Source organism: Muscardinus avellanarius (assembly GCF_963383645.1).
Source record: "Muscardinus avellanarius genome assembly, chromosome: 19".
Taxonomy (NCBI): Eukaryota; Metazoa; Chordata; class Mammalia; order Rodentia; family Gliridae; genus Muscardinus; species Muscardinus avellanarius.
In genome coordinates, this window is record NC_137805.1 from 42,646,869 (window position 1) to 42,788,875 (window position 142,007).

At 52.7% G+C, this 142,007-nt stretch overlaps 2 protein-coding genes across 6 annotated transcripts in view; both read right to left on the minus strand.

The window, feature by feature from the left end:
* The window catches only part of MYL9 (myosin light chain 9), a gene marked incomplete at its 5' end in the record, with an annotated part of 4,960 nt that extends 2,720 nt beyond the window's left edge, over positions 1-2,240 (minus strand). The window contains one exon of the mRNA XM_080716051.1: positions 2,057-2,240. Within this exon, the coding sequence (XP_080572177.1) occupies positions 2,057-2,240 (184 nt within the window). The remainder of the gene's footprint in view (positions 1-2,056) is intronic.
* An 11,067-nt stretch (positions 2,241-13,307) lies between these two features.
* On the minus strand, positions 13,308-99,847 carry DLGAP4 (DLG associated protein 4; the record flags this gene model as incomplete). 5 transcript variants are annotated; one of them, XM_080716271.1, is made up of 11 exons in its annotated part: positions 13,308-13,526; positions 14,163-14,318; positions 14,981-15,072; positions 27,756-28,168; positions 28,689-28,777; positions 32,208-32,569; positions 86,140-86,380; positions 89,609-89,659; positions 92,559-92,673; positions 95,339-95,583; positions 98,852-99,847. In XM_080716271.1, 11 exons carry the CDS (start codon positions 99,845-99,847, stop codon positions 13,308-13,310), a joined length of 2,979 nt encoding a protein of 992 aa, XP_080572397.1. The 5 variants fall into 5 exon arrangements, with proteins under 5 accessions (XP_080572397.1, XP_080572398.1, XP_080572399.1 ...); XM_080716272.1 differs by lacking the exon at positions 28,689-28,777 and adding an exon at positions 29,016-29,095; XM_080716273.1 differs by lacking the exon at positions 89,609-89,659.
* Positions 99,848-142,007: the final 42,160 nt, after the last annotated feature.

The window sequence follows — 142,007 nt, forward strand, 5'->3', positions numbered from 1 at the left end:
TACCACTAGGCTACACTCTTAGTCCCCCCTTTTTTGCGGTACTAGGGATGGAGTCCAGGGACATTCTACCTCTGAGCTATGCTCCCAGCCCTATTTCTTATTTATTTATTTATTTATTTATTTAGTGATTCTGAGGATGGAACCCAGGGGCATTTGACCTCCGAGCTACACCCCCTGCCCTATTTTGTGTGTGTGTGTGAGTATGGGGATGGAACCCAGGGGCATTTGACCTCCAAGCTATACCCCTGTCCTATTTTTTATATACCTGTCCTATTTTTTATTCTTTATTTTGAAACCAGGTCTCACTGAGTTGCAGAGGGCCTCACTAAGTAGCTGAGGCTGTCTGCAAACCGCGATCCTCCGGTCTCAGGCTCCCAAATGCTGGGATTGCAATTTTGTTTTGAAACAAGGTCTACGTTACTGAGGGCCTCGCTAAAATTCTGAGGCTGGCCTAAAACCCACGATCCTCCTGTCTCAGCCTCCCAAGTACTGGAATTACAAATTTGCACCATCATGTTCAGCTCCCTTTTTATTTTATTTTATTTTATTTTGTTTTGTTTTTGGTGGTACTAGGAATGGAACCCAGGGCTCTTCTACCAATGGGCTATACTCCTAGACCTATTTTCATATTTTTATTTGGAAACAGGGTCTCACTAAGTTGCTGAGAGCCTAAGTAGCTGAGGCTGGCTTTGAACCCGCGCGATCCTCCTGTCTCAGCCTTCCAAGAACTGGGATTACAAGTGTGTGCCACCATGCCTGGCGTTTTACTTTTTATTTTAAGACAGGGCTGACCAGACTGATCTTGAACTTATGAATCTGAACTCTTTCTTTTTTTTTTTTTTTGGTGGTGCTATAAATGGAACCCAGGGACTTCTGTCTCTGAGTTATACCTCCAAACCTGTTTTATTCTTTTTTTAAATTTTGAAAGAGGGTCTCACTAAGATGCGAATGGCCTCACTAAACTGCTGAGGCTGTCAGCTACTCAGTGAGGCCCTCTGCAACTCAGTGAGACCCTGTTTCAAAACAAAGAATAAACCGGGCGTGGTGGCGAACGCTTGTAATCCCTGCACTTGGGAGGCTGAGAGAGGAGGATCGAGCAGGTTTGAAGCCAGCCTCAGCTGGTTTAAGAGACCCTGTTTCCAAATAAAATATAAAATAGGTCTGGGAGTATAGCCCGGAGGTAGAAGGCCCCTGGGTTCCATCCCCAGTACCACTAAATAAATAAATAAATAAATAAATAAATAAATAAATAGAATAACAATAGAACCAGGTATGGTGGTGCCAGCTTGTAATCCCAGTATTTGGGAGACTGAGACTGGAGGATTGTGGTTTGCGGACAGCCTCAGCTATTTAGTGAGGCCCTCCTCAACTTAGTGAGAACCTGTTTCAAAATAAAGAATAAAAAATAGGCAGGGGGTGTAGCTCGGAGGTCGAATGCACCTGGGTTCCATCCCCAGAACCACAAAAAAGAAAAAAAATAGGGCTGGGAGTATATCTCAGAGGTAGAATGCCCTGGGTTCAATCCCCAGTACTGGAAAAAAAAATTGCTGAGGCTGGCTTTGAACCTGCAATCCTTCTGTCTCAGCCTCCTATATACTAGGATTACAAATATGGGCCATCATGCCTGGCTGACCCCACTGTGTAAAGGAGATGCAGTTGGTTGCAAACATCTGCTCAAGCCAGGCCTGGTGGTACACATGCTTGTAATGCCAGTACTTGGGAGACCGAGACAGAAGGATCACAGGGTTGACACCAGCCTCAGCAACTCAGCAGGACCCTGTTTCCAAATAAAAAATAAATAAATAAAATAGGACTGGGTTGTAACTCAGAGATAGAATGCCCCTGGCTTCAATCCCCAGTAAAACCAACAGACATCAACCAAGACCGTCCCATTCTAGAGTCCGTCTGCCCAGGTTCAAGTCCTGGGCTGGACTCCAGGCAGATCCCAGACTACTCTGTGCCTCAGTTTACCTTTCTGTTAAACGGGTGAAGTAAGGGCAGCTCCCCCATCTCACACTTCCCACTGTGCCGAGGCCACGCAGACCCTGCCGCTCACCCAGCGAGGCCAGCATGTCGTGCAGGTCCTCCTTGTCGATGAAGCCATCGCGGTTCTGGTCGATCATGTTGAAGGCCTCCTTAAACTCCTGGATCTGGGACTGGTCGAACATTGCGAAGACATTGGACGTGGCCCGCTGCGGCCTCTTCTTGGTGGTCTTGGCCTTGGCCCGCTTGCTGGACATCTTGGCTTCCGGGGCGGGGCTTCCCTGTGGGGAGGAGACGGGCATGCCTCTAAGCCAGGGAATCTCCCCGCCTCCCCAGCTGGCTTCAGCTCTGCGCCTGGCATTGAAGGCCTCCCACGGCTCTCGGGCTCCGGCTTCCTGCCACCCCTTCTCAGAGCAGATAAGCAGAGCTGCTTGACCGTGCACAGCTTCCTCCACCTCTCCAAGCTTAGTGCCCTCCTGTGGGAATGGGATGTCGAGGACTGCCCAGCAGCAGGGATTCATTCACTAAGTACCTCAAAAGCACCTGGAAGGGCGCCGGCTCCCGAGTAAGCTATTTTTGCTGTGAGTGTTTGGGTAAAAACACTTAGGTTTGGGCTTGGCGCCAGTGATTAACATGCTTTATCTCCTTTAATCCCTAACAGCAATTACACTGACCAGCTCTCTCTCTCTCCAAGCGATGAGAGTTGTCTATGAGAGGTGTCTACATGTGGAGGTGGCGGGGCTGTGCCGGGGGCCAATCCAGGGCCGGCCCCGCCTGGGCAGTGGTCAGCAGCCCTGAGTGGCTGGAAGTCCTCATCCTCTCTGGCCTCTGCACCCCTCCAAGCTGCCCAATAGGCTCTGGGCAGCCAGAGCCCTCCTCAGGGAGCGCCACAGCCCTGGGGGGTGACAGGCCAGCCTGGCCTTGCTCCTCCCACCCCTGAGCTTTAGGGCTAGAACCCCAGTCCCTGTCGCCACCGTGTAGACCAGGCTGCTTGGCCTCCAGCCAGCCCCTCTCATCCCGCCCAAACCCAGGCTTTCACGGGCCACTCTGAAGCCCCCAAAGGTTGCCGTGGCCACCATGGCAAGTCTAGGGCTGTCAGCCCAGCATCGGGATCCTGCGTGAGTCTCCTGGCCTGCCCGAGCCTGTATCCTTCTCCGCGTCCTGGCCCTCCTGGGCCTTCCTGCCCAGGGCTCTTCTTACTGCAGCTGGTTTTCCAGGCCTCTTCTAGGAGCGGCTTGCACCCCCAACACACTGGTTTGACATCAGACATCCCTCTCCCTCTTTGGGTCTGCCCTGAATGACAGCCGCAGCCCACAATGGGCCGGCAGATGCCAGAAGATCGACTTGCGTGGGCAGTCACAGCCAGCCTGCTGCCACTGTGCAGATGGGGACACTGAGGCCAGGCAGAGGACTGTCCCTGAATACTTGTCCTAGCTTGTGAGGGTCATGTGCCTAAGGACCTAGTCCCTTTTCTTTCTTTTGGTACCGGGGATTGAACCCAGGAGTGCATTACCACTGAGCTACATCCCCAGCCCTTTTTATTTTTCATTTTGAGAAAAAAAAAAAAAAAGAAGTTTCTCGCTAAGTTTCCCAGACCTGCCTCAAATGTACAATTCTCTTTTCTCAGGCTTCCAAGTACTGGGATTACAGGCATGTGCCACCCTGCCTGGATAAGCCTCTTGGGACTGCTGGTGTGTGCCACCGCATCTGCTGGACCGTGGCCCAGCTTAAACCCTGAGCTGGGGTCTGGCCAGCCCCGCATGCTCCCGGGCCAAGGCTGCCTGGTCTTAGACTGGCTGCTCCCAGCCCACTGGGCCACGCACCCCGCAGCGGCCCCTGTGCTCCTCGTGGGTTCTAGGTGGACAGACGAGCCTTTCCCAGACACCACTTGGGTAGGAGTGCTGCTGTCCTCAGAAGCTGCCCCACCCCCATGCTTCCTCTGGGATTGGACTCACGGCACCCATGGAAGGCTGCCCGCGGAAAAGTCCACCGTACCAAGCGAGGCAATAGGGTCATCACCATCACCACCGCCTCCTGTCTGCAGAGCCTCGTGTTCCGAGCCAGGCTAAGCCCTCTGCCTCTACGGCCACCCTATCCCACCCTCTGCTGCTCAGGAGGGTGGCACAAGGCTGTCCTGCCCAGCCCAGCGGTCTTGGGAAGCAGGTGCGTGCAGTTAGGAAAACAGGCCCAAGAGGACGTTGGGGGCCAGCTGGAAGCCAGGCGCCCTGGCTGGGTTTGGTTGGTGGGCAGCACACTTGTCCCTCCATGTCCTTGAGGCCTGACCGAAGCTGAGTGCACCCGCAGGGGCCAGGGGCCTGTGTGCCACAGGCAGCTCCTGGGCTTGGCCGGGAGATGACCCAGAGACTGGCCGGGCCCTTAGCTCTGGAGCTAGAGGCTCTCCTTCCCCAGTATCAGACACAGAGCAGAGAACTGGTACTTGGCCTGTGACTAGATGTCATTTTTCTCCTGATGTCTGAAATCCTCCAGAACAGCAAAGGCCCGGGCAGCGCGAGGGACCGGGCCTGTGCCCCTTCCCCTGGCGGTGATGTCAGACGCCCTGCTCACAAGCCCGCCTCACCAGAGCCCATTCTCCACTTCCCTGAGAGCAGGGGCCTGGGGTCTGCTGGGGCTGGCCCCCAGGAATGTCTGGAGGGCCTGGCAAACCCCTCCACAGGCACAGCTGGGCAGATGGCCCAGAGGGGAACCGGGGCCCACAGCAGGAGCACCGTGTGTGCGTGCATGTGTGCGTGTGTGTTGGGGGATCCCTGGTCGCCAGATGCTTTGGGGTCACGCAGCCTGGTAGGGCTCCATTTTGACACACAGGGTCTCAGTTCCTGTCCTGGCACTCCCTCCCAGGCACCCCCAACTCTGGGCCTGGCATATCTCGCTCCTTAGCAGAGGGAGAGCCCGGACAGTCTTGTTCTTTCGCCAAAGGAACACTGTTTCCCAGAGCCCGGGAAGGTCTTGCTGCTGCCCAGCCAGCCCCAGGTCAGGATCGCAGCTGCCCACACCCGCCGGCCGTGCCCAGCTGACCCCTGACTCCCGCCTCCCTGGTCGACCACCCCCCGCAGACACCTGCCCGGCCCCCACCTGGTGCGAGTCGCTGCGTGCTGGAGCGGCGGCGCTGTGGCTCTGGGCTCGGCTGGGGCGGCGGGTGGCGGGCGGGGCGGGGCGGGCGGCGGCCCCGGCCATACAAGGCAGAAGAATGTGCGAGGCTGCGGGGGCGGGGGCCGCAGCCCACCCGCCTTATTTGGCCTTCAGTGGCGGTGAGCGGTGCTCTGGGGAGCCCGCTCCTGGGCGCCCCCGCCCCAGGGGTGACCAGGGGCTTCTCGGCTGCCGGGAGGCCGGGTGCTGGGGCGAGGACGCAGAGTGGGGGTGTCTAGACCGGAGGGGAGGCAGCCTCCAGGGACACCCCCGCCCTGTCTTCATGCCCACCCCCATCTTTTCCCCAGGCCCCACTGCGCGGGAGCGTTGGTCCCAGCAGACCAAGTTTGGGCTTTTTTCAGGCTGAAGGGAGGGCCCGCCGCAGAGGACCATCGGACCAGCCATCCTCACGCGGGGCCAGCCCCAGCCCCTAGGACCTTTCCAGCATTTAGTTATCCTGCAAAGTTTTTTGGAGGGGATGCTAGGGCTTGACCCCAGGGGCATTCTACCTCCGCGCTACACCTCCAGCTTTATTTTATTTTTGTTTTGAAACGGTCTCGTTAGGTTAATGAGTCTTACTGTTTGCGGGGCCGTCTTCCAACCTGTGATCCTCCTGGCCCAGCCTCCCAAATACAGGGATTACATGCATGTACCACTATGCCCGGCTAATCTGCAAATTAAAGGGACACCTGCCACCACCAGGCCCCAGTGCTGGGGAGCAGTGGGGCCCGTACTGTGCCCGGGGGAGTCTAGGGGGACGATGCTCTGGGCACCGAGGACCTGGGTCAGGGTGGACAAGCGACGGGCGAGGAGCCTGGCCGCATGGGTCTGGGAAGGCCTCGGCCCTCCCGCGGCGCCCTGCGCTGGAGCATAATGAGCGTTCTGACCCGGAATGAGGACTGCGTTTGCTCCAGGTCACCCTGGACCGGCCATAGAAGTAGCCAACGGGGGAGAGGGGCAGGCGCAGTTGGGGGCCGGGGAAGAGGGGCTCTGAGTGACTGGGTAGCCGCGTAGGAGCGAGAAGGGGCAGAGCAGCGGGGAAAAATCTAGCCAGCCTTCTAAGATGCCGGGTGGGGCGGATGTGGGAGGAGCAGGTTTTGGAAGAGATCAGATTTTTTTTTTTTTTTTTTTTTGCGGTACTTGAGATTGAACCCAGGGGCATTTTACCTCCGAGCTACACTCCCAGCCCTATTTTTTATTCTTTATTTTGAAGCGGGGGCTTACTAAGTTGTGTGTGTGTGTGTGTGTGTGTGTGTGTGTGTGTACTCACCAAGTAGCTGAAGCTGGCCGCGAACACATAAGCCTCCTGTCTCAGCCTCCCTAGGATTACAAGTGTGCGCCACCACGGATGGCTTCCTGTCTTTTTTTTTTTTTTTTTCTATCTTCTTTCTCTATTTTTCTTGTGGTACTGAGGATGGAACCTTAGGGACATTGTAGCTCTGAACTACACCCCCAGCCCTATATTTTTCCCCTTTATTTTGAAACAGGTCTCATTGAGTTGCAAAGGGCCCCACTAAGTAGCAGGGGCTGGCAAAGAGCCGGGCCACGAACCGGGATCCTCCTGACTCAGCCTCCCAAATGCTGGGATTACAAGCGTGCGCCACCACGCAGGGCTCTTATACCTGTTACTTTTAACACCCACTGATGGTCCGATTATTACAATGATGGCTGCCAAATAGAAACTTTTCTAACTCTTAAGTTATACCTATTTTTATTAGTTGGTAGATATGCTAATTTTGAAGTTAACTGTTAGACAGCCAAGTGGAGATGTTGACTGAGAAGTGGAGTGGAGGGAAAGGCACAGGCTGTAGATTAAGATATAATTGTCAGTGTAGCCCAAAGGCAGCTGCGCGTCCCCAAAGGTCCACTGAGCCACAACCCCATTCCTACTTATTTATTTATTACTTTTTATTTTTTGTGGTATTGGGGGTGGAACCCAGGGAGCATTCTACCTCCGAGCTACACCCCCAGCCTTATTTTATTTCTTATTTTGTTTTGTTCGGTACTGGGGATGGAACCCAGGGCATTCTGCCTCCGAGCTACACCCCCAGACCTATTTTTTTTTTAATTTTAATTTTTTTTGTTTTTGTTTTTGGTGGTACTGGGGTTCCTGGAAGCCCTTCTACCTCCAGGCTACACTCCCAGACCCATTTTATATTTTTATTTGGAAACAGGGTCTCTTAAGCCAGCGCGGCTGGCTTCAAACCAGTGCGATCCTCCTGTCTCTGCCTCCCAAGAGCGGGGATTACAAGCGTGCACCACCATGCCTGGCTAATTTTTATTTTGAAACAGGGTCTCACTGATTTGTAAATGGCCTCACTGAGTAGCTGAGGCTGGCTGTGAGCCCGGATCCTCCTGTTCCAGCCTCCCAAATGCTGGGATTACAGGTGTGCACCATCATACCAGTTATGAAATACGTCTTGACATCCACCCTTTGCCTTTAAATTGCTTACAGCACGCACTTGGGAGGCAGAGACAGGAGGATCGCGCAGGTTCGAAGCCAGCCGCTTGCGCTGGTTTAGGAGACCCTGTTTCCAAATAAAAATATAAAAATAGGTCTGGGAGTGTAGCCCGGAAATAGAAGGGCTTCCAGGAACCCCAATACCACCAAAAAAAAAAAAAAAAATTGCTTACAGCCCAGGGAGGGGTCCAGCCTTGCAAACAAAGGGATAAATTGTGGAACACACAGGTGGAGCCCATCCTCAATAAAACCCCCAAAACTTGGGAAATGAAACCTAGACTCAACAAATGGATGGAATCAAACTAAACGAGTCGGGGAGAGCCTACAGAATGGGGGAAAATTTTTGCCAGCTATTCTTCTGGTAGAGGACTGACTATCTAGAATACATAAGGAACTCAAAACTTCCAACTGCTAATTGGATCATCTCTGAGGTGGAGTCATGAGCACGAAGATGTACTTGAGTATGCAAAATGAATGACAGTCTATTCTAATAAATGTTGAATTCAAACAAACAAAGGTGGAGCCCATAGAGGAATGAACGGTCTGGCTCGTCCCTTAAGGATCGGAAGCGAGGACCTGGAAACCGGGAAGGGGGCGTATATTACTGGGGCTTGAACCCAGGGGCATTCTACCTCTGAGCTACACTCCCTTTTTCTTTTTTCCCTTGAAACAGGGAAGCCAGGCGTGGTGGCACACACTTGTAATCCCAGCCTTTGGGAGGCTGAGACAAGAGGATCGTGGTTCATAGACAGCTTCAGCTACTTAGTGAGGCCCTTTGCAACTCAGCGAGACCCTGTTTCAAAAAAATAAGCCGGGCGTGGTGGCACACGCTTGTAATCCCCGCGCTTGGGAGGCGGAGACAGGAGGATCGCGCAGGTTCGAAGCCAGCCGCGCGCGCTGGCTTAGGAGACCCTGTTTCCAAATAAAAAAAAGTATAAAAAATAGGTCTGGGAGTGTAGCCCGGAGGTAGAAGGGCTTCCAGGAACCCCAGTACCACCACACACACAAAAAAAAAGAATAAAAAATAGGGCTGGGGGTATAGCTCAGAGGTAGAATGAATGCCTCTGGGTTCCATCTCCAGTACAAAAAAAAAAAAAAAAAAAAAAAAAAGAATAAAAAATAGGGCTAGGGGTATAGCTCAGAGGTAGAATGAATGCCTCTGGGTTCCATCTCCAGTACAAAATAAATAAATAAATAAATAAATAAAGAATAAAAAATAGGGCTGGGGGTATAGCTCAGAGGTAGAATGAATGCCTCTGGGTTCCATCTCTAATACAAAAAAAAAAAAAAAAAAGAGGGTCTCACTAGGTTGCTGAGAGTCTTGTGACATTACTAAGGCTGTCCTGTCCTGTGATCCTCCTGTCTCAGCCTCCAAATGCTCGGATTATAGGCACGCCCCACCATGCCTGGCAACCCCACTCCGTTTTGTTTTTTATTTTGAGACAGGGTCTCATTAAATTGCTGAGACTGGCCTTCACCTCGAACTTGCCATCCTCCTGTCTCAGCCTTCCAGCTACTGGTTTTACAGGTTTGTACCACCATGCCAGGCTAGGAAATAGCTCCAGAGGCTCTGGTTCATGCTAGACAAAGACATGGCGGAAGCCTGGATTGCTTCAAATACTATGACAACAGCAACAGCAATAAAGAAACATGACTCTCAGGCCACAAGTGTGAGGCAGGGGTTGGCACCAACCTGGCCAGGCCCAGGAGCCCAAGGTTTCCCTGACCCGAGAGCAGTGCTGGCCATGGTGCCCTGTGTAGGGCCCAGGGTGGCCGTACAGCGGGGCAGCGCTCGCTGGAGGTGTGGCTGGAAGCGTGGGGGCTGCCTGAGAGGCCGAGGGGAGGCTGCAAAGGGTTCTGAGTCGAGGGTGATATGACCCCACTGGCATTTTGTAAAGATCCCCCTGGCTGCCACGGGAAGGGGCCAGAGCAGTGGAGCTGGCTTGGGTTTTGCAGCTCCCCTGCAGCTGGGGGAAACCATCTCAGGTGGTCTGTTCCCAGCAGTATTGGCCCACCAGGCTGTGTGTGGGCCTCGGCCCCCAGCCTCTGGGTAGCAATGGCACCGTCCTACTGTCCTGTCCTGTGCTGCTTCTGCCAGCAGCTGGGTCTTTGCCCTCTGCCCTCTAGGCCATGGGATACGGACTTTCTAAGACTCCGGGGCCTGCAATCTCGGGAAAGCTCAGGGCTCTAGAAAGGAAGCCTGGGCCTTCCTGCTGTCAGGCCCACAGCCCTGTGGGGTTCTCAGGGCTCATGGGAGGCTACGCTCTCCTGCAGCCTCCAGGGAGGGCTTCCTGTCTGCTTCTGCGATCCAGGGGCTTGGCTTGGAAACACAGAAGCCAGACTTGCCAAGCGTCTCTGGGAAGCCGCTGTCAGCCCTTCCCTGAAGTGACAGATGCCTTCCTGATGGGTAGGGTACGAGGATATGGGACATCGTCTACATCATAATCTTGTCAAAACTGTTTTTTCTGAATCTAGTCAAAACAGATAAAACCAAATTATGCAACATTCTTTTTTTTTAGGGGGGTTTGTGTAGTACTGGGGATTGAACGCAGGGGGATTCTACCTCCGAGCTACACCCCCAGCCCTATTTTATTTTTATTTTGAAACAGTGTCTCACCAGGTTAATGAGTCTCATTACTTGCTCAGACTCTTCTCAGGTCTGTAATCTTCCCATCTCAGCCTCCCAAATACTGGGATTACAAGCCTGTGCCAGCAGAGACCCTAGAAACATGGCAACTGAAGAGTGATCCTTCACAGACCTCGGATAGGCTAGGGAAAAGCTGGAAGACACTACCTGGGGCACCTGGAGTGTTTGACACTTTGGTTAATATTGGTACCCGGGCTCCGAGTATTCTTCTGGGTAAGGGCAGGTTCCTTTATTTCTTTGCTAAGTCTGAGGTGGGTCTGGGTATGAGGCTCAGTGGTCGAGCACTTGCCAAGCATGCACGAGGCCCTGGTTTCAATCCTTAGTACTGGAAGAACAACAAAATTTGAGGTGGACAATGGTGTTAAGATCAGAAAATGGCCGGGCGTGGTGGCGCACGCTTGTAATCCCCACGCTTGGGAGGCGGAGACAGGAGGATCGCGCAGGTTCGAAGCCAGCCGCGCTGGCGTAAGAGACCCTGTTTCAAAAATATAAAATAGGTCTGGGAGCGTAGCTCGGAGGTGGAAGGGCTTCCAGGAACCCCAGTACCACCAAAAAAAAAAAAAAAAAAAAAAAAAAAAAAAAAAATCAGAAAATGACCTTGTCCTTAGATGGATGGTATTTTGGTGGGTCCCTCTGTCACTGCGCCACAAGGGCCAGGAGCAGAGGTCCAGATTCCCCGTGTCGCTTCTACATGTTCCTGGCTTCTGACACCCTAGGGCACAGGTCCTCCCCACGGCCTGACCCAACCCTCAGGCCCATGGGCGGCCTGGGCTGCTAGCTGGCCCCGACCGGCCCTCCCTGCCTTCACTCCCCTCCGCAGGGCTGGCTCAGGGGTGGCTGCTGGGAAGCCGCCTCGCACACCCTTTGCTTATCCTCTAGTCACGCCCAGCAGGGGCAGGTGCGGGAAGGCACCAGCCCCAGTTTAAAGCCGACGCCCACGGCCACTGATCTTGGCCACCACTAGCAGGCGTACTGGGATTCAGGGACGAGGGCAAGCTGCTGCTGGCACGGGGGTGGGTGGGCCTGGCTGGTGACCAGCTGTGCATGCTGGCCAGAGCTCAGAGCTCCTGGGAACAGGAGATCCGTGTCTTGGACCTGGGATCGCCAGCACACTAGGCTTTGCCTCAGTCAGCCCCGCTGCTCGTCCTCCTGCTGGCCGAGACTAGAGTGCCGCACACGCTGGCGCCGTGGTCCTGCAGCCTCTCTGCTGTGGCTCTGTGCCACCCGTTGGAGACCTGAACTCGGCTCTGCCATGCTCACTCGCTGTCTCCTGGCCAAGCTGGACTCCAGGGGCACCGGCCACGAGCAGCCCAGCTGGAAGTGCATGTGGCCGCTGATGGAGAGCGGCGGAGGGCACTGGGTACCCGTCCAGGGAGCGCGCAGGCTGAGTCGGCTGTGGGCCGTTGCATCCCAGTCTTATGGCAGCGGCTGCCGCAGACTTGCTCCTCCCAGGGCTGGCAGCAAACGGCACACATGCTTCCCAGGTGGGCCGGCCAGCTTCACAGAGCTGGCCCGTGCCAAGAGTAGAATCAGAGCTGGCACTCAAGCTGGCCAGTCTCTAAAGAGCAGCTTTTGGGGGTATTCTGGCTCAGTTTTCCAGGAGTGCCCACTGCCCCCACCGCCCCCGGCCCGGCCCCAGCAGTAACACCACGAGCCAGCACGTACACGTTACCTCATTTATTCTCACAACATGCCTGTGAGGTAGGGAAGGGCAGGGACTGTCCCCATTTTACAGAGGAGGAAGTTGAGGCACACAGAGGTCAAGTGACTTGCCCAAGGTCACAGACGAGGCCAAGCTGGAAAGGGGCCCAGAGCCGACCCTCGTCCACCCAGGGGGCCCCACAGCACGCGCCAGACGAGGATGTCACCACTCCTTAGTCGTGCGTGCCCAGCACGGGCAGCCCTGGCTGCGCGCTCACCCCGCAGGCCGGGCCTCTGTGGCTCAGGGCTCCTGACACCCGGGAGTGGGGACGGGAGATGGGGAGGAGGCGGCTGGGGTAAAAAAAAACAGAACGGAACAGAAAACTCAAGAGGCTGGACTGGCAGGGTTGGGAGAAAAAAAAAGGGGGTGGGGCTGCTTACACACAAGGTATATATTTTTACACACACTTGTACACACACCTAGATATAGTACATGTAAAAATATATGCTATTCACACACCCGCCTCCTGCCAGGTGCCCCGAGAGCCGGCGGTGGCGGCGCTGGTGGCATGGTGAGCAGATGGGCGTTTGTTAAATATACACTCTAAGGTCTATGTGCATATGTACACATACATACAGACACCGCCACCCGCCCCTGGGCACTGGACACAGGTGCGGCCGGGACACGGCGCCCTGGAAGCCACTCAGTCCTGCGTGATGCTCTGCTGAGGGAAGGGGCTGGAGAGGGGTCTGGAGTGCGCCTGTGGCTTGGCCTCCTGTCCCCCAAAGACCAGCACCTTCCTCGTCTGCTGGGAGGCGGGGCCTGCGTGCGTGAGCCTGTGTGTGAGCACGGGGCGGGGGCAGGTGGGAGGGATGCAAGTCCGTCTCTGTTCTCTGGGCCTCGACCACCAAGGGCTGAGAACCAGAAGCCGCTGGCCCCATGATGGTGACCCCTGTGTGAGCTCTGAGGGAAAAGAAAAATCTAAGAATGAAAAACCCAAGGTCAGCGCGGGGTAGCGGGAAGGAGAGGAGGGACATGGCAGGTGCCCAAGGCTGCCCTTGGACGGTCGTCGTCTTGTAAACAAGCTAGTTTAAGTCCTCAATAGACAGGAGTAAAAAGACCGCAGTCTGAGGCCGGGCCGGGGATTGGCGAAGTCCACCTGTTGAGTCCACCGCGGCCAGCAGGAGGGAAGTTTTCTGGTTTCTGTTGACTTTGTGTGTGTGAAGTCTTCGTAACCTAAAGCTGGGAGGGACCCGGAAAAGCCAAATCGTGAGCCCTTGTATGCGTCATTTTGAAAGTTGGCTCAGGGTCTCTAGAGAGAATAACCATACTAAAGGTTGAGAAAATTTTGTTCCATTCGCATTAAGGTATTTTTCGTGTGTGTTTTTTTAATGATTTAAAATCGTTTCCTTCTTCCTTCCCTCACGGCCTCAGAGCCGGGTCTGGGCCTCGGGGACATAGATCTCGATGCTGTCTGCGCTCTCGGTGGCCGAGTTCTGCCGCACGGAGGCCGCGCGCTTGGCTGCCAGGAGTCTCTTGCGGGCCTCCTGACGCTGCTTGTCCCCCGCCTCGGAGGCCTTGTCGCGGCTCACGGCTGGCTTGGATTTGGCTGGCTTCTTTGGGACCGGAGGGGGTGGTTTCTTCTCGTCCTTTAGTGAGACAGTGAGGAGGGAGCAAAAATAAAATAAAGGTGCCATGTTTTGTGTGGCACTACCCCATGAATGCCGGCAGCCAGAGCCCCCAACCCGCACTGCATGAGCAACACACCCGGGGTCGGGAGGCACAGAAGCAATGAGAGTGGGAGCGGCCGGGAGGAGCAAAGCAAGCGGAGGAGTGTAGGATGTGCCGGCCGGGGCACACAGATCACCCGTTCCCACCCCGCACTGGGCTGCGGGAGCCCGAGCCCCCAGCCAGAGTGGGACTATGTGTGGGACCCCTGGCTCCACTGCACTTCACAGGCGCTCTGGGGGCTAAAACCCACAAGGACCAAGTCAAACGCCACAGTGGCCCGGGAGGAGGCTGGCACCCAGGAGGGGGCCGGCCGGTCTCTCAGGATCCCCTTTTCTGGGCATGCGGGGCGGGGCACATGCTTCAGGGGCGGCCGCAGACACAGAGCGAGCAGCAGGCTGGACGAGGGCCAAGCATGGACGGCGCAGCGATGGAGGTGAGCCCCGCTCGAGACGACACACGGAGAGGGAGCCAAGCAGCACTGACCGATGTGGGCAGCGTTACTGCCGACCAGGAATTTGTCCCTGGACTTCCCCTCCGCACTGCTCCATGCTCACCTTCCTCTTCTCGGGGGTCTCCACCAGCCGCCAGCTGTTGGCCTTGAGGTGGTAGAGCTCATCGAACTTCATGCTGATGTCCTCGATGGACAGCTGCAGCAGATCCCAGAACCCCGCCAGGTCCTGGGCTGTCGGGCGTGGGTTGGCATCGGGGTTCTGCGGGGGGGATGGCAATCAGCGGCCGGCAAGACAGCTGCTGCCCCGCCCGCAAGGACCCGTCCTGCCGATACAGCCTGGTCCTGCTCCCTGGGTCCCAGGGCGAGGGATGGAGCCGCCCCGGTGAGCGGCAGGGACTCCAGGGAGGAGCAGGCAGTCTCATGGCGAGACTGGGCCGTAGGCACACGTGGACGGTGGCCATCGCTGCCACCCAGGGCCAAAGGAGGAAGGCAGTGGCTTCGCGGTGCTGCAGGAGGGCGGCACTTATCTCACAGGGAAGCAGCAGTCTGGGCCAGGGTCCCGCAGCGAGGCAGGGTGCAGGCCAGTGGGGATCCTGCTTTCCACCTATTATTCTGTCTCATGACAACATGACGCCCACAGGGGAAGGGGGAGGAGGGAAGCCCCAGCCCAGCGCTGCCATTTCTTCAGTCCTTGCCTGGGGGACACTCTCACATGGCTACTTCTACACTGCACTCAATGCTTTATATCAGGGGCTGTTCCTGGTTCTGTCCTCTCCTAGGGACTGCTGTACGCTGCCATTCTCTTTGCTGTGCCACGAGGAGGCCGCAGAGGCCGAGGGGCCGGCCTGCAGCCCTTCCAGCTGGGTGGGGCCGGACAGCCAACGGCTGGAGGCCTGCAGGAGGAATGAGGGCCACACTCACCAGGTTCTGCTCACAGAGGCCACGGAACTGCTGGAATTTCTGGGACATCAGTAGCTGGGCGCTGCCCACCGCACTGAGAACTTTTCCTAAGACTGAGGGAGAAAGGGGAGAAAGACCGACTTAGTGAGCACATGGCTACCAGGCTGGAAGTGGGACAGGGGCCACACATGTAAATCAGTATTTGGTGACGGTAGTACATGTTCATTTTATTTACACTTTAATCGATCCTCATTGGGGAAAATGCAAACAGTACAGATAAAGTGAATGCCATTTCCTAAAGACATTTTATGGCAATAAATTAGAAAACTGAGCTTAAATGGAAACAGTTTAGCTGGGTGTGGTGGCACATGCCTGTAAGCTCAGTACTTGGGAGGCTGAGACAGGAGGATAGCAGGTTTGAGGCTAGCCTCAGCAACTTAGCAGAATCCTGTTTCCAAATAAAAAATAAAATGGGCTGGAGGTGTAGATCAGAAGTAGAATGCGAATCTGGGCATGGTGGTGCACGTTTATAATCCCAGCATTTGGGAGGCTGAGACAGGAGGATCATGGTTCGCAGACAGCCTCAGCTACTTAGTGAGGCCCTTTGCAACTCAGTGAGACCCTGTTTCAAATAAAAAATAAAAAACAGGGATGGGGTATATAGCTTGGAGATAGAATGTATCTGGGTTCCATCTCCAGAACCGCAAAAAAAAAAAAAAAAAAAAAAAAAAAAAAAAAAAAAAAGAAGAAGAAGTAGAATTCCTCTGAATCCCCAGCAAGAAGAACAACAAGAAAGAAAACAGTTGCCAGAAAAAACCACCTGGGCAGCTGAGAAAGGAGGATCACAGGTTTCAGGACAGCCTCAGCAGGTGAGACTCACATCTAGTAAGACCTTGTTTCCAAATAAGAAATAAAATTGCCTGGGCATGCTCAAAGGTAGAATGCCTCTGGCTCAATCCCCAGTACCACAAAAAAATAAAAGGGCTGAAAGGGCTGGGGGTGCAGCTTGGAGACAGAATGCCTCTGGGTTCCCTCCCCAGTAACCCTGCAAAAAGCAAAACAAAAATCCCGAAGCAGGTTAAAATCTTCTGGGGAAAGGAACTTGCGCCCTGTCCCCGCTGTCAGGCCGCGGTCTGAAGGAGCCGGCAGAGGCAGCCTGGTCGTGCCGGCCTCGGTCTTGGGCTCTGGTGAGAAGGGCCAGCCTGATCAGGCGAGGGGCCACAAAACCTTCAAGAACACAGAATACCTGGCTCACACTTTCAGACTGACATGGAGCACGGTACAGCGTACTTCAGGGATCAGGGGAGCGGACGGACATGGCAGGAACAGAGGCTTTCATTAGTAACCCAAATATGAAAGTGCTCAATAAAATATAAGCAAACAGAACCCAACCAAAGAGTTCAAACGCTGTACCCATGAAGCGTGTTCAGGAGTACAGGCTGGGTTTTTTTGGTACTGGGGATTGAACCCAGGGTCATTCTACCTCCAAACTACACGTCCAGCCTGATTTTTTATTCTTTATTATTATTATTTTTTTTTGTGGTGCTGGGGATGGAACCCAAGGGGCATTGTACCCCGAGCTATACCCCAGCCCTTTTTTAGTCTTTTTATTTGTGAAGCAGGGTCTCACTGAGTTGTAAAGAGCCTCACCAAGTAGCTGAGGCTGCCCGCGATTACAAGTGTGTGCCATCACGGCTGTCTGCTCTTTATTTCCAAACAGGGTCTCACTAGGTTGTGGAGGGCCTCACAAGATGCTGAGCTGGCTACGAACCTGCCATCCTCCTGTCTCCGCCTCCCAAGCGCGGGGATGACAAGCGTGCGCCACCGCGCCCGGCCTCAGCCCTTTTTTACATATTATTTTGAAGAAGGTCTCACCAGTCCCCGTGTCTCACTAAATTGCTGAGGCTGGCTGTGAACCCGCGATTCTCCTTTCAAACTCCCAAACTACTGGGGTTACAGGAATGTGCCACCACACCCAGCAGGAATACATTTTTATTTTTTACATTTGCAGTACTGGGGATGGAACCAAGGGGCATTCGACCTCTGAGCTACATTCCCTGCCCTATTTTGTAGTCCTTATTTTGAAACAGGGTCTCACTAAGTTGCGGAGGTTTTCACTAAGTAGCTGAGGCTGGCTGCAAACCGAGATCCTCCCATCTCAGCCTTTTAACTGCTGGGGTTACAAGCATGTGCCACCACTCGGGGCAAGAATGAATTTTGATACATACAACATGGATAAACCTCAGAAACATTATGCTAAGTGGAAGAAGCTAATGCCAAAGATCATACAGGCCAGCTGCAGGAGTGAACACTAACCCCTGGACCTGGGAGGCTAGCAGAAGGACCTTATGTTTACAGCTGGCCTCAGCAATTTTGTGAGACCCTCAGCAAGACCTTGTTTCAAAATAAAATGGAGCCGGGCGCGGTGGCGCGCGCTTGTCATCCCCGCGCTTGGGAGGCTGAGACAGGAGGATCACACAGGTTCGAAGTCAGCCGCACTGGCTTAAGAGACCCTGTTCCAAATAAAAAGTATAAAAAAAATAGGTCTGGGAGTGTAGCCTGGAGGTAGAAGGGCTTCCAGGAACCCCAGTACCACCAAAATAAATAAATAAATAAATAAATAAATAAATAAATAAATAAATAAATAATAAATAAATAAAATAAAATGGAAGCTGGGCGTGGTGGCGCACGCTTGTAATCCCTGCCCTTGGGAGGCTGAGACAGGAGGATCGCACGGGTTTGAAGCCAGCCTCAGCTACTTAGTGAGGCTCTCAGCAACTTAGTGAGACCCTGTTTCCAAATAAAATATAAAATAGGTCTGGGAGGATAGCCCGGAGGTAGAAAGCCTCCGGGTTCCACCCCCAGCACTACAAAAAAAAAAAAAAAAAAAAAAAGGAAGAGCTAAGGGTTTAGCTCAGCAGCAGAATACTCCTGAATTCAATCTCTAGTACTAAAATAAAACGAAAAAAATAAAGAAACAAAACCACCAAGAGATCACACATTGTATGATGCCATTTATAGAAACTTTGAAGAAATGCAATTCTACAGAAGATAAAGGCTATCAGTAATCCCAGCTCAGGAGGCTGAGACAAGAGTGGTTTGAGGCCAGCCTCAGCTACTTAGTAAGGCCCTTTGCAACTCAGTGAGACACTGTTTCGAAATAAAGAATAATAATAATTAAAAAAAAAAAGGGCTTGGGGCTGTAGTTCGGAGGTAGAATGCCCCTGGGTTCCATCCCCAGTACTGCGGAAAAAAAAAAAAATTAGGTACTAGTGATTTTTGTACAACTCTGAATATACTAAAACTCAATGAATTGTATCCTTTCAAGGGGTGACATGTGAGTGTGTGTCTGTCATTAGAGATTGAACCCAGAGGCATTCTACTTTTGAACTATACTCCCGGCCCTATTTTATTTTATTTTTATTTTTTATGGTACTGGGGATGGAACCCAGGGACATTTTACCTCCTAGCTATATCACTAGGTCTATTTTTTATTTTGAAACAGGGACTCACTGAGATGCAAAAGGCCAAACTAAGTGACTGAGGCTGTCCGCAAACCGCAATCCCCCTGTCTCAGCCTCCCAAATGCTGGGATTACAAGCGTGCACCACCAGGCCCGGCATTAGGGGTGACTTTTCTAATGTATAAATTATGTGTCAGGGCTGGGAGAGTAGCTCAGTGGTAGTATGTGCACCACCCATCAAATCATATACCAATAGTGGTGTTATAAACTGGGCATGTGAAGCCAGGCATGGTGGTGCACGCTTGCAGCTCAGTGAGACCCGGTTTCAAAATAAAGAATTAAAACTAGGGCTGGAGGTGTAGCCTGGAGTAGAATGCCCCTGGGTTTAATCCCTAGCACCAAAAATAAATAAATAAATAAATAAATAAATAAATAAATAAATAAAATAAAGCAGCTAACTGGAATAACCCAGATCCAGGAAGAGTGAATGCTGATTGCAAGGTGTGACTGACAGACCATGAAGGATGGATGGCCACAGCTGTGCACACCTATGATCCCATACTTGGGAGGCGGAGAAAGGAGGACCACAGGTTTGTGGCCAGCCTCGGAATTTTTTTTTTTTGCGGTTCTGGGGATGGAACCCAGGGCATTCTACCCCTGAGCTACACCCCCAGCCCTGTCTTTTCTTATTTTAAAACAGGGTCTCACTGAGTTGTAAAGGGCCTCACTAAGTAGCTGAGGCTGTCTGTGAATCGTGATCCTCTTTTAATCGTGATTACAAGCTTGCGCCACCATGCCCGGCTCAGCCTCAGAAATTTAGTAAGACTTTGTTTCAAAATAAAAAATAACCGGGCATGGTGGCAATGCTTGTAATCCCAGTGCTTGGAAGGCCAGCCTCAGCTACTTAGTGAGACCCTCCACAATTTAATGAGATTCTGTTTCAAGATAAAGAATAAAAAATAGGGTTGCTAGTACAGCTTGGAGGTAGAATGTCCAAGTTCAATTCCCTGTACCAAAAAAAATTTTAAGAAAGGATGATAAAGCTATGTGTGGTAGCACACACCTATAATTCCAGCTTGCGGGAAGCTGAGGTAGGAGGACCTTAGTTTGAGGTCAGCTGTGGCAATTTAGAGAGACACCATCTAAAAATAAAATTTAGCCAGGCATGGTAGTGCATGCTAGTAATCCCAATAATCGGGAGAATGAGAGCGGAGAATTGTATGCATTTATTTATTTATTTATTTATTTATTTATTTATTTATTTATTTAGTGGTACTGAAGTTGGAACCCAGGGGCATTCTACCTCAAAGAGGCACCCTCAGCCTGCCTTCTTTCTTTCTTTCTTTCTTTCTTTCTTTCTTTCTTTCTTTCTTTCTTTCTTTCGCGGTATTGCTAGCCCTATTTTTTATTTTTATTTATTTTTATTTTTTTATTTTTTGGTGGTTCTGGGGATGGAACCCAGGGGCCCTCTACCTCTGGGCTACACTCTCAGACTTATTTTTATATTTTATTTGGAGACAGGGTCTCTTAAGCCAGCTGAGGCTGGCTTCGAACCTGCACGAGATCCTTCTGTCTCAGCCTCCCAAGCGCAGGGGATTACAAGCGTGCGCTACCATGCCTGGCGCTAGCCCTATTCCTTCCTTCCTTCCTTCCTTCCTTCCTTCCTTCCTTCCTTCCTTCCCTCCCTCCCTCCCTCCCTCTTTCTCTCTCTCACTTTCTTATTTTTGCGGGTCTAGGGATGAAACCCAGGGGCATTCGACTTCCAAGCTACACCCCCTGCCCTATTTTTTATTCTTTATTTTGAAACAGGGTCTCACTAAGTTGCGGAGGGCCTCACTAAGTAGCTGAGGCTGTGCACGAACCGCAATCCTCCTGTCTCAGCCTCCCAAATGCTGGGATGACAAGCGTGCACCACCACGCCTGGCTGAATTGTATGTTTAGATCCAGTCTGAGCAATGTAGGGAAACTGTTTAAGACAAAGCAAGATGAGTGTGGTGGCACACACTTACAATCTGAGTACTTGGGAGGCTGAGGCAGGAGGATTGAGGCAGGAGGATTGCATGCTTGTGGCCAGCCTCAGCTACTCAGGGAGACCCTCCATAACTTACTGAGACCCTGATTCAAAATAAAAATATAAAAAAAAGGGGTGGAGGTATAGTTCAGAGGTAGACTGCCCCTGGGTTCAATTCCCAGTACCACAGAAACAAAACAAGATAAATGAATAAATTAAGTAAAATAGAATTTAAGAGAAGTGCCGAGTGTATACATCAGTGGTAAAGCACTTGCTGAGCATGCACGTGGCCTTGGGTTCAAGTCCTACTTCAGTGAAAAAAACAACAAGCAAAGCCGGGCGCGGGGCGCAGGCCGGCAACCCCAGCACCGGGAGGCCGAGACCCGGGATCGCGGTCCGCGGCCAGCTGCAGCTACTGAGTGAGGCCCTCCGCCACTCAATGAGACCCTGTTGCAAAAGAAAGCATAAAAAATAGGGCAGGGGGCATAGCTCAGAGGTCGAATGCCCCTGGGTTTCGTCCCAGACCCACAAAAATAAGCAAACAATAAAACAAACACACAGCGAAATGCTGGAATTAGAAGGACGGAGAGAAAAAGACTGTAAGCAAAGAAAGACTTCTGCAGCAATATTCAAGACACACAGAATGAAGTGCTCAGGCAAACACGATACACATTTTTGACAAATACCACCACGAGAAACATTGTACTTCTAAACTTGATGCATCTAATATAGCTTCATGATAAAACAACATTTAACAGAATAAGTAGTAGACAAACTGTTTTACAGAAAGTGGTGTAATACAGATATAATCCCAAACTACAGAGCAATTATACTGAAAACAAAACCCAAGCTACTCTTGGACGAGTGTGGTCTCTGCCTAGGCCGCTCTCCGCAGCCCTGGAGGGCCCTCTGCTCCAGATTTGCTGCCCCCAGGGCCGCGGCTCTGTCTGGTTCCTCGCTCTGCACTGATGGCTCGGAGCCCACCTGCCACGCCTCCCTTTGGGTGCTGGCAGCCTGTCACGAGGAGGAGCCGAGCGTCCTGCACTGCGCACCAATGTGATTCTTACTCGTCTTCCTAAGGACAACCCCGACAGTTGCTCCTTTTCTCTCTTGCATAATGAATTGCCCTTCTCCTCTCTATATACCTCTACCTCTCTGCTCCCTTTCTCAGGAAAATTCATCAACAGAGTTGTTTATACTTGGCCTTCAATTTCTCTCCTCCAGTTTTCTCTTACTCCTCCAGACAGGGTGCCTGCCCCTGTCCCTACCCTGCACCTACCACTCCAACAAGATGGCTCGTCAAGGTCTCATGTTAGCAGTACTGGCAACACTGTCATCAACAGAAGCAAGAGAAAATTTCATCTCACATTACAGTCGTCACAGATAATCACTACTTTTTGGTGTGGTACTGGGGATGGAACCCAGGGGCATTCTACCTTCAAGCTACACCCCCAGCCCTAATTTTTATTCTTTATCTTGAAACAGGGTCTCACTAAGTTGCAGAAACCTCACTAAGTAGCTGAGGCTGGCTGCAAACCTACGATCCTCCTGTCTCAGCCTCCCGAATTCTGGGATTACAAACTTGTGCCACCATACCTGGCTCTGTTATTTTTTAATTTTTATTTTATTATTATTATTATATTTTTTGTAATAGGGGCTTTTTTTTTTAAATCTCCGGGCTATACTCCCAAACCTATTTTTTTAAAAAATATTTTATTTGGAAACAGTGTCTAAGTTGCTGAGAGCCTCACTAAGTAGCTGAGGTTGGCTTCAAACCTGCGTGATCCTCCTGTCTCAGCCTCCCAAGCACGGGGATTACAAGCATGCACCACCACGCCCAGTTCTTTATTTTATTTATTTTTTTTTGGTGGTACTGGGGATGGAATCCAGGGGCCTTCTACCTCCGGGCTACATACCCAGATCTATTTTATAATTTATTTGGAAATAGGGTCTCTTAAGCCAGCAAGGCTGGCTTCGAACCTGTGCGATCCTACTGTCTTGGCTTCTCAAGCGCAGGGATTACAAGCATGCGTCACCACGCCCAGCTGGCTCTTTATTTATTTTCTTGGGGATGGAACCCAGGGGCCTCTACCTCCAGGCTATACCCCCGACCTATTTTATATTTTATTTTGGAAACAGGGTCTCACTAAGTTGCTGAGAGCCTCACTAAGTAGCTGAGGCTGACTTCGAACCTGCGTGATTCTCCTGTCTCAGCCTCCCAAGCACAGGGATTACAAGCGTGCACCACCATGCCTGGCTCTTGGCTCTGTTATTTTTTATTTTGAACATGGTCTCAGTAAGTTGCTGAGGGCCACTGGTGATACCTAGCCTTATAAATGACCCTTAAAAGAAAAAGGAGCTGGGCATGGTGGCGCATGCTTGTAATCCCAGCATTCGGGAGACTGAGACAGGAGGATCACGGTTTGTGGACAGCCTCAGCTACTTAGTAAGGCCCTCTGTAACTCAGTGAGACCCTGTTTCAGAATTAAAAAAAAAATAGGGCTGGGGGTGTAGCTCGGAGGTAAATGCCCCTGGGTTCCATCCCCAGTACCACAAAATAAATAAATAAATAAATAAATAAATAAATAAGCACAGGAAAAGATGCTGAACTTACAAATCGAAGTGATACTGAGTTACCACTTGACATCCATTATGATGTCTATATTTTTTTTTTCAGAGGCAGAAATAAAGTGTTAAGGAGGATGTGGAGAAACCAAAAACCTTGTGCACTGCTGGTGCTAATGTAAAATTGTGCAGTATGCTACCACAGTTTGGTGATTCCTCAAAATGCTAGATAAAGCTGGGTGTGTGGAACACACCTGTAATCCCAATACTTGGAAGGTTGTAACAGGAGGATCGCAGGTTCAAGACCAGCCTCAGCAACCTAGGGAGACGCTGCTTCAAAATAAAAAGGTCTGGGGTTGTAGCCCAGAGGTAGAATGTTCCTGGGTTCAATCCCTAGTATAAGAAACAAAATAAAACATCAAACAGTTCAATTGTACTACACTGTGCATGTAAGTAATGCCAATGAATTATATACCTAAAGACACTTAAGGTCTAGGACATAATTCAGTGGTAGAAAGCTTGTCTCTAGCACCTCCCCCAAAGATGGTTAAAAAGGTAAATTTTATGTTACAGATTTTGCCACAATAAAAAAATGAGGAAAAAGGCCAACCACAGAGGTGCAGGCCTGTAACTCCTGTGACTCAGGAGGCTGAGGCAGGAGCATAGCAAGTTGAAGGCCAGGCAGCTCAACTAGCTAGACCCTGACTCAAACTAAAAAATAAAAAGGGCTGGATATAGCCCAGTGGGAGAGCACCCCTGGGTTCAATCCCCAGTGAACACACACACACTTTTATTTTTTGTTTGGTACTGGGCATGGAACCCAGGAGTATTCTACCTCTGAGCTATATCCTTAGCCCTATTTTATTATTTTATTTGGAAACAGGGTTTCATTAATTTGTAGAGAGGTTCACTCAGTAGCTGAGGCTGGCTGTGAACCTGGGATCCTCCTGTCTCAGCCTCCCAAGTGCTGGGATTACAAGTGTGCGCCACCGCGCCCGGCCCTTTTTATTTTTGAAACAAGATTTCAATAGATTGCTGAGAACCTTGCTATATTCCGAGGTTGTCCTCGAACCTCCGATCTTCCTGTCTTGGGCTCCCAGTACTGGGATTATAGGCGTGCACCACCACACCTGGCTACATGTAATTTTTTTTTTTTTTTTTCAGTACTAGGGATAGAACCTAGGGGCAGTCTTCCTCCAAGCTACACCCCAGCTCTATTTCCCTATTTTCTTCCTTCCTTCGTAGGGAACGCAGGGGCATTGTACCTCTGAGCTACACCCCTAGCCCTATTTAGTCTTTATTTTTTGAAACAGGGTCTCACTAAGTTGCAAAGGGCCTCACTGTCCGTGAACCGTGATCCTCCGGTCTCCGAGTCCCGAATGCTTGGATTATAAGCATGCACCATCACACCCAGCTATTTTTTGGGAAACGGTCTTGCTGAGTACAAAGGCCTCAGTAAGTAGCTGAGGCTGGCTGCAGGCTTGCCAACTTCCTGTCTCAGCCTCCCAATTACTGGGATTACAAGTGTGTGCCACTATGCCTGGCTTATTTTCAACTTCATACCTAGTTAAACTGTGTGGGGTCTGAATAAAGACATGCAAAGTTCCTCTCCAACTAAAGATGTACTCCAATAAAATGATGGCTGAAAACCAACAAAGCAGACAATATGGTCTAAAAAGCAGGATGCCAGCTGGACGTGGTGGCGCACGCTTGTAATCCCAGCATTTGGGAAGCTGAGACAGGACCCGGGTTTGCAGACAGCCTCGGCTACTTAGCAAGGCCCTTTGCAACTCAAGTGAGACCTTGTTTCAAAATAAAGAATAAAAAATAGGACTGGGGGTATAGCTAGGAGGTAGAATGCCCCTGGGTTCCATCCCCAGTACTGTTAAAATAAAAAATAAAAAATAAATAAAATAAAAAGTAGACTGCCCATCATGAAAAGGGCCAAGGGCAGTCCCTGGTGATAAGAGGGACAGTCTCAGGGCAGCAGCGGAACCCAGGCCTAAACGGAGGACAACGGGACTAGGAAAATATGAAATCATGAGAATATCTGGTGTGTTAGAGTATTTGGGAAATACTGTTGATAAGGCTGGCAGATCTGGTAGAGCATGTGAAAAAATTACAAATAAGAATTCAGAAAATGGAGTTGGGCATAATGGTGCATGCTTATAATCCCAGCATTCGGGAGGCGGAGAAGGGAGGATCGCGGCTCACTGATAGCCTCAGCTACTTAGTGAGGCCCTCTGCAACTTAGTGTGACCCTGATTCAAAATAAAGAATAAAAAAATAGGGCAGGGGGTGTAGCTTGGAGGTTGAATGCTCCTGGATTCCATTCCCAGACCGGCAAAAAAAAAAAAAATAAATAAAAATAAATAAAAATAAAAATAAATCAGAAAACGGACCAGGCATGTGGCACATGCCAGACTAAGCAACGTGGCACGATCCTGTCTCAAAAACAAAAAATAACCAGGCGTGGTGGTTGTAATCCCCACGCATGGGAAGCGGAGACAGGAGGATCGCACTGGTTCACAGCCAGCCTTGCTGGCTTAAGAGACCCTGTTTCCAAATAAAAATATAAAATAGGTCTGGGAGTGTAGCCTGGAGGTAGAAGGGTTTCCAGGAACCCCAGTACCACCAAAACAAAAACAAAACCAAACCAAAAACACACAAAAAATAAGAAGGATGGGAATGTACTTCGGTGTAGCTCACCCCCTCACTCCTGGGTTTCATCCCCAGTACTACAGTACTACAAAAAAAAAAAAAAAAAAAAGTATGAAAGAAAATACCAGAACATACAGCTGATTAGTGCTGACAGTGGAGAAGGCTGCTGGATGGCTTCTGTCAGGCACCCTGGGTGCTCTTTGATCCTTGCCTCTGGTTTGATTTTTTACAAAATACATTATTGTAAAAAGTCATTAGGCGCATACTTGACAATAGCTCCCACACACAGTGGGTGGATCAAAGTTGGGAACTGGCCCAGATGACAGTGAAAACGCGACTCCACGCGCACTCTGACTCACCAAAGGGCCTCCTCAACCCAGTCAGGGCTACTGGGACTAAGACGTGGCTCCATCTTGTTGGACACTGTAAAGAGCTGCCCTTCCTGAACATTCTGTGGAGGAGCCACCAACTGGGGGCAGAGCTGCGCTGAACCAGATCAGGGCACGGGGCACCTGGAGCTTCCAGGGGCTGCTGCCCCCCCCCCCCCCGATGCTGGGCATTGAATCCAGGAACATTCTACCTCTGACCTATATCCCCACCCCTTTTATTTTTATAATTTTTATTTTATTTTATGGGAATTGAACCCAGAGGCACTCTACCTTCAAGCTACATCCCTAGCACTTTTTTATTCTTTATTTTAAAATATGGTCTCAATAAGTTGTGGAGGGCCTAAGTAGCTGAGTCTGGCCACAAACCTGCAATAATCCTGCTCAGCCTCCCAAGTACTGGGATTACAAGTACCCATCACCAGGCCTAACTGTCTATAGCCTTTTTTTTTTTTTTGGTACTTGGGGTGGAACCCAGGAACATTTTATCTCTAAACTAGACCCCCCAGCCATATTTTTTATTCTTTATTTTGAAACAGGGTCTCACTGAGTTGCAAAGGGCCTCATTAATTAGCAGAGGCTGTCCACAGTCTTCCAAATGCTGGGATTACAAGCATGTACCACCACACTGGGTTTCTCTACAGCTTTTTAAAAACTAATGTCTCATGCCGGGGGTGGTGGCGCACGCTTGTAATCCCCACGCTTGGGAGGCAGAGACAGGAGGATCGTGCAGGTTCAAAGCCAGCCGCGCGCGCTGGCTTAGGAGACCCTGTTTCCAAATAAAAAATGTAAAAATAGGTCTGGGAGTGTAGCCCAGAGGTAGAAGGGCTTCCAGGAACCCCAGTACCACCAAATAAATAAATAAATAAATAAATAAATAAATAAATAAAATGAAAAAGAAAAAAAAAAAAACCCACAAAACTAATGTTTTGTTTGTTTTGCAGTACTGGGGATGAAACCTAGGGGCATTCTACCTCTGAGTTATACCCCCAGCCTTATTTTTTATTCTTTATTTTGAAACGGTGTCACCAAGTTGCAGAGGGCCTTATTAAATAGCTGAGGCTGTCCATGAATTGCGATCCTCCTGTCTCAGTCTCCCAAATACTGGGATTACATAGCATGCGCCACCACACCCAGCTTCTTGTTTTGTTTTTAAATAGTCATGGTATAGATAAAAACCTAAACGGAAAAGTAAACACTTCTGTCTTGCCCATATGTAGGTTCCTTGTTTCCTACTGAGGCCCAGTTAGATGTCTAGTCCTTGGTACAAGGTAAACACTCAGTGAGGAGCTGTTGAAGGCGCATTTACGGTACCTGCTCTCCCTGTGTCCAACACTCCACCAGGCCCTTTACACTAATGATCGCAGTCAACCCTCCCACGCCTGTGCAGTCCGACGGGAGGGTTAGGGAACAGAGGCTCAGAGGACCCTGCCCAGGTTACATCACTAGTCAGGGAAGAGCTGAGTCCAAACCAAATGTGGCTGAGCCCACAGCCTGCACAACTATCAGCTGTGCTCAGAGTCCTACCCAGAAAGAGGACTGACTCATAGGTATGGATGGAAGGCAGGAAGAAAAGACTGGGGCAAAGAGGTGAGCACACAGAACTGGCCCAAGAACAGAGCCTGAGAGCCCTGCCTGCTCCGAGGCCTGGAGGTGGCCCCAAAGCTGGAGAACAACCGCGCACCACCCAGGCCCCTACCCAGTCCCCACCTTCTTCAGAGAGGTTGTTCTCTTTGGTCTCCTTGTCCATCTGGCAGCACCAGCCTTCCAGCCGCTCTGTTTCTGCCTGAAGCAGCTTCAGGAACCAGTAGCCATCTCGGCGGCAGGTCCCTGGCTGCACTGGCTCTGCTGGGGAGCTGGAGGAGGTCTCGAGCCAGGGGTCAGGCGGGGGCAGCGAGGACGCCTCGAGGGCAGGGTCGCTGTTGTCTCCATAGGAGAGGTTGCGCTTGATCTGGGCAATCTTGGGGGCCTGCCGGGGGCCGGCATCGATGCTGATGGAGTTGGGGTGTGGAGTACAGTCTGGGAGGCTCCTCTCAGATGACTTACAGCTTGAGTCATTGGCATCCTGGGTATCTGAGTCGGTGTCCCGTCGGGAGGACATACTGTGAGAAGGGGCGCTGCTTCTGTGGGTGGGGATGGGTAGGGTGGGGACAAGAAGGAGAAAGTCACCGAGAGGGCTAGAGACCAGAGGTCACTTGACCCGGACACACGGGAGACAGAGAAACGGATGCATCGTCTGCTCACCATGCGCCTGAAGCGGGTCCCACAGCCCCAGTCTCATTCTCGGCTCAGCCCTGGCCCCGCCCACCCATGCCCACACGCACACACACACAAGGACAAGGTCATAAGGTTGCCTGTTTACTGCAGTGGGGCCAGGAAGACCGCCAACATTAGTGTAGCTGGGGCCACGTCCCAGCCCAGCCTTGCCCCCCGCGGGCCGGCTGGTCTCACAGAGCAAGTGCTCATGTGCGCACCCCCCCACCCCCTGCCCAGCCTCCCACGCCCGGGCCACCGCCCGCACCCCAAACCCAGCTTGGTTATTAGAAATCCAGCAAGGAGAAGTGGGTTAGGGAGAGCAGGAGAGGTGAGAGCAGAGGGAGGGAGAGGAGAGGGAGAAGCAGCCGCCACCTCTGTCCGACTTACCGCCAGTCGTCCTCTACCTGAACCCCGATGGACTGGAATTTGGTAGCGGGACTGGGCTCCTCTTTTGGCACTGGCTGAATGCAGTCAACCTTATTGAAGGACAACGACAGCAACGGCACGGAGACAAAGACAAAAATAAAAAACAAACACCACACTTGCTGCTGAAATTCACATTAGTGGGACGACGCAAACAGACGGGAGGACAGACGGACACGAGGCATGCGGACACTGCACGTGGGCCCGAGGCCGGACCAGGTTAAGCCGGGCACTGCTCATTCGCGAGGAGGCAGGAGGTGGGGTAGGGTGGAGATGACTGGCTTTCCCTACTCTGAGGAGGGTGCCATCACATCGATCGCTTTGGGTCCGTTGTCTTCCAAGAGGTGGGAACCGTTCCTTCTAGTCCTCTCCTTTACACGCATCAGAGAGAAGAAGAAAAAAAGGACGACGAAAGAGAAAAAGAACACACACACACACACACAAAGCCACAGCCGTTATCTGGTGTAGTCGAAGCTGGGGCTGTCTTGAGGCAAAGATCACTCCCCCAACCCTGTGGCTGAAGCCCGGAGGGGCAGGTAGGCGACTTCTGGACTAAGGGCGGACCGTGGACGGCAGTGCTGGGTTTGCAAGAGCCAGTGACCCCACGGTACGCCATCCCTGGACCTCGGTTACAGCTGGCTGAGCCTGCCTGCAGCACTCGGTGGCCCTGGAGGGAATGGCCAGGGCCAAGTCCAAAACTAACATGTGCTCTGTAAAAGGGAAGAAACATGGCAACTGTGATGCCCTGAGCCCACCCATCTTTTCTGGAACAATAGTACCTGGCCACGAAGCAGCCAGGCCAGCGCTTCCAACACCACTCAAGAATGAGGGAGAAGCCGGTAGTGGTGGCCCATGCTTGTAATCTCAGACCTTGGGAGGCTGAGGAAGGAGGAGAGCAGGTTCAAGGCCAGCCTCAGCAACTTAGTGAGGCCCTTTGCAACTTAGTGGGACCCTGTTTCAAAATAAAAAATAAAATATGGCTGGGGGTGTAGCTCAGAGGCAGACTGCCCCTGGGTGAATCCCCAGTACCATAAAATACTGCCACCACCACCACTACTGATGGCGGTAGAGAGCCGGGCATGGTGGCACATGCCTGTAATCCCAGTACTTGGGTGTATAAGACAGGAGAATCATAGATTCGCAGCCAGCCTAGGTAACTTAGTGAAACCCTCAGCAATTTAGCAAGAGCCTGTCTCAAAAAGTAAAAAGGGCTGAGCGTAGTGTCATTTGCATATAATCTTAGTACTTGGGAGACTGAGACAGGAGGAACACAAGCTTGAAAACAGCCTCAGCAACAAAGCAAGACTCCCAGAAACCTAGAGTGAGACTGTGTTTCAAAAAAAAAAAAAAAAAAAAAAAACAAGCCAGGTGTGGTGGCACACACTTGTAATCCCAGCATTTGGGAGGCTGAGACCAGCATTGGGAGGCCAGCCTCAGCAACTTAGTGAGGCCCTTTGCAACTCAGTGAGACTCTGTTTTAAAATAAAGAATAAAAAACAGGGCTAGGGGTGTAGCTTGAAGGTAGAATGCCCCTGGGTTCCATCCCCAGTACCATAATAAAAATTATATATATATATATATATATATATATATATATATATATATATATATAAAAAGTGCTGAGACTGCTGCTTGAAGGTAGAATGCCTTTGGGTTCAATCCTCAGAACAAAACAACAACAACAACAACAAAACCCCCCCAAAACCAAAAACCAAAAAACCACCATGGGGCAGGACGAGGGCCTGGGGCCTCAGAGACTAGGCTGTCTGGTCTCTTGGTGTCATGGTCAGAAGCAGGTGTGGGGTGCAGCCTCAGCAGGAGTGGCTCAGGGAGCTCGGCACCTCCAGGAGCTGCAGTGAGGACGTGGAGACCGGGGAAAGGGATGCCCAGGATGGGCCCAAGTAGAGTCCTTGTCCTAGTGCCGTGTTCTGTGTGACAGGGGTCAAGGCTTGTACTAATGCTCCTGGGCCTTCTGGAAAGTAAGAGAATCTAGTCTGGCCACCAGGAGGGTGAGCTGCCCCAAGTCTTGGGTGGCAGGACTAGAGGTTGCTCCCTGCTCCCAAGAATCCCACCTGGAGGGGCTGTACAGGGTAGGGGCTGGACCCTTATGAAGAAGCCCAGCTGGGTGGGCCCCAAAGGAGCCCAGGAAACAATTGAGTCTCCTGGTCAACCTCCTCCCTGAGTCTATGTGGGGAAACCAAAGCCTGGGGCTACCTCTTGGGGAAAGCAAATCCAGGAGGTGGAAGAACTGGTTCCAAGTCTTCTCTACTCCACTCAGGGGCCAGAGCTGCCCCATGCTGCTGCTTCTAGTGCCTTGCCATCAGCGTGGCCACAAAGGCTTGCTCCGAGTGGCCGGGGATGGAGAGCCTGGCAGCCCCAAGCCACAAGGCACACCGCCTGCGCCTCCCTGACCGGCCTGAGTGCCTGCCTGCTGCGGCAGCCCCTCTCTCACGCGGAGGGCCAAGTGCGCTGCTTTCTCCTTCAGCCTAAAGGTCTGGCTGGGGAGAAAGGGCGTGCGTGTGCACACGTGTGTGTGTGTGCATTCCAGGGATATTCTCTCTCTGAACTATGGGTCCTTTTAAGGTGTAGAGGGCTGTGCTAAGTTGCTCAGGCTGCCTGGGAACCTATGATTCTCCTGTCTCAGCCTCCCAAGTACTGTGATTACTGGCGTGTGCCATCATGCCTGGCTAGAAAGACTCCTCTCACTTTGTATTCAGAGTTCAGCTGACAATGCAGACCATCAATGTGGGTACAGGCAGGAGGTACCACGAGGCGCACCGCCCTGCTGGGTGTGGTGGGCATGAGTGTGCAGGGGTTTGGCTTCCAGCAGAGCATGCGGGCTTGGGTCACATGGCCCAGTGCAGCCATCTCTGAGAGCCTTTCCTGTGGAGGGAGGCAATGGGGCCAGCACCACACTTATTCATTTGACATATGAGCCTGGGGCCTCAAGCCACCTACCTGTCCCCAAGGCCTGAGAGGGCTCTGGGCAAAGTTCCCCACGAGCAACCCAATGGCTCAAGGGCCCTGGGTCCTGGCCCTGGCCCATCGGCGTCTAGGTTCCACGTGGCTCCCGCTGCCAAGCGGGGCTGTGGCTTCTACGCCGAGCTGACCTTGGATTAGAGAACTGTTAGGCCAGTCCCACCTCCCATGGGTCGGCTGGCAGGGCAGAGGGTGGAGTGGACAGACAGACAGTGGACAGCAAACAGTAGACAGGGAATGGCTGGCTGAGTGTAACTACATTCACTAGGACAAACCCATTGGAGGAGCAGGAACACAGCCAGGCTGCAGACTGCAGCATGGGTGGGTAGATGTGAGGAAGGTGTGCTTGGGGTGGAATTTGGTTCAGCTACTTAGAGCAGATCCCCCCAACGGACACATCAAACCACCTTTCCCCAGGAGACCTAGCGGCCCTCCACCAGATGTAATTACACACAGGCAGATGCACAGAATGGGCTGAGAACACAGTGCAAAAGGGGCCCCTACTTGTATTCCTATTGATGAGAGTTTCCTTTTGGGGATGGCCTCGGAGTGAGACTCAGAGCTGGTCAGTGTCCCTTGTTCGCTCTTCAGAGATGCATGTTTTGGGGGTGGCTCTGGGGCTTCGGGAGCTGGGGTAATTCCGCCCCGTGTCACGCTGGGTGGCCGGGTACTGCTGTCCAGGCTGTCAGAAGAGTTGCTCAGGCCCGACTGGCTTGTCACCTCGCTCTTGTGGTCCTGGCTGTCCAGGTAGGTGTCCTGGGCGGACTCGGTACTGCTCTGGACCGTAACCGAGATGAACGGCTTCGATGTGGTGCGTGGAGGGACTGGTGGCGGGGTCTTCTTATACGCCACTAGGCATGATGAACCTGCAGGTGGGTGAGAAGAGGGCAGAGGAGCAGTGAAGCCTCCAGCCCTCTCAAGCCCCCTCCAGGGCGGAGGCCCTGCCTGACCTGCTTTGCTTAGTCACTCCCTCAGTGAGGATTCAGGGAGCAAGAGAATGAGAGTCAGAGCATGACCACGACAGACACTCGCAGGCCCTACTCACCACCATGCAAGGCCGATGCAACGTTCACTAAAGACACCCTCCGCCTCACAGCCACACACAAAGGTATTATCCAGCTGGGGAATGGCCTAGATGTCCAGGCGCACGGTGCCACGAGGCAAGACAGAGCCTGACCCAGGCCAGGACGTGGTGCCACACAGAAGAGCTCAGGACAGCTAGGGATGGCTGACTTTGCTTTCCTCAAGGTCACTAAGAGGCCTACTACTCTCTTTTTTCTCTACCCTACCCTACTCCCTCTGCAGGAATGCCCCTTCCATCTGGCGAAACCAACCTATCCTTCAGGATGTGGCTAACCCCTCTCCACCCTGCCATTCTCATCCTACTCCTCCTTAGGTGAAAACCCTACATACCAGCCTGCTACCCCCGAGACTCCGTCAGGTCAGGGTGACTCCCTGTTCTCTAAGCCACAGGATGCCAGGACCTGCCATTCCCAGCTCAGCTTGGAGCTGACGCTCAGCAGCACAGCCCAGGGTGCCACAGGCAGGCTGACTGCTTCCCAGAGGATGAATTTTCTGAAACAGAAGGTACTCTTCCAGCTGTGCTGCATCTGGGAGGGCTGGGTCTAACCCCTGGTCTTTCTCGGCATCTTGATTTCAAGGAGCCTCTGCCCTGTGGGGATCAAAGCAAGCAGGTCTTTCTGCTGGTCCTGGAGGCCAGAAGAGCCCGGCCTTCAAGGGCTACCGGTCATGGAATCAGCAACAACCCAAGGCCCAGGGCCACAGAGGATACACAGCACAGCAGAACCTGCCCCTGCTCCCAGGAGGTATCGCTACGCAAACCTATCAGAAAGGCTGCAGGGAAGTTACAACATCAAATGTTACAGAGGGTGTGGAGAGACCTACAGGATGAACCACCCTGGAAAGCAGACTGGCATGTTCTTATAAAACCAAACTTATAATTACAACCTGCAACGTCATTCTTGGGCATTTATTTAACAAAATTATAAGCATGAATGTTCGAAGCAGCTTTATTTGTAACTGCTGAAAACTAGAAATAATCTAGATGTCCCTTTTTTACTTTTTAGAATTTTGCGGCAGGGTCATGCTAAGTTGTGCCTGCTGGCCTGGAGCTTGCCATCCTCCGGCCTCTGCCTCCAGTCAGGGTAATACAGGTATGCGCCACTGTCCCGGACTGAAGGGATCCTTTTGTATTATTTCTCACACTGCATATACGATCTACAATTACCTAAAAATAGACAACTTAATTTAATTTTTTATTTTTGGTGGTACTGGGGATGGAACCCTGCCAGGGGAATTCTACCTCCGGACTATACCCCCAAACCTATTTTCAAAAAAATTTTATTTGGAAACAGTCTCATTAAATTGTTGAGGGCCTCACTAAGCTGAGGCTCTGTGTAACTCAGTGAGGCCCTGTTTTAAAATAAAGAATAAAAAACAAGGCAGGAATTGTAGCTCGGAGGTAGAATGCTCCTGGGTTCCATACCCAGACCTGCAAAAAAAGGGGAAAAAAGGCAAAAGAAAAAAAAAAAAGCAAAGAAAGAAAAGAAAAACCTGTCTATTCATCCAAGAGACATCTCGAAGCCAATACCTACTGATTTCCAGAAGAGCTGGGAGCTCTCACAGCAGAGTAACAACTACAAAACAAGCGACTAAAGTAACAGAATCACAGGGAGCCCAGGGGGCTGGGGGTGAGGTCTGTGCCCAAGGCCGCCTGGCGGGGACAGTGCTCTGGGATCGGAGCCAGGAGCACTCACTTCCCACTCTTCAAAATCTGCCAGCCATGCTTAGGCCTTGAGGAAACTCAGGATCCCCCAGACAGACACACCTGCCGTCTCTGGTTACCAACCTGAGAAGGTCAGAGCACTGATGGGGCAGCCCCTTCTCTGGGCTTAGAAGAAGGGTGGCAGGTGAGACAGGGCTTAGGTCACCAGGAGAAAGCCCCTCCAACATACCCCTTGCATGAGAGGGAACAAGCCCACTCAGGGAAGGAGGGCGGCTGTGCTTGGCTGATTGTAATGCAACAGGCTGGCAGCCCAAAGCTGGCCCATCTACTGTGCTTGGCCACTTTGGAGCGTTGTAACTCAAGGCTCAGAAAGGCTAGATAACGTGCTGGAGTTGGCAGCAGCCAGTGCAAGCACATCTGCTCAACGGCACAGCCAGCAGACAGGGGCCGCAGGTGTTGAAGACTTAATCACTACACTCCAGAGCCGGGCCCTGGGGCCAGTCACAGGATCACGCCTGAGCCAAGACCTCACTGCTGAGTAGGAAGGGTGTGAACTGAAGGCAGAGACCTGCTCCCAGGCCCTGGGTCTGCCAAAGGCAAGCTCCTGCTTCCACCTGGCCCTTTCAGTACCCTCGTCTGTTCAGTGGGCAGGGGTGGTTCTAGCTGCTAACAGCACACCATATTTTCCATTCACTTCCTCACTCAGAGACAGGTGCAGACTCTCCTCACTGAGTGGGGCAAGATCCTTGCTCTGGATCCCTTCTCCCCACTTGCCTGAAGTTTGCTCATTTGAGTATCCCTTTCATGGTAAGGGTCGAGGCTGGGGGCAGCATGAACCAGCCAAGCCTGGGTTCACACCAGCCCTGGCATTAGCGGAGTGTGGCCCTGTCTCCTCACAGAAAGGGAGTGATGGATGGGCTGGTGGCTGGTCCACTGATGATGGTGTGGAGGGAGTGGGGCCAGACTGTGACCATGTTCCAGCAACTAGCACTCTGACCACCTCAGGGGCAGTTCACCTCCAGAGCAGCTGTGGAAGCCAACTACCATCAGCGCCCAACAGTCAAGCCTGACTCGCTGGGTTTTCAGGAATGACTTATCTGGTCTAAAAGTCCCGGGGAAGCCGGGCGTGGTGGCGCACGCTTGTAATCCCAGCATTCGGGAGGCTGAGACCTGGAGGATCGCGGTTCGCGGACAGCCTCAGCTACTTAGTGAGGCCCTCTGCAACTCAGTGAGACCCGGTTTCAAAATAATAAAGAATAAAACATAGGGCAGGGGGTGTAGCCCGGAGGTCAAATGCCCCTGGGTTCCATCCCCAGACCCGCAAAAAAAAAAAAAAAAGTCCCAGGGAAGCAGGTGTGTGTGTGTGTGTGTGTGTGTGTGTGTGTGTGTGTTTTTCTGCCCTAGGTTGGAAGAGTGAAGCCAGTCCCAATTTGTCTGCTCTTTAAGGGAGGTGACAGTTATGTGGGGGAGCCAAAGCCTGGCTGAAGTCCCCATCTATGGGGGGCTGACAATGGCTATGAGGAGTTAGTGTGTTTGGTGGTCGCCATGATATGGCAGGGAAGAGGCTCCCCTTCTCCCAGGAGGCAGAGGGGCTTCCCACAGTCAGCAATCTGGAGGACAGAACTCCAGCTTCTCCCTGACAGCCGATGAGTCCTGCTGAAGCATGCAGAGGCCTGAGCTGCAGCTGAGACAGCCAGTCACTAGAGGGGAAGTGAACAGGCAAGAGGCCAGCTCAGAGGCATGAGGGCCAGATGTGATAAGAGGAAAAGTAAGCTTAGCTGGATTCCCTGTCTCCTGGCTCCAGGTCACAGCCAGATAAGTAGCGCTGGGGCTCCCCAGGGGGCACGATCTCTCTGCAGGGTGTCCTGCCCCCTGGGGCAGAGGGTGGGGCCTTGCCTCAAACAGGAATACTCAGGGTCAATGCAGGAAATGCAGGTCAACACTTTACCCTTGGCCCTGACAAGACCTCACTCTAGCCACCCCTTTTTCCTCTCCAGTTTCAAGTGTTATTTCCTCCGAGAGCCCTCCCAGCTGCTTTCCGCTATCACCCAGGAGCCCCCTCAGAGCATCCTTCCCATCTGCCATCAGTTCCTTTAATAGTTTCTGCAGGGTACAGGGGAACTCTCTTGGCACAAGTCTAAGGTAACAAAAGGTAAAAACACAAGGGCAGAACACTGTCAATGAATACTTGTTGAATAAGAAAATGCACCTCAGAATGACTATTAAAAAAACCCCTCAGTGCCAAAAATTAATTTTTTTTTTTTTTGCCATACTGGGGATGGAACCCAGGGACATTCTACCTCTGAGCTATATTCCCAGACTTATTTTTTATTCTTTATTTTATTTATTTTTGGTGGTACTGGGAGTGGAACCCAGAGGCTTTCTACCTCCGGGCTATACTCCCAGACCTTTTATTTTATTTTATTTAGAAACAGGGTCTCACTAAGTTGCTGAAAGCCTCACTAAGTAGCTGAGGCTGGCTTTGAACCCGTGCGATCCTCCTGTCTCAGCCTCCCAAGCGCTGGGATTACAAGCGTTCGCCACAACGCCCAGCTTTATTCTTTATTTTGAAACAGGGTCTCACTGAGTTGCATAAGGCCTAAGTAGTAGCTGAAGCTGTCCTTGAACCACGATCCTCCTGTCTCAGCCTCCCAAATGCTGGGATTACAAGCGTGCGCCACCATGCCCAACTTCAAATTTTTATTATAACAAAGGTTCCCAGGTATCTAGGTTCTCTCAATTCAGAGCCCTCCTCCTTGGGTTGTAGCTCAGTGTAGAGCACTTGTCTAGCATGCATGAGGCCCTGGGTGTAATCCTTAGTGCCCGAGTGAAACCAACCAATACTTTTAGAGGGAGGTGAATGGTCCAGAGACCCAAAACGTTGGGCTGGTCAGCCTTGCATCCTCTAGGATGTGACTGTTGTCCTCCCTGCCCTGGAGAGACGTTCTATTTGCCACAACTGACAACACAGCATATGGGTAACGACTCTTTCTCCATTCAGTGTGGAAAACTTCTAGATTTGCCTGGGAAGTCTGTGTGTGAGTATCCCTGCAGTGTGGCTGCTCCTGCTGGTCCTTGCACTTATTTTCAAAGATCCAGAGCACTTGCACTGGAGCACAGCACACTGAACCACCTGCCCCCAGTCTTGGTCCTTATGCCAAGCCTCAGAAAGGAGCCAGATGGGGACAGAGGCTCCATGCAGCCTGTCCCTGGCCTAGACGTCCAGCCCAGCCTCCCTGTCCCAGTGCACAAATTCTCACTTCTTTTAAGCAGAAGATCCCTTTGGTCTCATCATTTCTACTTTCTGCTCCAAGATTTTACCCACCAAACTATTTATCATGTCAGAACAAATTTGCTTCCACATTTTAATTTTTATTTTTTAGTGTCAAGTGTCTAAGATGGCCAAACAGAGCTTCAGATGCTCAGGATTAGCATGATTACATCCCCTACGGGATCTGGAGGGTACAGTAGGAAGCTCATGTTCTAAGTGTCTTGGAGGCCAGGCTAGATTTGGCCTGGCCCTCATGCCTGCCGGCTCCCAGGGACCCACTGGTAGGCAGGCTAGACAAGGGTCTTGGACTTGTGTATGGGAGTACTAGGGATGAAACCCTGGGCATTCCACCTCTGAGCTATACTCCTAGCCCTGTATTTTATTCATTTTGAAACAGGGTCTCACTAAGTTGTGGAGGGCCTCACTAAATAGCTGAGCCTGGTCATGAACCTGTGACCCTCCTGTCTTAGTCTCCCACGTAGTGGTATTACAGGCGTGCGCCACTGCACCCAGCAGCTCTGCTCTTCTTGAAGAGTCTAAGACCAAGCTAGGAGCCGGGCGTGGTGGCGCACGCTTGGGAGGCTGAGACAGGAGGATCTCGCAGGTTCGAAGCCAGCCTCAGCTACTTAGTGAGGCTCTCAGCAACTTAGTGAGACTGTTTCCAAATAGTATATAAAAAAAGGTCTGGGAGTATAGCCTGGAGGTAGAAGGCCCCTGGGTTCTACCCCCAGTACCCCCCCCACACAACCCCCCCCCCCAAAAAAAAAAACCAAGCTGGGTGTGGTGGTGCACACTTGCAATCCCAGTACTTGGGAGATTGAGACTGGAGGATCAAAGGTTCATGGCCAGTCTCAGCTATTTAGTGAGGCCCTCAGCAACTCAGTGATACCCTGTTTCAGAATAAAGAATAAAAAATAGGGCTGGGGGTGTAGCTTGGAGGTAGAAGGTCCCTGGACTCCATCCCCAGCACGTATGTATGTCCATAATAAAATAAAAAAGAAGAGCAGAGCCACAGTGGCAACTACAGTGGCGAGCTGACAAGCCTGCCAAGCTGGGAAAGGGCCTGTCAGAGGAAGGGCCAAGGACCTGGAAGATCCATTCCCTTTTCCACCCAAACGGAAGCCCATGAACCATACGGTCACATCAGGCGGCTCATTTGTATGCTGTGGTGAAAAGCACTCAAATTCCTTCCTCCTCTCCTCCCCTCCCCCAAGAGCAGGGGAAGCTGGGAAAGAATTCCAAACAGGTCAAGATCAGGGACATACTGTCCTCTTGTTAATTAATTTTTTGTGTTGGGGATTGAACAGAAACATTCTACCTCCAAGCTATACCCCCAGCCCTATTTTTTAGTATTTTGAAACAGGGTCTCCCTCCCTACGTTGCTGAGGCTGGCCTTGAACTTAGACCTTCCTGGACTGCCCTGGAGACCCGCTTCCCTGCTGACGGACACCCTGGTGCAATCTGAGTGCCACTTCCTCAATGTGCCCCAAGAGTCAGCAAAATCGTATGGGAGCACTTCTCATGCCAACACCCTTCCAAGTCCATCTGGGGGTCTTCCACTGCTCCCCAAAGCCAGGCTCTTCCCAACTTCCTCTCCGATTTTTCCTTTCTTCCCTGGACTACAGCCAAACTTCCCCAGACCACGCACATGGCTGTTCCCTGGCTTCCACATCCAATCCTGCCTTTCCTGGCCACTTGAGGACTCTGACCACGTCACTGCTTTGTTTGGAAACTTTGGATGAAGCCACAATTCACTCAGTAAGTAGATTAGGATAAACCAATCAGCGGGGGCATGAGGGCTTCCAGAACCAGCACCTACCTTAGGCCCAAGTCCCTACAAGCCACTAGGTTTACAAAGGCATGACGCTGGTGAAGACAGAAAGCTCAGAGAGCTGGCCCTGCTGCCTTCAGAGCTTTGACAAAGGCCAAGATGTAGTCCTGCGGATAATTTAACAGCTGAGCTTATTGTCCAGGGCCAGGCCTGGGCAAGCACTTCATGTTTAGCTAACTCTCATTATTTATGGATTCTGTATGTGCGAATTTATGTACTCACTTAAATTTACCTGTATCTGAAAACCCGCACTTGAGGGCTTTTGTGGCCATTTGCAGATGAGTGCACCTGATGTATACATTTGCAGCTAAGGTGGGACAAGGTGACACTCTGCCTTATTTCAGCTAAGATAACCCATGTCCTTTTCATGGTCTATTTAGTATTATGCTTTCCCCAGTTTTGTAATTTTGTTGGTGATCTCTTTATTTTTTTATTTTTTGCAGGTCTGGGGATGGAACCCAGGGGCATTTGACCTATGAGCTACACCCCTTGCTCTATTTTTTATTCTTTATTTTGAAACAGGGTCTCACTGAGTTGCGGAGGGCCTCACTAAGTAGCTGAGGCTGTCCGCGAACCGCGATCCTCCGGTCTCAGCCTCCTGAATGCGGATGACAAGCGCCCGGCTGGTGATCTCTTTAAAATGGCCCTAAGTGTATTGCTGCAGTGCTCTCCAGTGTTCCACGTGCAAGAAGGCTGCAGTGTATCTTATGGAAAAGAATATGTGTATTAGATATGCTTCATTCAGGTAGAAGTCACAGTGTTGTTGGCCATAAGTTCAATACTAACAAATCAGCATCACATTAGAAAGTTTAACTTTAAGCAAAAACACATATAAAACAAGGGTATGCACTGACTGGTAGGAGAATGTGAGCAGAGGTTGGAGAGACCCTGTATTTCCCACGGAAGCAAAGGTTTGGTATTCACTACGACTGTGTGAACATAACTACCGTGAAAGAGCATCGACTTCAGCTGTACTGTAGCTTGCCGAGTCTTCAAAATCAGGCGGGTTCTGTCACTGTCCATTTTACAGAGAGGTGAAGTGATTAGCCCTTGCTCACCAAGCGGCCAGGCAGGGCTGTGCTGGGCTCAAGCCCAGGCTGCCTGAAGGCTGAACACTCTCTTGTGCCCCCTTCTCCAGGGCACCAAGGGGAAGCAGCGGCCTTGGCCATCATCAAGGTGGGGTATGACATCCAATTGGCTCTGCCGAGGAGCCAAGGAGACAATGAACATGAGGTATTCTGTAATTGTGGCTGGCCCCGCCACAGATTCTGGAGGAAGAAGAGTGATCGCCTTCTAGGAGAGTCTGGGGTCTTTCAGAAAACATGAAGGTTGACAGGTTTGGGATGGATGGCCAGAGATGCACTCTCTGGGCAGAGATGCAGAGCACGTGGTAAAGGACGACAGCCCACAGCCCGGAGGTCAGATCCTGAGCAGGGCACAGTCTGGCCAAATGGGACTTAGGTAGTCTAGCGGGGGGAGGGGCAGGGGAGCAAGGCAAAGAAACCCGAGGGCTGCCTCCTCGGCCGGTCCTTGGCTTCCTGGGACTGTCCCTACACTGGGAACAGAGGGGATTCTTCTTTCTGTCCACACTGTCCTTCACCAAGTCCCTCCAGCAGGAAGGGCGCAATCGCCTACTATCAACAGACCCCTGCCCTTGACAATGCGGGGAAGCCCAAGGCCATCTCAAGCTGAGAGCGTCCAGAATGAGCCTGCAGCTTCCTCCCCCGTCAGCCTGATTCAGCTCGCTCTCCTAGATGGATTCTCATGCAGCTGCACTCCACAGACATGGAAATGCCCCCCTCTCCTCCACTGGAAAGGCCTTATCCCCCTACCACAAAAGCACTCATTTTCTTCTTCTTTTTTTTTTTTGGTGGTACTGGGGATGGAACTCAGGGGGCATTCTTACCTCTGAGCAACACCCCAGCCCTAATTTTTTATTCTCTCTCTTTTTGCTTTTGGTGGTTACTGGGGCTCCTGGAAACCTTTCTACTTCCGGGCTATACTCCCAGACCTATTTTATATATATATTTTAACTTGGAAACAGGGTCTCTTAAACCAGCGAGGCTGGCTTTGAACCTGCGTGGTCTTCCTGTCTCTGCCTACCAAGCGCAGGAATTACAAGCGTGTGCCACCACGCCCGGCTTAATTTTTTTATTCTTTATTATTTTATTTTATTTTTTGGTACTGGGGTTCCTGGAAGCCCTTCTACTTCCGGGCTACACTCCTAGTCCTATTTTATTTTTGGAAACAGGGTCTCTTAAGCCAGTGCTGCTGGCTTCAAACCCGCACGATCCTCCTGTCTCCACCTCCCAAGCGTGGGGATTACAAGCGTGTGCCACCACGCCTGGCATTTTATTCTTTATTTTTGAAACAGGGTCTCGCTGAGTTGCAAAGGGCCTCACTAAGTAGCTGAGGCTGGCCGCGAACCACGATGCAATCCTCCCATCTCCACCTCCGGAATGCTGAGATTACAAGTATTTGCCACCACGCCCATCCTCCTATTTTTACTTATTTATTTATTTAGGTACTGGGGGTGGAACTCGGGTTTTTCTACCTCAGAGCTGTACTCCCAGACCTATTTTATACTTTATTTGAAAACAGGGTCTCACTAAGTTGCTGAGAGCCTCACTAAGTAGCTGAGCCTGGCTTTACAAACCCGGCTTAATTTTTAATTCTTTATTTTGATACAAGGTCTCACTAAGTTGCAGAAGCCCTCACTAAGTAGCTGAGGCTGTCCTCGAACTGCAATCCTCCTGTCTCAGTCTCTGAATGCTGGAATTGCAAGCGTGCACCACCACATCCAGCTAAAAGCGCTAATTTTATAGAAACCCACTTCTCTTCCCAGTCCCCACTCTCCTCTTCCCAGGTGCTCTCACCCACAATCACTCTCTCAATCCTAAAGTTCTTGTAAATGCAAACCTGCCAGGTGTGGTGGTGCATGCCTGTAATCCCAGCACTTGGGAGGTGGAGACAGGAGGACAGAGGTTGGAGGACAGCCAAGTAACACAGCTGAGACACTCAGCAACCTAGTAAGACCCTGTTTCAAAACAAAAAATAAAAAGGGCTCAGGAGGTAGCATGTCCTTGGGTTCAATCGCTAGTACTACACACAAAAAAATGCAAACTGGATTACTTCTCCCCGCCTTCCTTTTTTTTTGGGGGGGGTGTAGTACTGGGAATTGAACCCAGAGGCGTTCTACCTCTGAGCTACACCCACCCCAGACCGATTTTATTTATTTGGAAACAGGGCTCACTACGTTGAGAGCCTCACTAAATTGCTGAGGCTGCCCTAAAAAATGCGATCCTCCTATCTCAGCCTCCCAAGGACTCCGATTACCAATGTGCACCACCATGACTGGCTTACTACATCCCCTTTCTTAAGCTCAACCCCACTCCATGCAGAATAAAATCCATGGTGCTCTCCTTGCCCACAACAGAACTGGCCTGTGCCCGCGCTTTCCAGCCTCAGCTCCACTCTGCCCAGCCACAGCGGCCGCTGCCATCCTCAAGTGCTTCAAGCACATCCTACCCCGGCCCTGACACTCCTGCTCCCAGCTTCTCATCCTGCCTCCAGGTCCCCACTTAAAGGCAGCGTCCTCCCCGAGGCCCCCGCCCGCCCGCTCAGGCGCTTACTCCTCCTGTGAGTCTGTGCTTCACCCGAGCACTGCTACTGGGGAGTGAACCAGGGGCGTTCTACCTCAGAACACCTCCATTCCTAGCTTACTGATTTTGAAACAGGGTCTCGCTAGGCTGCAGAGGAACTTGCTGAGTTACTGAGGCTGCTTGTGAACCTGCGATCCTCCTGTCTCAGTTTCCCGGGTGTATGCCACCATGCCCAGCTCTCTTATTTAATTTTGATGTTTTCCCAGTACAGGGCCCACCCAGTTCATGCCTCAATAAACTGGATGAATGAATGAATGAGCAGCTCCCTGTCTGACAACTGGGCCAACTGAGGCTTAGGGAAGGAGAATGACTTACTCCTGGCTCTGGGCAGAATGGGTAACGGCCCGGCCTCAGAACTCCCTTCAGGTCAGCCCAGCACACACACAACACCCTACAAGACACAGTCCGGCAGGAGGCAGAGCTCTGACCAGCTCTGTCTGAAGTTGGCAGTGAGGCTGGGAATGAGAGCTCAACACATCCGCAGCACTGGGTGTCAGAAGTTGTTTGAAAAATTACCTTCCCCCCCACCCCCAGTACTGAAGATTGAACCCAGGGGTAGTCTACCTTCAAGCTACACTCTCGGCCCTATTTTTTTTAAAAAACAGGGTCTCACTAAGTTGCAAGAGCCTCACTAAGTAGCTGAGGCTGACAGTGAACCTGCTATCCTCTCATCTCAGCCTCCCAAGCACTGGGATTACAAGTGTGCACCACTATGCCTGGCTCAGAAAAATTACTTTTGAAAGGCAGCAGAGATAAAGTAAGGGCTTCCAGGAATATTTTGCAGTATTCTGAGGTATTCTCAGAGGTATTCTGAGCCGGGTGTGGGCACTCTTATAATCCCAGCATTCGGGAGGCTGAGACTGGAGGATTGCAGTTTGCGGACAGTCTTAGCTACTTAGTGAGGCCCTCCACAATTTAGTGAGACCCTGTTTCAAAATAAAGAATAAAAAAGAGGGCTGGGGGTGTAGCTCATAGGTCAAATGCCCCTGGGTTACATCCCCAGACCCCCCCCCCCCAAAAAAAAGAGGTATTCTGTGCACAGATTGAAAAGAATCACCTCTGAGCCAGCCTGGACCAGGCGCTCGGGCTCAGGCGGGGATCATCGCTGATGGGAGCAGGGCTTTACTTTAGGAGTGGCAGTGTAGAGAGCTCTGCTGAGAAGCTAGACGGCTGGACCCCGAAGTCAACACTGGCCGTGAACGGCCACGTCCCTTGGGCAGACTCCATGTCCTTTCTGGGCCTTAGTTCCCCAGCTATAAGCTAACTCAGGTGGCCTTGGATGGGAGATTGTGAGTTCAAATGTCCACAGGGCATCTAACCCTCTGTCCTATAGCTGCCACATAGAGACCTGGGCACAACACTATCACCACTGCCACATGTACCAGAAAAACTAGAAACCCACATTTTACAAACTATATAAAACCTCTGTATGTTTACAGGTCAGGTTTTTTCCTTTTTGGTGATACTGGGGATTGAACCCAGAGTGAGTCTACCTCTGAGCTACACCTTAGCCCTATTTTTTTTCCCCCTACTGAAACAGGGTCTAAGTTGTGGAGGGCCTCATGAGGTTGCTGAGGCTGGCTGTGAACTCACGATCCTCCAGTCTCAGCCTGCCAAGAACTGGGATTACAGGAATGTACAACCACACCCGGCTCACAGTTTGGTTTTAAGAGACACTGAGCAGGTATGTGTCTGCCAGCCAACATGGCCTGTGGCATATAAGTCTGTGACCACCTGAGCAGCTGTCCTCAGGCTCCTGGCTTCTGTGGAGCTCTGGGCCTGCTCCCCAGGAAGCCTGGCCATAAGAGCCATCCTCTGAGGGGACGGCAGGAGCCCGGAGAACCTTACGATGGAGGCAGCCAGGGCACTTCTCATAGTGCCTCAGTTTCCACTGGCAAAGAGAGAAACCTCCTTCTGGTCGGCAGGCAGGTCTGGTTTCTGGCTCCTGACACAGGGTATAGGTGCAGGAAAGCCCTCCAGAGTGCAGATGGCCACCCCCTTCACAGGCCTGGCAGAGCTGCCTGAGAGATCTGCCTGGCTCCCAGGGCAGTGCCTCCCATTCCCCCAGGCGCTCCTGAGCTGGGGTCCAGGGTGTGAAGGGCCTGGTTCCTGACCGCCCCCCAAGCCAGAGGGATGGGGAGGGGTGGAGACACACTCTCCATGGAGACCTACAGTTCTGGACTGCTGGTGCCCAGAGCTTCGGGCTGTGAGGCTGCGGAAGTTCTAGGGCCTCTCCCACTGCCTGAGGGCTTGACATGAACTGGCTTCGCTTGAAGTGTTTTAACTGTGTCAACCCTCTGATTCTTCAGCATTCCACTTCACTGAGGAAGAATACCAAGGCTCACAAGAGTGAAGCAGCAGGCCGCAGGGCCCGCAGGCAACCGCGCCAGGCTCTCTGAGAGGGCCAGCACACCTTCAGCCGCTCAGCCACCCTGCCCGGGCTGGAGGTGCGTGCCACCTGCCAGGACCTGGCTGAGGTCCTGGCCGCGTCTGCTCCCCCATCAGGGCACAAATGGGCCCCTACACCTAGGGTCCGTCAGCAAAGTTTGACCATTTCCTTTTTGGGCTGTTTGGTGGCAGCTCGTGGCTATAATGGCTGTGAGGCCAGCAGTCTGGTGTCCTTAGCATGGAATCCCAGGACATGGCTGAAAAGGTGCTAACCTGTCCTTCCTCAGACTCGACTCTAGGCACATGGCCACAGGTGCTCTTGGGCCTCTTGCCAGGAACACCAGGGTCTCTGACGTGGGCTCCCTGGCTACCTAGGACTTTTCCAGGTTGGCTGACGCATCATGGCCTGCAAGGAGAGGCGGGGCTGCTTGTTCTAGGCCATACAGCTAGTTCATGGGATTCTAAGACTAGAAAGAGAATGTGGAGCCCCCGAATTCCAGGGATGGAGGGGCCCTGGGAACAAGTATAGTAATTCCAAGTGATTTCCAAACCAGGTTTTAGGAATCTCCAAGGGGAGCCTGGGGAAGGCTCTGTGGACTCTCCCCAACTCCCTCAAATTGGTTCCATTTCCCTTTTTTCCCTGTCATATAAAATCCCCATGTGGCATTTTGAAGCCCACTGGAGTATCTCCTATTCTCAGAGTACCCATGAGGAAACCAAGAATCACAAAGGCACACACTGAGACCCTGGCCTTGGGCTCTGAGTGTTGGGGTGTTCCCTATTCCTTTCAGGCTGAGGAAGAGAAGAAAGAAGTCTTCAGGTTCCCCAGACTTCCTTCAGGTTTCCCTCCTCCAGTCCCTGACCAGGGACCTCTAAATAGCAAGCTGTTTTCCAAAAACCATTCCCACCACTACCTCAATCATATCCAGTAGGCAACTCACAGGCAACACTGTGTCCTCACCCATCCTGGGCTGGAACCTACCACAAACATCACCGCGGTGGTCTTCAGACTGACCTGCAGTATCCGCTCAACCTGCAGCCAGCTTACCATCACCACCACTGGCTGTGCCAGAGTGGACGCAGAGCCGGCTGCAGGTTCTGAACCACGACCTTCCACATATCAAAGCTACGGCCACTTGTAGGGGCTGCCGATGAGAAGACAGTCAGAGTGACAGAGCCCATGGTCCCAGCCCGATGCGAGATCTGGCTTCACAAAGGCTGGCTCTCGCGGGTCAGCCTCACAGCTAGCTTTCTAAACCCTAAGTCCCTGGAGCCCCGCCTGGGAAGTTCTACTTGGAAAGAGCCTCAAAACACTACCCCCTCTGGAGGGCTGACGTCAAACCCTGGTAACAGGGTCACAGAAACCGGGCTTTTCAAAAGCAGTCACAGGCCCCACGGTCAGAGTGCAAGGCCCGGCACGGACAGACCCTGCGCACCTGGATTGCTGGCCGCTTTCAGCATTCTGAATGACCAAGTGTGTCCCAGAATAGAAAGACGGGAGCTAGCGGGCTCATTCACTGGGCCTGGAGTGACAGGTGGCATATCGGATGGCATAAGCAGGAGCCAAGAACCCTGGGAGGCCGAGAGACAGAATGAAAAGGACAACGCAGGCTGAACGGGGAAAAGCATGGGTTCAGTTCAGGTCAGTACAGGCCATGCTGCTGGTCTCTGTGCCAACGAGGCTCCAGGACAGAGACACGGGAGGGGAGGAGGGCCCCTCCTCAGAGCTTATATTAAGGAGCTGGGGTGGGGGGTGACCCCGGTAAGGAGGGCACCAAGAGTTGTGTGCATGTATTTTTCTGACATTTTGTATCCCAATATGATGTAAAATTACAATACACTAATTTAAAAAAAGGATGCTAGGTTTGGGAGTCCAAGCAGACAATTACACAAGAAAAGCAGCATGTGGAAAATAAAAGTGCCCTAGTGATTCCAGCTGACAGCAGACACATGTGATGCCGCAGTGACAGAAGGCACAGGGCCAGGGAGGGGCTGTTCCCACTTGACCGGTAATACTGTGGCACCACGGGCAGTTCCAGGGCAAGGGATGTGGCGGGACCGGAGCCCGATGAGGAGAGGGCCCCTTGCACAGGGGAGTCTCAAGCCCATCCCATTCCAGGAAGCATTCACTTGCAGAGGGGACACTATGCATCCAGCCCAGGGCTGGCTTTAGAGACCAGATGTGTAGTTCTGGTCTTTAAGAAACTTAGGTGGTGTGGTAGCACAGTCCTGCAATCCCAGTCATTGGGAGCGGAGACAGGGATATTGCAGGTTGGCAGCCAGTCTCAGCAACTCTGTGAGGCCCTGTTTCAAAAAAATAAAATAGGGCTGAGGTAGCTTAGCAGTAGAATGCTTCTGGGTTCAATCCCCAGTAACACACACACACACACACACACACACACACACACACACACGCAAGCAAGGAAAAAAGCAAGAACCCATAGTCAGTGCAGAGATGACAGGAACACGACTCATCCTGACTGGGCGCCATGGCAGCCACGTGGAGCCACTTGAGACCACCTGAACTTCGATTCAACAAGACTGACCAGCGACAGCAGACTTGTCCCACATGGGGCATGTGGCACCAGTGCTCTGTAAACCTGGCCTAGTATAAGGGAGGATGGTGCAGAAAGCCACGGCTACTGCTCTCAAATGCCTAGAAACTGTCGTGCATGGCCCCAAAGGGGGTAGTGGAGTTGGGTGGTAAGGGGAAGCAGATCAGGCCTCACTGTAAAAACTTTTCTTCTTCTTCTTTTTTTTTTTTTTTTGTAGTACTGGGGATGGAACCCAGGGGAATTCTACCTCTGAGCTCCACCCCCAGCCCTATTTTTTTTATTCTTTATTTTGAAACAGGGCCTCACTAAGTAGCTGAGGCTGTTGGAGAACTTGGATCCTCTTGTCTCAGCCTCCCAAATGCTGGGATTACAAGCGTGCGCCACCACGCCCAGCAAAAAGGAGCTTTCTAAGTGGAGCTGGCCAAAGACAGAAAAGGGCCCGCAGGTGACCAGCCAGGCTAGACACGTGGGGATGTGGGGGGACTCAAGCCCATGGGTGTGGCCCCAACGTTCCTTCCAGGCCTGAGATTCTCTTTCTTTGCCTCTTATTTCATGCCCCAGTTCTGGACATGACATCAGATGTTATCTTTGTGTGTGTGAGACATTCACAGCCAAACTTTTTTTTTTTGGTAAGTGGGGCATGGTGACACATGCTTATAATCCCGTACTTGAGAGGCTGAGACAGGAGGATTGCAGGTTCAAAGCCAGTCTCAGCAACCTAGTGAGACCTTGTTTTCCAATGAGAAGTAAAATTGGGCTGGGGTTGTAGCTTGAAGGTAGAATGCCTTCAATCTTTGGTACTTCAATCTCCAGTACCAAAAACAAACCAAAACAAAACTTTTTTTTTTTTTTTTTTTACAGTACTGGGATGGAACCTAGGGGCATTCTACCTCTGAGCTACACCTACACCCGCAGCCCTATTTTTTATTCTTTATTTTGAAACAAGGTCACTTGTTGCCGAGGGCCTCACAAAGTAGCTGAGGCTGGCCTTGAACCGTGATCCTCCTGTCTCAGCCTCCTAAATGCTGGGATTACAAGCGTGTGTCACCATGCCCAGCTAAAATCAATTTTTGTTGTTTCCAGAGAATATCTATCAGCAAGTAGAAGAGGAAGGGTAATATTCAAACAGCACAGCCACAAGAGAAGTGAGACAAGGATGAATACTAGAGCCTCAGGTGGCAGAGTCAGGGTTCCAACAACTCTGCCTGTGGAGTTTAACATAAAAGCCCCTGAGACAACCTGTCCAGGAATGAGAGAAGATGGCGCTTGCTCACCCCCTCCCCAGCTTCCACCCCAAAACCTGCTATGAGAACTACCTGTACCTTAGGAGTTCCTGCTTCCAGCACCACTCACTGTGTGACTTGGGCTCCCTGGGTCTCAATTCCTCCCATCTATAACACGAAAGTACTACGAGCTGCCTTGTCCACTGCCCGAGGGCTGCTGCGAGTATCCCCAGGGCCTGGTGGGTGAGGAACTGGCTTGAGGGGCCCCATAGCTGCCATCCAATCCCAGGCCCTCCCAGGTCTCTGTGGGCCAGAGACAAGATTCTTGGCCTGGGGCAGAGGTGAGGGGCCAGATTCTTTCCAAGGAGCTGTGCTGAGAAAGATGCTGTGCCCTGCTAGCACCCCACAGCCTCCACCCTCCACAGCCAACTCGTGCCAGCATGTCTTCATGCTTTTCTGTGGGGCCACTGGCTCTGTCATGCCAGCACACTATGTTTTCAATTTCTAGGCCTTGGCATGGGCTACCCCTGCTGGAAATCGCCTTCTTCTCGTTAATTCTGTTTCCTCCTTTTGGTCTGTTCCAGCATGACTCCTCCAAAGAGCCTTCATGTAGTCTCTCCAGACCCCTGCCCACGCTCCTCATTAGGCCAGCACCCACATGCAGGGGCCACAGGCCCTGCCCACCACCCCCTGTTCACATCCCTCTACTTTCCTGCATCTGGCTTTAACCTTGAGCCTCCTAAAGGCACAGACCATGGGATTCACATCACGGACCCACCCCTGGCTGGGAAGAGGTACCAGATGAATGCCTGCTGATGCTTACAAGGTAGGACCCCATCTCTAACTTGGCCCTGGAGGCCTCTGAAGAGAGAGTTAGTAGCGCCTGTGACAGGTGACTTAGCAGATGGGTGTGTGAGCAGGTTTTGACTACATGCTCCCCTCCTCAGCTCAATTTTTCCTCCTGATCACCTCTGAAAGCACAACAGCAACATTAAGGAATACCCTGCCCACAGTGGCAGTGCTACCCACACCCTAAGAAGGGGCTGAGTGATAGTGATGGCTAATCAGTTTCCAGATGTTTGTCATCTGCTCAGGAGCCGGTGGCTATTGCAAAAGCTTGGTTATGGTCTGAGGTCCTTATACTGCATCTGTATTTGAGCGATATTTTCACCATCTCCCCTTGTGCTACTAAGGAAAAGGGAGGCTCAAAGAAATTGAGGGATTTGCTTCACATCACACAGCGAGTCATGTTCTACTGCTGAGTGGTGCAAACCCTGCAGCTTTCAACCTCCACAACACAACCTCTGTGGCATCCAGTCTCAAAAATAGTAAAACACCAGCTCAAGTCAGCAAGACAGACACACACATTTCCACAGAGCTCAGGAGTCCCATAAAAGGCTACGTTTGCCCTGCCCCTCCAGCAGGTAGAAAGTGACTGCCATGCGCTGTCACTGAGACCCGAGCCCGCCTCTGAAGGGGCACCTGAAGAAGTGACTTTACCTTGGCAATTTCTGGCCCTCCAAGAGGAGCTCTGCCCTGATGTTCTGATGACACTTTTTCCAGGCTTCAAGCTGTCCTGACAAACTCTTTTCTACTCTCACAAAGACACCTGTGACATCACTTGTCCCTTAAGCAGGCCCTTCCCCTCCTAGGACTGCCACCCATTTTTTTTTTTTTTTTTTTTTTTTGGTGGTACTCGGGTTCCTGGAAGCCCTTCTACTTCCGGGCTACACTCCCAGACCTATTTTTATATTTTTATTTGGAAACAGGGTCTCTTAAGCCAGCGCGGCTGGCTTCAAACTAGCACGATCCTTCTGTCTCTGCCTCCCAAGCGCAGGGATTACAAGCGTGTGCCACCACGCCCGGCTTGCCACCCATCTTTTACAAAAGCAGGGCAGTACCTCAGCACAGCTTCCACTGGGCATGTTACTGCTGGTGGACTGATCCTGCCTGCCTGTGTGAGAAGGCTCCTGAGGCCCTGTCCCCGCTCAGTGGGAGTACATGGCTGATGCTGTCTGCCATGGGTCCAGTGTAAAGAGTAACTGCAAATGCAAGGTATTTGCCATCTCTGTGCAAGATAAGCACCATGAAAATACTTTAGGACTCTCCTATAACACAGAACCATCTCTCTTGACCAAACCTTTCCCCTACCCTATCCTCCCCTGAAGGTTCAACAATATGAGTTTCTCAGGCAACATCTTAAATCCAGTAAGATGGGAACACAACCACCTGCTCTCCAGTCCACTGTCCTGTGAAAGGCTGACCAACAAAGAATCCCAAATAGCTGCCACTTACACAGTGGGAGTGGCTGGGGCTCAACCCAATTTTAGAGCACTGAAGCACAGTATTCCCTTGGACAAGTCATTGCTTCTGAATCTCTGTGTCTTGTATAAAAGGAGAACTAGGAGCCCTAGTTTCCTTGCAATTAACCACATCTGACCATTGAACTAGGACCCTCCAGGCTGCAAAGGGAAGGTCATTACTATCTCACTAATTCTGGGAAAGACCTCCCATTTTCTGGGAAGGGACACTGAGGCTGAGAGAGGTAGAGGGCTTCAGCCTAAATCCTACAGCAAATAAATGGCTAATTAAGGGATTTTGCCTTGGGTCCTATGATTAAACCCATGGCCCTCACCAGGGGCTGTGGCCAGGCTCTTCACAGCCGCCAGAAGCTCTAGAAACAAGGTTGCCTCTTGGACGGAGCCCTCCTAGGAGATGACAGGTCCTTCAGCAGTTCTGCTGCATCGTGGCCACATACAAGCTTAGCTGTGCGGTGTGCATTAACTTGGGAGAACTAATTACCAGCCTACGAATTAATGATTCAGATAGCCCTCCACCACTCTTTTTTTCCTTTTTGTGGGTCTGGGGATGGAACCCAGGGACATTCGACCTGCAAGCTACATCTCCTCCCCTATTTTTTATTCTTTATTTTGAAACAGGATCTGAGTTGCAAAAAGCCTCACTCAGTAGCCGAGGCTCTCCTCGAACCGCAATCCTCCTGTCTCAGCCTCCCAAATGCTGGGATTACAAGCATGTGCCACCACTCCCGGCTCCCTCCAACTTTATTTTTTTGTACTGGGGATTGAACGCAGAGGCATTCTACGTCTGAGGTACACTCCAGACCGACTATTTATTTGGAAACCGGGTCTCACTAGGTTGATCAGAGTCTCACTACTTGCTAAGGCTGTCCTGGAACCTGCAATCTTCCTGTCTCGGCCTCCCAAGTACCAGGATTTATAAGCGTGCGCCACCATGCCTAGCTCCTCCATCACTTTTTAAATACACTTCCTTAAAACAGGCTCCTAAATGAAGTACCCAGAGCAGCCAAACTGACAGTCAAGGAGTGAAATGGTGGCTGTCAGGAATATGGGGTGTGGGGAATGGAGAGTTAGCATTGAGTGTGTTCAGTTTCAGTTTGGGATGAAAGAACACTTTGGAGGTGAATGGTGGTGATAGTTATACCACAATGGGAATATATTTAATACCAATGGATACAAATATATATATATATGGCTAAAGTGACTATTATGTGTGTTCTTCTACAATTTTTATTTAAAAGTTTTTGATCGCAACAGAGATTGAGCCCAGGGGCATTCTACCTCCATGCTACACCCCTAGTACTGACAAGCATGCGCCACCATGTCCAGCTTAATGTTTTATTTTGAAACAGAGTCAGGGTCTTATTTAGCTGGGTGCACACCTGTAATTCCAGTACTTGGGAGGATTGAAAGTTCACGGATAGCCTCAGCAAGTAGTGAGACTCTCATCGACCTAGCAAGACCTTGTTTTGAAATAAAAATTTAAAAAATAGGATTGGAGGTATAACTTGGAGATAAAATGCCTCTGTGTTCAATCCCTAGTAAAAGAGGGGGGGGGGAGGAGAAGGGAGAGGAGAGAGAAAGGGCCTCACCAAGTAGCTGAGGCTGGCTGCAAACCTATGATCTGCCTGTCTCAGACTCCCAAATACCGGGATTACGAGTGTGTACCAACACACCCGGCTCACAACTACTTTTACACCAAGACTTTTTTTTGTGTGTGTGTGTGTATGTGTAGTACTGGAAATTGAACCCAGGGGCATTCTACCTCCAAGCTATACTCCCAGCCCTACTTTTTATTCTTTAATTTGAAACAGGGCCTCACTAAGTTGTGGGCCTAAGTAGCTGAGGTTGCCAATAAAACCTGTGATCCTCCTGTCCAGCGACACCAAGACTTTTTAACTGTGATTGTTTTGGAATGGCAACCTTGCTAAAAAGAAACGAAAACTTCTGCTTTGCCTTCTACAACATGGTAGTATAGAAGGAATAGTGAATTTCAGATCTTGATTAGGCTGTATGACTCTGAGCAAGTCATCTTCCCTCTCTGCTCAGTCACCTCTGAAAACAGCAATAATAACTGCAACCTGCCTCCTTGAGCAACAGGAAAAGGACAGGGCTGTGACAGGGTAAGATGTGAAAGAAGTTAGCCATAAGTAAGAATGCCGAAAGATGTTTTTCTGTGGTACTGAGAATTGAACCCAGGGGCATTCTAAAACTCTGAACTAGAACTCCAGCTCTTTTTTTTTTTTTTATGCTTTGTTTTGAAACATGATCTCACTAAGTTGTGAAGGGCCTACTTAGCGGAGGCTGGTCATGGACCTGAGATCCTCCCATCTCAGCCTTCCAAGTACTGGGGTTAGATCTGATTTATTTTATACTATTTTTTTTTTTTTTTGCAGTATTGGGGATGGAACCAAGGGGAATTCTACCTCTGAGTGATACCCCCAGCCCTGTTTTTTTTTTTGTTTTTTTTTTTGTGGTACTGGGGGGTGGAACCCAGATGCTTTCTACCTCCGTGCTATACTCCCAGACCTTTTTTGTACTTTATTTGGAAACAGGGTCTCACTAAGTTGCTGAGAGCCTCACTAAGTAGCTGAGGCTGGCTTCGAACCTGTGCGATCCTCCCGTCTCAGCCTCCCAAGTGCAGTGATTACAAGTGTGCGCCACCACGCCCGGCTAGCCCTGGTTTTTTTTTTTATTATTATTATTCTTTATTTTGAAACAGGGTCTCACTGAGTTGTAAAGGGCCTAAGTAGCTGAGGCTGGCTTTGAACCTGTGTAATCCTCCTGCTCAGCCTTCCAAATGCTGGGATTACAAGTGTGCCACCACTTCACCTGGCTCTAATTTAAAATTAAAAGCACATGCAGTACTTTCATTATTGTATCTCTTGACACAGAAATGCTCTTGGCGCCCACAGAGTGAGCACAGCCGATAGCTTTCAAGCTAGCTGGGACTACCGACCCAGCCAGGTTATCAGCACCGCCCCGTCTCCGAAACACACCAAACACTGCCACCTCAGAGTCCCTAGCCGTCCAGCATGCACCCTCGCCTCCCTTCATGCCCCTGCCACCTTCCCTGAGAGTCCTCCCCAGCCTCTGGTTAGGTCCCTCTAGCCCCTATTTGTTTCCTTTGGTAAAGATGGTATCTTATCTATTACCTGCTTGGACGGGGACTTCAAGCTGGGTGAAATGAATCTTATTCCCTACTCTCCCTGGTTCCCAGCACAGCACCTGGCACTCTAGGAATTTGAATGGCCGGTTGTTTGGAAAGGTAAGTGAGGTGGGGTGGGTGGTGCAGAGGGAGAAGCTGGCTCTGGGAAAAACCTATCCTCTCCCCTGGACTGTTCCAGGGGTTGCCCTCCGTGCTCCCCTGTGAAGAAGCTGCCGGGCCAGCAGCAGTGGTGGCAGCCCTGCCTCCGTGGGAGCCCTAGCCGCCTGGCCGGCTCTGGCTGCAGTCCGGCAGATGCTTCCGGAGCTACCACACCCCGTGCAGGGCAGCAGCCACGTCATGAAGCGTGGGAAGCTTGGCAAGGGCAAGAATGTTCCGGGAGCGCCGGGACTATCAAGTCTATGGCACAGCACGCCCACCACAAGCTCCTCACGACCCCTGGCAGGAAACTGTCCTGATGGCGCGATGGCCTTGCAGAGACGAACTCCAGCTCCGGGTGGCCTCTCCAGCCAGTCTCGGAGGGCCTGACTCCAGGGGGCCTGCCCTCCCCTCCCAGATTCCTTCCACTTGAGCCTGCTCAGCCTGAGATCCTGAGGCTCCCCTCTTCCCAAAAGCCTGCTTTGAGTCACTCCGATTTCCCACTGGAGCTCCATTCTCCCAACAGCCCACCCAGTGCACTTATATCTTCCCAGGCCTAAGACACAGGAATAGCAACAGCTAACACTTAGTGCTTTAGCACCAGGCACTGTTTTCCTGCTTTACACACCTCTCTCTTGCCGTCCTGCTGAGACTACAGTCAAGATGTGTTACCACCTCTATGCTGAGACCCCCAGCAGTTAAGCACCGTGCTGAGTCTCAAAGCCCTAGGTGGCAGCCCCCAACCCCTTGAGCCACACCATCCTGATCCTAGGGCTGTGCTCTTAACCAGAGGCCCAGTGACTTGGAGGCCGAGGCCCCTCACGGCGCCTGGCTGGGCGGCACCAGGTGGGTTTAAGGGCACCATCCTTTTGCATTCCAAGGAAGCAACATGGTCAGTGCGGATCTCAACGCAGCCACTCATCCAAGGCCCTCCCCATCTACATGTGCTCAGCAGGTGTCACAAGAAGTAAACATTAGCTCTGTGTTTGGGGACCTTGGGATTGTGCAGAAAGAAGAGCAACAAAAATCTTATTTGTTGAAGCAGCCAAACTGATACCATATTTGCTTTGGCAACCCTAAGGATTTCCTTAGAAAAAGCACAGAGAATAGAAACTTGAGACTCTGTCTAGTTAGATAATGGCTAATCTTTGACAGACACAGGCCGACCAAACCGGGTATTATGATACTCTCACCAGCTTTCAGAAACCAAAAAGATTCAACTGAGGAGCAGAGCTGGAAGGACTGCCCCCCTGAGGGCTGGGCACAAGAAATCCTGCCTGAGGTCACCTATCAACGCCAAGATAGAAGGAAAGAGGTGAGAAGCCACGGTCGGTCCCTGCTCTCCCATCCCTGTCTTCCCCAGTCCCTGAGACTGGAAGTGGTATCAGGAAAGAAACTTCTGTGGGTGGGGACGAGAGCTCACACTGCTCACAGTCACTGAAAGCTGAGTCTTCACGCTCTTACCTTCAGGGACTGTGAACTGCCAAGGCTTTCTTTCCCAGGGAAATGCAGCCCAGCTCAGCTCAGTCCACCCGGCAGAAGCTCCCCACCTGGGGGGCCCGGGCTTAGACCGCACCCAGGTGAGGCTGACTTCACCCAGGAACCGTCCAACTGGCTGGTGGCCAGACTGCCTGGCCAGGACGCCACCGCCTGTCTGCAGCCTGGCGCCTCTCCCCACGGGGCTCCACCCAGCCCCGCTAGCCTCCAGAACAAGGGTGGGAGAGAGAAGCGATGCGGCCGCCTTCTCTTCTGGGGAGCCCTCTCTGTCTGGGCCCCCCACCTGCCCCCAGGCTCGAAGCAGCTGCTTCCTGCTTTGCTGTTTTCTTTCACTTTGTATATGTGCTGCCGAAGCAAGCACGCTTTCACTTTGGTTTTTAACTCCAAAGTGAAACTAAAGGCTGATGTGGGAAAGACAGAGAGTGCCAAGGACTGGGGGAGCTGAACACCTGGCTTCAAATCCCCTGGCTCGCTGGGAAACTTGGGGAGGAGCCCCCCTCCTTCAGGCCTCAGTGTTCCCACTGATGTAGCTGTCAGGAGGGAGAACAAGGCTAGGGTGTTTGTTTTTTTATTTTATTTATTTATTTATTTATTTATTTATTTATTTATTTTTGTGGTCCTGGGGATGAAACACAGGAACATCCTACCTCCCAGCTACACTCCCAGCCCTATTTTTTATTCTTTGGGGTCACACTGAGCTGCAAAGGGCCTCATTAAGTAGCTGAGTCTGGGCCCGAACCGCGATCCTCCTGTCTCAGCCTCCCAAATGCTGGGATTACAAACGCCCAGCTTTGAGGCTAGGGGATTTATTTATTTATTTATTTATTTATTTATTTATTTACTTATTTGTGGTACTGGGGATGGAACACAGGGGCATTCTACCTCTGAACTACACCCCCAATCCTATTTTTTAGTTTTTATATTTTTTTGAAATACGGTCTCACTGAGTTGCAAAGGGCCTCGCTATAGCTGAGGCTGTCCGTAAACCACCATTCTCTGGTCTCCGCCTCCCGAATGCTAGGATTATAAGCGTGTGCCACCATGCCTGGCAGTAGGGGTTGTAAACATCAGACTTTCCCTTCCTCATCCCGGCCTCCACCGGGGACCGCCTGCGGAGGGCGAGGATGTGGGAAAGGCCATCCTCTTAGCCTGGGGGAGGAGGCAAAATTCTGGCCACAGTGTACACACCCTCCTGGACTCCTGGCTACCTCTCCCCCATCCTTACCCTGTGCCGGCCTTGGAGGCTCCTGCAACCTGAGGCAAATTCAGTGTGATCCTGACTGTCTTGATGTGGCAAGAGGAGACACCCATCAATGGCTGTCCTGAAATCCCCAGCCCAACAACCGAAGCCCACCCAGGACTGGTCCAAGCTTCAGACTCACCCCAGCCTGCCCGCACTGTGTCTGCCTTGGACCGTCATACGGGAATCTGTCTTACATTGTTTCCCACTGGCTGCTTTACCAGGAACAAGAGAAATAGGTCTGAGCCTCCCAAACATTCGGAGAGGAAAACTGATCCCCAAAGAAGGGCCAGGACACAGTGGCCAAGTCAGCACGGGGACTCAGGAGCTTGGTAAATATTTGAACGAGCTCACCTGCCTCGCTGTTGCCAAGCAGGCGCAAGCACATGCAGGGAGGCACATGAAGTGTGGAGGACTTCAAGTGGAAGGGCAGAGGCCTCTTCCTGAAGCCCAGGTCCCAAGCAGGTCCCAAGGTGCCCATCACAGAGCCCCTCAACCTCCATGTTGGCCTCTCCTGCCACTGGCCCAGCTCACTTTTTCCTTCATTGCTGACTTTCCTCCACCGACACCTCTATAGGGAGAGACGTCTCCTTGGCTAAAGACTCCACCCCCTCAGGCCTTCCTCCACTGTGAAACTGTAGACTGGACTAAAATAGTGAGAGAGAGAGAGAGAGAGAGAGAGAGAGAGAGAGAGAGAGTGTGTGTGTGTGTGTGTGTGTGTGTGTGTGTTGCTGGGGATTGAACTCAAGGGCATCTTACTTCCAAACTACACCCTTAGTCGGATTTTTTATTTGGAAACAAGGTCTCATTAGGTTGCTGAGAGTCTTACTAAGTTGCAGAGGCTGGCTTTGAACCTGTGATTCTTCTGTCTCAGCCTCCCATCAAGCCTGGCCCTAAATAGTGGTTTCTTAGTGAAGAGAATGAATTTGAATTTGGGGGTAGGGTGCTTTTAAAAAGAGACTTTTTTTTTTTGGCGGTACCGGGGATGGAACCCTGAGGTTTTCTGCCTCCGGGCCAAACTCCCAGACCTATTTTATATTTTATTTAGAAACAGGATCTCACTAAGTTGCTGAGAGCCTCACTAAGTAGCTGAGGCTGGCTTCGAACCTGCGCAATCTTCCTGTCTCAGCCTCCCAAGCACAGGGATTACAAACGTGCGCCACCATGCCCGGCTAAAACAGAGACATTTTGCTGGGCATGGTGGCTTAGTAAGGCTCTGTTTCAAACCAAAAAAATAATAAATGGGGTAGCTCAGAGGTAGAATGCCCCCGGATTTACCTCCAAGTACCACAAAAAGGGGAGGAGGGGCTGGGGTGTAAGTTGGAGATAGAAAAGCCCTGGTTTCAACCCCCAGTATCACAATGAAAACAAAACAGGTAAGTAGTGGTCTATCATCGGTGAACAGCCACGTGCTTATAAAAAGGCAGCCATGGGCCTGCGTGTGCCACAAAGAATAAATGACAAGAGGGAGACTTGGGTGAAAGAGGCCCTGTGCAGGGCAGCAGGTGGAGGAGATGCAGCCATGGTGTAATAAAAAGCGATGTTACAGGCATAGTGGCCCAAGGAGATAGAGGATTTCTGAAAGGAAACATCACGTTTGTTCACAGTGATGATCTAAGTTTGAATTTTTTTTTTTTTTGGCAGTACTGGGATGAAACACAGGGGCATTCTACCTCCAAGCTATACCTCCAGCCCTCTTTCTTTCTCTCTCTCTCTCTCTCTCTCTCTTCCTTTCTCTTTGTGGTACTGGGGGTGGAGCCCAGGGGCTTTTCTACCTCCAGGCTACACTCCCAGACCTATTTTATACTTTATTTGGAAACAGGGTCTCACCAAGTTGCCAAGAACCTCACTAAGGAGCCAAGGCTGGCTTTGAACCTGTGCGATCCTGTCTCAGCCTCCCAGGCCCAGGGATTACAAGCGTGTGCCACCACACCCAGCTTCAAATCTGATTTTTAAACATAAACATAAACAATTACTCCAGCAAACTGTACCCAGAGATGCCCGCCCTTAAATTTCAGGCATTAGACTCCAAGAGAGGAGGACCCAGGGACCTGGATTTTGAGAGTCTCTGAGTAGACTAAGGCGGCCTGGACACTGCAGGGCTTGGGGAGGGGTGTCAAGGAAGATCCTAAGGTTACACTCGGTCTGGAGGCACAGGAATAATTTAAAGAACGCTTTGAACATCTGAACATGTACTGCTGGGATGAGAGGGTTCCTACCAGGAGGAACTTGGGAAATGGAGCCAGGCTGCTAGAGAGGGGAAGGAATGTCTCACTAGGATCCTGGCAGGTCCCTGCTCTCCCAGGGTCGATTCCCACTCATGGAAGTCAGGGAGCGGAGCCAGTACTTTCTAGGCTTGCTACCCCAGGCCCCACCTTTATTTCATCTCATTTAATATTAAAGGAGCCCAGGAGGGCCCCCAGCTCAGCACATGGCCATGGGGCTCCACACCTGTGCAGACGGTAATCAAATATTTGATGGCTTAAGAAAAGTCAGGTAAAGCTCAGGCAGAGCAGCCCTCGGGCGCCTTCCCCAGGGAGAAGGAGCAGATGGCCTTCTGCTGAGGGGCCCTTCCTCACCTTCTTGTCAATAATTAAATCATGACTGAAAACCTCTTCTGTCACTTTTGAAGTTCAGTCTGCAGAACTTGCACCTTGGCTGGCTTTACCATGATGTGTTGGGGTGGATCCTAGCTAGACTTTGAAGATGCACCACTTTGGGTGGTCAGAAACTAAGTCCTCAAGCTGCGCGGCCTGTCTGTATCCCCAGGGCTGCCTCAGCACCAGCACAGAGCAGCATTTGATAACAATTTGCTGAATAAAACAGCAACTCAGCCAGCATAAACTTGGTCAAGTTACTTTTTATAACTGAACTTCAGTTTCCTCTTCTGGAAAATGATGACGACAAGAATGGTAATGCCACCCCTGGGTAACAGAAGGCTCTACCAAGACTACATGGGTAAAAGGTGGCACACACCTGCAATCCTAGCTACTCAGGAGGCGAAGGCAAGAGGATTGCAAGCTTGATGCCAGCCTGGGCAACTTAGTGAGACTGTCTCAAAATAAAATTTAAAAGCCAAGCTTGTTGAGCCAGGTGTAATGGCACATGCCTGTAATCCCAGTACTTGAAAGGTTGAGACAGGGGAACACAGGTTCTCTGGCCAGCCTCAGCTACTTAGTGAGGCCCTCTGCAACTTAGTGAAACCTTGTTTCAAAAAAAAAAGGGCTGTGGGGGGGGGGGTTAGCTCAAGTAGAATGTCCCTGGGTTCCATCCCCCGTACCACACACACACACACACACACACACACACACACACACACACACACAACGCCAAGCATGTGTGTGTGTGTGGGGAAGTGGCCTACACCTGTAATCGCAGTACTTTTGAGGCTGAGACAGGAAGATCTCAGGTCCGAAGCCAGCCTCAGCAACTTAGTGAGACTCTTAGCAACTTAGTGAGACCTTGTTTCCAAATAATAAAATAAAAAAGGCTGGGGATACAGCTCAGAGGTAGAATGCCCCTGGGTTTAAAACACACACACAGAGCTGGGCGTGGTGGCGCACGCTTATAATCCCCACGCTTGGGAGGCGGAGACAGGAGGATCACGTGGGTTCATAGTCAGCTTCTCTGGTTTAAGAGACCCTGTCTCCAAATAAATAAAAAAAAGGTCTGGGAATGTAGCCCAGAGGAAGAAGGGCTTCCAGGAACCCCAGTACTCCCCCCCCAAAAAAAAAATAAACACACACACATTGGCCGGGCGTGGTGGTACACACTTGTAATCCCAGCATTTGGGAGGCTGAGACATGAGGATCGGACAGCCCCAGCTACTTAGTGAGGCCCTCTGTAACTCAGTGAGACCCGGTATTCAAAATAAAGAATAAAAAATAGGGCAGGAGGTGTAGCTCAGAGGTCGAATGCCCCTGGGTTCTAGCCCCAGCTCTGCAAAAAATAAAATAAAATAAAATAAAACACACACACACACACACACACACACACACACACGCATGGTGGCGTGCACCTGTGATCTCAGTATTTGGGAGGCTAAAACAGAAAGACCAGGACAGCCTCAGCAACCTAGAGACCCTGAGACATAAATCCAGAGATAGACTGCCCCTGGGTTCAATCCCTAGTACCACCATAAAATAAAAATTTTAAAAATAATAAAACTTACAAATGGCAATGGTAGAGAGCTTGCACAGATGTGTGAGCCCCTGGGTTTATTCCCCAGCACTTCAAAAGAGAAAAAAAAAGTGCTCTGCAAAGCAAAATAGGGTAAACAAATATTAAGAATCCAGAACCAATATGCTTGAAAACAAAGCAAAAAAAAAATATGTATATATAATATATATACATGAGAATGAGTTAGTTTACGAGAATTGAAAGGGACAGTACAGGCCACTTGAGTTCACTGTTTCAATATCCAAATAATATTTATCAGGCTGTCTCTACTGCACCAAAGAAACATTAAAACCCCTCTTCAAAATCTTTTAAGATTTTGGCTGGGCGTGGTGGCGCACGCTTGTAATCCCAGCATTTGGGAGGCTGAGACAGGAGGATCGTGGTTCGCAGACAGCCTCAGCTACTTAGACCATTTGCAACTCAGTGAGACCCTGTTTCAAAATAAAGAAAAAAAAAAAAAAAAGCTGGGTGTGGTGGCGCATGCTTGTAATCCCCGTGCTTGGGAGGCTGAGACAGGAGGATCACACAGGTTCGAAGCCAGCCTCAGCAACTTAGTGAGGCTCTCAGCAACTTAGTGAGACCCTGTTTCCAAATAAAATATAAAATGGGTCTGGGAGTATATCCCGGAGGTAGAAAGCCTCTGGGTTCCACCTCCAGTACCACAAAAATAAAAATAAAAATAAAAATAAAAAGAATAAAAAAAAAAAGGGCAGGGGATGTAGCTCGGGAGGCCAAATGCCCCTGGGTTCCAGCTCCAGACTCGGAAAAAAAAATCTTTAAGATTTTGGTATGAAAGGCACAGTTACAAAGCCAGGTGTGGGAAGTACACTTGTAATTCCAGTATTTGGGAGGCCGAGACAGGAGGATCATGTTCACAACCAGCCTCAGCTACTAGTGAGGCCCTCTGCAACTTAGTGAGACCGTTTCAAAATAAAATAAAAAATAGGGCTGGGGGGTGTAGCTCGGAGGTAAAATGCCCCTGGGTTCAATCCCCAGTACCAAGAAAACCAAAACCAAAACCAAACCAAAAAAACATGGTTACAATCATACCCTGCATGCAGCTGGCCTCAGAGACTGGCATATGGAGGCTGGGCGTGTTTACTGGGGACCAGGGAGGGCTTGGGTGAGAGGTCCTGGAGGCTGGGCCCATGTGGGGGCTCTGCTTCATACCAAGCTGATGCTTGGGAGGATGGTATGTACTACAGTGAGAAGGGAATGACTGCTGGGAGGCCTTGGGCAAGCCTGCCAGGGGACTCAGTTACCAACAAAAGCAGAAAGGGGCTTGCCCCAAGGTGCTTAGCACAGAGAGCGAGGTGAGGGAGCTCAGGTCTGACTGCTCAAGCTGCAGCCAGGGATAGCCTTTAGTCCAGGGAACAGTCTCTGTGTTGGGGACTGGCTGAGGAGAATCGCACTGGGCTTAGTGGCCTCTGGACCAGACATACAGGTAGCACCGCCTGGAAGCCTTCTCACTGCCGGGTGAGAGCCTGCTGGGGTGAGGCTCCCTAGCTGCTTTGGTTTTCTCACCTTGAAAAAATTCTATGCTGGCACCCAACCCTGACCTTCAGGATCCTCAGAAAATAGTTCCGTGATCTTTAAGGAATCTACTTATGTGCCCCTAGGTCGCTCACATCTCTGGAACCCTAACATCAGAAATTTCCAAGAAGCAGAGCTGAACTGTGGGGAACACGGGTTTAGAGAAAGTCAGCCCTGGGTCTGAGCCACATTTTCCTTATCTCTAAATAGGAACGATAAGTCCACCAGCCTCTGGCTTGTTGTACAGATGCCACTAGAGCCCGGGGAAGGCCCTGGCAAAGAGCCGGGCACAGAGCAGGTGCATAAGGAATGTGCTCAGACTGCCACTTCTTGCCCCCAACCAGCAACACCCAACACCTTTCCCTCCAGCCTGGCCTCTCACAGCACAACATCCTTTGCTACCTCATCCTTCTCCCCACTCCCAAGTGCCCCACCTAGAGCTCGCCTTCTGGGATGCCTGCAAAGCCTCCTCCCTGTTGTCGTCTTTATACATTCCAATTCACTCAGTCTGATTCATCTTGAGAAAGCCCTCCAGCTGTGCTACCCCTGCTCTAGAACCTTCTCTTCTGCTGATGTTCAATGCTGCCTACAACCTCCTGGTCCCTTCTAGATTTTCCAGTCAGGGCCCTGAGGCATCAGCAACACTGGCGTACTCTGTCCTCCAAACACAAGCTCACCTCCCGGCTCCTCCCCCTGCCTCTGAACAAGTCACTCTCCAGAATGCCAGCCCCACCCTCTACAGATCCAGCCCCCTCAAAGGACTCCTGTTTCCTCTGGCTCACACTCACTCCTTCCTTCTCAGACAATGCCTTTCTTCAGCAGACGCTTAATTACAGACTGTCACACAGTCTCTCATAATCGTAGGCCTGTCTCCCTCATCAGACCATACGTTCCCAAGGGCAGAGGCCTTGTCTGTCTGCTCTTCCCCTTTCTCTCTGAGCTTGGCCCTGGCCAGGAGGGCAGGCCCTCCCTGGTGGGAGTGTTTCCAATGGCCTGAGACCACTCGTCCTGTGAGGAAACTGTTCACCGGCCAAACCAGACCCAGGCGCTCCAGGCTCCAGTGGTGGTCCAGGCCGGAGATGCACCAGAGAGGCGGTGCTGGGGAGGCGTGGCTGTGGCTCCAGCCTGGCCCTGGCCTGGTCTGGCTTGGGGTTCCTAAGAAAGTCCCTCCCCCTCCCCAGGCCTGCCTGCTTCCTCCCAGTGAAACAAGAAACAATCATCTTTTGGGTTGTACTCATCTCTAAGGCAGCCGTGGTTTGCAGGATGGATGGGTGAGGAAAACAGCTGATTGCAGCTCAGGCTGAGTACGGAGAGGCAGCCAAGAGCCAGGACGGGGAGCCCTGGGAACCTGAGAGGTATCAGCAAGCACACCTCACAACCTCATTAAAGTCCTGTTGACGAATGGATTGCAGTCCTGCTCGGGTGTTTGATTCCGTGGCCCTCACCTTGGCCAGCTCTGACAGCATCTGCTGCCAGGACTACACCAGGGAAGGGTGACTGGCTTCTGCAAAGGGCCAATCCTGCCCCAAACAGAGATAAGGGCGGCAATTAACTGCCAATTTTTTTGGGGGGCCTGACTACATGAGTTCTCATGAGGATGGGAGCCTGTGAAGTAGGCAATTCCATCTCAAAATCTGCCAGGGAAGAAAACCAAGGCACAGAAAACTGATCCATTCAAGGTCACACAGAAGAGACAAGCCATGCTGTCAAAAAACTCAGGATACTCTAAGTTTTACTTTTCTTAGAACGCAGCCAACAGACTCTCAGCATAAAGGGCTGGTTTAAAAAGTTGATTCCTGTCCCCATTCCCACAAAATGAGAACTTCTAGAGATAACTTCAGCTGGGCGTGGTGGCACAGCCTGTAACCCCAGTACTTGGGAGGACGAGACAGGAGGATTGCTGGTTTAAGGGCAGCCTCAGCAACATGGTGAGATCCTGTTTCAAAACAAAAACAAATAGGGCTGGGGATGTTGTTGGGAGGTAGAAGGTCCCTGGTTTCACTCTGGAGTACAAAAAAAAAAGGGCTGGGAGTGTGGCTCAGAGGTAGAATGATTCTGGGTTCAATCAGTCTCCAGTGGGGACAGGGGAAGATAAACGAACATGAACTTCATAAAGAAGAGGATTCTGAATTTTATATTTAAGTAATCAGACAGAGAGATGAAGTGATCTGCTAAGGTTACACTTTAATTAAGCAAATCTATGAACCCAGGACTGAACTCAGTGTACTCACTGGAGGGACAGCTGAGACTTCCCGGAAGAGGTGGCATCTGACAGTGGGCCTCTAAGGGAAGAGGGTACAAATAAAGGCCTGTAGCGGGAAGGCCCGGCCCACCTTCTCAGAGCAGCTTGGAGCCCTGGAAGTGAAGCCGTATGTACAGAGCCTCGCCTCCTCCCCAGTCCAGGGAGGCATTCGGAGCCCACCTGAGCTTCTGTGAGGAAAGCCTGTCACACGTGGTATCTACGGCCAGCAGGTCTCCGGCAGCGGCCCTCTGGGTGCGTCTGGTGCTGCTGGAGATGAGAAAGCCAGGGGAGGTGGTGATTCAGCCCCACCCAGCCTCAAGCTGGCCTCCCTTAAATCTGACATGAGCTCAGAGACTGGGCAGTGTCTGGAACAGATGCCAGAGCACAGAGCCCAAGGGACAGGCTACCAGGCAGAAGCAGCAAACTTCAAGAAAAGCTGTGGGCTTTGAGGGAGAAAAAGTTAAGAGCCCTGGGTTCCAAACTTCCTCTGGCACTGCCATGCTGTGGGACCCTAGGCAAGCCCCTGTCCCTCTCCGGACCCTCTATTTTTCGTTCACTTATGAAACGGAGAACTCTACTAGCTTTTAACTTCCTCCCAGGACTGTTGTTGTAGAACAATGGTCAAGAAAGAACCTGGCAGGCTGCACAATGCCTCACACAGCCTGAGAGATTAGAGGATTATTCCTTTTATTACCAGATGAGTTAAGAGAGGCTTTCCTTGTTACCTGAAACCCAATGGGGGCGAGGGAGAGGGCTGGGCTTCTGTCTTGTTCCCCCAAAGAAAAAAGTGACCCAGATATTATTAGGAGGGGAAATTTCACACTTATTATGTGTCTAATGAGTACCGGGTATTTCATTCATATATATATATATATATATATATATATATATATATATAATAAAATCTTATTAATAATGATTTTATTAGCAATTAATAAAACATCATAAAATCTTATTTAGCCCTTATCACAATCCTGGGTATAAACGATTATCTTGAGTCCAGATGAAGAAACTGAAGCTCAAAGAAAGAAATCTGCCCAAGATCACAGACTGTAAGTGACGGAGACTGATTAAAAAACACACTATTTCGCCGGGCGTGGTGGCACACGCTTGTAATCCCGGCGCTTGGGAGGCTGAGACAGGAGGATCGCACAGGTTCAGCAACTCAGTGAGACCCTGTTTCCACATAAAGTATAAAAAATGTCTGGGAGTCTAGCCCTGAGGCAGAAAAGCCCCTGGGTTCCACCCCCAGTACCACAAAAACAAAACAAAACACTATTTCTGTTCTTTGTAACACTGTTTAAGAGGCAGCACATGACTGGTCCAGAGACTCAGCTGAAACATCACCTCCTCCCAGAGGCCTTTCTAATCCCTTTGCCTAGACAGCCAACCCCACATGAAACTATGAAACCCCACAGCACATCACTAGCACGCATCCGGCAGTACATTCTACTCAGCACATTCTCCCTCTGGCTCTATGACCAGGCACATATTTATTTATCTAATTTATTTATTTGCAGAACTAGGGATTTAACCCAAGGACATTCTACTTTCAAGCTACATTCACAGCCCTGTTTTTTTATTCATTTTGAAACAGGGTCTATGTTTTGCAGAGGACCTAAGTAGCTGAGCTGGCCACAAACCTGCTATCCTCCTGTCTCAGCCTCCCAAGAGTGTGCCACCATGCCCAGCCTGGCAGTGTGTGTGTGTGTGTGTGTGTGTGTGTGTGTGTGTGTGTGGTACTGGGGATGGAAACCAAGGGCATTCTACCTCCAAGCTACATCCCAGTCCTATTTCTTATTCTTTATTATTTTATTTTATTTTTTGGTGGTACTGGGGATGGAACCCAGGGTCCTTCTACCTCCGGGCTACACTCCCAGACCTATTTTATATATTTTTTATTTGGAAACAGGGTTTCTTAAGCCAGCTGAGGTGGGCTTAGAACCTGCACGATCCTCCTGGCTCAGCCTCCCAAGCGCTGGGATTACAAGTGTGCGCCACCACACCCAGCCTTATTCTTTATTTTGAAACAGGGTCTCACTGAGTTGCAAAGGGCCTCACTAAGTAGTAGCTGAGGCTGTCTTTGAACCACGATTCTCCTGCCTCAGCCTCCCAAATGCTGGGATTACAAGCGTGCGCCTCCACCCCTGGCTTAGGCACACTTTTTTTTTTTTTGTGGTACTGGGGTTCCTGGAAGCCCTTCTACCTCCGGGCTACACTCCCAGACCTATTTTATATTTTGGAAACAGGGTCTCTTAAGCCAGCATGGCTGGCTTCGAACCTGCACGATCCTCCTGTCTCTGCCTCCCAAGCGCGGGGATTACAAGCGTGCGCCACCACGCCCGGTTTAGGCACACTTTTAAAAGGTTAAATGAAGCCAGTTGTGAAAGCCCATGCTTGGAATCCCAGACTTGGGAGGTGGACACAGGAAGATCTGTAGGTTCCAGGCCAGTGTACAATAACTTGATACTGTTTCAAAAATAATAAAATAGGGCTAGTGGTGGTATAGTTTCAGAGGTAGAAGCCCCTGGGTTCAATCCTCAGCACCCCTCCCCCCACAAAACACAGAAAACATTAAGATAAAGCAAGTGTGGTGAAGTATCTATTATTCTAGTGCTTGGGAGGCTTAGGAGATCACAGGTTCAGCGTGCACTAACTCACTGAGATCCTGTCTCAAAATAAAAAAGAGCTAGGGGTGTGGCTCAGTAGGAAAATGTCCCTAGATTAATCCCCAATACCATAAAAAAAGAAAAGTAAGAGCTGCAGCTACAAATTGGTAGCCTTTGAGTTACCTTAAAATTCTCAAATGCTGACCAGAGCTGGAAGGCCCTAAGAGACCCTGCCATCCAACTCCTTTATTTTCAGTAGAAAAAAACGGGTCGAGAGAGAGAACAAGTGTTTCAAAAGGTACAGCATTCTCATTTCAGAGCAGAGCAGAAAGCTTGGCACTCTGCCTCATGGAACTTTAGGGATCCCAGAATCTCAGAACAAGTCTTAGGCCAAGGGCTGTCATTCCCATTTTATAGATTAGGAAGCCAATACCCAAGGGAAAATGACCTCTCAGAGGTGGGTCATTCTTCAGAACCCTGAGCTCTTCATTTCCAGGACAAAGCCCTTCCTCCTTCTCCACTTTAAGTAGCCCATGGAATGTGGCAAGCACAGAGCACAAAGGCCAAAAGATGTTAGTCTGTATTCTACACCAGGGGCAGGCGACCCCAGCACGACAGGGCCTTCTTCAGAGTCAGCAGCACAGAACAAGACAAGGGAGTCCTGGCCCTTGCGCGTCTCTGTCCTCACCTGTAAGACTATGGGGCTACAAGAGTCGCTCTCATTCCCTACGCCCAAGTGCTAGGATACCCTAGGGTTCTTGATTGCTCCGCTGTGGAGTCCATTTCAGCTGGGGCCTTTGTTTCCCCGTTCTACATGGGAAGAAGAAAAAGCAACGGCGGCTCACAACTACACACTGACTCCGTCTCCAGATTCTACTGTCTAAGCAGGACGCACCCTTAAATATTTGACATTGGGACGGCACATGGAAAATCCAACTGTTCCCCAGCACAGACATCTTGCTGGGCACACCCATCTATCTTTATGAGCTGACAGAGAGTAAGCAGAAATTGGGGCATAAATGAGGGACAGCCATCTCTCTGCTCTCTCAGAAGGCAGGTAGGTTTATTTTTCTTTTTTGGTGGTGGTATTAGTGATTGAACCCAGGGGCATTCTACCTCCAAGCTACACCCCCCAGCCCTATTTAATTAATTAATTTTTTAGTAATGAGGATTGAACCCAGGGGCATTCTACCTCATAACTACATCCCTGGCCCTATTTTATTTTGAAACGGGGTCTTGTTAGTTTGATGAGAGTCTCACTACTTGCTGAGGCTTTGAACCTGTGACCCTACTGTCTCAGCTTCCCAAAGTACTGGGATTACAAGCATGTACCGCCATGCCTGGCCTAATTTTTTTTTGTTTTTATTTTGAAACAGGGTCTTGCTAAGTTGCTGAGGCTGGCCACCTTGAACCTGAAATCTTCCTGCCTCAGCCTCCAAGTACTGGGATGACAGGAGTGTGCCACCATGCCTGGTTCAGGTGTGTTTCTGAATAGCCAGGTAGTCTCAGAGTAGACTGCGGAGTCCTGGATCTGCATCGTTGACTTTGCTCTGGCAGGAACTACCTGAGCGCCCTAGCTAAGGCAAGCTATTCTCCCTCTCAGGGGCAATTTAAAAGCAGGCTCACAGTTCACAAAGCACACTAACAGATATTTCACTTTATTTTCATGGCAACCCCGTAAAACCAGCACACACAATTATTCTTTTTCCACAGTGAAGAAACTGAGGCTCAGAGAAGTCAAGGGTCTCACCCAGTGTCATACCCCTTGAAGCTGGCAGAACCCATGCTCCAGCAGTATTAGGCTGCCAACCCCAATATTCAAGGGTGGTCATATTAAGAACAATTCCTCTCTGGGCTGAGCGAGACCAAGTCTCACAGAGCCTTTTCACCTGCCCACTCCAGTGGCCCACAAAGTTCTGGCCACAAACCCCACAGCCCAGCTGCCTAGGAGGCTGCACCCCCCTGCAAAATTTCATTACTCAAGTTGGCAGGAATGCAGCCCCCACTCCCAGTCGGTCTAAATAAACGCCCAAGTGATATCACATCCTGCTGGCTCCAAAATAGCCCAGGCCTGCCCACAAGCGATCAAAAGTGCCAGGCCATGCAGGGCCAAGCGGGCAGGGATGCCCAGCCCTCTACACACTCAAGCAACTAAGCAAAAGCCTCAGAGCAAGAAGGCCCCCATTCCCTCCTCTGCCAGACAGTCTGGCCCCTCCCTCTTTGACCCCCATGGCCAGAAGGCCCCAGAGCATCTTTGCCCCAGCGCCAGCCCTTGCCACAGCGCCAACCCATGGAGCCTCAGCCGCGGCCAGCCTGCGGGACGACTCCGGCCCGACACGGACACCCCACCACTCACATTGCTTCAAGAGCTCCAGACACAAAGCCATGAGGGCCGGATGGGGTCAAAGACCCAGAGACCCAGCAGAGACAGAAGAAGGGAGAGGGAGAGACAGGGAGCAAAGACGGGGAGACAGGGGACCAGAGACAGCAAGAGGGGCCAGAGCCCCAGCAGAAGAGCAGGCTTACAGGGGGGCTTTCAGCGCCAGAGACGGGGTGGAGAGACTTCCGAGGCAGATGTGGGGTGCAGAGACAGAGAGCAAAGCCGGGGACCCCAGTCCTGAGAGGTGGGGTGCCTAGAAGCCCGAGGGCGGACAAGGAACGACAGCGACAGGGGACAAACCAGGGAAGGCGGAGAGAGGCTCTGCGATCAGGGAGTTGGGGAGGTACTGGGGGGCCCCGAGAATACGCCAAGGAATACAGGGGGTCCTGCCGGATATGGGGACGCCTAGAAGAGGGAAAACCCTGGGAAAAGAGGGGCTCGGAGGAGCACGACCCCAGGGTTTGGGGGTGCCGGCTGAAGGGAGGACCCCAGAGGATGCGTGAAGCTCAGGCGGAGTCCTGGGGGAGGGAACGGTGTTCTGAAGGAGAGACCCCGAAATATCTGGGGGCGCCCTGGGGGGAGACCCGAAATCGGGGAACGAGGGAGGGGCCGGGAGGGAGCGCGAGGCCAGAGACAAAGAGACAGCGAGCCGGGGAGAGACAAAGCGGGCGCAGTGGGGACCCGGGCCAGAAGGCTGGCGGCCGGACAGAAGGACGGAAGCGCGGGCGGGCGGCGGACGGACGGGCCGACGGACGGACAGAGGGAGGAGGGCGGGGGCAGGGCAGGCCGGGTGGGGGCGGCGCCCGGCTCCTCGCGGGGCCGCGGCTGCTCCGGGCGGCGCTGGGCGGGCCCCGGGCGTCCGGGCGGAGGAGGCGGCGGCGACGACGTGGACCGGACAGACGGACGGAGTGACGGACGGGCTGGCGGCAGCTGCGGCCAGCGGCGGGCACTCACCCTCCTCCCTCACGCGGCCCGGCCCGAGGCTCCGGTTTTGTACGCCCGAGGGGCGGGGCCTCCGGGTTAAAGCCCCGCGCCGGCCCCGCCCCGCCCCGCCCCCCGCGTCACCGCGCGCGTCGCCGGGGACTCCCGGGCTGGCGGGGGCGCGCGCAGCCCGCTCGGCACGTGGGTCGGCGCGCGCGCGCGGCCGGCCCCGTGCGCAGGCGCGCGGCCCACGCCCAGGCCCGGAGGGGAGCGCGCGCCCACGTCAGTACGCGCAGGCGCGAGCTGGGGCTCCGCCCCCTGAGCCGCCCCGCCAAACCGGTTCCAGCTGGAACGCGACGCATGCTCTGTGCGGGAGGCGGGCGGGCGGGCGGGAGTGGTCGCCGGTTCAGCCCGCGACACCTCGCTCTCTGGAGGAACCCGGCTCGAAGGAAGCCGCCCGGTGGTGGCCTTTTCGCCCTTCACAGTCCGATTAGCCCTCAGTTCCTCTCGACTCAGTGTCCTAGGTGTTTCTAGTCCCCTCTGCTCTATTCTTGGCTTTGCACACCCGGAGTCTTAGGTCCCAAGCCCTGTCCTGACATCTGTGCGACCTTGCAGGAAATGCGCCTTCCAACCTCCCTGCACCTGCCTATCCTCCTCAGTAAAACAGAACCCAAAGCACAGCCGTGTTTAATGCAGCAAAGGATCTACTTCGGCCGGGTGCTACTGCTCCCAGCAAGCCCCTTCTCCCTGCTTCTTCCCTGGGGGCCTTGTCTCAGGCCTGCCAACCATCCAGCCAACTCAACCCGTGCAACGCAAGCCTTGCTGGGTGACCTAAACAAGTCTCTTAGAAAATGAAACGGAGAAGAGGATCTTCCACATCCCCAGTTGTGAGGCGTAAGGAGGAGTAAAAGCGTTTTCAAGGCCTGGAGTCGTGCACGCTTGTAATCCAGTACTTGGGAGGCTGAGACAGGAGAATTGCGGTTTCCGGACAGCCTCAGCTACTTGGTGAGGCCTTCTGCAACTGAGTGAGACCCTCTTTGTAAATAAAGAATAAATAGGGTTAGGGGTTAGGCGGGTGTGATGGTGCACGCTTGTAATCCCAGCATGTGGGAGGCTGACACTGGAGGATTGCAGTTCATGGACAACCTCAGCTACTTAGGCCCCTCCACAAGTTAGTGAGACCCTGTTTCAAAATAAAGAATAAAAAATAGGGCAGGGGGTGTAGCTCGGAGGTCGAATGCCCCTGGGTTCCATCCTCAGACCCGCAAAAAAAAAAAAAAAAAAAAAAAGGTTAGGGGTGTATCTCGGAGGTAGAATGCCTCCGGGATTCAATCCCCAGTACTGCAACACAAAGCACTTTCAGTACCACTGTAATTACTGCACTAAGGTGTAACAACAATGAGGCAATCAAGGGTCACTGAACCCTTTTAATGCCTGGCACTGTGCTATGCACTTTGAAAGTTACTTCATCTTACTCTCAGCCACTGTGCGACTAGGTGCTATGAACTGACTGCTGATCTTTCAATTGCTTAGGAAAAGGTGAGGTAAGCTCATCATGGGCCTTTACAACGGAGGCAGCACGAGATGAAATCTCTCTATCCCAACCGTGTGACTTTGGACAAGTCCCTTTACCTCTCTGGGCCTCTGAAGCCCCATAGGTCCCCTAGAGAGAGACGGACCAAGGCAGTATTTCACAAGTGTGTTCCCGATTAACCTTCTGAATGCAGGTCATTCAATGGAAATGCAGAACTCACACAAACTCAGTTTGTAATTTACCAACTTTGAGACCTTCCAGCTAGGAGATTTCAACACTCTCTTCTGATGGTGATGTTTTCAGGGTCCCAGCAGCTACTTACGGAGTACCTGTTATGTACGAGGTCCTCAGCCCAAGGGCCCCCAGTCTGGCTGGAACCCCTGCAAAGCAGAGTTGGCTGGACCCCAGCCTGAGGGAGGGGATAGGCAAGGCCCATAGCCCAGCCCGGAGCTGCCCTTCTTGGGAGTACAGGGGCTGCTGCGTCTTTTCCCAAGTTTCCAGGTAGTCTCTTCTCTTCCTGTCCCAGGTAATGGCAGTCAGGGGAGTGAGGACTCTTCCCCCTCTACCTGGCTACAGAGCATCCCCTTCTCTGCACACCTCTGGATGTTCTCTTTCCCTATATCCGGTCCAGCAAGGCATCTTGGCGAGTCCACTTTCAGGATCAGGCTCATGGCCACCACCTCCCCAGTGCGTGCTGTGTAAGCCACCACCGAAGCCTCAGCAACACTGCTTTACCTGCTCTAGCCCCTCACTCGTGGCTCCACAGAGCAGCCTGAGTGCTTAAGATGTGAAAAATGGCTCTCCGTGTGGCGTAGAGCCAAGGCCAAAGTCTTGTGTGGCTTGTGGCCAGGCCCAACTCCCCAGCCCTCCCGACCTCACCTGAGTGCTCTGACCTCACCGGCGCTGCCCAGACACATCTCTGCTCCATCTCCATCACTCTACGCCCTCCCCTACATTTGTACCAGTCCCCCTGCCCGGAGTACTACACTCAGCACTGCTCACCCCTATTCTTTCCAGGTCTTTGCTCAAACTTTCTCAGCTGAGCCGGGCGTGGTGGCACACACTTGTAATCCCAGAATTTGGAAGGCTGAGACAGGAGGATCATGGTTTGCAGACAGCCTCAGCTACTTAGTGAGGCCCTTTGCAACTCAGTGAGACGCTGATTCAAAATAAAGAATAAAAAATAGGGCTGGAGGTGTAGCTCAAAGGTAGAATGCCCCTGGGTTCCATCCTCAGTACTGGGGAAAAAAAAAAAAACTTTCTCAATGACCATGGTGGTACATGCCTGTAATCCCAGTACTTGGGAGGCTAAGACAAGAGGTTTACAGATTTGAGGCCAGCCGCAGGAACTTAGTTAGACTCTCAGCAACTCAGTAAGATCCTGTCTTAAAATAAAAAGTAAAAAAAGGACTGGGGAGCCAGGTGTGGTGGTACATTCATGTAATCCCAGTACTTGGGAGGCTGAGATAGGATCACAGGTTTGAGGACAACCTCAGCAAGTAGTAAGACTTTTATCAACCTAGTGAGACCCTGTTTCAAAATAAAAATAAAAAAGCCAGGTGTGGGGGTGCACACTTGTAATCCTAGCATTTGGGAGGCTGATCCAGGAGAATCTCGGTTCACAGCCAGCCTCAGCTACTCAGTGAGGCCCTCTGAGACTCAGTGAGACCATTTTTCAAAATAAAGAATAAAAAATAGGACTGAGGGTATAGTTCAGAGATAGAATACCCCTGGGTTCCATTCCCAGTACCGCAAAAAATTAATTAATTTAAAAAACAGGGCTATTAATTTAAAAAATAGGGCTGGGGTGTAGCTGGAAGGGAGAAGGTAAAGTGTCCCTGGGTTCAATCCCCAGTACAAAAAGAGAGGGGCCTAGGGGTGTAGCTGGAGGTAAGACACCCCTGGGTTTAATCTCTAGTACCAAAAAGAAAAAACAACTTTTTCTTAATGAGTCCTACCCTGGCTCCCCTGTTTTCCCTTAGAGTCCTCCCCTCACTCGGCCAGCTCTCCCAGTACCTTTCCTTCTGCACCATGTCCCAGAGAACGATACACTTAATAGTATTTATTGTTCTGTCTGGCCTCTCATGTCAGTAGAATGTACTTTCTATGAAGGCAAGGACTCCACGTTATTTACTGATGTGTCCCTGGTGTGTCTAGCACAGCCTGGCTAATAATAGGCAATCAATAAACATCTATGGGTGACAGGGTTGCCTGACTGCAAGATTGCCGTCCTTAACCACCATGCCATAGGACCCCCATTTGTTTCTCCTTCCTTGGGGGACTTCTCTACCTCTTAAGGGTAAAAGGAATGCCCCTGTCTTGTCTTGTCCAAGAGACTCAATCTTGGACCTGGAGGGTTTCCCACCAATCCTCCAGTCCTGGTCATTATTTCCCCAACTATCTCCTTGGAAATGAGACTTAAACCAGGCGCAGTGATACACGCTTGTAATCCCAGAATTTGGGAGGCTGAGAAGGAGGATTGCAGGTTCTAGACCAGCCTCGGCTACTTAGCAAGGCCTTCTGCAGCTTAGTGAGACCCTGTTTCAAAATAAAGAATAAAATAGGGCTGGAGGTATAGCTCAGAGGTGGAATGCCTCTGGGTTCGGTTTGTGTGTGTATATGTGTGTGTATGTGTATGTGTGTGTGTGTGTGTGTGTGTGTGTGTGTGTGTTATGAGGCACTGAACCAGGGACATTCTATCTTTGAGCTATACCCCACCCTATTTTATTTTTATTTTGAAACAGGGTCTCACTGAGTTACTGAGAGTTTCATTACTTTTTAAATTTTTAAAATATTGTTTTTCTTTTCTTTCTTTCTTTCTTTCTTTCTTTCTTTCTTTCTTTTTTTTTTTTTTTTTTTTTAGTACTGGGGATGGAACCCAGGGGTATTCTACTTCAGATCGACACCCCCTGCCCTATTTTTTTATTCTTTATTTGGAAACAGGGTCTCATTGAATTGCAAAGGGCCTTACTAAATAGCTGAGGCTGTCCGTGAACTGTGATCCTCCTGTCTCAGCCTCCCAAATGCTAGGATTACAAGTGTACGCACCATGCCTGGGTTTATATTTTTTTATTTTATTGGTACATTATATTTTCACATCATAATGTAAATTATTGTAATGACATAATGTAAGTCATCGTTGACAATGACATACATACACATAGTACTTGGTGCCCCCACCACCTTTTCCCCTCCCTCTCAATACCAAGTACCCAGATCGACAGTGGCATATTCACATGTATTCCCACAGTCGATGGTAATATTACCAATAGACCTCAGCCTTTCTCCTCCCCCACCCTTCTTCCCTGGCTCCATTGAGAAGGAGAAGAAGTGTGATTCTCCACTGAGAATCTCCTCCTCCATTATCTGGAGTCCCTCTCGTATCCCTAATACTCCCTAGCTCATGCATATGAGAGAAAATGGATGTCCCTTCTCTTTCTGTGCTTGGCTAATCTCACTTAACATAATGCTCTCCTTCCATCTTCTTGCAAATGACATGATTTTATTCTTCTTTATTACTGAGTAGAATTCCACTGTGTGTGTTTCCCATAATTTTGTAATTAATTTATCTGTTGATGGACACTTAGACTGGTCCCGTAGTTTGGCTGTTGTGAATTGCACTGCTGTGAGGAAGGATATGCTTATATTACCGTAGTTCTCTGATTTCAACCCCTTTGTAAAGATCCCCAGGAGTGGTAGGGCCAGATCATAAGGTGGATCCACTCCCAGCTTTCTAAGGAATTTACACTGATCTCCATAGCGGCTGAACTAATTTGCCCTCATACCAACATTGTAGACAAGTTCCTATTTCCCCACATCCTCGCCAACTCTTATTGTTATTTGACTTCCTTATGGTTGTCATTCTGATTGGGGTTAGTGGAGTCTCAGGGTAGTTTAGTTTCATTACTTTTGAAGCTGGCTTCAAACGTGTGATTCTCCTGTGTCAGCCTCCCAAGTACAGGGATTACACGTGTGCACACTATGCCGGGCTTGCCTCTGCGTTCAGTCCCCAGCATCCTCCCCACCCAACACACACATAAAAGAAAAACAGAAAAGAGGAGACTTAGAAGAATGCCAATGCATGTGCCCGATACATAGTAGGCACTGGATTGCCCAGGAATATGCTGGTCTAAGGGCGGACGGAGCCCAGGGGTGGTGCCTGCCTTCTGCCAGTCCCCCTGTGAAGAGCGGTGCATCTCAGCAGCAGGGAGTTTTGGCTTCTCATTACTAATTCTGGAAAGGCCTCTTGGAGTCTCCGACCCCTCTCTGACCCCACGGCCCTGCCCAGGCCTCACCGCCCCTTGCCTGGACACCAGCCCCTCAGCCATGGCACCCATGCTGCCAGATGGCTCTCCCTGAAACTTCCGTGACCACCTTGGATCCCTGACCCCCTGTAGGACGCTGGAGAATTCCAGCTTTGAAATCAGGCAGGCCTGGGTGGGCAACAGCTCCCAGACCTACTTGCTGGGTGACCTTGACTACTGTGATACACATTCTCCAGGCTGCAGCTGCTTTGTGAAGTGTGTGTGTGTGTGTGTGTGTGTGTGTGTGTGTGTGTGTGTGTGTATGGCGGGTAACTGGGTTACATCAGGCATGGCAGATAGGGGTAACTCTCCTGGCCATAGCAGACATCACTAATCAACAATGGTGGCACACTTATCTGCTTGCCTAAATGTCCTGAGCTCCAGGGATCAGAAATGGCATAAGAACGGAAGTCTATTCGCAGTCTCTGGCCATGTGGTCTTTAAGGTTCCTCTCAGCTCTGACAATCTGGGGATCAGATGGGTGGGTGGCTGATGGGAGCCTGCAGTGTGCTCGCTAATTGGGAGGGCTGGGCAGCAGAGGAGGGTCTGCGAGGAGGCCGACTGGAGGGTGGGCTGCAGGGATTTTTGTAAGGCCCTGCCTTGTGTCTCAGTGTGAGGAGGGGATGGGAATCAGAAGGACTCAGGGGTGTTCTGGGGATGGGAGAAAGGACAAGGCGGGACAGAGCAGCCTGGGCTCAGGCACAGTTGGCCGACTAGGGGGGGCGTGTCCCCAAACCCAAGCCTCACAACACAGATCTGGATCTGAGGCCCAGGGTGGGGCAGGTACCTGCTCAGAGCGACTCAGCAGAGCTGAAACTAGGACTCCGGGCCCCTGAGCAGAAAGGAAGCCTGTTTCCTGAGCCCGGAACCCATCCCAGCTCAGCCTGGAGCCGCCACGTGGCCAGGGAGCGACCTCAGGTGTGTGCACCGGAGGCAGCAGGGCAGCCTCCCTGCCACTGTGCCTGCTGAGGCGCTGGGTGACGCCCAGGCGCCTGTGATTCAGAGGGAGTGGGAGAAGGGGAGGATCAGGGGAGAAGGCAGGCAGGGGAGAGGATGGGGAGACAGAAGGCGAAATGGGGGAGGAGCAGGAGGGAGGTTTCTCTCTGTTCTTTCCTCCCCTTTCTCGCGGCAGGATGGGGGGAGTCACAGTGCTGCGTCCCCTCCCAGGTGGCCCGCTGGCAGCTGAGCCTTCCCCAGCTCTCCCCACCGCCCCAGCTGGAGCTGACCCGCCTGCCAGTCACCTGCCAGAGCTATTTCTGGAATGTGGAATCTGGGTCAGAAAGGGGGAGGGGCCAGGGCAGCACTGGCGCTGGGAAGCAGGCCAGCTCGAGGGGGTGGCTGGGTGGGCAGCGCCACATCCTGCCACACTTGAGAGGGGCAGGCACGACCGCCCCTCGCCCACGTCTCCCCACCCGTCGCTGCATTTACCAGTGTGAGAAGGACAAAGAGCTTGGGGCCCCTCAACAATGCGGGACTCAGAATATCCCCGGGGTAGGGGCAACTCCTTGGAGACAGATGCTGTGGGGGTTCTGAGCAGGGAGGACCCCTGGGGAAGACAGCGGCTGAGTAAGGTGTGCCTGCGTGTTGGCGTGCACCTGTGCAGAGGGAGGTGACTGTCACGTAATTGTACAAGTTTTACACTGATCAAGGATGCCAGATATGGGGGGGGGGTGTTCACAATATAGACATTAGAGTTTTATATAATTATGATGACAAATTTCTGGCAGATGGAAGTAAAGGACCTATTCTAACAGACACTGGACATCACGGCAATTCTTCAGCAGAGAAGCACTGAAGTGTCTCAAGGAGGCGTGCCCTCCTCCTCCTCCTCCTCCTCTTCCTCCTTCTTCTTCTCCTTCTCCTTCTCCTTCTTCTTTTTTTTGTGGTACTAGGATTGACCCAGGGGTGGACTACCTCTGAGTGACATCCCTAGCCTTTTTAAATTTTTATTTTATTTTGAAACAGGACCTTGCTGTGTTACTGTGTGCCGGCCTCAATCCTCCTGTCTCAGCCTCCCAAATACTAGGCTTACAGGCATGTGACAGCCTGCCTGGCTTGAGTGCCCTTTCTTAGCACAACTGCATGACCAGCTGGTCACAGACTTGAACATGTGATGGCTCTGATGTTCCTTGTGAGATTGGTGAGTTTACCAGCTGAGCATGAGCGAGGCCAAGGACAGAAAAGCATCTCCTAGTGCCCTGTGGGAGGGCTGACCCGGGAACTTGGGAGGGTGAATTTTTTGGTCCCAATCTGCTAGAGGTGTGGGGTGGCATGAGCCTTGGAGGAGTCACACATGTGTGTGTATGTGAATGTTGAGAGTAGGTGTATTTGGTGTGTATGTGTATATATAAAAACATCAGTATGCATGTGTTTGTACATCTGATTTTATATCGTATGTAGGTCTAGGAGTACAAGACTTTTTTTTTATATTAAGGATTGAATCCGGGGCATTCTTTTGTGTGTGTGTGTGTGTGTGTGTGTGTGTGTGTGTGTGTGTGTGTGTGTGGTACTGGGGTTCCTGGAAGCCCTTCTACCTCCGGTCTACACTTCCAGACCTATTTTATATTTTTATTTGGAAACAGGGTCTCCTAAGCCAGCTCAGCTGGCTTCGAACCTGCGTGATCCTCCTGTCTCCGCCTCCCAAGCACAGGGATTACAAGCGTGCGCCACCACGCCCGGCAAACCCAGGGGCATTCTACCTCCAAGCTACACTTCCATCTCTATTTTTTTTTTTTTTTTTGGTGGTACTGGGGGTGGAACCCAGAGGCTTTCTACCTCAGGGCTATGCTCCCAGACCTTTTTTATATTTTTTATTTGGAAACAGGGTCTCACTAAGTTGCTGAGAGCCTCAATGAGTAGCTGAGGCTGGCTTCGAACCTGTGCGATCCTCCTGTCTCAGCCTCCCAAGCGCGGGGATTACAAGCGTGCGCCACCATGCCCGGCGAACCCAGGGGCATTCTACCTCCAAGCTACACTTCCATCTCTATTTTTTAATTTTTATTTTGAAACAGTCTTGCTAAATTCCTGAGGCTGGCCTCAAATCTGCAATCTTCCCACCTTGCACCTGCAATACTCCTGTCTCAGCCTCTCAAGTACAGGGGTTACAGATGTGTGCTACCATGCTCAGCTCTATAAGACTATATGTGTGTGTGTGTGTGTGTGTGTGTGTGTGTGTGTGTGTGTGTGTGTAGATACATATGTATACACATGTCTAGGTAGGTGTGAGATGTTGCTACATGATTCTTTCTTGACTATACTGGTTTGGATTAAAACCCCCAAACTGAGAATAACTGGAACTTCCTATTTCTGTATTTCTGTATTTATTTATTTAGTGTGTTACTGGGATGGGACCCAGGGACTTTCTACCTCCAGGCTATACTCCCAGACCTATTTTTATGTTTTATTTGGAAACAGGGTCTCACTAAGTTGCCTGTTTCTGTATTTAATAGTAATTGCTGAGCAGGGCATGGTGGCCTGTAATCCCAGTATTTGGGAGGCTGAGACAGAAGGATTGCAGGTTCAAAGCCAGTCTCAGCAACTTAGTGAGGCTCTCAGTAACTTAGTGAGACTGTTTCCAAATAAAAAATAAAATAAGTCTGGGGGTTTAGCCTGGAGGAAGAAAGCCCTTGGGTTTAATCCCTAGTACCACACGCCTCCCTCCACAAAAACCAACGAACTAACAAACAACAAACCAACCCAAACCAATTGCTGGATCATTTATATAGGCTGTGCCAGGGGTGCTGTGATTGAATTACTGGCCTCAATTCTAAAATCTTCTTGATATGTATGCCCTTTGCTATGGAACCACAGTTTTTCCCACCAAAGGTAGAATGTGTTTTGCTGAGCCTGGGCTTTGGACTCATGTGATCTGCTTTGACCAACTGGATGTGGGACACAAAGAGAAACTAGAAACGTGCTTGCGCAGTGAGGTTGCCCTCACATACTCTACCACGACCCTGGGAAGAACACGTGTGGCAGGGCCTCAATTGCCATGGTACCCCTTGGAACCAGGATATAGGGACGCAGAGCAGAAAGAGCTGACCTGCACAGTCACGGAGGAGGACACATGCGTATTAATGTGAGCCACTAGAATCGTGTGTTCATTACACAGTATCACGGTGGTGATAGCTGACTGATACAAAGTGGTACCAAAAGTGGACTGTGGTAGCGATAAAAACCAAAAACATGTAACATTGGCTTTAGGACCAAGGAGGGAGTTAACAGTGTGTGAATTGTTACAGGGAGCTTGAAAGAAAAAATGCCCAGGATTATGTAAGGGTCAAAATTCTTGGTGAAACTGTCATCTACAGTTGAGGAGAATATACAGATTCGGGCATGATAGTCTCCAGGCAAAATATTGAATGCGAGAGCTAGCTCCTTTGGGCTGCATTTGATAAAGACTTACAAGAAAGAAGAGCGGGTCAGGTGTGGTGGTGTGTGCTGTAATCCCGATACCTGGGAGACAGGAGGATTACGGTTACAGGTGCACAGTTAGCTGAACTTAGTGAGACTGCCAGAAACATAGTACTTAAATAGAAAGAAAGAAAAAGTAACAAAAAAGGAAAGAAAGAGAGGAACTCACAAAAGAAATAGACAATCTGTAGGGAGTATTTAGAGTAAATAGAGAGTCCAGAACTTGCTGAGTTAGAAAATAAATCTGTCAACTCCCATCTCTCCAGCCAGTAAATCATTCTCAAATTGAGATACAGCCTGGGGACAAGAACCAAACCAAGGTCATAGCCAGTTAAGATACAGCAAGGGGCCAGAGCCAATCAAGGGTGTGGTTATATAACACTTTTTAGTAACACCCTATAGGCCACATCTGGTAGCTATTTTTGGCTGGCTAAAGAGCTTAAAGAGTGTATAGAAAGCTTAAGGGCATGGTCCTGCAGAAGCCCGCTATACCCACAGCAGGCACAATTAAGTCTAGAGAGGGACAGGACTCAAAAATAATTACGGGTGTGGCTCTGGCACATGAAGTTACATGGAACCAAATATATAGAAAACCCACAAACTGTTTGGGGTGGGTGTATGGGTAACAGCGATCTGCTTATACTAAAGGAAGAGAACTCTCTCAAAAATATACAAGGACATATCGTTTCCTGGCTTTCTTCAGGGAGGCAGCAGGCTTAAGAAAGGCATTCAGCTACCCAGAGATCATATTCTCCAGTGTAGGAGACAAACGGGATGGCTCCCTAATTCCAGAGTATCTGCCCAACAAGGTTCCCAGAATGACTTCGGAACCACCACAAAGACTCTGAGTTCTCCCCTTTCTGAACAGGAAATGTGAATGCCCTCATCTTCTTGTGTGTGTGTGTGTGTGTGTGTGTGTGTGTGTGTGTGTGTGGTGCTGGGGATGGAACTCAGGAGCATTCTACTTCCAAGCTACACGCCCAGCACTTTTTGTTTTGTTTTGAAACAGGGTCTTCCTAGGTTGCTGAGTCTTGCTACTTGCCAAGGCTGTGCTTGAACCTGCGATCCTCTTGTCTCCACCTCCCAGTACTGTGATTACAGATGTGCGCTACCGTGCCCAGCTACCCTGTCCCTGTTTTACCAAAGTATGCTGTGCATGTGGGGGGGTTGGCTTTTTACATCATAGGTTGGTCATTCACGAGGAGCCATAACCAGACCTGACGGACCATGAGCTCTCGATGCCATGATGGAGTGACATTTGGGGGGTTTGGAGGGTAAGTGGGAGGCAGGTGAAGAGAGACTGAACCACAGCTGACTGAATTACTGATCGCCAGTCTTCACCCTCTCTGCTATACATCCTTTGCTATACCCGTGCAGTTTCTTACACAAAGGCAAACGGTTGACCCTGAGCTCAGTTATGCACCTTGTTTGGACAACAGGATGTTAACAGATGTTACTGAAGCCGGGGCCTTGGACGTGGGTATGCAGTTGGTCACGCTTGCTCTCTTGCCTTCTGCCCTCTCCACAAGGAGAACATGCCCCGGCTAGGTCACTGATCCCAGGAGGAGCTGTTGGTCCCAGGAGAAGGATGAGAAACGTGGAATTGAGCTGTCCTCGCTGACAAACTTGGGAGCGAGGAACACATGGTAATTGCTTCATCGCACTGATTTTTGTGGTTGCTTGTTATGCAGCGTTATGAGACAAGAGGTGACCAAGAGGGTTCTGGGACATGAAGCCCATTGTATGGCTTCAGTTCATTCCTGAGTCATTGGGGTTGGAGGGAACCAGCAAGTGAGGGTTTATTTGCAGAGAAATACTGGGGATGCTGTGTGTCCCTCCAGACCCACCTCATGCTTCGAGGACTTGTGAGGGCCGTGAGAACGTGGGGACGCCATCCTTAACCAGAGGTCCCCACGGGACTGCAGCAGCCTCCTGGGAGAGCCTGGCCCGGCTCCCTGGATTTGGAGGTCACAGGACCACAGCCTCAACACCAGCCTGGAGACCTCTAAAGTACAGAGGCTGGCAGGGCTAGAAGGAAGGCTACAGCAGACCAACCCAGACCGTCCAAGTTCCACAAAGCCCAAAGCCCCCATTTCAAATGGTTTAAGTGATCGTGAAGGGAGGAAGTGGGGAAAGAGTTGTCTCCAGAGGATTCTGCCCAGATGCCTGACTGGCAGGCAGAGCCCCGGGCACAAAGGCTGAGTGGGGAGGAGGAACCACCAGGTGGAGAAGGGGAGGGTGAGAGAAGCAGAGGGCTGTTGGGAGCAGTGGGGGTAAAGGGGCATTGCCCATGCTGGAAAAGAAGGCACCAGAAAGACCCTTCAGGGTCAAAGAGCCAGCACACACCATCAGCCATTCAGAGTCCCACGGCCACTCGACACCTGCCTGATACATTTTCTTCCCACCTGGGGAACCAGCAATGGCCACTGGTGTATAAGCACAAAGAAGACACTGACCACACTGGCTCCCAGCCATGGATGGCCGGCCCCGCTGTGGGTGCATGGCATTTGAAGTTCTGAAATGACACCACACTGGACCTTTTGTGTGTGTAGTGCTGGAGATTGGACCCGGTGCATTCCACCTCCAAGCTACACCCCCAGACTTGTCTTTTTTTTTTTTTGCGGTATTGGGGATGGAACCCAGGGGCATTGTACCTCTGAGCTACACCCCAGCCCTATTTTTTTATTCTTTACTTTGAAACAGGGTCTCACTGAGTTGTGAAAGCCCTCACTAAGTAGTAGCTGAGGCTGGCCACGAACCGCCATCCTCTTGTCTCAGCCTCCCAAATGGTGGGATTACAAGTGAGAGCCACCACTCCTGGCTCTCCAGACCTATCTTATCTTTAATTCAGAAACAGTATTTGTCTAAGTTGCTGAGAGCCTCGCTAAGTTGCTAAGGCTGGCGGAGAACCTGTGATCCTCCTGTCTCAGCCTCCCAAGTACTGGGATTATAGGTGTGCACCACCACATGCACATCCACATCCGCATCTGGATTCGTGTGAAAGTGAGATTGATCCTTAAGTCCTAAACGTGACTGGGAGCCGGGCGTGGTGGTGCACGCTTGTCATCCCCGCCCTTGGGAGGCAGAGACAGGAGGATCGCGCAGGTTCGAAGCCAGCCGCGCGCGCTGGCTTAGGAGACCCTGTTTCCAAATAAAAATGTAAAAATAGGTCTGGGAGTGTAGCCCGGAGATAGAAGGGCTTCCAGGTAACCCCAGTTACCGCCAAAAAAAAAAAAATAATAAATAAAATAAACAAAATAAATAAAATAAAAGTGACTGGAAGAGCTCAGATCTACCCAGCTGCCACCCAGGGTGGGTGGCTTGGACGGCAATAGTGGTGGTCACTCACTGTTCTGCCCCTGTAAGACTAGCTCACTTAATCAGTAGGGCGGTTACCTGTGTGTAGAGTGTCTATGTGATGCAAGTTCACTTACTGACATCAAACACTAGTTAGGCACTTAAGCTAGCCGTCAGCTCTTCCCGCACGATCCCATCCTGACTGCCCTTGACTGTCAGGAAGCTCACTGTGGAGTCTGAGAAGCAGTCCTAACGGCTGGCTACCGCTGGTCATGTTCCTTCCACGAAATGTTTAGACAGGGCGTCGCATGAGGCAGGAGTGAGACGCGACGGGTGAGCCCCCCGGGAGCTCTCGGGGTCTGGCTTATACCCTCAATTTATAGGTGGAGAAAGTGAGATTCAGGGAGAAGAATTAGCTGGTTAGGGAAGCTCAGAGCTCTCTCTACTAAACCAGAAATGGATTTTTTTTCCTTGGTCCCGATTCCTAAAGTTGCACAGGGCCTCCTTCTTCCTGTGGTCATGCGTGGTTTATCGTCAGAGGCGTTAGAACAAGAGCCAGGAAGCGTGGGTTATCACTGGTGGGAAAGGTGAGAGACCTGGAAAGGGCTCCTTCACACAGATCTCATGCTAGCTGCAGGCTCTGCCTCCCTGCGGGACTCGATCCTCCCCAACAGGGAGTGGCTCCAGTGAGCCCCAACTACAGCAGGTGGCACCTCCAAACCAGAATGCAACCAAGGATTCTAGGAGCCGCAGCCCTCTCTAACACCTGCAGCCCCCACCTCATTCTGCTTCTGCCATCCCTGGTGTGAGCTCCAGTTCCCCCACTGGTGGGGAACGCAGCCCGAGGCCTCCTGCTTTGCTCCTAGCCATCCTTCCCAGCGATGGCTGGCCCACTCTGAATGTCTCCCAGGCATCTCCCCCAGGCCTGAGTCCTGGGTCCCCTTCAAAGCCAAAACACTCCACACCGTCTCCTCCACCCTGGTACTCACTTGGAAGCGTGCGACTGTTGCTGAGGCTGCCGGTGCTATGCGGCGGGGAGAGGGACTGCAGGGAGACACTGTCCTCCTCCTGCGAGCAGCCCGCCTGGATGGCGCGTAGGTAGCTGTGGCTGCGGGAGCGGAAGTAGCTGGGCAGCGGCAGGTCCAGCGCCTCTGCCGCGGTGGACTCTGCCTCGCTGCAGGCCGACTCGCAGGCCGCCTCGTACTGGTCGCTCAGGTCCGCCTCCCGCACCTGTCGGGCAAGGGCAGCCGTCAGGGCCAGCGCTGCCCGTGTGGGAGGGGTGCGTGGTGGTCGGCTTGCTGCAAGGCCAAACCCCAGCCAACCCCCCTCCCAGCTCACCCGGGGCACGGCCTGGGCAGATGGAGCTCTTCATAAGGAAATAGCCCCTCTCAGCCCTCTGGGCCTCAATTTCCTCATCTCTACAATAAGGAGAAAGCTGGAATATGGCAGGAGGTTAACTAGATGATATCTTATGTGTCCACACTGACTAACACAGATTTTTAAGGTCATAACTGAATTTGGCGGTAAAAGAAGTCTATAATCAATCAGTAATGTCTGCCCCGGGTGTTCGCAGGTGGGCTGAATATTTATCACTATATGGTCTAAACTCTTCATTTTACAAACAAACAACAAAAAACTCTCTTGAGGCCCATGTGTCAGGGTAAATGAGGAACGGGAAGAACCAACAAATATGTACGTAGGAAGATTAATGCAGCCCTGGTTTACATTCTGGGTGCGGGGGAGGGGGTCTGGAATGGCGGCAAGGGCCACGGAGGATGCCAGTGCAACAGCCTGATGAGGAGAGGCGAGACTGGAATGATGGTAGTAGCCGTGCAGATTGATTAGTGATGTCTGCCACGGGCAGTATTGAGAATGGTGGTGGGTATGCTATCTGCCATCTACTAAGTCATCCTCATTAGGATGGTTTCATTTCCTGCAGAGATGATGCTCTAGGATCCTACAGAGCTGAAGCTGGGAGTGTGAGCATGGAGGGGGTCTTACCATACATATACTCTGAGGGTTCTGGAAGGGTTTTCTTTTTCTTTTCTCTTTCTTTCTTTCTTTCTTTCTTTCTTTCTTTCTTTCTTTCTTTTTTTTTTGGTACTGGGGATAGAATCCAGGGGCATTCTATCTCCGAGTTACACCCCTAGTCCTGATTTTCAGTCTATATATTTTTTGAAACAGGGTCTCACTGAGTTGCAAGGGGCCTCGCCAAGTAGCTGAGGCTGTCAGTGAACCGTGATCCTCCGGTCTCCACCTCCTGATGGAAGGGTTTTCTTACCCTTCTCAGGCTATCTTGGTAGGTAGGACCACATAGTACGTGGGGTAATTGGTTGGCTAAAGATGGACACTGGGCGGAGGCCCTGAGGGGAGGCTGGGGCTAGAGGAGAGAGTACGAGCTAACTGAGCGCCCTGTGGAGGAAGAGATGGGTCTGGGCTGTGGGCCAGCTCTGACCCCGCTGCCTGGCCTCTGGCCCCCGCTGTCTCTGGGCCTGTCTTTCCTCGTCTACACGGAAGGGACTGGTCTGGGTGCTTTCCTGTATGTACACCAGGTAAAGTGACTGCACAATCCTCGCACCCAGTGCGAAAGTCTGCATCTGTGCTGTCCAATATGGTATCACTAGCTGTATGTGGCTATTTAGATTAAAATCATTGAGAATTAAATAGAGTTCTGTGGTCATACCAGGTACATTTCACTTGTTCCAAAGTCACTGTGACTGGTGACTGGCTACTTTGAACAAGCATGGATTGGAGAACATCTTCCACTGCAGACAGTTTTTAAAAAATTATTGTTGTTATTTGTACTAAGGATCGAACCCAGAGGCATTCTATCTCTGAGCTGCACCCCCAGCCCTATTTTATTTTTTATTTTGAAACAGGGTCTAAGTTGCTGAGGCTGGCCTCAAACCCGCAGTCCTCCTGTCTCAGCCTCCCAAATCCTGGGATTATGAGTATGCACCACAACACCTGGATATTTAACAGGGTCTTGTTAAGTTGCTAAGAATCTCACTAAGTTGCTGAAGCTGGCCTCAAACCTGAGATCCTCCTGTCTCAGCTTCCAAGTATTGGGATTACAGACATGCACCACTATGCTTGGATAAACAGGTATAGTACGGCAAGGTCTTGCTGTGGGGTTGGGCACAGCTCTGGAGCCGGGCTGCCAGGGCCTCCGACCTGGCCCATCATCTCCTCGTGGCATGAATGCAGCCCAGTCAGTCACTGCATGTAGAAAGTGGGGCTACAGTCTCAATTCCAGAGCGTCAAGAGCCAATGAAATAACTCCTATCACGTGCTCAGGAGAGGGTCCAGGAGAGTAAGGACCTGGTCACCTGCACTGTCAACGCAGGCAGCCACGTGCTAAGCACACGGATTTCCAGACGTTGACTAAGATGCTCCCAAGTACAGGCAGGGCAGCCAGTCAGTGCTGCTGGCGCCAGTCGTGTGTTGCTGAGGACGGACTGCGCAGGCACTGCCCTGCCTCAGGGGCTCGCGTGCTAACACGTCATATCCTTTGCTCAGACCTACTGAAGTCAGGGCAGGAAGAGGTTGCTGGCCCACTGTGGGCTCCCGAAAGACTCTCTGGAATAGTGTGCTCAAGAGGAACTCATGGTTCCTAGGACGCAGGGGAGGGACACAGGCATCCACGGCTGGCATGAGGAGAGCGTCAGCCTTGCCCCTTTGGGATGGTGGCCTTGGATCAAGGCCTGTTTGACTGTTCAAGGCTACAGTGAGAGGCTGAGTCAGGAGCAGCCTTCCCGCCCAACTTTCTGGTCTTGGGGCTGGGGTGGGGGAGCTGAAAACTCTTTGATTCAGGTCAATACCCCAATGTCCTTAAAGGACCTGCTGGGGCTCTGGAAAGGAGGAAGGTCAGGGCTGTGGTATTAGCTGGCAGGTCCAAGTCCCTGAACTATCCAGGAAAAAGTCTCCTCAGGCCTGCCTAGGCTTTGGGAAGGAGAAGAGGGAGCCAGAGGACTTTTGAGGAACACCTCCCATTGTCCTGTTTTTTTTTTTTGTTGTTGTTGTTTTGTTTGTGGTGCTGAAGATTGAACCCAGGGGCATTCTACTCCAAGCTACACCTCCAGCCCTATTTTATTTTTTATAGGGAAACAGGGTCTCATTAAGTTGCTGAGAGCCTCACTTAGTAGCTGAGGCTTGCCCCGGACCTACAATCCTCCTGTCTCAGCCTCCCAATACTGGGCTTACAGGCGTGTGCCATTGCACCCGACTTCTTTTCCATTTTTGAGAAGAGGAAACCGAGGCACCCAGAAGTGAAGCAACAGGGGTGGGGTGGAGGGCCGGGACCCCGGTGTGGCCTTGGCCCCATCCCCACTGGAGGCAGCTTCCTAGCACGGGTCTGCGTGTACTGCCCAGGTGAGGTGCCAGGACCCCTTGGATGCAGGCCCAAGACCCAGGCCTGGACCCCAGACTGGGGTGCATGAGAATGGGAAACATACTGACCTGCTGCTCATGGCCAAACAACTGGGGTATCAGGGAGGCCTGTCCAAAAATCTGCAGGAAAGAGAGGGTGAGGGTTAAGGGAGGGCCGGGGCTGGGGTACTCAGGCTCTGGTGCAAGAAAACTGAGACCGGCTGGCCTAACCTCCTCCCCAGACTGGCTGGAGCCAGCTGCTGGGAGGTTTCACTTGGCTTCCTGCAGGGATGGGATGGGAGGTCCAATCCTGGGGCTGGCCATCACTGAGGACTTATAATCTGTTGTTTGCCAGTCTTTCCCTTGGTCTAGCCCCCAGGCGGGCAGCCCACCTGGAGACACAGTCAGGGATGGTCCTAGAGCCTTCTCCTCCCCAGGCCGGGACGTCTCTGACTCTGGGCCACTTAGTCGGCCCAGTGATTCAACCTTCTGGGCTTGAGGGTCGGGAAGGGTGGTCAGAGACCCTGGATGAGGAGAGCCGGGGCTGGGAGGGAGTGGTAGGTGAGACCTGCCTGGGTCCCCAGCCTGGCCGAAGGTGTTGGAGGTGCTGGGGCCGGGCGGGGGTGGAGGTGGGTGTGAGAGACGCATGTAGATGGAGACACACCTGAGAGAAGAGGGGAAGAATGTGAATGAGGGGAGCAAACACAGAGGAGCACAGACGGAGGACACGGAGGGAACAGCTGCCCAGCACACACCTGTGGCCGGCACCATCCCACGTGCCGGGAACACTGAGGGCACAAGCCGGCGCGGGAGCGTGGGGCGGAGGGCTACTGAAGATAGGACGGGGATGGCCTCTCTGGGGAGCTGACATTTGAGCCAAGACCTGAGACACGATTCAAGACTGAGGGAGGGGCTCCGGGAGAGGGGCCGGCATACGAGTGGGAGCAGAAGGGGGCCGTGAGGCCGGAGCAGGGTAAGGGACAGGCCCCGGGACCAGGCTGGCTCTGGGTCTGCCAGGGCCTCGCAGGCCCAAGCCAGGACTCAGCTTCCCTTCTGGGTGAGGTGGGAGCCACTGGAGGGCTTGGTGCCAAGGCCAGGTGGGATCTGACTTACACACTCCTGGCGGCTGAGAATGGGCTGGAGGGGCAGGCATGGCGGCCGGGTCAGCTATGAAGGTGGCAAGGGCACAGGGTCCCATTCCTGGGAGTCTAGAGGGCTGGGGGAAGGGATTGGTCAGGCCAGAAATAACGGAGTGGTGAGGAGTTTGAGTTCTCAAGAGCCCTCTCCTCTCTCTGTTTTTTTTCAGTACCAAGGATTGAACCCAGGGATGCCTGACCATTGAGCTACATCCCAAACCCCACCCCCTTTTTGTGGTATTAGGAATTGTGTGTGTGTGTGTGCACATGAGAGAGAGAGAGAGAGGGAGAGAGAGAGAGAGAGAGAGAGAGAGAGAGAGAGAGAGAGAGAATGAATGAGAATGTGTGTGTTACTAAATTGAACCCAGGGGCATTCTATCTCCAAGCTATGACTCTATCCCTATCTTATTTTTTATTTGGAAACAGGGTCTCGTTAAATTGCTAAGAATCTCACTAAGTTGCTGCAGCTGGATTCAAACCTGTAATCCTCCTGGCTCAGCCTCCCAAGTACTGGGATTACAGGTGTGTGCCACCATGCCTAGTTGTGGTATTGAAGATCAAACCCAGGGGTGTTCTATCTCTGAACTACATCCCCAGCCCTATTTTATTTTTTATGTTGGAATGGAGTCTTGCTAAATTACCATGCACTGGCCTTGAATCTTTGATCCTCCTGTCTCAGCCTTCACAGTAATGGGATTAAAGGCATGTGCCACCATGCCTGGTTATCCCCAGTCCTTTTTAAAAAATTATTTTATTTTGAGATGGGGTCTCATTAAGTTGCCCGGGCTGGTCTCCAACTTGCAATCCTCCTGCCTCCGCCTGTTGAGTTGCTGGAATTACAGGCATGCAACATCATGCCTGGCGTCTCCTTTTCTTTCTTTTTGTGGTGCTGGGGATTGAACTCAAGGCACTGCACACAGTTGGCAAGCACTCTGCCACTGAGCCACATGTCCCCCTCTGTGCTTTCTCACGGGTCCCCTAGCCCTGGTTCTGGGCCTGCACGCCGCAGGCCATGGCCTGTTCCTGCCCAGAAAGGAGGCTGGGTCTTGCCTGGCGCCCTCACTGCCTGGTGTGCGGCTCCCTGCAGGCACGTGTCCTCTCGGGGCTCATCCCTCAGCCATGGCTGTGCTCCATTTACAAACCCCAAGGTGCTGCCTACGTGGCAGCGCTGGGGCCTGACGCCCACAGGTCCCTCCTCCCAGCTGTGTGACTCACCGCCGAGGCCTAGCGCCTCCTCTGGGAAGTGGGTCATGAACAGGGCCGCCTCTGGGTGGATGCGAGGGTTCACGCAGCGGACAGTGGTGAGGGAAATGTGCAGCAGAGTGCTTGGCACCGTGGTGTGTTAGTGGTGGGGCTGGCGGGGCCCGCAAGCCCGAATGCCACAGAGCTGGTGGGCACAGAGGCCCAGAGGAGAGAAGTAACTTGCCTGAGGTCACACAGCAAGATAGAACAACTGCTGTAAAGGTAGCTGCCCTCCGCTGAACACATTAAGATTTCCTCTTATTTATTCCTCATTAGACTCTAAAATAGGAATTATCACCCTCCTGTCTGAATCAGGAGATGGAGGCTTTGGGAGAGGAGGTGGCTTGGCTGGCTCCTACCACCAGTGACAGGGCGGGGACTCGACCCAGTCTCCCTTTCCCCTCCTCATGGCTGTGAGCACGAGGAGGGCGGCAAGGCCCAGACCCCACTGGCAGCAGTGGCGGGTGTCCTCTCTCGGGTCCTGAGCTCAGGAGGCCACGTGCGTCAGGCCCGTGACAATGACCTCCAGCCGCGGGACGGTCAGTGGAGCAGAGACACACAGAGGTGGCTTCAGGAACAAAGACGACACAACAGCGCCATGCAGACGTGGGGGCCGCCAGGCGGGTGCGGGGCTCCCCAGCCCCTGAGCTCCAGCCACCCACCTGGCTGATGCAGCTGGCGTCGTTGAGGCTGTCGCTGATGGGGTTGTAGTCCTCTTCCCAGCTAGGACACTTGGAAGGCAGCAGCATGTCCACCGAATCCAGGCGGTCCAGACTCCTGGGGCGGGGGAGCAGACAAGGCTCAGCCCACCCACTGTTCAGCCTGGGAAACTGAGGCCCAGGGGAGAAGCCTGGCCATGGTCATCCAGCAGCCGAGGGGAAAATGGAAGTCACCCTGGGCAGGGTGGGGCTAAGGGGAGCACTGGCAGCTTTTGGAGGCCTGGTCTGTTTATCTGGGTTAAACAGGGAGCCTTCATCTGTAATTCTGACCATGGCCACAAGATGGCAACACAAGCATGCATTTGACTTTATTTTATTTTATTTTATTTTTTTGGTACTGGGGATGGAACCCAGGGGCATTCTACCTCAGGCATTCTACCTCCGAGCTACACCCCCAGCCCTAATTCTTATTCTTTATTTTGAAACAGGGTCTCACTGAGTTGCAAAGGGCCTCACCAAGTAGTAGCTGAGGCTGTCTTTGAACCAGGATCCTCCTGTCTCAGCTTCCCAAATGCTGGGATTACAAGCGTGTGCCACCACACCTGGCTCATTTGACTGTTTTAAACAGAGGAGGATCTGGGGGCAGTTCCAGGGACTGGATAGAGGAGGTGGATTAAGCTGCCCGAAGGCCTTAGTTCCACTGTGATGCCCAGGTGGCTTCTACCAGGTCCCCGAGGACTCACCACTTACACCACTTATCCCTATGGCTTGGGCTCTTTGATCTTTTTTACATCTACCTAACACTGGGCCTTTCTCAATTATTACTCTGGAATCTGACAGCTCAGACCATTCACACAGGGAGCCTGGGCTGGAATCCAGCTTCTTCCACTGGGTGAACTGGGCAAGTTACCTCAACCTGCTTAAACCTCAGTGTCCTCACAAGTAGAACGGGGCTGACACTGCCAGCTGGGGCTGTGGTGAGGGTTTTTTTTTTTTTTTTTTTTTGGTGGTACTGGGGGTAGACCCAGAGGCTTTCTACCTCCGGACTATACTCCCAGACCTATTTTATATTTTATTTGGAAACAGGGTCTCACTAAGTTGCTGAGAGCCTCACTAAGTAGCTGAGGCTGGCTTCGAACCCGTGTGATCCTCCTGTCTCAGCTTCCCAAGCACGGGGATTACAAGCGTGCGCCACCATGCCCGGCTAGGGTTTTTTTTTTAAATGTGTGTGTGGTAGCCGGGCGTGGTGGCGCACGCTTGTAATCCCCGCGCTTGGGAGGCGGAGACAGGAGGATCGCGCAGGTTCAAAGCCAGCCGTGCTGGCATAAGAGACCCTGTTTCAAAAATATAAAATAGGTCTGGGAGTGTAGCCCGGAGGAAGAAGGGCTTCCAGGAACCCCAGTACCACCAAAAAAAAAAAAAAAGAAAAAAAAATGTGTGTGTGGTACTGGAGATTGAACCCAGGGACATTCTACCTCTGAGCTACATCCCCAGCCCTTTTTATTTTTTGTTTTGAAACAGACTTGCTAAGTTGTGGGAGACCTCCTTAAGTTGCTGAGGCTGGTCTTGAACCTGTGATTCTCCTGCCTCAGTCTCCCAAGTGCTGGGATTATAGGTGCCGCCACCGCCCAGCTGTGGTGAGGGTTTAGTGATACAGATAAGGCGAACTGGAGCGGGCACGGTGGCCAGTCAGCCAGTGTTAGTAGATGGCAGTGTTAATACTACTGGCTTGTTGCCCTCCACTCAAAACCTATGCCTTGATCCTGCCTGCCTCCCCACCTAATGCCCAATGGCCACTCAGAAACTGAAGGTTCTCAGACTAGAAGGGGTCGTAGAGGTCATCCAGATCCCTCACTTAAATGTGGGAAAACAGGCTCAGAGAGGGACCGCCTGGGGCTGGCTGTGGCCTCCTGAATGCTGCCTGGAGGCCTTTCCCGGCCTGAATCCTGGCTGCTGTGAGCACGCCGCCCCCTCCTGCCCTGCTGCCTGGCCTGGTCTCTTCCTTCTGTCCTGGTCTTCCCAGGCTTTCTGCTCCAGGAAGCCTTGGCTTGAGCCCCAGGAGCAGAAGAGCTAATGCTGCTCAAGGCTCCGAGCAGAGGCTGGAGCTCCGGGTGGGATCACAGGCAGGTGTTGGGAAGCGGAGGCTGGCTCTTTGACTTCGGGATTCGCTGCCCTCCTCAATCCTGGGGCCAGCCACAGGGATTCCTGACCGGCCAGGGCAGAGGCAGTGCGGGCACTAGTGATGGGGACTGCTAAGGGCAGGAGTGCCCAGTGAAGAAGGGCTCCCCTGAGCAGTTTCCCTGTGGGAGTGGAACTTACCTGCGGATGTGGCTCCTGTGGCAGTTTCCCTGGACCAGTCCCGCAGGTGAGGGTCTCATTATGGGCGGGGCTTACCCAAGGCCGAGGCTCAACTGCAGGTGGGAGTTCTAGACGCTCATGATGGGGCTCTTGGGGACGTGTCCCAGTGCAGGGCCAGCCTAAGCATGGGGCTCTCGGGCACAGCCAGTTTTAGGGCAGGTTCACTCGGGGCTGGGGCTTACAGGGGCAGGATTCACTTGTGTTCTGGGCTCTCGGGGGTGGCGGAGGGGAGGATAGCGAGGTTCCCGGGCGGGCGTACCTGCGAGAGGGCCACCTAGGGGCCGGGCGCGCGCGGTGGCTTTAGGCCTCCCACTCCCGCTCGCAGAGGGCGGGGCTTGCATGTGGGCGGGGCTCCCTTACGGGGCGGGCCTCTCGGCGCTCAAGACTCCCGAGTGGGCGGGGCCTGGGGCGGGGCTGCAGCTCACCTGCGGGGGTTGCTTTGCTCTCCCAGCGACTGCTGCGTGGCTCTCAGGTAGCTCTGGCGCCGCGCTGCGGTCTTGGGCGAGGGCTTGGGGCTGCCGCCGCCGGACTCGTCGCTGTCCTCGTCCCCCATGGCCTTGATGTAGCTGCCGCTGCGCATGCGCCGACACGGGATGGGGCCCTCTGCGGTGGCCTCTGCCTCACGGGGGGACAGCAGTGCGGTGCTCCACTCTCCACCGCCGCCGGGCACCTGCGGATGTGGGGAGGAGCGGACTCAGAGGGAGCGCATCCTGGAAAGGGCGTCCTGAAGGGTCGTTCTCGCCTATGGTGGCTGTACAATCATGGAAACCATCCTGCAGCATAGCAGAGCCCTGGGCTGGGAGGGAAGCCGGGTTCAAGGACCGGCTCGGCCACTACCCCTGTCCAGCCTCAGGTTTCCCTATGGCCCCCACTGGGTTTGCCCCAGCCCTGCCTGTGCTCACAGTGGCCTCGGGAGCAGCCACCATGGCCCTCGCTTCTCCGTGCCTTCGCGGGTATGGCTTGGGGCCCACTGCACAGAGAACACTGGACCGAGGAGGGAGTCACCTGCGGAGAGCCCCAGATCCCAACCACTGCCTGACCCTGGGATGGGGTCAGAGGTCCCTGGAGCATGGCAGGAGGGAGGGGCCCACAATCCATCCGAGTCCTTTGTCCCACAGATGGGGAAACTCAGGTACAGGTACTGAGCTGGAGGACGGGTGCAGTTTCCCACTGGGCCTCAGGGATCCCAGCCATGGCACAGGGCTGTGCCAGGCAAGGGAGGCCACGGCTGCCAGGGCAGTTACGGTGGCAGTAACCCGCTGAGGGGCCTCCGGGGTCTGTCGCTGCCGGCCGCTCCAGGCCAGGGCAGTGTCTGTCACACGAGTTAGTACGTACATCTCAGCACTCACATGTCTGGATTGCAAGCTGGGTTCTGACCCTCAGCCCGAGCACGTATGAACACATGCAGAGCCTGCACGCCCTTCCCCTGCACACCCTTCCCCTGCATGCCCCTCAGCCAGTGCCCCCGGCGGCCCACACGCCTCCAGGGACACACGCTAGGGCCACTTGTTCACATGCAAACCGAGCCTGAGGTCAGATAATGCTCTGCACTTTCCTGTCACAAGTCAATCAATTCCATTTCTGTTTAAATCAGTTTGGGATGGGTTTCCCGTCACTTATACCTGAAAAGGTTTAGAATGATATGAGCAGAAATAAAAATAGAGTTCACTCATATCTCACTGCCCAGGGAAACCATTATGAACGGTTTAACGACCAGCCTTCCGGACATTTCTCTGGCTAGAAATATACTTATATGTACTTTTTCATAAGAATGAAAAAGATCAGAGGCCGTCTAAGTGGAAGCCTAAGTGGCCTCCCATGCACATGTAACCTGCACACAGCAGGTGCACAGAGTACAGTCAGGTCAGCACTGCACACGCCCCTCACTCACCAGCAACCACTGCACGCAGCACCTCAGACGCCCAGGTCCTCAGGGGCAGCGCGCAGCACGGCCACTCCTCACAGCCACGACTGTGCGCTCCGGGTCGGCATGCCACACGTGCACCGCAGCCTTGCTCACACCCTCTCTGCCATGGCGGCCTCCCGCTGAGGGGTCCCAGGAGCCATCTCTGCCTTCCCGTGACCCTCCACTGACCGCCTCGCGGGTCACAGGGGCATGTGCATGCGACCATTACCACACTGGCCTTTGGGGACAGGGCCTTGCACATCGGTTATGGCCGGGATCCTCTCAGAAGCTCAGGTTGGTCCCAGGACGGCAGCGTCCAGCTGTGGGGCCTTTGGGAAATGTCTGGGTCTGGGGCTCTGGCCTCCTGATGGAGTCTCAGCTGGAGGGGCTACTGGGTGGTGGTGGAGACTCTGGGAGGGGGCTCGCTGGTGTGTGCTCTTGAAGGATGTATTTGGCCCCCGCTTCCTGGCAGCCACGAGCCGAGCATCTTTGCCCCATCAAACACTCCTCACCCTGAGCTCACCTTGCCACAGGTCCAGAAACAAAGGAGCCAAAGGGCAGTGGACAGAAACCTCTGAAACCACAAGCCAGACAACCCTTTTCTCCTCTAAGTTGACTGTTGTCGGGTATTTCGACACAGCGATGGAAAGCTAACTGACAGCATATCTACTGGGACCTGTTGCTGGCTCACCCGTTCACTCCCTGCCCCCCAGGTGGGCAGCACAGCAGGGCCTGCAGCGCCCCTTCTGGTGTTCCGGAGGCATCACCACGGATCGGATCTAACCTCCCTGTTCCGAGAGGAAGCCAGGTCACCCAGCAGGCTTCCCAACGTCTAAACTAAGGAAGTGAATTGAGAGCCACAGAGGCCCTAAATATATTTAAAAGGCTGCCTAGATTTCAATTTTTTCCTATTAAAAAAAAGCCAGCCTTCCTCCATAGTCTCACTGTTGCTGGAGTTTTATATAGAATGACAAGAACTCAGGCTTTTGTCAGACTTTGAAGTCCATCTCATTCAAAACGCATCTGGTGTGGCTTCCCAAGGGCTGGCCGGGCCTCTGCTCACATACCCCCTGGATGAAGCTCTCGCTCCCTGCCGCGCCAGGCCCTTTTGTTTGCAATCTGTAACTGTAACTTCCAGGTGCAGCACCAGGCCTTGTGCACCCCCACCCCAGCCGCCAGCTCAGGGCCACTGGCCCTCCCCAGAGCCCCCAGGACCATGCAGGGCAGTGATGCCCCGAGCCTTCTGCCTCAGTCAAGCTGCGTGGCCTCAGCAGGAAGGTTCCTCTGCCTAACGAGGAAAGTGCCAGTGTGGGAAAGAAGAAAGTGCCCTAAGCTGAGCAGCACCTGCTGGGCTGGCAGCCCCATCCCAGTCTCCCACCCTGACAGTCCATGTCCTCCTCTCTCAGCATCCTGGTTGTGGGACTATGTCTGGTTTTTGTTTTTTTTCCCCTGATACTAGGGATTGAACCCAGGGGCATTCTACCTCCAAGCTACATCCCCAGCCCTTTTACTGCTGAGTGAGACTTGCTGAGTTTGCCCAGTGGGACTCTCAGCAACGAAGACCCTGTTTCAAAAAATAAAAATCATAGCCGGGCATGGTGGCGCACGCTTGTCATCCCAGCATTCGGGAGGCTGAGACAGGAGGATCGTGGTTGAGGACAGCCTCAGCTACTACTTAGGGGGGCCCTTCGCAACTCAGTGAGACCCTGTTTCAAAATGAAGAATAAAAAATAGGGCTGGAGGTATAGCTTGGAGGTAGAAGGCCCCTGGGTTCCATCCCAGTACCGCGAAAATAAATAAATAAATAAATAAAATTTAAAAAAATATGAAAAGGGCTGGGGGTGTAGCTTGGAGGTAAAATGGCCCTGGTTTCAATCCTTAGTATCAAAAAAATAAAAGTGGAGGGAATCTTATTAGCAGGTCCCACCAGACACCCATTTCACAGCTGAGCAAACAAGCTCAGAATAAAGCCATTCCCCAGTGAATCTTCAGTACAACCGGGCTTCAACCCACCCCATCCCCGGCCACCCACCTGCAGGTAGTGGTAGGCGAGACCCTGGTGGCAGGACTTGGACTTCAGCAGGCTCTTATCCAAGGTGGCCGAGGTCTTCTGGCAGACCTCGTGCGCGTGGCTGAGGGTCAGAGTGGACCAGGAGCCCCGTTTGACATAGTTGGTGTCGGTGCCCACCCCGAGGCTGGGGCAGGCGGCGGGGGGCGCGGGCGGGGGTGGCGGGGCGGTCAGCTCGGTGGCGTTGTTCTTGGTGGACTTGAGCATGTGGCCGCTGATGGTGTTGTAGGCGTGCATGAAGTAGCGCGGCTGGCTGCGCTCCTGCCGCCGGCCCAGCGTCATCAGCCCCGAGGCCGGGCCGCTGCGGAAGGCGCCTCCCTCACCGTCCAAGTTGTCGTCGGAACTCCACCAGCCCGAGATGTTGGAGCGGCTGCGCCGTTTGGGCTCGCCGGCCTTGGCCCGCTCCTTGCTTTTGGCCCTGCGGCCCTTGCCGTCCTCCAGGCCACCTTTCTTGCTGCTGTTGCCACCGACCTTGCCCGCTGTGCCCTCCAGCGAGGGCGCCTTGGTGAAGAAGAGCCGCTGCACAGAGTGGACCAGGTGGCGGATGCGGCCGGGGCTCTCGCCCCGGGCCTTGGCCTCACCGCGGGGGAACTGGAGCGTGCTGAAGCCGTCACGGTGGATGGGCAGCTGCTTCTCAAACTGGTCCAGGAGGTTGGCGGGCAGCCGGTTGATCTTGGTGGCCTGGGCATGGCTGGGGAAGGGGCTCTCCTCTGGCACCTCAAAGTGGGAATTGTAGTGGATGCGGGGAAAGGTGCTGCTGGGCGGTGGCAGCTGGTTGTTGAGGGGGAAGAGACCGTCCCCTGGCAGGGTGTTCTGCCCGGGGAAGCGGGCCTCGCGGGCGAAGGCTTCCGTGGGTGACAGCAGGTAGGGGTTGCGGTCGGGCCCTGCAAACAGGGGCTCGTGAGGCGGGTCCAGGCTGTCAGAGAGGTGGCGGGGGCGGCTGTCACCGAGGCCTTTCATGATCCCGGCCCGTGGGGCAGGGGCCTTGCCCTAGCGGGGCACCCGGGTGGCCTCTCCCGGGCGGCAGCTGTCCTAGAAAGAGAAGACAGAGAGGGGTCAGCTGCTCAGCGGGATCTGGAGGGGCCAGGGCACCAGGATGGTCAGACCTCGGGGTTCAGAGGATCTCGGAGGTCAGGGGCCATGAGGTGGAGGATGGAGTCCGAGTGAAGGCCTAGGCCCTGGAGGTGTGAGTTACAACCAGAGACAGCCAGTGGCTGGACAGGACACTCTCCCCAATCCCAGCCTCAGGAACAGCTCTTCAGAATGACCCCAGCAAGCTGAGTTCGCACTCAGAGCTCTCGGTCTCCTGAGTGCTGCGTTGAACATAGGGGCACCCACGCCTCTCTCCCCATCTCTCTCCATAAGCTACACATAAAAGTGCACCTCCACATCCACTCTCTGTCTATACCCCCAAACTGCTACCCTCCAGGCCTGGGAAGGTCCCTGGCAGGTTGGTTTCCCATGGAAGATTCCACAGTGGCCCTGGAAGCAGGCTTGGGGTCATCTGGCCAGGATTCCTGGGGTCTCCAGGATCCAGGGTATGGTCGAAAGGGCTCCTGCTAGGCATGTTCCTTGGTCCCCTGAGTATTTTTTGTCTTATGACAAAGACTTTAGTCCCTTAGAGGGATACAGAGGCCTTGTAAAAAGTAGGACCTGGGTTTAGGCATGGTGGTACATACCTGTAATCCTAGTACTTGGGAGGCTGAGAAAGGAGGATCACAGGTTTGAGGACAACCTCAGCAACCTAGCGAGACCCTGTTTCAAAAACAAAAAATAAAAAAGGGCAGGAGATATAACTTAGAGATAAAATGCCCCTGGTTCACTCTCTAGTACCACTACCACCATATGCACACACACATGCGCGCGTACACACACACACACACACACACACACACACACACACACACAGTAGGACACAGTGCTGGGGGTTGTGGCGCAGTTTATAATCCCAGTACTTGAGAGGCTGAGATAGGGATTGCAGGTTCAAAACCAGCCTCATCTATTTAGTGAGGCCCTCTGCAACTTAGTGAGGACCTGTTTCAAAATAAAGAATAAAATACAGTGCTGGGGTGTAGCTCAGAGTAGAATGCCCCTGGGTTTCATCCCCAGGTACCGAAAAAAAAAAAAAAAAAAGCTTCACCTTTTGTCAGAGCCCCCACACCCACACCTCAGTTTCCTGGGATTACGTGTGTGCCACCATGCCCAGCTTTGTTCTGGTGACTTAATTCCTCCCTCTGAGCCTGTTTCCTCTTCAACAAGGATATGATAATATCTTCTTTTCTTTTCTGTGGTGCTGGGGATTGAACTAGAGGCATTCTACCTCGGAGCTACGCCCCTAGCCCACTTTGTCTTTTTGTTTGGAGTGCTGGGTTGCTGAGAGTTTTTGCTAAGTTTCTGAGGCCGTCCTCAAGTCTGCGATCCTCCTATCTTACCCTTCCAATTTGTGGAATTACAGGTGTGTGCCACCCGTTTGTGGTTGATCTTACTCCTCAAGATTAGGAGAAAGATTACTTGCACTGCAAACAGGAAGCCTCCGACACCCAGGTGCTTGATCCGCACCAGTCACCGTCTCCTCCCCCTTTGCTGGGCTCTTGGGGGCCGGCAGAGGCTCCAGCTGGGCGGCTGCGCAGCAGAGTGAGTGGGCGCAGCCGGAGCATCATTCAAGTCCCGGCTCTGCTACTCATTTGCTGAGTCCCGGGGCTGGTCTCTCCACCTCTCTAGGCCTCAGTTTACCCCTTCAGGCAGCAAAAGGTTTGCATGGGAATGGTGTGAGTGTCTGGACACACGGACTCCCTCGGTCAGGGCTCTGGGCTCACTGGGCCAGCTCTAGGCCACCCACTCCCAGCCAGAGCCTGACCTTGGGGAGGTCTTAAAATAGGCAGCCTTGGGCTCGAGGGACGCAGCTGGCTGCCTGGCTGCCTGTGTCAATGAGCTATACTTAGGCCCATCCGGGTGCCATAATTGCCTCTCATTAATACAAGCCTCATTGCCCTCGTGGAAACGCAGAGGAAATAGCAGAGCTGCTGCTTCTGAGCCTTCTCTCTCCCGTGCCTCTGCACCGCTCCCCGTCAGGCCACAGAATGGGGCCTCCCTGCCTACCCCGCCTCACCCTGGAGTGAGCCTGTGAGCGCAGCGGGCCGACTAGGGACAAGGCAGGGTCAGAGCCCAGTGTGGCCCCCTGAGGCAGACTCACCTGACTGCGCTGTCGCCATCCACAGCCTCCGCCATCCCTCTTCCCTCCTCTTGTGACGGTGGTGGTGCTGGAACTGAACCCTGAGGTGTGTTCTACCTCCGAGCTACAGCTCCAGACCTATTTTATATTTTATTTTATTTTATTTTATTTTATTTTATTTTATTTTTGTGTGTGTGGGTCTGGGGATGGAACCCAGGGGCATTTGACCTCCGAGCTACACCCCCTGCCCTATTTTTTATTCTTTATTTTGAAACCAGGTCTCACTGAGTTGCAGAGGGCCTCACTAAGTAGCTGAGGCTGTCCGCGAACCGTGATCCTCCAGGTCTCAGCCTCCCGAATGCTGGGATTACAAGCGTGCGCCACCACGCCCGGCTTATATTTTATTTGAAAACAGGGTCTCACTAAGCTGCTGAGGCTGGCTTTGAACCTATGATTCTCCTGTCTCGGCCTCCAAGTACTGGGATTACAAGTGTGCGCCACCACGCCCTGTTCCTATTTTATTTTTCATTTGGAAACAAGGTCTCGCTAAGTAGCTGAGGCTGGCTTTGAACTTGTAATCCCCCTGTTTCAGCTTCTCAAGTACTGGGACTACAGGCATGGGCCCAATGCGCCCGGCCCCAAACTCCTTGATGGGGCAAACAAGACCCATACCAACCCAATCCCAAACCATTTGTCAGACATTAACTACTGTTTCCCTTCCTCATAACTCTGTGTGTGTGTGTGTGTGTGTGTGTGTGTGTGTGTGTGTGAGAGAGAGAGAGAGAGAGAGAGAGAGAGAGAGAGAGAGAGAGAGAGAGAAATTGAACCCTGTGGTACTCTACCACTGAGCTACGTTCCCAGCCCTTTTTCAACTTTACTTTGTGACAGGGTCTTGTTAAGTTGCCCAAGCTGGCCTTGAACTTGTGATCCTCCTGCTTCAGCCTCTTGAGTCCCTGGGACTACAGGCGCACACCACCATGCCTGGCCCTCTGCTTCCTCCCTGTGGCCAACCCGGATCCCTGACCAGTCACCACGGAATCTTCTCTATTGGCTGCTCCTAGAAAGGCTGCCCAAAGTTCCATCAACAGAGGTAGAGGTTAAATGAAGGGAGAGGTGGTCCTGTCCCGGGGAGACACATGTGCAGAGCAGGGCGTGGTAGCTCAAGTCTGGAGCTGAGGGGCTGAGGAGCAGGCAGAATGGCTGCCCATCAGGGTGTCACAGCAGCCCCTGGAGGGTGCAGCCGCTGCCTCAGCAGGCTTGAGGTGCAGAGGGGAAGGGAGGCTGCTGTAGGCCCCCCGGCCTGGGGTGCAGCAGGTGGAGCAAGGCGGCTGTGCTGACCAGGCCTTTGCCTCGCCCTCCTCCCCATCTCTGGGTGGGGTGCCCTCGTCCTCCTCCCCATCTCTGGGTGGGGTGCCCTCGCCCTCCTCCTCTCTTGCCACACCTACTCCCTCCTTTGCTGACTCCCTCCCGCCAACTACAGGGGACTGGGTCCTCCATCCTCTATGCAGGCTCCTCCATGACCTCATCCGGATGCAGGCTTTAGCCACCACCGACATCTGACAGCTCCGAAATTTACATCTTCCTCCCAATCCCGCTCTCAAACCCCAGACTCATCTCTCTAATGCCTCCTGACATCTCGCCTGGGTGTCTGACTGGTCCAAGGTGGAGCACGTGCCCCCCACACCTCACCTGCTCCTCCCGCACACGAGGACGGCAGCCTGCCAGCCCAGCTCCAGAACCCAGGAGCACGAGCCTGTCCCCTTCAGGAGCAGAGGCTTCACACCCCACCTGGCCTTCAGCACATCCTGCATCCCACGCTTCTCAGAAGGGACACGGCCCACAAGGCCGGTCCTCAGGCCTCTCACTCAGGGCAGCAGATCCTTCCCGTGGCCTTGGACTGAAAGCCAGCCGGCCTCTGCCTTCCCATCCACCGCCTTCCTGCCTCCTCCCTGGACTGTGCTCCCCTCCTGCCTTCTGCACGTGGCTCAGGCCTTGGCTCTCAGGCCTTGGCTCTCAGGAGTCCTCCCTTCCTAAAGCCACGCACTCTCCTGCTGGCTGGTACCCTCTGTACCCACAAACAGCAGGCCAGGGGCGTGTCCCTATTCCTGTTATGTTGCTGGCACCCAGTACGAGCCCTAGGTAGAGGAGATGCTCAGAAAGATCATGGTTTAAGCTGGGCGTGGTGGCGCACACTTGTAATCCCAGCACTTGGGAGGCTGAGCCAGGAGGATCACAGGTTCATGGCTAGCCGCAGCTACTTAGTGAGGCCCTCTGCAATTTAGTGAAACCCTGTTTCCAAATAAAAAGAATAGAAAATAGGGCTAGAGGTGTAGCTCAGAGGTATAATGCCCCTGGGTTGCATCCCCAGTACCACAAAAAATTAAAAAAAAGCACATTTTAACTGGGTGTGGTGGTGCATCCCCGAAATCCCAGTCTTTGGACGACTGAAATAGGAGGACCACAGGTGGAACCCAGGGGCTTTTCTACCTCAGGGCTATACTCCCAGACCTATTTTATACTTTATTTGGAAACAGGGTCTCACTAAGTTGCGGAGAGCCTAAGTAGCTGAGGCTGGCTTCAAACCTGTGCGATCCTCCTGTCTCAGCCTCCCTAGGGCTGGGATTACCATGCTGGTGCTCCACCATGCCCGGCTCCCAGCCCTTTTTATTTTGAAACAGGATCTTGCCAAGATTATAGATGTGTGTCACTGAGCTTGGCTAAGGCAAGACATCTTGTGCTTCTCTGTCTTGGGGAAGTGGGCTGCCACGTTTTGGACACTCAAGCTGCCCTAAGGAAAGGTCCATGTGGGAGGCGCTCAGGCCTCCGCCACCAGGCCAGCCAGCCTGGCAGCCACTCGGAAGGCTGTACCCAACCACCACCTTCACTCTGGGACTGACCCAGGACCTGGCAGGGGGCTGCTCCCAGGCCCCAGCCTCAGAAACGGAGCAAGAGAACGCGTGTTAATTGGACTGCTGAATGTGGGGTGACTTGTCATGCAGACACAGGCCACTAAAGCAGCCCTGTTAGAGGAGGCGCCACCAGCCAGAGGACGGAGCTGGGTGTGATGGAGCCCCTTCTCATCTCAGCTCCAGTTATCCTGACAAATTCAAGGTCTGACTTGTTTCCAGCCTGAGTTCGTGTCCATAGCAATGGTCTGAAAAATCGTGCCATTCAGTGATTGGGTTGTTGGGTCAACACGATTGTAGGCAGTGGCCGCTTGGACGCTTGGCAGGCGCTGTTCACACTGTGGGCCCCTCGTCTTCATGGAGGAGACCGGAGTTCCCGGCCCTTCCTGAGAGCAGCCCCTGCACGTGGGGCCCGAGGTGTGCTGTGGCGAGGTGGTGGGGCAGGGCACAGATGTGGGGTGCGAGACTCAGCCCCCCAGGGCAGGGCTGCGTCCGCTGTGGAACCGCCTTCACTTAGACCTGCCTGGCCTCGGCGCTTACAGGCCCACGGGGAGACAGGAGGAAACACAGGCAAGAATCAGAGGCTGCTGGGCCCTCAGAACAACAGCCCTCCGGGGCAGATCACAAGTCACCCCTGGAAAACTCCCTAGTGTACAAGACGTACATTCACAAACACCAGAGTCAATCACTGAGCAGCTTGAGGAGGGAGGAGGAGGGAATGGGGGAACTGGGGAGGGCGAAATGAGGGACCTGTGCACGTATGCCTCTACCATTTCGTACCCCAGGAAGAGTATGACTACAGGGCACCAATACAAAAACTAAAGAAGCATACTGCTCAAAGCAGAATTCTCTTTTCAATTAAAAGAAAAAGAAAGAAAAACGAAAAATCCAGACGGGACTATGTGCGGTGGTGCACGCCTGGGATCCCAGTACTTGAGATGCTGACACGGGATGATCGAAGGTTCGCGGACAGCCTCAGCTACTTAGGAAGGCCCTCAGTTAATCTAGCGAGATCCTGTTTTTTATTTTTTAATTTTTAAATTAAATTTTATTTTTTTGTGGTACTGGGGATAGAACCCAGGGGCATTCTACCTCCGAGCTACTCCCCCAGCCCTATTTTTTATTCTTTATTTTTGAAACAGGGTCTCACTGAGTTGCAGAGGGTCTCACTAAGTAGCTGAGGCTGTCCGCGAACCGTGATCCTCAGGTCTCAGCCTCCCGAATGCTGGGATTACAAGCTGCGCCACCACGCCTAGCAAATGGTACCTCTTTACTCAGTTTCTCTAAGTCCCTTGAAGGCCTCTCCCCTCCTCCTCAGGGAAAACCCAGGCTCTTTGTTTTCACCCAGCCATGCCATTTCCTAGTTATTCTCCCAATGCCCCCAGCTCTGTGGCCACGGGGCCTTTGCTCATGACATACCCACTACCTGAACATTTTTCTTTCAACCCTTCACATATCCAGCTGCTTCTGTTGGTTCAAGTCTCCACTCAGTGGTCACCTCCTCAGAGGCCTTCCTTGACCTGCCTGAAGAAGGCTCCTCTGTCCAGCCCTGCTCTCTCTGGACGCCTTATATGAGTTTCTTCAGAACACGCGGGGTCCCTAGTTATCCTGCTGCATTCCTTGAGACCTTCATTCCTTCCTTCCTTCCTTCCTCACTGGGTAGCACCAAATTGCTAAGGGTCTTGCTAAATTGCTGAGGCTGGCCTCCAACTTCATCCTCCCATCTCAGCCTCCCAAGTACTAGGATCCCAATGCACCACACTTGGCTTGCTTAGGTTCCTGATGAACTCCCCCGTGCTCTATAGCCCTGTGAGGGGAAGGACCACACCCGGCTCGCTTCCCACCCGATCCCTGGGGCTCAGCAGGGAGCAGGCGGTAGTAGGTATGCAATCAAAGGTTGCTAAGTAGCCCGCAGGTGGCGCACGCTTGTAATCCCAGCATCTGGGAGGCCCAGACAGGAGGATCGTGCAGGTTCACAGCCCGCCTCAGCTACTTAGTGAGGCCCTCTGTAACTCAGTGAGACCCTGTTTCAAAATAAAGAATAAAAAAATAGGGCTGGGGGTGTCGCTTGGAGGTTGAACGCCCCTGGGTTCCATCTGAGGAAGGGGCGTTGCCCAAAGGAAGAGAAGGGATCGGTTTTCTCCCTTCTTGCCTTCCTCCCTCCCTCTCTGTCCGGGTCCCATGCGGGCTGCCTGGTGTTTCTGTCCCCAGGACCTTCCTGAAGCGTTGTCCCTGTCTCCCCTTCCTTCTGGACACCCTTGAAGCTCAGAGGAGACACGCTCCTCCAGAAGTCCTCCCCGGCCTCCGGGCGCGCCCCATGCTGGGAGCCACCAGCCCAGGAGTGAGCAGGGCGAGCACGAAGGAGGCCCGCGTCCTGGTGCCGGGCTCTGCCTGTGGTCCAGGATCCCTGGGGCTGCACTCTGCTCACTCTGCCTCATCCGCAAAGCTTTATGGTTAGATGATGAATTACCTGCTCATCTGCAGCACAAGGGACTGTGAGAAGGGGGTGGGCCGGGCCGACCTGCAACCAGTGAGTCTGCTCTGAGCTCTGTCAGGGACTCCTAGGCCAACAGCGCCTCGACCTTGAGGGATCTTGAGGGATCGGCTCCACCCTGCCCGGGAGCAGCCTGAGTGGAGGGGCACAAGAGCTTGATGCTGTGAAGGGCCCCTGCTCAGGCCCCTCCCCGCGGTGGCCTGGGCGGGTGAAGCCCCTGCAGGAGGATGCCTGGACGGTGGTGCCCGGGCGGCCCTTGCGGTCTGAATACTACTGAGTGACCTTGGTTATTTAACCTCCCTGCACCCCAGGGTCCTTAAAGAGTTGTTGGGAGAGAAAGAGGAGCTAACGCAGGCAGCGGGCACCGCGCCAGCACCCACTGAGGCTCACAGGCCTCAGCGGGGCTCCCCTTACCAGGGGAAGCCACCCAGAGCGGAAGGGCAGGGGGCTAGAGCGGGCTCCAGGGCCTGCGCTGAGTCAGCCACGGAGAGGTTCAGAGAGGGAAGGAGGTTTGGCCTAGCCACACAGCATGCCGGTGGCAGCTGGGGTTTGTATCCAGACGCTGGACTTTGAGTCCAGTGCTCAGGGAGGACTTCAACCAGCAAAGGTAGGTGTGTTCTGGGCTGGGGACACTTTCTGGGTGGCCCTCAGCCCTCCTTGTTAGAGCCCAACTATCAAGACCTGCTCTACATTTAATTAAACTATTGAACAGAATTAAACGTAAACATCCAGTCACGACAGCCACATTTCTTCTTTTCTCTTTTTTTCTTTCCTTTCCTTTCCTTTTCTTTTTTGCTGATACTAAGAATTGAAGCCAGGGCTGTTCTACCATTGAGCTACGTCCCCAGCCCTATATATTTATTTAATTAATATAGAGGTTAAACCCAGGAGCGTTCTACCTCTGAGCTACAGCCCCAGCCCTTTTAATTTTTATTCTAAATTTGGGTCTCCCTAAGTTGCTGAGGCTGGCCTGGAACATGTGGTCCTCCTGCCTCAGCCTCCTGAACAGCTGGGGCTACAGGTGTGCACCACCACGCCTGGCACTCTAGCCACACCTCAAGTGTTCAATGGCCGTGCCTGGCTCGTGGCCACCATGTGGAGAGTGCAGATTTAGACCACGTCCGTAGGCACTGGTTGCTCTGAGGGTCGGCGTGGGCCCAGAACGTGAGCACTTCTGCAGGGGGCTATAGGGGACGGGGCTGAGCCCTTCCCTCTCTGGTCCCCACAGAAGCCTTTCTGGAGCCCTGGGCTGCGGGATGTCAGCACTGAGCCTGACATCTCTGCCAGTCTCCTCCTGCTAAGCTTTGCTACCTGGGCTCAGGCCGGGGGCGGACCTGACCCACTGCGTACACCAGCTGGGGGTGAGGGGCTCGGGTCCTGACCAAGGGTGCTGTGAGCCGGCTGAAGGGGTGGCAGTGGGGCGGTGCCACCAGGGGAGGTGTGGCACAGTGGTGAGTGAACGCCAAGAGCCCTGGGGAGCTGCTCCTGTGGCCTTCCGGAAGGGCTGGTGGGGACAGCTCCCAGGTCACTACAGGGCCAGCTCTGGGGCTGGAGAGGGGACAGCAGGGTCAGGCTGGGGCCTCCGGGCCTGGTCCTGGCTGGCTCAGGCAAGTCACCTCCCCCATTTCGGTTTTCCCTTTTAAAATGAAGATGATAGCCGGGCGTGGGCACACGCTTGCTTGTAATCCCCGCGCTTGGGAGGCGGAGACAGGAGGATCGCGCAGGTCCGGAGCCAGCCGCGCTGGCGTAAGAGACCCTGTTTCAAAAATATAAAATAGGTCTGGGAGTGTAGCCCGGAGGTAGAAGGGCTTCCAGAAACCCCAGTACCACCAAAAAAAGAAAAAAAATGAAGATGATGATCCCAACTGCGTCGGGCCCTGGGAAGGGCAAATGGGACGGGCTGGCTGGGGAAGTGCTTGTCACCCGGTGGTGGTGCTAACGGGGAAGGGGGAGGGCAGGGTTTGGACCCCAACCAGCTGGGATGTAGCACTCACTCCACTCTGCCCAGGGATGTGACATTTTTGTTGTTGTTGTTACTGGTATTGAGGATTGAACCTAGGGACATTTTACCTTTGAGCGACACCCCAAGTCCATTTTATTTTATTTTAAATTTTGAAACAGGGTCTTGCTAAGTTATTGAGGTCTTAGTCTTGCTAGTTGCTGAGGCTGGTCTTGAACCTGTGATCCTCCTGTCTCAGACTCCCAAGTACTAAGATTACAGGTATGCACCCCCACGCCTGGCTGTGGGGTGACCTTACACAGGTCAGTAGCTTCCCTGAGCCACAGTTTCCTCACCTGGGAAGTATGGACACGTCACTTGACATGCAAAGGAATATTACTCTGCCATTAAAAGAAATGCGGTCCTCACGCATGCTATACGAGGGACGAACGTTGAACCATCCTGCTAGTGAAAGAAAGACGCGAAAGGCCTTCTGTCATAGGAGCCCACCTACATGAGACATCTACAACAGGCAAATCTGTGGGAACAAAAGTAGGTTATGTCAGATATGGTGGCATACACCTGTGATCCCGGCTACTAGGGAGGCTGAGGCAGGAGGGTGGCAAGTTTGAGGCCAGCCTGGGCCACTTCGTGAGAGCCAGTCTTGAAATAAAAAATAAATAGGGGGCTGGGCATGGTGGCGCACGCTTGTAATCCAGCATTTGGGAGGCTGAGACAGGAGGATCTCAGTTCGTGAACAGCCTTAGCTACTACTTAGCGAGGCCCTGTGCAATTCAGTGAGACCTTGCTTCATAAATAAAAAATTAAGCCGGGCGTGGTGGCGCACGCTTGTAATCCCTCTGCTGAGGCGGAGATGGGAAGATCGCACAGGTTCGAAGCCAGCCTCGCTGGCTTAAGAGACCCTGTTTCCAAATAAAAAAAAATATAAAAAGATAGGTCTGGGAGTGTAGCCTGGAGGTAGAAGGGCTTCCAGGAACCCCAGTACCACCAAAAAAAAAAAAAAAATAATAATAATGAATAAATAAAAGTAAAAAGTAAAAATTAAAAATAGAGCTGAGAGTGTAGCTTGGAGGTAGAATGCCCCTGGGTTCCATCCCCAGTACCGCAAAAAAAGAAAAAATGGGGCTGTGGGTGTAGCTCAGTGGTCGAGTTCCCCAGTAACACACACACACACACACACACACACACACACACACACACACACGAAAAAAGTAGATGAGCAGTTGCCAGGGCTTGGCGGGTTGGGGGACTGAGGAGTGAGCACGGGCGCTGTTAGCAGGGAGGGAAGAGTAGTTCTGGAGCAGGTGGTGGTGACGGCATCAGGGATGTGCTTAAGCCACTGAACTGTAACTTTACATTGATTGATTTAGATACTGGGGATTGAACCCAGGGCATTCTACGTCTGAGCTACACCTCCAGCCTGTTTCTTTCTTTCTTTCTTTCTTTCTTTCTTTCTTTCTTTCTTTCTTTCTTTCTTTCTTTCTTTCTTTCGGTACTGGGGTTCCTGGAAGCCCTTCTACCTTAGGGCTACACTCCCAGACCTATTTTATACTTTTTTATTTGGAAACAGGGTCTCTTAAACCAGCGCACCTGGCTTTGAACCTGCGCCATCCTCCTGTCTCCGCCTCCCAAGCGCGGGGATTACAAGTGTGCGCCACCACGCCCGGCTTATTCTTTTTTTTTTTTTTTTTAAATGTGGAAACAGGGTCTCTTAAGCCAGCACAGCTGGCTTCGAACCTGCGTGATCCTCCTGTCTCCACCTCCCAAGCACGGGGATTACAAGCGTGCGCCACCACGCCCGGCTACATTTTTCTTTTTTTTTGTGTGTGTGTGTATGTGGTACTGGGGTGGAACCCAGGGGCTCTTCTACCTCCAGGCTATACTCCCAGACCTATTTTATACTTTATTTGGAAACAGAGTCTCACTAAGTTGTTGAGAGCCTCACTAAGTAGCTGAGGCTGGCTTCGAACCTGTGCGATCCTCCTGTCTCAGCCTCCCAAGGACTGGGATTACAAGTGTGCTCCACCACGCCAGCTTGAACTGTGATGTTAAATGTTCTGACTGGTACATTCCCTATGTGTCCTTCTGCAAGTTAAAAAGCTAGCTCACCTGCAGGGCATCTGTGAGCCCCGGGAACTGTGGCACAGAACCCTTGTTCAGGTGCTGGCAGGTGCGGAATATTTGAGCTGAGGTTGTGAGAGGAACCCTGAAAGTCTCGCCAGTGGAGACCCCCGGAGGCTCACTCTCCGGCGCTTCTCCGGCGCTTCTCCGGCGCTTCCTGCATGAGCATGGGCTGGACGGGAATGTCCTTGCTGGCTCCTCCAGGTGGGAATTTTACAGAGAGAGTATCAGGCTCAGAGAGAAACAATCTGAACAAGGTCAGACCATGTTGGAGCTGAGTTTTGAACCTGGGCAGTTTTGAGCCTGCACCACCTCTCAGCTACAATTTACCACCACCTCTCGGAGCCCAGGCTGTGCTCAGAGGACACAGCCTCTAACCAAAATCGGCCTGTCCACCAAAGATAGCTGGAGGTAGAATGCTCCTCCCAGCCGGGAGAGGGCTGCCCAGCTGGGAGGGCCATGCAGGGGCCACGCCGGCCCGCCCTCTGGCCAGGGAGCCCTGACCAGAGGAGGGGGTCCCAGAAGCCACCCCAGCCCTCGCCGAGGGGCCATCCTGCTAGGTGGAGCAGGCAAATGGCAGAGCAAACTGGTCAGAATACAGCGATGGCCGTCACATCCAATTCAATTCTCCTGCAGTTACAGGGCCTGCTCCAGGGCTCACGCAGGCCTGGCCCTTAAAGAGCTGGCAGCCAAGTGTGGGGTGCAGAAATACACACGGCAATTAGACAACACATCGAAATAATTCAAACACGTCAAAATAAATCCCGGAAGCGTTTCAGCCAGACCTCTGAGGACAAGAGATTCAACAGGTGAAGGCGCAGGGAAGAGCATTTCCTTAAAGGGAAAGCAAAAGTTGGGGTCAAGGGAGGGGCGTAGAGCTAGTGGGGTGCGCTATCCTGGTGGTGGAGGCGGGCTGTGCAGACGGGGATCACGGAGGGCCTTGCTGCCCCCAGAAGGACTCTGGATTTAGCTGTAGGCGACTGACCATCAAAATAGGGGAAGGAGTCGGGCGCGGTGGTGCACTCTTGTAATCCCAGTACTTGGAAGGCTTGCAGGATTGAAGGTTCGAGGACAGCCTCAGCAAATAGCGAGACTCTCATCAACCTAGAGAGACCCTGTTTCAAAGTAAAAATAAAAAATAGGCTGGGGGTGTAGCTCAGGGATTGAATGCCCGTACGTTCAATCCCCAGGGCCACACACACACACACACACACACACACACACACAAACAGCAGGGCTCAGATGGTTGTGGTGGCACATGCTTATAATCCCAGAATTCGAGAGGCTAAAATAAGAGGTTTGAGGTTGGAGACCAGTCTAGGCAATGCAGCAAAACCCTCAGTGAGATGTTTCAAAATAAAATAAAAAAGAAAAAGGACTAGAGTCTAGCTCAGAGGTGGAATGCCTCTGCGTTTTACCCCCAGTACCAAAATAAGACAAGACAAAACAAACAAACAAACAGAGCAGGGCTCCAAGGCCACTAGCCTCAGGAATTTCACTTCTAACAACTAACTACCCAGCAGCCTTACCACACTTGGGAAATGACTGATGTGTAAAGTTTTTCTTAAAACATTGCTTGTACTTGTGAAAAACCTGAAAATGATCCAAACGTCAGTCCATCAGGGGACTGGATAAATAAATTATCATCCTGCATGCTGTGGAACGAGAGGCAGCTGTGCAGGAGAAGGCGGCGCCAGGCGTGCGGGCGTGGAATGCTCTCCAAAACAGGTGTCCGAGAAAGAGCAGAGAACAGAGCGGAGCCATGGCAACCGGCTCTGCGTCTCCCGAGGCAGACCTTCGGACAAGAACTGTGGTCTACTCAGGGGCAGGCCCAGGGAGCACGGAGGAGTCAGGGGCAAGAAGGGCCACCAGGCTGCGCAGCTGAGCTGTGGGCCCTAGGCGCCAATGCCGCTGGGGCCTCTGCTTGGTGCAGGATGGGAGTCAGTCTGAGCTGCCCAGGGGAAGGGAGTGGGGTGGTTACTCTGTACCTCCTTCCGCCACCGCAGGGGAACCTGGGACCTGACTCCCTGGCACATCCACCCTTCCCAAGAGGGCTGAAAGAGCCCTTTGCTGACAGCTGCGGTGTTTCCAGAAGGAAGCGGTGGGCTAAAGCTGGAGGTGGGTTTGAGGCAGTAGGGGCAGGGCCTGACGTGCTGAGAGTAGTTAGCGCCAACTGTCTACAAGAGGGGGCACAGGATGTAATTCAAATCTACGAGCCGGGCATGGTGGCGCACTCTTGTAATCCCTGCATTTGGGAGGGAGGCAGAGACGGGAGGATCGCAGTTCGAGGACAGCCTCAGCTACTTAGTGAAGTACGTTGCAACTCAGTAAGACCCTGTTTCAAGATAAAGAATAAAAAATAGGACTGGGGGTGAAGCTTGGAGGTAGAATGCCCCTGAGTTCCAGCTTCAGTACCGGCAAAAAAAAAAAAAAAAAAAAAAAAAAAGAAACAAAGAAAGAAACAAAGAAAGAAATTTATAGCCAGACATGGTGGCACACTCCTGTAATCCTGTACTTGGGAGGTCCAGCCAGAAGGATCATAGGTTCCAGGCCAGCCTCAGCAATGTAACAAGACTCAGCAACCTAGTGAGACCCAGTTTTGAAGCAAAAAATAAAAAGGGCAGGGGTGCAGCTTAGCTCGAAGGTAGAACAACTCAGCGTTTTATTTTAGAATTGGTTTAAACAATTCTAAAGACAGTGCGGAGGGCTCTTCTCTAACCTTCACCCGGTGTCTCCCCATGTTTAATTTTACATAACAATGGTATCTTTGTTAAAACCAGGAGATTAACATCAGAGCATTACTATTAATTAAACACCAGACTTTATTTGGATCTCACCAATGTCATTAATGTCCTTTTTCTGTTTCAGGATCCAAGATACCACGCTGCAGTTAGCTTTTAGGGTTTTGATCCAAGCTGGGCGTAGTGGCGCATGCTTGTAATCCCAGCATTTGGGAGGCTGAGACTGGAATAAGGCCCTCTGCAATTTAGTGAGACCCTGTTTCAAAATAAAGACTACAAAATAGGGCAGGGGATGTAGCTCAGAGGTCAACTGCCTCTCTGGGGTTCCATCCCCAGACCCGCAAAAAAAAAAAAAAAAAAGGGCTAGGGGTGTATCTCGGAGGTAGAATGTTCCTGGGTTCCATCCCCAGTACTGAAAAAAAAAAAAAAAAAAAAAAAAAGAATTTTGATCCAAGCAAATTTATTGTTTATTGCAAAAATTTACTTTAAGAAATAATAAACTAGCTGGGTATAGGGCCTACACCTGTAATCCCAGTACTTGGGGGACTGAGACAGGAGGATCACAGGTTTGAGACTAGCCTCATTAACTTAGCTAGGCCCTCTGCAACTTAGTGAGACTTTGTTTCAAAATCAGAAAATAAAATAGGGCTGCGGGTGCAGCTCAGAGGTAGAAGGGCCCTGGGCTCCATCTGCAGTAACACACACACACACACACACACACACACACACACACACACACACATGACCTGCAGGCTCCCGAGGGTCATCGGAGGTTCTGAGCAGGCCTGACCTGACCCAGGACTCCTGGGCAGAAAGTGCCTTGGCCTAGGGAAGGAGCCCACGGGACTCCTCGCACTCCAGAGGGTGGCTCTGCCCAGCACGGGTGTGCAGAGCTGGTCCCTCTCCAAAAGACAGTGGAAGGATAGAACCTGTGGCAGATGCTGTGGGAGCCCCACCCATGTTCCCAAGCTGTCACTTCAACCTGCCCCAAGGCCCACCAAGACTCCCCTACGGGAGCAAGCGCAGCTACGCGTAGGGGAGGCAGAACCACTGGGAACTGAGGCTCCGGAAGCAGCCCTCGGCCAGGGACAGAGGAGCTGGCGTCCGTGCACCCCGCCTCTGCGCTCCTGGGGTGGCTGACTCTGAGCTCCATCTTCCAGGGCCCACAGTGGGCACAAGCCCTGCTGCCCATGATGCTGGGGATGGAACCCAGGGGCACTGACCTCCATACACTCCCAGTTCTATTTTTTTTTAATTTTGAAATAGGGTCTTGATAAGTTGTGGAGGGCCTTGAAAAGTAGCCGAGGCTGGCCGCAAACCTGCGATTCTCCTGTCTCAGCCTCCCAACTCCTGGGATTACAGGCATGCACCACCATCCCTGGCTCCCTCGGCCCCTTTTATTTTTTTATTTGGAAACAGGATCTCACTAAATTGCTAAGAGCCTCGCTAAACTGCGGAGGCTGATCTCGAACCTGCAATCCTCCCATCTCAGCCTCTCAAGTATTGGGATTACAGGCATGTACCACCCCACCCGGTGAGGACAATCCTCTTGTGACCTCCTCTTCTTCCCTTCTTACTCTCCTACCCCAGTTTCTGGAGAACACCTCCCAAGCACATTTCCTGCATCTTTACCTCGGGTGTCCAGATAACCCCTAAACCAGACGAACCCGAGTCCCCTGGCCTGGGCCCTGAGGTGTTCTTGTCTGGAGCCCTGCCTCCTGCCCCTCACCAGCGCCCGCCGGGAGCCACGTGCGAAGGGCTCCTTGGGGCTCCCAGAACACGCCCGTGTCCCAGACCTCTGTGTGCTTGTCCTCTGCCTGGAATAGTATCCTTTTTCTGTCTGTCAAGGGAACTCCTGGTCACCCCAGTGGCCTAGCCCAAATGTATTTCTCTGAGCCTTGGGGACACATAGTACTTGAGTCACCCCCGCAGCAGCTGCGGAATCGTCTCTCCCACACAGTGAGCCCCTTGAGGTCAAAGAGACTTCTGAGTCAGGTCTGCGTTCCCAGCTCCGAGCCTGGTGCACAGAAGGTGCCTCATAAAATAAAAGCCAGGTGAATGAATGAATGAAGCAGTAGAGGAATAGTGAGTGACTACGAGGACCATGTTTTAAAGGGAGACACCACTGCCAGTTGTGGTGCATGCCTGTGAAGCCCGCTACTTGAGAGGCTGAGGCAGGGGGATCTCGGGTTCAAGGCCCGACTGGGCAATTTAGTAAGACCCTATCTCAAATTAAAAATAAAAAGGGCTGGGGGTATAGGTCAATGGTAGAGTGGCCCAATACAACAAAAAAGGGGGTCTATGGTGCACCAGTCCCTTACTGTAGGGTGTCTTTGGCCTCCCTACAATTCTAATCCGAAGTATTGTTAATTCTGATTGAAAGATGAGGAGACTGGGGTTCAGAGGAACTTGGTTGCTAAGTAACAGAGCCGGGGTCCAAGCCTGGCTCTGTTGGGCTTCTGCAGACTCCCTGCTGTCCCCTACCCTCACTCTGGGAAACTGAGGCACAAAGGCTCCTGCCAGTCTCTGGGTCTCACTTTCCCCGTCAGCCCAATGAAGAGCTTGGCTGGAATATGGGCGTCTGATGGTTCAGACAATCTAGGATTCCGGGGTTCGCCAGCCGACAGCTCTAGCTAACGGGGCTAGGCCCTGTCCCCTCATCTTTCAGGGATGTGCAGGGGCATCAGACACAGTACTTGGTATTTACAAAGCCCTAGGGCCAGGAACCACTCATGGTATCGACTGCCGTGCTAGGAGCCACACTGCTGCTTTATTTATTTGTTGTGGTGTTAGAGATTAACCTACGAGCATGCAACCTCCGTTACACCTCCCGCTCTATCATCTGCCATCTGTATCTATCTATCTATCTATCTATCTATCTAATCTAAATGTCATACTGGGGATGAGACCCAGGGGCATTCTATTTCTGAGCTATACCCATAGCCCTATTTTATTTGCTTTTATTTTATTTTTTGTGGGTTTTGGGATGGAACCCAGGGGCATTTGACCTCCGAGCTATACACCTGCCCTATTTTTTATTCTTTATTTTGAAACGGTCTCACTAAGTTGCAGAGGGCCTCACTAAGTAGCTGAGGCTGTCCGCGAACTGTGATCCTCCAGTCTCAGCCTCCTGAATGCTGGGATTACAAGCGTGCACCACCACGCCCGGCTTCGCTTTTATTTTAAATCAGGGCCTCACTAAGTTGTGGAGGGCCTCCCTAAGATGCTGAGGCTGGCGAGAACCTGCGATCCTCCTGTCTCAGCTTCCCAAGTACTGGGATCACAAGCGTGCACCACCACGCCTGGTTTCGGTTCTTTTTCTTTTTCTTTTCTTTTCTTTCTTTCTTTCCTTTTTTTTTTTTTTTTTTTTTTTTTTTTGGTGGTACTGGGTTCCTGGAAACCCTTCTACCTCTGGGCTACACTCCCAGACCTATTTTTATACTTTTTATTTGGAAACAGGGTCTCTTAAGCCAGCGAGGCTGGCTTCGAACCTATGTAATCCTCCTGTCTCTGCCTCCCAAAAGCGGGGATTACAAGCATGCGCCACCATTCCCGGTTTCAGTTCTTATTTTGAAACAGGGTTTTGCTAAGTTGCTGAGGCCGGCCTGGAACCTGCGATCCTCCTGTCTCAGCCTCCCAAGCCCTGGGATTACAGGTGTGCACCACTGCAGCCGGATGGCACTCCTATGTAAGGGGGTGTCAAGGCCCGGGGGGCCTGGCGCCCTCTGTGCTGTGGCTGAGAGCAGGCACCTGCGTCTCACACTGCCGCAGTGACTCATGGAGCGTGACTTGGAGATGAGCCTTTCACCCCGCCCAGCTCTGCGCCCAGCTGCAGGCTGAGTGGGCAGCCGCTCATCGTCAGCTTTGGACCTTACCCGTGGATCACCGTCCCTGCTGCCCCTCTCAGCACCTCTGAGTTGCTGAGGCTGGCCTCCAACCTGCAATCCTCCTGTCTCAGCCTCCCAGGTACCGGGATTACAGGCTGCGCCACCAGAACCGGCTTTTAAATTATACTGTTTTTGCAGTGCTGGGGATTAAACCCAGAGCCTTTCGCATGCTGGGCAAGCTCTCCACCCCAGCCACATCCCTTCTGCAAAGCCACGCTGGGCCCCAGGCTGCTCTGACCTTGGGTGCTTCTCTTGGGGAGCATCCTGGCCCCATTTCGTGGGTTTCCTCTCCACAGAGGCCCCGGCCTGAGTACATTTGGGCCTGGATGTTCTTCTGTGTGTCAGCTCTGGGGTGTCCTCATGCCGCCCTCCTCCTCCACATTTAATAGGCCATCAGGCTCCTGTGAGGTGGCAGGACCACATGCTCGCCAGCCCTTCCGTCCCTCCCCACGTCCTCTGCACACGTGGACCCTTGCCAGCTCCATGCCACAGTCCCCACCCCCTGCAGCCTCCCTGCCCCATTCCTCATTAAAATAGCACATGCCGGGACACGGTCAAAAAATAATGCCTCCCCCGGGGGCGCGTGCGCTCCCTGGAATCTCCCCTGTGCTCTTCCAGAGCCAGCTCAGGGAGCGTGCAGACTACTTCCTGTACTCAGTGCACACACGGCCCTGTGCCGAGCACCTGCTTGCATGAGCTCACTGTACCCTCCAATGGCCCCACGAGGGGTGAGCTACTATCAGCGCCCCAGCTGGCAGATGGGGAGACTGAGGCCCTGAGGCCTCCCCAAGACCTGCCAAGGTCAGAGCCAGGACTTGAGCCCAGGCTGTCTGAGCTGAATTCGTGCTCTTGACGACACTCCATTCTCCCTGCCTCCACCCCATGCTCCTTTACTGAGGACCTCCACCCCACTGCACGGCTCCCCTAGCACCGAGGTCCTCAGCAAGCCTGCCCTGTCCACTCCTGGGACAGCAGTTCCACCACGTCCACGCCTCCCATTCCCTGCTGCCTGCCAGCCGGCTCCTGTCTCCACTGCCCTCTGGGTCTGCAGCAGGCCCACTCAGCCACCAGCCTCAGCGCTCCCTGACCTGCTCACACTGGGACCTCCTCAGCCTTGCGGAGACTGGCACAGCGCCTTGCCCTCTGGGTTGAGATGAACTCTGGGGGCCCAGAGGGCTTGAGGGAGCTCAGCAGCTGCGGCAGCGGTGTCCTCATTTCTGTGTCTCCTTGCTCCGTCCGTCCGTCCATCCATCCATCCATCCATCCATCCACCCAATATTTATAAACACTTCATATGAGCTGGCTGGGGCTCATGAGTAAAGCCATCTTGTGGGGGATCAATGTCATACCCAGAAACACCCACTTTCCGGCTGTCCACTCTGCCCCTCCTGTCCGCCTTGCTGGAAGGGGACATGGATGAAATATGAGCCCATCAATGTGGGATGTTTTGGGTCTAGAGGGATGTGCCAGTCTCAGCCGGTCTTCCCAAGATACAAGATGGCACCCTCTGAGGAAACATCCTGTGCTGCCTCGGTGTCCCCAGGGACTCTGGAGTGACCCCGGCCCCCACTGCCCCTCCTCGATCCTGACCCTGCGCTCCCCTACCAGGGACTCTGCAGCTCATCTGCATGGTGATGCTGAGCCCGCCCACCGTTGGCCTCAGGAACTAGGAATCACCACTTTCAACCCCTATGGCACCGATGGGGAAACTGAGGCTCGGGGGGACACCAGGTCCTAGAAGGTACAGTTAAAGTTTCAGAGTCCAATCTTGTGACAGCCAGATTCCAGGATGGCCCCAGGGGTCTTGCCTCCTGGCATTCACACACCTGTTCCATCTGTCCCTTCCCGGACTGACGATGTGGTTGGCCTGTGCAATTAATGGTATATTTGGGGAGTGGCAGTGTGACCGTCAGAGCCAGGTTATTAAAGGCCCTGCGGTTGCTACTTGCTCTCTGTGTCTCTCCCTGGGGTTGGAGGACTTAGCTCCCCTGCCGTGGATGAAGGGGACGAGGGGACGGAGTGGTCCACGTGGCCTCCGCCACCAGCAAACGAGCTCAGAAGTAACTCCTCCAGCCGGCCTCGCCTTCAGGCGGCCGCAGCCCTCCTGGCACCTGACTGCAACCCAGTGAGAGACTGAGCCAGGACCGTCCAGCTCTGCTGCTCCCAGGTCCTGACCTGCAGAAACTATGTGAGAATAAACACCCACTGTTGTTTTTAGGCTGCTAAGCTGGGGGGTCATTTGTTATGCAGCAACAGATAGCCAAGACAAATGTCCTCTGGAAATACACAACCTACTGCTTGTATGTGTCAGGAGTGGGCAGTCTCAGCTTCCTGGGAGGACAGAGGACATAAACTCCCTTGCCCCAGGCTGGCCACACAGGAACCACATTCTGCGATGGTCTGAACGTCTGCCCCTCCCACACCTATGCTGGGATTTAACCGCTACTGAGATGGGACTGGGAGGTTATCAGGGGAGTGGATTCACTCCCAACCCCTGCCTTGTGACTCATTCTGCCATTTTATGACGAAGGTATGCAAGACCCTGGATCTTGGATTTCTCAGTCTTCCAAACTGTTAGCCAATAAACTTCCACTCATTAGAAATTACCAGGCCTGGCCGGGCGTGGTGGCGCACGCTTGTAATCCCCGCGCTTGGGAGGTAGAGACAGGAGGATTGCACAGGTTCGAAGCCAGCCTCTCTGGCTTAAGAGACCCTGTTTCCAAAAATAAAAATATAAAATGGGTCTGAGAGTATAGCCTGGAGGTAGAAGGGTTCCAAACCCAGTACCACCAAAAAAAAAAAAAAAAAAAAAATCACCCAGCCTGCGGTATTATTCGTAGCAGCACAAAACAGCTTACGACACATCCCTCCTGGCCTCTTCCACCGCTGGCTGCACAGCCCCGGGCTAAGCCAATGCTCTCCTCTGGTTTCTTTTCTCAGAGGAGGGGGCTCCCGGCTCCTGCTCTCTCTATACGCCATGGTCCAGACTATCACAGACCTGAGAACAAAGAGGAAGTATGGCTGACCCAGGCTTGGTGTCAGTTCTTCTGGGAGCTGTGTGACCTTGAGCAGGCTGCTTCCCTCTCTGAGCCGCGGCAAGATGTAGGTGGTCAGAGGCTCACCAGAGCTAAGCGAGTCACGTGGTGGTGATGGTGTCATGACAGCATCTCTTTCCTTCAGTGGGCACACGTGGGCACAGGTGACCCACCTGTCGCCAACATACACTGGCCTGTGTCACAGAACTGCAGAGCAGACGAGGCCAGGCCTCGTTTTACAGTGGAGAAGGCTGAGCGGAGAGAGGCAAGGTGCCTTGCTCTGTCGGCAGGTGGTGGAGCTGAGATGTGAGGCCCAGGCAACTCTGCCAGGTGGAGGGCTGGCCTGGCAGGGCAGCTCCCTTGTGCCAGCTCATTCCCACCAGTAGAGCTCTGGCAGGGACCTGACTCAAAGCCCGCCCACCGACTTGGTGGCCCTCCCACCCACTGGCAGCTGCGAATGGTCTCTCAGCTCATCTGTTGAACAGACCCGAGATGTAGCAGGAACCCGGGCCCTGGCCCTGCCACCGTCTCCAGGTCCCCGCACGTCTCTGCCCACTGGGCGCAGCAACGCTGGCTTTCCCGGGCCTCAAACTCTCCAGGCACGTTCTTACTCAGGGGCTTAGCATGGCTGAATCTTCTTCCTGGAATCCTTTTCCCAGCTCAGATCCTGGCACAGGAAGTCTCCGGGGGAGACTTCCGACATCCTTTGGTCTGCAGGAGGCTTTCCCCATTTTTCTCTGACATGGCTGTCTGAATGTGTTCCTTGCAAAACACCTCTGTCCAGAGTGGTTTCTGTTACATGTTTATTTCTGCCCCTCCTCTCTCCGGCTGTGAGTCCTGCACCTGCACACACCCCTGGATTGTCCTGCCGTACTCAAGGCTGTGTCCCCAATGCCAACCATGCTGTGGGGGCGCAGCGTGGCTCTGGCTGTTTAAGTCTGAGGAATTAACTCAGACTCCTTTGCTGGGCACTGTGGGGTGGGATGGGGGAGCAGGTTGAAGTTGCTGCAAACCCACTTTGCCCAGGGAAGAAAAGGACTGACAGGGGCCAAGCAGTAGCCCACGGCAGGGACTCTGCGCTCAGAATTCCGGGAGGCAGCTGGGTGCTGTTTGATATTCTGCCTGGGACTGGTTGGGCGGAATAAAATATTTATCTGCGGCTGGAGGCTCGCAGAGGACGCTTAAGATGGATCGCGTTCCCATGCGCCTGTGAAATCGAATTGGATTCGTTGGAGGAGATTCGGTTTCTCGGAACAGACACATCATTTTCTCCAGGAGCCGCAGCCTCTGCCACCGGGATTGGGCGGGAGCTGGTTGGACCTCAGGCCCGGATTGGCCAGGCTGGGCCGGGGCTCGGGTTGCTGGGGGTGGGGGTGGCAGCAGGAGCCTGGCTTCTCTGTGGGATGGCCTGATTTCCTCTGAGGTTCCCAGCAAGGTGGCCAGCTCTGATTCTTCCAGAATCCCCTCCCAAGCACCCGACGGCAGCACCCACCTGCACCTTCGCATCCCACGGACACAGTCCCCCACGCCCACCCTCCTTCCTACTCCTGTTCCCGGGGCTTCATTGGGCTACCCCCCACCCAGGCCCTCACTCAAAAGTGAGACAGATCTTTCTAAAGTCTTAAGTTTCATGTTCTGACCCTCCTGCTTTTCAAGTGGATGGGGGCAGGCCTCTTCCCTCCCCGTGCCTCAGTTTCCCCAGCTGAACAGGAGGTGGGATACAGCAGTTCTCAAACCCACCCCATCCCACGGGACCCTAAATTCCACGCCACTTTTATAGGAACTGGTTTGCAACATGTCCCTTTACTCTCCTGAGATAAAATCCGTAGATGATGTTATCTACCTACACACGCACTTTTTAAACACTAACAATGCCCTAATGAATACAAAGGAGAAGTGAAAAGAAAGCCATTTATAGAGGACACGTGTTCTAAAGCACAAAGGCTGGGGCACCACTTCTCTGGAAGGCATGATGTAGCTCAGATGCGGCACCGGCCGGGGGCGGCGACAGCTACAGACAGAGAACGGCCAATCAGCGCGGCCGGGCCCCTCGGCGGGCGGCTCCCTCCACGCGGCGACCCCCTCCCGGCGAAGTTCTCAACCATGTGCGGAGAGGCACACTGCTGGGGCATCCGCACCGGGCAGCAAATACCTTCCATCGTCTACGCAATTCAGTGGCGGTCCAGCCTGTAGGAACTGCAAGCAAGGCTTCTGCCTACAGGGCTGGCGGGCAGGACTTTTGAAAGTCACAGGGAGGCCGATGGGACAAGTCTTCAGCGCTGAGTGCAGGCGTCCTGAGTTACCAGTTCCCTGCCCTCGAAACGCCAACAGCGCCAACCCAGTTACTGTGGTGACAAGAACTGCCTCTAGGGGGCGCCGCCGCCCCTGCTTCCCCGCCCGCATTCCCTGCTAAAGGAAACCTCACGGTCCCACCCACAGGACGAGGCCTGGGATCCTCAAACCTGCCCTCTGCGCGACCCGCTGGAATTGGATGGGAGCGGAAACCTGGCTCAGACCCCTGTAAATATAGTTGCTCAACTCCTGTAAATATTTATTGACTCCGACGGAGAAATAAATGCCAGATCTGCGAGGTGCTTTTCAGCTTCTTTCTCAAAGACTCCAGGTTTTCCAACCCCTTTCCTTCTCAAGACCCACCCACGGCTCCCCAAGACCAGCAGGGTGCAGCCCCGAGCCCTTGCCTGGCGCTCAGTGCTCTCTGGGTGAGTCCATCAGTGACAGGCAGTGGAGCACTTCAGGGGTCTCGGAGCAGGCCCCATCATGTTCCATGTGAGGGGCAGGGTGGAGGGCATTGGTCCTATGTATGCATATATATTACTAAGAACTGAACCCCGGGGGCATTCTACCTTCGAGCTACATTGCCAGCCCTTTTTAATTTTATTTTAAAACAAGGTCTCACTAGATTGCTGAGAGGCTCGCTACATTGCTAAGGCTATCTTCCATCTTTCTATCCTCCTGTCTCAGCTTCCCAAGTAATGGGATTATAGGTGTGCACCATGTCTGGCTTCTGGGTTTTTCTTTTTTTCTTTTTTTAAGTACTGGGGGTTAAACCCAGGGACATTCTACCTCCAAACTACACACCCAGACCTATTTTTTATTCTTTATTTGGAAACAGGGTCTCACTAAGTTGCGGAGGGCCTCACTAAGTAGCTAAGGGTGGCCTTGAACCTGAGATCCTCCTGTCTCAGCCTCCCAAGTACTGGGATTTCAAGCGTGCCCCGCCATGTCTGGCTAGGCTTCTGTTTCTTACTGTAAAATGGAGATGATAAGCTAGGCGTGGTGGTGCACGCTTGAAATCTCAGTGCTTGGGAGGCTGGGACAGGAGGATCGCAGTTCGCAGCCAGCCTCAGATACTTAGTGAGGCCCTCCACAACTTGGTGAGACCCTGTTTCAAAATAAAAAATAAAAAATAAGGCTGGGGGTGTAGCTCGGAGGTAGAATGCCCCTGGGTTCCATCCCCAGTACCACACATGCACACACACAAATGGAGATGATAGTAATATCTACCTCATCGAGTTGCTTCAGAGATTAAATGAGTCAATCTCTAGAACAAGTGGCATACTGCCAAACACATAGGAAGGGCTTAAGAGCTTCCGTTGTGCTGGTATTAGGCTCTGCAGCTCGGCTACCTGGTATTTTTTCCCCCATCGGTATGTTAGAAAAATGTTTTCAAATAAACCTCACTCCTCTGACCTCGCAAATAAACCTCACACCTCAACCAGATTTATCTTACCTTTCCTAGATTCCTAGAAAGTTTTATCAGCCTTCCTTTTTTTTTTTGTGTGTGTGTGTGTGTTTTGTGGTACTGGGGATGGAACCCAGGGGCATTCTACTTCCGAGCTGCACCTCAGCCTTATTTTTATTCTTTATTTTGAAACAAGATCTCACCAAGTTGCGGAAGGCCTCACTAAGTTGCGGAGGCTGTCGGGGAACCGGATCCTCCCGTCTCAGCCTCCATGCCTGGCTCCAGCCTTTCTGTTTTTGATGAGAGCGACTGTCTATGTCCAGGCCTTTGCCCACACTGTTCCCCCCGGGGTGGAATGACCCCATCTTGCCTTCCAGGCCAACGCTTACATCTTTACCAAGTGCCTCTTCCAGGAGGTCTTCCCTGAGATATACAGCCTGGATCAGGAGCCCGCTCCTGGCTTTCCCAGCCTTGGCTCCTCTCAAACACCCAGAACTGTCACTGAACATTAGGGATACAGACAACTCTCATCCCAACAATTAGCAAACACATGTTCTTTTCAAAGACGTATGCAACATTTGCGAAAAAATGACCATGTTTTGAGTTACAAAGCAAGTTTCAACAAACACTGAGGGAACAATACGTTAACCTTGAAGCAATAACAAAGGATAACAAAAAATCACCCATATGTTTAACCCTTTGGAAATACATATTTCTGAAAATTACCCATATGTTTAACAAATTAAAAATACATATTTCTGCCAGGCGTGGTGGTGCACGCCTACAAGGAGGCGGAGACAGGAGGATTATAGCTTGGAGGGCAGCCTCAACAAGTAGTGAGACTCTCATCAACCTTGCTTCAAAAAAAATAAAATAAAATAAAATGGGCTGGGGGTGTAGCTCAGAGGTAGAATGCCCCTGGGTTCAATCCCCAGTGCCACCAAAAACAAAAACAAAACAAAATATATACTTCTAAATTGCTCATGGCTTGAGGAAGAAACCCAAAGGGAAATGAGAAAATATTTATACAAATGATAATGAAAATACAACATAATGAAATTTGTGGGGTACAGCTAAAGCAGTACTTAGATATTTATAACCATTACGTTCTTATATTAGAAAAGAAGACTGAAAAGAATATAAGCGTCTAACTCAAAAAGTTAAAAAAGGAACACCAGAATAAATGCAAAGAAAGCAGAAAGTACCTGGCAACTTTCACCGCGCCTCCCTCGGCGCGCTGGGGCGTATCTCTGGGCCCCGGTATGGACCAGCCCAGGGCTTGCGGCTGGTGGGTATCAGCAGATGTCACCTGAATGCATGCTGTGGCCAGAAGCTCTGCTCTCTATTCCATTTTCCTTTTCAGTGCTTCTGAGGACGGGTGCTCATGCCACCTGAACCAGATCACAGGCCAAGTTCCACATCCAAACGGAGTGAGCCAAGCCCAGGGTGGTGGCCCACACCTGGCATCCCAGTACTTGGGAGACTGAGACAGAAGGATTGCAGGTTCAAAGCCAGCCTCAGCTACTTAGTGGGGCCCTCTGCAACTTATCGGAACCCTGTTTCCAAATTTAAAAAATAATAATAATAAAAATAGGGCTGGGGGGGTGTAGATTTGAGGTAGAAGGCCCCTGGGTTCAATTCCCAGCACCACAATAAATAAATAAATAAATAAATAAATAAATAAATAAGGTGAGCTCCCAGAACCTACGTTTTCTAACTAGCTCCTGGATGCAACGTGTGCACTGACCCGAGCCCTGGGTGGAGCGCAGGGCTGCCTCAGGGGAGCTCTAGGGTCAGCTGTGTCTGTCACCTTAGGGACCCTCCTCCTACTGATGTTTTCCAAACCAGCTCCAAACTGTTTCAGAGAAGTCACGTCCCAAAGCCAGGCCTCAGTTTAATTGCCTGTAATATGGGAATAAAGATGATAATTCCTCTGCATCACCAGCCAATTTTTTTTTATATCAGCAATTCTTCTCTTGGGGCACAGGCCAACTTCTTTCTGGATGAACTCACAAAGGCCATCCCTCTCTCTTCCATTTGTTTGTTTGTTTGTTTGTTTGTTTTTTTTTGGTTAGGTATTGGAGGATTGAATTCAGGGGCATTCTCCCTCTGAGCTATGCTCTCCGCCTTTTTTGTTATTTATTTATTTTTTTTGTGGTACTGGGGATTGAACTCAGGGGCATTCTACCCCTGAGCCACATCCTCAGCCCTCTTTTATTTTTTAAATTGTAAACAGGGTCCTACGAAGTTGCCGAGAGCCTCATTAAGTTGCCGAGGCTGGCTGCAAACCTGGGATCCTCCTGTCTCAGCCTTCCAAGTATTGAGATTAGACACATGTGCCACCATTCCCAGATTTATTTTATTTCTGCAGTACTGGGGATGGAACCCAGGGACATTCTACCTCTGAGCTCCACTCCAGCCCTATTTTTTATTCTTTATTTTGAAACAGGTTCTCACTGAATTTCAAAGGGCCTCACTAAGTAGCTGAGGTTGTCCTCAAACTACGATCTTCCTGTCTCAGCCTACCAAATGCTGAGATTACAAGCATGTGCCACCTTGCCTGACTCTGGCTTTATTTTTTATTTTGAAACAGGATCTCAGTGAATTGCTGAGGGCCTCACTAAGTTGCTGAGGCCGGCCTTGAACCTGTGACCCTCCTGTTTTAGTCTCCCTAGTATTGGGATTATAGGCATGGTTCTTCCAAATCATTTGAATACAAAAGCCTGGGAAGGCAGGTGGGGCTTATTAGAATTCCTGTTTTACAGATGAAGAAGCAGGCTGAGTAAGTCTGTTCTTAGGGTGAGACGCCCTCATTATGCCCCTAGAAAATTCCAGAAGAAGGCCAGAATTCCTCCTGTCCATCTTGGGGTCCTGGTGTATGTGTGTGCAATTGCTGGGTAGGGGTCAGGGGGGGAAGCCCCTGGCCCCATGCTTTCTGGGCATCCTCTTAGACCAGGGAACGTGAGACCCAGAGGAGGCCTTGGGCTGGCTCAGTGACCCCTCCCTGGGCTTCTGGGTGACACAGGGCAAAGGCTGCCCTGAGGCTTCAGTTGGCAAGGAGGAGGTCACCTGGGATGGGAACTTGGGGCTCCAGGCCCCGGCCTCTCTCTTCTGCACAAGGCTGCCTCCTTCTGCTCGGCTGGAGTCCCCCTGCCGTGAGGCCGTTTACAAGGGCTCCCAGGAGGCTGTGCTTGCAGGTGGCGGCCCTGAGCTGACGGCATGTGACGGCTTGAGGCTGGAACCAAGCAGGCCCGGGCTTCGACCCCATCGGCCCAGCCAGCTTCATGGACCTGGTCCCTCTCGGAGCTTCGTGCCCTTCTCCAAAATATTCCCTTTTCCAGAATAACCACTGCACCCATCTCAGACTGGATTCCAGGGCCACAGTGATGAAATGTGTGGAGCTGTCCAGAGCTCCTACTCTGCGCAACAGTTGAGAACAGCGTTATTGACAGTTCTGGCTGCGTCTGGAGCCTGGAGGGCCAGCTCTGGCCTGCAGGCTTAGCTCACTCAGTCCTTAATTTAACATATATTTTGGGGGGGGTATACTGGGGATGGAACCCAGGTGCATTCTACCTCTGAACTATACCCCTTGCCCTTTTTATTTTTTAAGTTATTTTGAAACAGGGTCTTGCTAAGTTGCTGAGGGTCTCATTAATTTGCTGAGCTTGTCCTCAAACCTGCGATCCTCCCGTCTCAGCTTCCCAAGTACTGGGATTACAGGATTTTGCCACCATGCCTGACTCAGTCATTCATTAACAGGGATTTCCTGGCATGTGCCAGGCGGTCAAAGGTACAGGATACAGCAATGAAGAAGACCAAGTCCCTGTCCTTACAGGGTCTGCGCTCTGGCTGGGGAGACTGACAGCAAATGAACATGTACCGCGAGGTCAGGGGCGACGCCTTCTTGGAAGCGAATCATAGCACACACCCGTAATCCCCAGTACTAGGGAGGCTGAGACAGGAGGATCACAGGTACAAGGCCAGCCTCAGAAACTTCCCGAGACTATCAGCAAACTAGCAAAACTCTGTTTCAAAAGAAAAAATAAAATAGGTCTGGGGTGTAGCTTGGGGAAGGAAGGAAGGGAGGGAGGGAGGAAGGAAAGAAGGGCCTCGTGGGTACCTGGGGAAGAGGACTGAGGTAGCTGGTGCGTGGTGTTGGGCAAGGGGCTAACATCAGGGCCAGTGTGTTGGGGCAGAGGGAGCAGGGAGGGTGCAGCGGCAGGGGCAGCTCACAGGGCGCAGGGCGGGTGCTCAAAGGCAGGCAGGCTAGCTTGCCACGGGGCCTCAGGGCATGGCTGGAACCTCCAGCCAATCCTGAATGAGAGGTGTGTCTGGGGCCCCCCAAGCTTACAGAGCCAGGGCAGGGGATGTGGGAGGCAAGGCGGTTGAATCAGGGCGGCTGGGGTGGGCGGCGCGGCTCTCCATGGAGACAACGTGTGAAAGTACCGCTGGAGTTACTCACACAGGCCGTGAGCACACATGCGTGGACCCAGGGCCATGTGCACATGCGCCACGGGGCCCACGCAACCCTGGAGCAGCACGGGAGCCACCGCAAGATTGGGTCACGCCCAGTGGGGAGGGGTGCGGCCTCCAGCTCAGGCGCAGGGACAGGCTTGGGGGGCAGCGGCAGGGCCAGGGCTCACGGCCCAGGGCGGAGGTACAGAGCTGCACCCACCACCATTCGCCCAGGTCTCCCAGGCTGCCTCTGCTAGGCCTTGTTGGAAACGTGGCCCTACACTTAGGGCGAGCAGCCTGCCTATGGGGGAAGAGAGATCACAGACACACCATCACACAGTCAGGCAGAAATGACAGCAGCGCCCAGAGCCCTGGAGGGATGGGGGCATTTAATGGACACAAAGTCAGACACAGCTTCCTGTAGAAAGTGAGGTTCAACCTGAGGTTTGAAGAATAAATAGAAATCGACAAGATGAGGGTGTGTGTGTGTGTGAATGCACATGTGTGTGCATGAGGAGTGCCATGCACAAGGAACAGCATGTGTAAAGGCCCTGAGGTTGCAAAAAAGGGCCCATAGGTTCAAACTGAGTGCAGTGGTGCATGCCTGTGATCCCAGTACAGGGAAGGCTGAGGATTACAGGAGGATTGCAGGTTCAACCAGTCTAAGCAACTTAGCAAGGTCTTCGGCAATTTAGACCCTGCTTCAAAATAAAAAATAGGACTGAGGATGTAGCTTGGAGGTAGAATGCTACTGGGTTCACCCCCCACACACACACTTCACAGGTCAGAGAAACAGAACTAAGGGCAGTATGGCGGGGGAGGGGGCGGCAAAGCCAGCCTTCCCTGTGGTTACAGCAGGGTTCCCAGCACAGCTGTGGTGGGAGGGGACAAGTGCCCCCCCCCAGCTGCCGGCCTGGGGGCTGCCTCTCGGGAAGCCTGGGCTGGGCGGCTCATCTCTCTCTGGACCACGGAGACCTTGCTCTGTGTCTAACTTCAAGGCCACATGTTCTGAGTGCTGCCGAGCCCGCTGCACAGAGCCCGGGCGAACGGTGCCCCGCTCTCTGCCGCCCTTGCTCTCGCTTTGCTTTAAGGGGCCACGTCCCACCTGCCGCCAGGGTTCAGGCACCGCTACCCTGGGCCAGTCTCCGTAGCACTGGACCAGCACAGGCTTGCCCATGGTCCTGCCTGGCAGCTGGCTCCCTCCCCAGAACTCCCCATGGGCTCCATTTGGAGACCAGGGAAACAAGGACAGAAATCCAGGCCAGCCCTGCTCTCCCAGCTCTCCACAAGGGGCTGGATTTCCAGACCGGGGTGTCTCCGAACGCACAGCACGTGGTAATTGAGCAGCTCTGTTCCCGCGCCCTCCCCTCCAGGGACACGGGACAATCTAGGCTTCAGGACTGAGTCCACGAGGGAGCTGAGGCCCAGGGAGAGGGTGGAGGCAGGGCTCCAGGCACCCTGTCCACGCCAGCCCTGCCCTCCCTGTCCCACCCTCTCCTGGCCCATCATGGAGGCCAGACAGCTCTGACCTGGCCCCTCCCAGGAATGCTGTGCCCGAACCCTCAGTGGCTGCTCCTGTTTGCCCAAGGTTCAGCCCAGATGCCATCTCCTTGGAAAGGCCTCCCTGACCCTCTCCCCACCCAGGCTCGTGCCCTCCCCTGCCCCACCCCCCCAGCTTGGTTTTCTTTAGAGTAGCAGTTCATTAACTTTCCTTATTTTTAATCTCTTCCATCAGACTGAGAGCCTCCTGAAAGCGGGGCTGAGACGGTCACAATATCCTGAGGCCGACACAGTGCCGGAAACAGGTAGGTGCTTAATACGTATCTGCCCCGGGAATGTGAAGGGCGGGTAGATAAACAGTGATCTGTCCTGCCCCACCTCAGCGTCAGGCTCCCTCTGCTCCAGCCCTCAGGCCTGGCTGGTGGCTACGGAGCCATCCCTGAGCAACTCGCAAATCTGCCATCCTTTCTGTGGCTGAGGTTCAGACTTGTCCTGGCCACCGCCACCTGCCAGAAGGCTCAGCCCAGCCCTTAACCCACAGGCCGGGCCTGCGACCACCACCAAGGCCCACTGCCCCAGGCTGCGGCGCCCACCCTCCTTCCTTCCTCCTTTCTTTCTCTTTTCCTTCCTTTACACACACACACTCTCTCTCCTTTCTTTCTCGTTCTCTGTTCTTCTTTCCTGTTTGCTCAACTGCGGATGGAACCCAGGGGAACCCAGGTAGAACATCTACCTCTAGGCTACATCCCTCTGAGCTAGCCCTACTTAATTTCTTTTATTTTGAAGCAGGATCTCATTAAGTTGCAGAGGGCCTGGCTAAGTTGCCGAGGCTGGCTATGGACCCGTGATCCTCTTGACTCAGCCTCCCAAGTACTAGGATCACAGGCGTGGGCCACCTCGCCCGGCTGAGAGTCCTTCATGACCCAGGAGGCATCTCTGGCCTCAACTGCCACTACAACCCAGGCTTTTGCACTGTGACAGCCTGTCAGCATCCGGTGTCTGGACCTCTACACAGCAGTCCCCAGCCAGGGCCCCGCCCCGCCACCTGCCCAGCTGGGTCCACGGCCGCGCTTCTCTGGACAGGTGGCTCTTCTGGCCTGGCCTGTGTCCTCTAACCCAAAAGTTTAATGGGTTCTGACCACATGTCAGACCCTGTCTAAGGTGCCCAACACGGATGACCTCACAGCCTCTGCAGGGCAATCTGCTCTACGGATAAGGACACAGAGATCAAAGGACTCATCCAGGGTCACACATACATCATCAGTGAGGTCAGGATTTGAACCCAGGTCCATCTGACTAGAAGTGTGGACTATGAATTCCTTGACAGCAGGGATCATGGCGGGCTTTTCCTTCTGGGTCATCAAAAGTGAATGCTCAATAATTTCTGTTCCTAGGGGACGCATTTTGACCACAAGGCAGAAATTAGAGACAGAAGGATTTGGGCACAATCTAAGAAAAATCCCCAAGGCGCAAGGAGTTGCCAGGAGGGGGCGAGTTTGAGTGCAAGCAGAGCAGGAGGGCTGGCAGAATACAGGGGGCTCTGCCCTGGGAAGGGGTGAGCCTGGAGGCCTGGGTCCTCTGGCCGAGAGTGAGTGAGCGCGCGCCCCCGCCACTCTCCCCATCTCTCAAGCGGAGGCCCATGGTGTGCAGTCAGGGAGTTTAAGGCCACGCCCAGGAAAGTGGGGTTTTTAGGCCATCCAAATGGTTTCTCAGCTGAGCTGGGCTGCGCTGGGGACAGCATGCACTGGCCACCATGGGCACTGGGCACCAGCTGGAATGTAACTCCCATTCCAGGGCTCGATTGGTGGGGAGGACACTGTGTCTTTGGCAAGACAAAGAGCAGCTCAGAGCCACAGTGACTCATCCCCGGACCCAGCCGGGGTGGCTGCGGGAACGGCTTCCTCAGCCTGATGGGCGCAGGAGAGGGGCAGGGCCGCAGTGCTGTGACTTCAATTGGGAGGGGTGGACTTGACACGGGCCCTGTGAGGTGAACGTGGTTTGATGTCCTCGGGCTTCAGAGGGTGAATAGATCTGAGGTGAGCCTGGTCCCAGGGCTGGCTTTATCACGAAGGACATGGGTTTTATAAATATCTCAGTGCTGCCACGGGCCTCGTGGTATGGGGAATTAGGAGGCAGATCCGGAGAGGGCTTCGGCTGTGAGGGCAGCCGGGAGGGGCACCGCAGAGTGCGCGGCCTCGCTCCTGGTCCCCGGGCCCCTAACTGCCAACAGCTGGGTCAAGGCCAGAATTTGGTTTGTTTGGGATCAAAGTCCAGGCTAGAGTGGGGCCAGGGCTCTCCAGGGGGCCCTCACCTCTTATACCTGGACTCCCTTAGGGACAGGCCAGTCCTTCCTTTGCCATGACACAGACAGAGGCTGGGGACCCAGGACTCTGCTCTCTGGGGAGGGAGCTATGAGCGGAGCATGTCCCCCCCCCAGGGAGCCTCTATTCTGGGCCTCTGTAAGTCACAGAGTGGGAGCTAAGCATGGGGGACATCAGGGGCAGGCCAGAGGTGGTTAATGGCCCAGCAGGAGTCAAGTCAGAACCCGGAGGCGGGGCCACGGCGGTGGGCGGGGGGGGGGGGGGAGCAGGGTGGGGCGGCCCGCTGGCTCCCTGCGTCTGCTGACTTGAGTCTCATCTCTCCATCTCTGGGCCTCCGCGTCCATCCTGCGTGTGCAGCTGAACTCCAGTGCCTAAGCCCCCTTCATCTGTTAAGCTCACTCCTTCCCCGGGTTGCGCTGTCATCTCCAGGGCTCAAAGCCTTCTTGGTCCTCGGAGGCCAGGGCAAATACAGCCTCCTCCACGCAGACTCCCCCAGCTGCAGTTCACGCTGGCCCCTTGGTCCAGTCTGCACCCTTCTGAGCATCATTTCAGCCTAGACCAGGTGCCGTGCAGCGGGCGGATGTGGTCCTCGCTGTTGTCGACGGGAGGCCAAGAGCTCAGACTCCGCCACTCACCCTCGGTATCATGGCTTCCAGGGTTCCGGAGTCCTGGCCCCTCTGAGGCTCAGACCCCTGGGGGCCTAGAGTCTCAGCAGCCCTCACAGCTGCTACGCTTACTGTACGGAGGGCCCCGTGGACAGGGTCAGTCTGCCACACATGGGCAGTGTTGCCTTATTTTCACCGGGGAGCCCTGCTCCTTCTTGGGTTCCCTTTGTTTCTTTGTCTACTGGGAAGCTCAGAGGCAAGTTTATAACATCGTTAGCAAAGCATAACCTGAACTGCCTCGTTTCTGTCTCTATTTCCCTCTTCTCCTGATCTCTAATTTGTTTATTTTCTAGCCTACATAAGGGAATTAAAAAAGAGGAGGAAGAAAAGGAACAAAAGAATGAACCAGGGAATCTTCACAGCTTCGACTCATGGCTGAAGATGGTAATTACCAGGGATCGTCTAGCGTGCTTCACCTGCGAGGTGGCCTCAGCCGAGCCCAGGACCTGCCTCCATTGCTCCTGCCATCCCCAGCAGAGGGTCCACTATGCCCACTGGAGCAAGGAGACACCGAGAGGTTAACCAGACTCAAGTCACAGTGTGACTCCAGCTCAAACATGTAGTGCTGCCTGCCACTCAAGCCACGCCCTCAAGGAACATCAGAAGAAGCGGGCTCTCAGCCTAGGAGTGAGGAGGGGGAGGCGAGACGAGGGGAGGCGGCCCTCTGAGCCAGTGAAGGGTGGCCACGGAGAGCTACGTTCTGAGGGCTCCAGAGTCCAGGGAGGAAGTGGGTCACGGGAGGCCACCTCAGCTCAGTTCTAACAGCCAGACCCCCTGCCCAAGGGCGTGGCCGCCTGTCAGAGGGGCCTGACTCTGCCAGGAGCCCGCTCCAGGGCTCCAGGTGGAGAAGTGGAGCAGGAAGAGAGGAGCAGGAGGAGGAGCCTGGAGACACCAGAGCGCACGGTCGGCTATCCCTGGCCGGTCTCGGTGGTGGATGGGATGGACCTCATGGCTGTAGAAACGACCGGGGCGTTGTGGGTTGCAACAGTGCCTGGGAGCAGGGCTCTCCTGACATTAAGTGCCAAGGATTGGATCGGGGATGATCAAGAACCTGTCATGACCCCAGACTTGTCGGCACGCCCCTCTAATCCCAGTACTTGGGAGGCTGAGACAGGAGGATCACAGGATCAAGGCCAGCCTCAGTAATTTATGGACACCTTCAGCAACTTAGTGAGACCTTGTTTCAAAACAAAAATAAAAAAGGGCTGGGGGTGTAGTTTGGAGGTGGAATGCCCCTGGGTTAAACCCCCAGTAACATACATATACCCCAAAACAAACAAACAAACAAACAAACAAACAAACAAACAAACAGAACTATCATAAGCAGGACAGTCTTGACCAGGGAAGAATTCTACAGCAAATGCCAACGTGTCCCTGTTGAAAAACAATGAGACGTAGTAATTAATGTAGAATTGGAAGACACGGGGACAGACAAAAAAGATCAATGGGACAGAACATTGTTCCCAGAAATAGATCCATAAATACATGGGCACTTACACATCAGACAGAGATGATTTCAAATGAGTGCAAAAAAGAGGATTCGATTACTGCTGCGGGGATGATGGGCTAGCCCCATAAAAACGAAATCAGATCGCCATCTTATGCAAACACAAGAGACCTGACCTGGATTAAAGATCAAACATGAAACACAAAGAAAAACAAAAGCTTAAAACTATTGGAAGGAAACCGAGCATGGTGGCCGTGCCTCCAGGTGGAGAAGCGGAGCAGGAGGAGGAGCAGGAGGAGGAGCGTGGAGACAGCAGAGCACACAGTCAGCTATCCCTGGGAGGCCGAGACAGGAGGAATGCAGGTTCAAGGAAACCTCAGCTCTTTAGTGAGATCCTCAACAATCTAGCGAGATCCTGTTTCAAAACGAAAAATAAAAAGGGCTGGGGGTGTAGCCTGGAGGCACGATGCTCCTGGGTTCAATCCCTAGTACCATGAAAGTAAAAGAGAATAGAATATGATCATTGGAAGGAAATGTAGAATATCTTCATGACCTCGGGGAGGGAAGGCCTTGGATAAATTGCAAAGAAGTAAGAGCAAATAAAGAGGAAAGGTATGCCGGGTGTGGTGGCGCACACTTGTAATCCCCGCGCTTGGGAGGCTGAGACAGGAGGATCACGCAGGTTCGAAGCCAGCCTCAGCTACTTAGTGAGGCTCTCAGCAACTTAGTGAGACCCTGTTTCCAAATAAAATATAAAAAAGGTCTGGGAGTATAGCCCGGAGGTAGAAAGCCTCTGGGTTCCACCCCCAGTACCACCAAAATAAATAAACAAATAAATAAATAAAAACAAAGGGGAAAGTGATGTATTTTATTACACCCCCAAGATTCCCCCCCTTTTTTTTGGTACTGGGGATTGAACCCAGAGGCACCCTACCTCTGAACTGCATCCCCAGCCCTTGCTATTTTTCGAAACAGGGTCTTGCTAAGTTGCTGAGGCTGGCTTTGAACCTGCAATCATCCTGTCTCCGCCTCCATACCCAGCTACTACATCCCAAATTCAAACTTCTGACTGACAAAGACACAAAGTTAAAAGACAAGCGGTACACTGGGAGGAAGCATTCGCAGCAAACACAATGAGGATTGATATCCTCATACACAAACCTCTCCTGCAAATTAATAGGAAAAAGATAAGTGACACAGAAAAAATTGGGCCAAGAATACGAACAGGCGTTTTGAGAAGAGGAGATTCGAATGGCCATTAAACACACGCATAACGAGGCACTCGGCTGCTCTCAGGGTTGGCGGTGCTAATGAGAACGAGATGATTTTGTCAGCAGATTGGCAAAATTAAAGAGCGGTAAATCAACGGATGGCGAGGATGTGGGAACGCGGGGACGTCACTCCCCGGAGTGCAAAGTGGCCTGATTACCTTGGAGGGCAATTTGGCAGGGCTTATTAACAGAAAGTCCTGCACATCCACAAGGAAGTTAGTGGGTTACGATGGGACCCGAAACCCCAAAAGCCCGCGGCCGGCAGAGGTGAGATGCGGTGTAACTGTGCCGGAGGAGCGAACCAATCGCAGCTCGCCTTGAAGGGGACAGATCCCAGTGACACAAATCATTAAAGCCAGATGCAAAGACAAGAACCGCGATGACATCACACGGGAGACGCTGCTCGTGCACCCTCCATGCCGCACGTGGACGCCTTCTGGAAGACCCGGCCTCGCCGGCTCTGCCTCTCCCTTTCCTCTGTCCTCGTGATTTCCTTCCTTCCTTCACCAAACATGCTCGCCCTACTGACAGGCACTGGAGGTGGGCCACAGCCTCCACCGTGCGGGCCCCAGGGCGACTCTGACCCTGGCCCCACTCCGGCCTCCCCCAGCCCGGTGCCGCCTTCTCTCTGGATCTGATTCCACTGGCTGCACAGGCAGGCTGTGGGGAAGGCCCCGGAGAGTGGGGACGAGCTGGCTCATCTGGTCAGTGGCACCACCTCTGCTGTCCCCTTCTTTCTCTGTTCCTGGTCGCTCCTTCTTTTGCCGTGGGCCAGGGGAGGGTTGTGTGGGGTGCAGCCAAACCTCTGGGTCCAGGAGCAGGAAGTCAGGTTTTAGGCTGGAGGCCCCTCCTCCCCAAAGCCACCAAGGGCACCAGCCATGGTCAGGTCCAGGGCCTCGGACGGACGGTCACAACAGGACCCTGGAGATAGGACGGCCAAGGACAGCCTAATTAGGCATGACGGTAGCCCCAGGAGGCATATTAAGCTTGGAGCCATTAGGGCGGAGCGGCCGGCACTGGCCAGGCCACCAACCCCCACAGGGACACTTGGCTCTGAGGCCAAAGTCAGGCTGCCCGAAGGTCTGTCTGTCAGCTGGACTGCCAGGTGCCACCCTACCACCAGTCCTGCTGCGAAGTGGCAGTGGCGGCTCAGGGCGGCGGTCCTAGGCCCCTACTCCATAGCCCACCTGAGGGCATCCCTCCTTCTCTTGGGTCTCTCTCTCTCTCTCTCTTTTTTTTTTTTTTGTGGTACTGGGGTTCCTGGAAACCCTTCTACCTCCGGGCTATACTCCCAGACACCTATTTTTTATATTTTTATTTGGAAACAGCATCTCTTAAGCCAGCGAGGCTGGCTTCAAACCTGCGCGATTCTCCTGTCTCTGCCTCCCAAACCCGGGGATTACAAGTGTGCACCACCAACAGAGCGAACAGTGGTGTTGGGTTTCATCTTTACCGACAAGAACTAACTGCCAGCCCTTTGCCACCCTCTGTTCCTTCCCGTCCTTAAATCCTGCTGCAGGGCAGTGATTCCTCTGCTCCTCTGCTCTGCCAGAGGTGGGGAAACAGGCCCAGAGAGGGCACGTGCTTTGTCTGAGGACACACAGTTGGGATTTGCATGTTGGGTATCGTTAGCACCTACTTCCCGCTCAGGACACCCCGAGGCCAACCACTCCTCTGGGGTGGACCAGGTGACACCAGGATCCTTCCTGGTCTTAATGTTCAGGTCTGTGGCTTCCAACTCTCAAGGCTGGTATAGTGAAGTAACTTGGCACATCCATCCCTCCGCTTCATGTCTAGATGCCCCTGCCAGGGGTCAGGGTGGTAGAGGGCCCCGGTTTGTCAAGGTTGTTCCCAGGGCCGGGCACACAGTAGGGGCTTGGTGAGAGAGCATTTCTTTTGCCTCTGCAAAACCCCTGAGCCTGACACCCTCTTCAGATCTGGCCCAAATCTCAGACCTTCTGTGGAGCCCCATGAGATCCCAGGACTGTCTGGGTGCGACAGTCCCCTCCTGCCTTCCTCTGTGTGAGGCTAAGGCCACCCTGGGAATGTACTGTGTTACTAGTGACTTTCCCCTGATGACTGAGGAAGCTTGGACTAGAGTCCTGGGTCCCTTACGTTTTCTCACCTCCAAAATTTGGGGATTAAGAATTAGTTGCAGCTGGGTGTGGTGGCACATGTCTGTAACTCTAGTGCTTGGGAGGCTGAGACAGGAAGGAGGATCTCAGGTTTGAGGTCAGCCTCAGCAACATAGCAAGACTCTTAACATCCAGCAAGACTCTATTTCAAAACAAAAAATAAAAAAATAAAAAGGGCTGGGGGTATAGCTCAGAGGTAGAATGCCCCTGAGTTCAATCCCCAGTACCACTAAAAAAAAGTATTAGTCTTCTCCCTGTGGATTGCTGTTTAGGGATAAAGGGCATGTTACCTAAATTCTTACAAGAGCACCTGGTGGGTGACCACAGGGGCCCCGGTCATATCTTGGCTATTTCTCATATTTGTTCAGGGCCAGGGTCAAAGCTTCTGACCTCCCAGCTGGCTCTCCAGAAGGCCATGGTGCTGGAAAGGATTCCTTAGAGCTGCGGGGACAGTACCATGGACAGCGCCCCAGCTCTGGCACAGGGCCAGGCCTTCAGCACTGGAACCCATGGGAGGGGCAAAGGGCGCCCAACAGCCGCAGGCCAAGGTCACAGTGTCCAAGCTGCCTGCCTGCTGAGGCGGCCTGGCACTTCTCGGCTGGCCAGTTAGCTGCTCTGCGATTTGTAAGGCCTTCAAGGGCTGTCCTGTCACTGGTGACATCCCTTGGGTTGGGGCTCAGGAAGGCCTCAGGGGACCCCTCCCAGGCCAAGACGGCCTCCCATTCCTTTCCCTTTTAACCCCAGAGGCACTGCAGACACAGGGAGGGCCCTGGAGAGTCCCAGCTGGCGCAGCAGTGAGGGACAGGCCAGTTACCTGCGCTCCTCCAGGGCTGGGCTGTCTTCGAGACTGAGTAGACTGGGAGAGCACTATTGGCCCTTCAACTCAACCCGTCCCCTCCCCGAGGCCATCTTTGACTGGACCCTCGCCCACTCGATGAGGGTCAGATTTACTCTTGCCCTGGCCGCCTCCATCACAGGCTGCTCACATGTGTCGCAGCAGACATGTCAGCAGAGAGCCCAGCAAAGTCAGCCACTCAGTCCTTCTGCGGTGGGAAGACGAGGTGCGGCGGAAGTGTCCCCTGATGAGGGGAGGGAAGGAGAGGGAAGCCACCTTCCCAGAGCTGTGATAAACTGAGATGGCGTGACCAACACTGGGCCTGGCACACGATAGGCTGCAGCCAACGCCCGTACCCCCTTCCCAACCAGGAGAACAGTGCGGGCATTTTGATCACCACCAATGCTGAGTGCCTAATGTGTGCGAGGGCGAGGTCTTATGAAACTCATTTTGTCAATTAGAAACCGAGGCTGAGACGGGCCAAGAAATGTGCTAAAGGTCACGGGGCATCTCCAGTTCCAGGCCACCTCCCTGCTCAGGAGGCCTCTGGTGAGGCCCCAGCACAGTCCACTCACCACCTGCTCACATCCTAAGCGGGGTGCCCCATGCTGATGACCAGTTCCAGCACGCTGCTACTTAGCAGACGGGATGGACGCAGAGGGACACGCAGACCCTCCTGCTTCCTCTCCTTTGTGGCAGGTTGGCACTCAGACACCTGTCTCTAGCTTCCCGTGCATACCGGTGGCAGAGGAAGGAGCCCTGAAGCACCCACCTTCACCTCCAGCATCACCTTCGCCCAGGGCCCAACACACCTGCCAACAGGTGAGCGAACCAAGGCTCAGGACGCGTGGACCAGTGGCCCCGGGACTCCAGACCCCTCCTCCAGGCCCAGCACCCTTGGGAGAGTGGCGGCCACCTCAGCACTGCCCACCGTGGCCCCAGCCGCGGCCTCAGGGCCTGCGCGGCAGGGATTTTCTTCCCTCTCCTTTTTGAAGGCAGGGACACTGTCGCCTACTTTTTCTCTCTGGCCCAAAGAACCTGTACACAGTAGGACTTGATCTTTCCTTGCCTTCATTCCTTCTCTTTCTTCTTTTCCTTTCCCCTCCCTTCCTCCCTTCCTTCCTCCCTTCCTCCCTTCCTTCCTTCCTTCTCTTTCTTCTTTTCCTTTCCCCTCCCTTCCTTCCTTCCTTCCTCCCTTCCTTTCATAATGGGGATTGACCTCAAGGGCACTCTACCTCTAAGCTACACCCTGTCCTATTTTCATTTTTGAATCAGGGTCTAAGTTACCACACACTGCTGGCCTAGATTCTTCAATCCTCCTGCCTTAGCCTCCCAAGTACTGGGATTACAGGTATGTGTCATCATGCCTGGCCCTGATAGTGGGACTTTTTCTTTCTCTTTTCATACTAGAGATTGAACTCAGGGGCATTCTACCTCCGAGCTACACCCTAGCCCTATTTTATTTTTTTTATTTTGAAATAAGGTCTTGTTAAGTTGCTGAGGGGCTCATTACGTTGCTGAGGCTGGTCTTAAACCTGTGATCCTCCTGTGTCAGTCTTCCAAGTACTGAGATTTCAGGAGCAGACCACCACCTCTAGCGGTAATTCTTAAATTACTTTATTCACTCAATAACTATTTACTGAATGCCCAGTGTACACCGGGCTCTATTTCAGGTGGTAGAACCAAAACAGTAAGGAAAAAAAAAAAAGGTGCAGATAAGCAGACATCACCATCTTGTCACCAGCGGGGATGAGGGAAACAGCCTCCTTCCTCACCCATCAACCCTCTCCACTGCGAGCGAGCGCCGGGAGGGCGGAGACTGGCACTCTCAGGTCCCTGGCTCTGTGTGCCGCACCCAAGACACATGTTGGCCTGCTGACTGAATGACCGCATGGATGAATGCGGGGACAGTAGCAAGGCAGCCGCCCTTCACTGCGAGGTTGCCCAGCTCCCAGCGCTTGATGTTTCATGCACGTTAATTACCTTGTGGAATCTTTCCAGCTGCCCCTGTGAAGCAGGCACTTTGAAGTGGCTCTTGCTAGCAGTCCTTCTAGCTGTTCTTTTCTTTTGCCTAAGGGAAGTGCTCAGTTAGAAGTATTAACATAACTAGGTGTGGTGGCACATGTAAGCCTAGTACTTGGGAGGCTGAGACAGGAGGATCGCAGGTTTGAAGCCAGCCTCGGCAAGTTAGTGAGGCCCTCTGCACCTTAGCCAGACCTTGTTTCCAGATAAAAAATAAAATAGGTTCTGGGGGTGTAGCTGAGAGGTAGAAGGCTCCTGCATTCCATCCCTAATACACCACACACCAAAAAAGTATTAACAAGTCTGGTGCAGTAGCATATGTCTGTAATCCCAGGGACTCAGGAAGCTGAGGCAGGAGGACCACAAGCTTGAGGCCAGCTTTGGCAACTTAGTGAGTGAGATCGTGTCTCAAAATAAAAAATAAAAAGGGCCTGGGGACATAGCTCAGTG